The following is a 111,525-nucleotide window of genomic DNA, read 5'->3' on the forward strand; positions in this document are numbered from 1 at the left end:
CTATAGTGAGGGTTATTTATCCGCAGCCAGGCCAGAGCCCTCTCGACGACACGACGCCGTACGGACAGAAGTCTCGATAGATCGCTAGGTCCCGGTTTCTGCGCACCGTGCCACGATACGTGTATCTCGTCCATGACCTGGATGAGGGGGTGAGGAAGGACCCTAGTGACCAGCTCCTGAACATTATTAGGGAATACCGTGATGTGTCCCTTGATATGTTTTGGATACGTCACGCCCTGTCGCTGCCCATCCATGACGCTATACTTTGTGATAAATCCATAGCATGAATTCAGGCTGATGAGCTTCTCTTCAACCGGGGTGAGTCCTTTCAGTTCCTCCGGGAACATGTGCTCACATCCCAGGCCAACGTGCAGCCGGGCAGCAGCCGACAGACAATCTCTCATCAGGCAGCTCACGCATTCCGGGCAGGCCAGAATACGACCTCCGATGGGGAAGCATTTGCGGCAGGTAAGGGCTGAGCCGTCGCGCTTTCCCATAACACTAGACTCCCACTGGTCCCAGCTTACATCTTCCAGCTCGCCTTTCCCGTACTTCCGGTAGCACACCGCGCATGTCCATATGGGCAAAGTTTCGGTATCGTGGAAAGCATTGTAGAATGTCTGCACGGTCGATAGCTTCTTCTCTTGCGAGACGGGCGTGCACCATTCTTTGTTCAGGGACAGCCGCTCTTTCTCGGCGAATTCCTCATCAAGGCAGCGCAAAACGCTAGCGACATCCTCTTCCCACTCTTGCTCTGTTCTTTCCTTATGGGCGCCTAAGCGAGCCCGTTTTGCTGGCGGCCCCTCTCTGCCGGCTGTATTAGTGTTCCTCTTTCGCCGGGGCGCACTCAAGGTCGAGGATATGTCTGGTCCTAGGCCTGGCTCTGTCACTACCGGAGCCTCCTGTGTAGCCGGGATGATTTGCCTCGGTGCCTGCGGTTCTTGCGGCTCTCGAGTCCGCGCAGGCCGTCGTACGTGTTTGCCTCGTCGGGACCCGAACGGTGCCGGGGGAACATCAGTCGCTCGGCGCTGCGGATGTCCTCTTTCTAGGTTGGAGTCCTCGCGGCCAGCTCCTGAGCGAAGCGGTTGCTCCACGGACGCTTGCTCTTGCCCGCGCGTTGCCTCCTTAGGTCGTATGGCCCGCGGGGCGACGGCACCGGGGATGGCGACCTGGGTACGAGTGACTGGCCTCCCACGGCGCCGCTTCTGGTGCTTTTCCTCTTCCCTGACTTCGCGCGTCTCAGAGGAGGCTTCACTCTCCAGTCTTTGTTGGGTTGGTCGCGGGCTTGGGTAAGCTTTCTCGCCTGTCTCGGGGAGCCCTGTAAACTTCCTCGGCTGGAGCTCCCGCAGCGGAGCGCGCCCTTCGTTAGCTATAACCGCCGAACGACCTCGCCTGATCCTGGTGCGGCGGACCAGACCGGGGATTGCCGTCCGTGTGTGTCTGCGTGAAGACTCATCTTGGCCATTGATCAGTCCTGCTATTCCTCCTTCGCCGTTGCTGCCTATGCCTTGCGGCTCCCTTGGTAGGACTGGTCGATGAGGAGGAGCCTGGTAAGCCGCGGCCGGGCGAGGCCAAGGCAAGACCCCATGTGTAGGTCCCCGTCGCCTCTCATCCTTCTCAACTATATCGTTTGGTTGAAGGCGATTCTCCTGATCTACGTTGTGGGTCGAGTCGTCGACGTCGGATCCGTGGGTCCACATAGGTGAGAAGGACCTGCCTCCTGTGTCCGTGTTATGTTCCATCATCCCTTGCTCTTCTCCTCGTATTCCACTCCTTGTGGCGCGTTCGGGAAGTGTCTGATGTCTTTACGATTGCCGGGTCTCGAAAACGCCTTACTTATGTTCCAGTGTCTTACGGGAAAGCCATGTATAGTTTGCTATAAACTCCTCCGCTGGCCTTCAACTTTCGATTTCTAACCCAGGCCCCAGGACGCTGTCGCACCCCTACATGGAGACCTACGTGTTCATCCTTCGGACCCCGCTCCCTCCCTCATGCTCGTTCCTTCTCAGTCTGGAATCTTGACCCCGTACCGTTCATGCGTGAAATCCTCCCGCTATTCGCTATCGCCAAGCTTTTCTGGACAGCTCCTGAGACATTTTGTGCTGCCATCGAGCCTGCACCCTGCGTCCGAGCCGCAGTTCCATGCCAAATAGCGGCTATCCATCAGAGACAAAAGCCCACTGCCTGGCTCGTGTGAGGGAATGGTTACGTGATTTACAACGTTATGAATAGTGTCATTTTATGGGTTTTTATGGAAATAGCTTTAAGTCAGAGTTTTCCTTAGGAATCTCTTTCTCTCCTTCTAAACAATCATTTTACCCAAGTCGCACCCGACCTCGTTCGTGCTCTTGTACCGCCACAGCTCGCCTAGGTGATGTTATATCCAACAAACTAAAGGTCATACATTTGATCAAACCGGAAGGAAGGTCTTCCAGATGTTCAGACAGGCTGTTCAGACCGGCAATCCAGAAGTCCGGGCTTCCAGTCAGAGGTCGGTATCATATATGTCTCCCAAAAAGCAAGTTCTTCAACACAACGACCCTGGAGGCCCAATTCATCTTGTGTATAAGAAACTGACCATTCTTCACTCACTAGACAGAAAAATCAGGATCTTTTATCCCGATGATCCAGATCCATCAGAAATTGTAACAGGTGAGCTTTCTTTTGTCCCTCGCCGTGTAGATTCCGGTTTCCCTTTAGCTTTCCTGCTAATGAATTTCCCCCCTCATTTCCCCCTTCTCCTCGACGACTGACCGCAACTTGCCTTTGCTTCAACTCCTGCCCGCTGTGCCGACATCGTCAGTCGTCTCTGTCTTCTCTTGTCTTCTTTTCCCCTGAACTTTGACCTACACCGACTCTCTTCTCCTTACACTTGTCGACCTTCCAACCCACATCTCTCGATACCCGGCAAGGTAGACTCGTGAACAACCAACCAGTATCTACGAGAATGTCTGCGTCTATTACCTCGGCCGATGGATCGCCGCATGCTCGCAAACCGCTGGCAAGCCAGAGGAGCGCCGGCGGCGATATGTCCATCATGTTCTTCATTCAACCCGGCTGTCCTTCGAGATTTGCCTCGTCAGACCAGCATCGCGTCAGGGGCCTGAATGCAGAGACCATCGCGAGGGTCATCCTCCCGGCCCCTCCATGGCTTACGGCTCCTGATTACTCACCGTTGCGTACCGATCCTGCCGATCCGTCTCCCTCCATCTTCTTCAGCCTCAACTTGTCCATATACAATCAACAGATTGTTCCTGAAGACTGGTTCGACCAGTGGTTTTTCATGGCAGGTCGTGTCCACCCATTTGCGCTGGCCTGGGAGGTCGAGCGTCAAGATGGTCTGGAGGAGTCTGTGGATAGCGGTCTCCTTGCATACACCATCCCAGCTCTTATCGTGCGCGACCAAGGCTATCAACCGTATGTTGTATTCGTCTCGTCCGCTTTCCGTCGCTCTTCCGATCTTCTCTGACCTCTCTGCCCGTAGGATATTGCCTCGGAGTCTATCTGCGGCCGATCAGTTTCCTCTTTCATCCCCAATTGTCAGTTTCACCGGCAACGTCGTCGGTCCGGGCCATACCCTCCTCCGAAAGGAATCTATGCCCACGCTGGACGATGTCCAGCTCAAGTGTTGCGGCTTCGTTCAGCTGACCACATTCCTTGCCCCCGGTAATCCTGATAAGACCCCGTTTAGAGGCTTCCATCCCTTCCAAGTCTTTGTCATCTTCCCGATCCGCGCGAATCCGTGGGCCTCGCTTTGTAAGAAGATAGCCGAGAGGCGAGACACTCAGTTCCAGAGCAATGTTTTGCTGACCTGCACCGGCAAGGTGGCCGGCTTGCTTGGCCACCATCTCATGGTGCAGCCGCCGACCCTCGAGCAGGACTACGTCTTCATCGTCGTTCCGGACTCCTGGACCTTTCTCGACAAGGGAGTTTCCGGGCCTGGCTCACCAACGCCGCCGCCGGGTGCTGCGACATCAGCGGTCCGTTCATCATCTTCTAACCATACGCCGTTCGAGGAGATCAAGGCCAAATTCACAGCGCGCAGACCTGCTGCCCCGCTGACTCCTCTTCCCGCTTCAACGCCGACTCCAGCTTCGACCCCGGGCGAATCGATGTCATCTGTCATCTCAACACCTTCCACAGAGTACCACTACCTCTCCACCTCGCCGACGCCGAAGCGACCAGCTTCACGCGTCGATTACACACCGCCGGCAAAGAGACCGCGCCAGCCGCCGACGTCCCCGATCACTATCCCTTCCTCGGGAACACATCTTTCGGCCGGCAGCTCGAGCTCACAGGAAACTGTTGACGAGCCCGAACCAAGCTGTGCCGGGAATCAGACCCCCACTGCGTCCTTCATGAGGCCCCTGATGCCAGCAACTCATCTACCTGCACCTACACCCGTCCTTGACACGATCACGGCTGCTGTGTCGGAATCCTCCAACCGCCCGAGCCGGAACCGCCATCCTCCGAAGAACAAATATTTGGAAGAAGTATCCAAAGTTTGATAGAAAGGCTATTTGGGAAATCTATTGTCATCACAAAGAGTGCATATGAGTAGGAAATCGTCTCCCTTTTGTATATTCCACATTCAAGTCGTACAATTAAGCTCTGGTGCCTACGTCGATAATAATGCGTAGCCCAACCCACTCGCTCTTAACCTTAAATCCCCGCTTTTACCCGTCCTTGGCGACCGCACACGTCTTCTTGTGGGGGGCCAGTTATAGTGGTTAAGGCCCTATAAAAATTCTCCCTTTGAAAAAGAGTCTCCCCTTTGATCTGACTGCCCACCTGGTTTGAACCAACGGGAGCCCAGTGCACTGCCATTTTAGCCTCTCCTATGATCCTCCCCTCTCCGCTGGGGAAGGCGTCATTGCACCTTAGCGAGCGGCATTAACCAGGCAGATTCTACAACATCAAGCTTCGTTCCTCAAGGCTCCTTTGCGCAAACCGCGACCGGTTTGCCTCTCCTGTGGGAACGGGGCCCGTTCCAAGCCACGGAACCCCTGTAGAAATTCCAGTTCTATGATTGGTTCAAAATCAGGAACGGGCCCCGTTCCTGACTAGAATGCTTGAGTAGGCCCAGCGGCAAGCGGTATTGCGTAAATGCATAGAACCCGCGCACCTATTTGTATGGACGATTCTGGCAGAATCGCCTGCGAATAGTTCCTAGGCTTCGCACAATTGAAGGGATACTGTAGGGTACTCTACCGCGAAGATGGCCTGAGTGATTGGCGACTCTGTTCTCTTGGCGATAATGCTGCCTCGGTTAAGGCTAGCTGTTTTATACCCCGGATGTTTCGCAGGGTTCTTAAGGGATGGTGCGACGAGGCCTGCCCCTTTGTTACCCTTAGGAAGCCGTTAGGGCGTCTGAGCGCCATCGTCTTGGCACTTGGCTAGCTCAAGGGATATGTTCTAGAATTAATCCAGGTAGCGAGGGCTCGTGCTAGTGAAGCTAAAAGAAAAAAAAAAAAAGCTCAGGCGCTCGGACTCTCAAGGACCCGTTTGAATGAGGGGACTCATGATACATTATCTCAAACGCCGGGGGACTACGAAACAGAATGGCGTGGCGGCTGTCCCGCGCCTCGACAAAATTGGTAGCTCTTAGTATCTAATTTATGGGGCTACAGACGGTTGTAGGTATTTTTAGACATTATATTTGTTTCAAGCCTTGAAATAGCTCAAACATCACCGATAAGGCTGGGGACTCCTACTAACCACTGTGACTTAGGCTGGTTACTATTGGCCAACCGGGAATCTCGAAGGGTGTCATATCCTCAAGCCTGTTAACTTGTTTAGATGTTGTGTTGAGTATAAAAGCACGTAGTTTCTCTCGAGTTGGTACTCCAAATATCAGATCCAACTCATATCAATCAACAGTCCCAGTCTTATTACTACTACTTTAGCACATTCTTCTCCCTATGCATCCCAGTATTTTTCTCGCTGGCCTGGCTGCGGTCATCCCTGCTACCCTAGCAGAGGAGCTCCGTGCAGACGATGTACCATCGGCATGCAGGACAATCTGCCAGCCCATTGTCGATCTCACCAATACATGCGATGTCGACCCCAACGAAGCGGACAAAGATAACGATAAAAAAAGGAAATTGCGGCTACGCCAAAGCGACGAGGCTGATGAGGCTATCGAGGCGAACTGTATTTGCACGAATAAGAGCTTCGACGTTGCTGCCGTGATGGCGCTCTGCGCGAGCTGCATGGCTCAGAACAGCCAGGACACGGAAGGTATAAACTCCTAAGATGGCATGTTAGTGGATGGCTAGATGTAGATGGCTGACACTCAGAGGAATAGATGTCGATAAGATTATGTCGCAATGCTCCTTCACGTCTACTTCATACGTGCGCTCAGCTACGGCAATAATCTCAGGCATCCAGGTTCAGGCAACGAAGCCAGCTACGACTGGGACTTCTGGATCTACTTCCACCGCTGGTGTGTCGTCGTCCACCGACTCGGCTGGCAGCGGTGCCGGGAAGATGGCGGTTTCCATTATAGCTGCTGCAGGGGCCGGATTGTTGTTGCTGTTGCAATTGTAAAGAAGCACCAGCGGAGTGTTGGAAATAGTGTCTCGGCGATGAATAGAATTGAGTCTGTTAGCTAGTCAAATGTTTCCTACCCCCAGCGGTAACGGTATTATAGCAAAGGCCTTGCTGATCTCAATAACTACCCCGGCCACTGACTAGCTGAACAAATAGCGTCGTCTGTATTCGCCCCTTGGGTCTTAGATATCACACTGAATTAGTTCCTTGACCTGCATGCGAACCGAGTTGGCGACCGTAGTAACAGTTTTATTGCCGTCGTTGTGGTTATGTGCTTGGATGGCCTAACTCTAGTGCCCTTTTCTCTCGAAGCCGCATAGGCATAAATGCAATTACTAGTAAGTTTGGTCACGGTTCTTCATGAAATAGCTAGGATCCAATGATTGAGCTTTCAATGTGCGGGAACCATTCAGAGCAGGTGCATCATATGTATGCCTTTGTCAGTGTCTCAAGAGTGCAGAATAGTGAGAGGTAAGGCTTCGATCCGAACTACTCTTCATTATCCCACTAATTAATACATCGCAGTTCGTTATTGTTATTACCTCTCTTTGCGCAGGGCCGCTCCTCGTTAGCAGCAGAAAATATCAGCTTCATTCTTAGAATTTAGAGGGTCTATCTGCATTCCGTTGCATCTATCTATGTAGACATGCGGGGTAACTGTTGCTAGATAAGCGTATATGTCTGGGCTAGCTGCATTTTTGCGAGTCAGCCCTTCTTTTGCTAGTCAATCCACCCCCCTACCTCTGGTACGAAGGTCAGGAGATGGTCGATTTTGAGACCCCCAAGTAGAGCCTTTAGATTGCTGGACCATAAAAGTATTGCAGAGTTGGGAGGGATGGAAGACGGAATGGGCGTTTCAAAACCGTTTAACCAAACAATTTTGAAACCCAATACAAAAAGCTAAGGAGGTTCTAGTGTTTTTAGCGCAGGCATTAGGAGGATGGTGATGGCGAGACCGAGGGGACGCGTCTTAGGTCGCGTAGCACACGAAGCATCTCGAGACTGGGGCGGTTTATCAGACACAACCATGAAGAACGAAGTTAGATTAGATTTCCATTGGGGAGATTCAGACATGAGCGCAGCAGAGTCAGGTTAGAGCCATTTTAATTACTCAGTCCAGATGCGGGGATTGCTGAATGTCGAGCTAGAGTATGATGGGGGGACCCTTGGCGCTCTGAAACGGCATGATTGAAGGGATAAGGCATGAGATGCCGCCGAATCCTTAGTATCTAACCCGAGCCATGCTCTAACCAACGAGAGATAGGTCGGGCTACCGGACTCTAGCAAGACCTGAGGCCAGGTTCTACCCTCTCATGCCGTCTGTGCTATGAACGCTCATGAAGAATACACAGCGTATCAAGTAATCCGTAAACGGCTCAAATTTAACAGCAATCCCCGCCAAAAGACGGTACAACCCTCCGCTTTTGCACAACAGTCAGTTCCCCACCACAACACAAACTCCGCCGATCCGATTATTTTTTCCCCTTTCGACTTCCTGCGTTCTCTATTCTACCATCGCCATGGTCAACGGTAACGCCGTCGCCTACAATGTCGCCACCTTTATCAGTACTCTATTCCTGCTTGAATTTGGCGCCGATAGATTTGTCGACCACACTGCTATCGTTGCCTGCCGGACGGGAATTCCAGACACGGTAATTGCGCTGCCTACCGCCGGCGCAGAATGGGAAGAGGTAAGGCTTCAACCTAAACTGAACCCACTTCGTCCATACTCTCTTCCTTCGCTCTGTTGATTAATAGATCGCAGCTCGTCGTCGTCATTGCCTCCCTTGTCCAGGGCCGGCCCTCGTTAGCAGTAGGGAACATCATCGGGTCAGCTATCTCGAACATCCTTGGCGCCTTTTCGCTCGGGCTCTTATTCCGTCCTAGGGGCTCGCACGTCAAATTTGACAGGAGCTCTCGGATGTACTCGCTCTTCTTGCTTATTATCACCACCTTTGTCACGCCGATCACCTACTTCTCTCACAGGATTATCTGGCTGGTTTGTGGTTCTATCCTGATTGCGCTCTTTGCGATCTACCTGGTCTCCATAGGCTGGGCCATTAGCCGGGGAAGGCTCACCGCGCCGGAAGTTTCGGACGATGACAGCAGCGATGACGAAAGCGACGCGTCGTCGACAAGATCGACGAGGTCTGCCAGCAGTCGCCGGCGCGAAGCACAGGCGAGCCAAGAGGAGCCTGAGAATAATAACGAACTGGGCCAGCAAGTAAGCGGCGGTCCCGAGGTCGCCACAAATGTGTCAAACTGCCGCAGACGACGAGGCCTGGGATACCATATCGGGTTCCTGGTGCTCGGCTTCTTAGCCATCTGCCTGGCCGGCTATGTCCTCTCGCACGCCGCCATCAATATCACGGACGCCATTGGCATCTCCGACGTGCTGTTCGGTATTATTATCCTTGCCGTCGCAACCACCCTGCCTGAGAAATTTGTCGCTGTCCTGAGCGGGAACCGGGGCCACATAGGGATTCTTGTGGCTAATACCGTTGGGAGCAATGTCTTCCTCCTGTCGCTCTGCCTGGGCATTGTTATGATCGCTATCTCGGGGGACTTTAATAGGGGTAACGTCAATATCCCTGAGTTATGTATCCTCTGGGGCTCTACTCTTGCGCTCACAATAGCCGTTTGGTACGGTGAAAGGTTTGATCGTTGGATTGGAGGAACTATGTTGCTCGGTTACATTACTTTCATGGCCTTGGAGTTCACAGTCATTCACAATGTGGCCGATTCGTCATAGCCACCCATATCATTTTGGAGAGAATGCAGGGCAAAGCCGAACTATCACGGGATGAGTCAACTTGGACTTGCCGCAGTTATCCGCGTTGTCCTCCGTGAGGAGCTCTAATTGGCTGATATGGCATATTTATCTGGATAGCTACAGCAGCGATGCCTCAGGAACAAACATGGCGAAAATCCAGGTTAGTATGCTCGACATTTTCGGTGCATTAATCGACATCACATGGACTGCCCGGTTCCAAGATGGCAGTCACGACGCGTGTTGTTAAAGTCTGAGTTTGCTAGTGCATGTTTGCTCCGTCAATGGTCTGGCCCAACTGACCGCTCCCGGCTATGAAATGCCATACGTTGCGTCATCTTGACGGCATATTGGAGGTGGAGGGTGGGATCGAAATTTCATCTCCACAGCTCGAGAGAAACGAAGCGACCTAAACGGAGTATTTGCTGCCAAATGTCTGCGTGCCATCTCAACTACCTTAACGATATACCTTCGTCCACAGAGTGAACACTGAGAGCATCTTCCCCCTCTCACTCTTAATCAGTGAACAAATTGAAACATAAATTCCATATCCTGGGAATAGATTCCAAAGCTAGCGCAAGTGAAGATGAGTGACACCGCTGACGAAGCGGTTCCGCTTCTTGTCCAGGTCAGCAAACGCAGCCTCAAAGCTCTTGGATTAGGATTGACGCAGTAGAGGGTCACGACTCGGATAGACATGTCGTCAAGAGAAGCCTACTATGACGCCTTTACGTGTCTCATTTCCTTTCAACCTGGAACATGAGAAGTTACGAGTTCACAACAGTGACAGTACCGATCGTCCGACATCAAGAAACCCCAGGCCAGCGGCCGCAAAGCTGAACACGTTTGCGCCGGATCTTGCTCTTTGCCTCAGCCTATCCGAATACGCTGTTACCTACTTCTATCCGGTATGTGTCGCGATCGTGGGATCAGATGCTTAATGACTAACGACGGCGGTTCTCTCGCCAGCTTCACCTACTCGGGCGACTTAAGTGCATAAACCCCGACATTCTGGGATTCATATGCGGTCGGTTTTCGAAAACCATCCTGGTAGCGATCATTATCTCGTGCAACATCATCGAAAGGATGTGCGCGGTGGGTAACCAGTTCGTCATGGAAAGAGACTGGGTTCCTACCATTGCCTCAGAATGCTCGGAGCCGCCGCCGCACCACCTGAATGCCGTTATGAGAAGGATAGACTTGATCTCCAAGATGCTGGCTCCGATCTTCGTTTCTGGGATTGCTGCACAACAGAGTTCGGCAGTCCTTGCAGCGGTCACTGCAGGACTGAATATGATGACGGTTGGAATTGAGCTGATCTCTGCTAGAAGTGCTTGGAACCACTGTGCTGTGCTTCAACGGGAACGCGCCAGTCAGCCAGATGCTGCAGGATCTGAACAGGGGAGTGACCACGAAGGTGTGAGCGAGCCGGAAGTGCAAAAGAACAGTCTCGCACTTTACTTCACCAGTGATGTTTGCCTGGGTATGTCATCTCACTCTCAAGCTTAAAACAAGTCTATTAACAAGCTCCCGGCCTCCCTGTCAACGGCCATACAGCCCTTCTCTGTCCTATCCCTGTCTGGTTCCATGACCACGTATCTCTTGAGTCGACATTACCCCTACTCACTTATTACCTTCGCCCGCACCGTTATATCCATCATAGAGATCTCCTCGGCCATAATCTTCCCCATAGCCGCCAGCCTCCTGGCCAGATTTCCCCTCGGCCTTATCCCCGAACCCATCGCAGCACTTGGCCTTTCCGGCGTGTCCACGCAAGCCGTTTTTACGATCCCTTGCTATATCGCCATCGTACTGGTGCCTATTAACACGACAGATCCAGCATCTACCTTCCCGCTGCTGTCGGCGTTTATTTTCTTGTCCCTAGGATTCAGTGGGTTTGGCTACTGGACACACAATGTCGCCGTCCAGCAGATCGTCCAGACACGAGTGCCGGCAGCGCGCCGTGTCGGGTTTGCAGGCGTCGAGACGACCTTCGCCAGTGCCGCAGAAATCGGCCGGTGGGCTTCGACCGCAATGTAGAGTCGGCCAGAGCAGTTTGAAGGCGTCGCCGCTAGCGGACTAGCCAGTGTTGTCCTTTGTTGGGTGCTGTATGCTGTGTGGATTTTGAGGCTTAGGAGGAAGATTGTCCTAGAGATGAGCTAGGAACCTATCGTATCTTAGTCTCAGACCCATAGAAGCATCTGTCTGCACTTTTAATTTAGTTTCTGACTGCTTAAACGTGCGAACCCCGTCGTTACCGGAGTGGCAGAATGGAACGGCAAGTCGCTTCAGAAGAAAACCAAGAGTGTCATCAACGCCGCCAGCTTGCGGCCAACCTCAAACCACCCGCTAGCAGCTCTGGATGGAAAAATCGTTGACAGGGGACATGCTCTCTTCACGGGCGCTCAGGGGCTAATTCAATGTCCCCCTTCTTAGGTCTTCCTCGGCTTCGGGGATTTAATACATATATACATACGTACACACATTTGTATGGCCGATTCTGGCAGGATCTCCGGAGAATAATACCTAGGGCGCGAGAGGCGACTTGTCGTTGTTGCGCAACACTATCTATCATCGACTTGAGAGCTTGCAACTTCTGCTTCGGTTTAGTGAGGACCTCGAGGGAGCGCGGAGGCAGCTCCTCCTCCTGGTTGGGCGTGGACGTAGGCGCAGGCACAGGCGCAGACATGGCTGTTGGTACGTGGCATAGAGCTCCAAGAAGGGCGAGGATATGTCAGAAGCATGCCTGATCTGAAAGCAAGATCGCTGATCACTTGCTCGTGATGTGAAGGACACCCAATAACTGACGGAGCGCGGGACGCGAAGGATATGCTTCAGAGACAAGCTCGAGACGGGAGTCAAAAAGACAAAAGGCGCCCAGCTTCGCTAATGGAGTTAAACCAGTAACACGGCTACCGGTGCCTCTGCTGCCCGCGACCCGGCCCATGAAGCGTAATAAGGGCTCTGGAGGCGCAAACTATAGGTCTCGGTGTCCGGAAAGAGGAAAGCTCAATCAGCAACAAGCTCCGTCGCAAGATCTGCAATCATCTCGGTCATTGACTTATGGTTAAAGCCAAATAGTAAGGGGGGCACCCAGTAAATTGTCTCCTCTTACGCCAGATGGTCGTCGTAGGCTTCTGCTTGGCGAGGAGATCCACGAGTAGAGATGGATGAGAGTGATCCTGAGTGGGTCGGAAGCACGCTAATTCCGTGCCGTTTGCCGAGATCCTACAAGGTCTCTAGTGCTCCTGCAGCCAAAGGTCTTGGCATCTGGAAGCACGTGGGGGGAGCGACCCATTGATTTGTCTGGGGCCCTTCACAAGCTCGACTGTCTTGTGCTCATCGTCCTCATCCTTGGCCGAGCCTGAACCCTCTGAGGCTCCCAGCAGCTGTGTTTATCTTCGTTTCCGGCCGTCGAGAGATGAGCGGGCAAGAGCGGGTGGGCAAGAGCGTGGATGGGCAGGAGTCATCAATTCGCACGGAACTGAAGGACGCCTGGAGGCCCAGTTAGTCGTTGGAAGATGCCGTAGTAAGACCTTTTTATCTTTTGGTTATTTCATATATATATATATCAAGCTGGCCATCGTGCCCAAAAAGAAGATTCTGCTCCTTTGTCTAGACGACAGGCGCAAGGTCTCACTTGTGTCTTTATTCAAGTGCACTCAAGTACACGAATATCAAAGCTTTCATCTCTTCTTTTTCTCACTTACAACTTGTTTCTAATTATCCATTCTTGGCATACGCTATTAATTCCCCCATCCATCCAGTCCAATGGCTGACAACGAGGCGCGTGCCCCCCCGGCCGCTGTCGCCAAGACAACCGGCGGCAACAGTGCATTCCGCAACTTCCACAACGACTTTGCTCATATCGCCGACCCCAACGAGCGTCGTCGTCTTGCCCTCGCCGAGATCGACAGGGCTCCCTTTGGCTGGTATCATGTTCGAGCCTGTGTTGTCGCCGGTGTCGGCTTCTTCACTGACTCTTACGATATCTTCTGCGTCTCCATGCTAACCATCATGCTTGGCATTGTCTACTATCCCGCCACGGGCAAGCTTCCTACCAGCGCGGATAACGCCATCAAGCTCTCAACTTCGGCTGGTACTGTTATTGGTCAGCTTGGCTTCGGTATGCTTGCTGATATCTTCGGCCGAAAGCGCATGTACGGTCTGGAACTCATTGTCATCATCTTTGCTACCCTCGGTCAGGCCTTGACTGCTGGCTCTCCATCTACCTCTCTTATCGGAATTATCATCTTCTGGCGAGTCCTCATGGGCGTTGGTATTGGTGGTGACTATCCTCTTTCTTCTATTATTACTTCTGAGTAAGTCTGCAGCTATGGTGGTGGAGTATCTTCAACCCGGACCCCTGCTGACACATGCGAAAGGTTCGCGACCACCAAGTGGCGAGGAGCTATGATGGCTGCTGTATTTGCCATGCAGGGAATGGGCCAGCTCTGCGCCGCCCTGGTCATGATGTTCCTCACTCTCGGCTTCAAGTCCCAGCTTGAGGGCGCCCCCAATCAGACTAGCTGCACTGGCGGTTGCCAGGTCGCCGTCGACAAGATGTGGCGTACCCTGGTCGGCTTCGGTGCCGTTCCCGCTTGCATTGCCCTTTACTGTAAGTGTCCAAAGTCCGTCTTGGCATACTGATTTGACATGGGTTAACCTCGTGGGGAACCCAGACCGTCTCACCATCCCCGAGACCCCTCGCTACACCTTCGATGTCGCCCGCGATGTCGAGAAAGCCGACGAGGATGTCAAGGCCTACATGACTGGCAAGCGTGAGGGTGAGACTGATGAGGTCGCTCGCGCTCAGGTCCAGCAGGGTGCTCGCGAGAACCTTCAGGTGCCCAAGGCCGGCTGGGGTGACTTCTTCCGCCACTACGGCAAGCTCAAGAACTTCTTGCTTCTGCTCGGAACTGCTGGATCATGGTTCAGCCTTGATGTGGCCTTTTATGGACTCAGTTTGAACAACGGTACTATTCTCAAGGTTATTGGCTACTCGAGCAAGGATGCCCACAACGTGTACGAGTTCCTATACAACACCGCCGTCGGCAACGTCATCATTGTCCTTGCTGGCGCTGTTCCTGGCTACTGGGTTTCCGTTGCCACTATTGATACTCTTGGCCGTAAAACTATTCAGCTCGGTGGCTTCATCATTCTTACTATTCTCTTCATTGTAAGTTGCCCCCTCCAAATTATCTTGCTGATATTAACAAATATCCAGGTTATGGGTTTCGCTTACCACCATATTTCCTCCAACGGTCTGCTCGCCATCTACGTGCTTGCCCAATTCTTCTTCAACTTCGGTAAATCTTCTATCTTGTTCCTCAAGGGCGGTGGGCTAACAGATTAGGTCCCAACACTACCACCTTCGTTGTCCCCGGTGAAGTCTTCCCCACCCGCTACCGATCCACCTCTCACGGTATCTCTGCCGCCTCCGGCAAGATTGGATCCATCATCGGCCAGGGCGCCATATCCATCCTTCGTACCCGTGGTGCTACCAAGGACAATGAGGCTCCCTGGATGGACCACGTTCTTGAGATCTATGCTCTTTTCATGCTTCTCGGTTGCCTTACTACCCTCCTCATTCCCGAGACTGCTCGCAAGACTCTTGAGGAGCTCAGCGGCGAGGATGACTACGCCAGCCCTGACACTTATGCCTTGCGCCGGTGAGCCGCCGACAATTAATTTTGTATGGGAAATTTTTGGCGCTTGCAAGACCTGGGTCCGCTGGCGGTTAAAATGAGCACGAGCCGTCAATTAACAGTTTGACCACTACGATGGTTATGGTGCGTTAAACAAACTGGTGATATTATCTATCTCCTTAGTGTCCATAAGCCTCCAAGCCGTACCTCGCCCCACCTGACCCCGGTCATCACGAGGGTACAAGCGGGATACGGAAAGTTTGTTCAATGAAGCAATCACAGCCAAAACTGATGAAGCAATACTGCGGGAGTAGACGGTGTTCTTATTGTTGAAAAGGCTAAGTTACATGTGTCTGTGAGGAGCACAGCTCATTACACAGTATCCACATCTCAGACACCAGCAGATCGGACCCTCTTGGTCATACGGTCTCAACAGGTTGGGCCTGGTTTTGCTGCGGCTAACAGGACCAAATGAGATGGGCTGGCTCACAGTGATTGGCTAGGGTAATAACAACAATTGCAAGACAATTCGCTCTAACCTAGCTGACGTGAAAAGTGGTTAACTAGCTTGGTAAGACACGTGCGGTCGTATTGTCCCAGATGAAAATGTTGCTGGAATTAATTACAAAGTGCGAAATTGAATAGGCCGAGGAGATGACTGTGATCTGCAGGAAGGTTTTCGAAAAAAAAGAAATATAACTTTCCCGGAAGGCCGTAATAGCGAATAGTTTCGGGACACCTGGGGCCGGAAATGGACCCTGAGGTGATGTTTACCGGTACTCCATAACGTACTTGATAAGCGAGCGATACAGACAAGCGAGCGATACAGTTTTCCTAACCTTCAACATAAGAACTTTAATAAAAACCACAACAAAGCATTGATCAATTAAATTCAATCGCTATCCTCTTCCCCAGACGTCGCAACAACTATCGGACATGTTCTTGTGTTATGACCAATCTTGCCGCATGTTCCACAATGCCTTTCCTTCGCTCGCGCCGATTCTCCTTGACCACCACTTCTCGACAATTCGGCCGCTACCGGCGTATCACCACCCATCTGATCAATTGCTTCTCTTCCCTCACCTACAGTCATCTTCCCTCTATTCTGGAGGCGCGTTCTTTTTACTCTGCGCCGCTTGCTAAGGGCCTCATTTGACTGTCGAAGGATCTGGTTCTCAGGCCTTAATAATGCTATCTGATGCATTATTTCCTTCGTTCGCTTGGGAAATGACTCAAGTGCCTCAAGAATAGATGCCGGGGAGCTGATCTATGCCTTCTAATTCAACTTTTGAGGTATTCAGACTGAGAGCTAGCCTCAAGGACGGTCTTTGGCGTCTTTGAGACCCAAGGGTTGGGGAGGCTCGCCTCCTCCTCAACAGGTGTTGGAGTCCGCAGCTGCACATTAAGCTTTGATGACACTTTCCGGGTCTAAAGGAACAAGCTCGGCTCGTCTGAAACCTCCCTGAATATTGCTTTTTGTCATAGCGGCTTGGTGGGCAGCGTAAAAGGCCGGAAAGAGCTCGGTCTTTGAAACGTGGGTTATGGAACGTTTGATCAAATGCCCTATTTCCCAACCGTAGGCCTTTTTGAGCGGTCCAAAGCACCCGACATCACGAGGCTGAAGTAGATTAGACGAATTAGGTGGCATATAAAGTGTGATAATGTTGTTCTTCTCGCAATATGTCTCGAAGTCAGCAGAGTAGTAGCTTTCATGCCCATCGAGGATCAGTAGACGATGGCGACCATTTGATCGGGTCTTTGTGTGTTGATCGAAGTGCTTGATCCACTCGAGACCCGTCTCGTTATCGGTCCAGCCATTTTTTGTCGTGACGATAGCCCAATCGCCCGGTAGGTTGCTTTCCCGGTACCAGTTGGCGAGGTGATATTGGCCCGCAACCACGATGAACGGCTGGATCGCCTGGATGACTGTAACCCATTCCCTGTTTCCAGGCTGGACTGACTTTGGCCTTCCACGCCTTTCTGCGCCTGTGACAACCATTCCGCTTGCGATCATGCCCATCAGAAAGCCAGTCTCATCAAAGTTGTAGATATCAGCTAGGATGATGACATATTTCGCTACTGTGTTCTCCACGAGCGCAAACCATTCGCGAATAAGGGTCGGATCTTCGCATTTAGCTCTCTGATAATCGTGCTTATGATTAAAACGCGTCTTGAGCTCTTGGTGTCGCTTGACAAAGTTAGGAACCCAGTTCTTTCCGACAGGTGATGCCTATCTCGAATTTTGGCGAGGTCTATATCGGCAGGTTCCTAGTCGTACATTAGGCGCTTGCAATGGGTAGAAGCCAGCATGAGCGCCTTGTGAGCAAGACCACGGAATGTGGCCATCGGAAAATGATTCTGCCCGTCCCATGAGAGTGGCCGTCCTCACTCCAATGGAAGTGGTACACTGGCCCTTCGGATCGATGCAGGGCACGACCGTAGTCCAGCAGACTGGAGAACTCTCCCATCGGTGACATCGTCCCATCGCACATTTTATCTCGCCGAGCAGCATTCAGAACCTGTAGCTGACCATGTCGCGTCGAAACGCAATATCGACGTAAGGGTGTCTATAACGAGGCAGTATTGCCTCAATGAAGATCAACCGCGCGCAGTAGATTAATCTTGACAGAATGGGTGTGAAGCCATGGGGCCGGAGATATTCTTCTCTGTAAGGAGCAGAGGCCACGGATAGCGCTGAAATAGATGAGCATACTTGAGCTTGATTTTCCGCCCTCGAAATCCTCTGTTACCATGTAGTGCGGGATCAGCTGGGACGACATCATGACGCCTTGGGGACCGAATTGTGGACGATTCTTCGTCGGATTCATCATAACCATCTCCCCCAAACTCGTCAGTATGTCCGTTCTCGCCCTCATTGTCGCTGCCTTGGTCCTCATCTTCGTCGTCCTCCTTTTCTTCATCCTCGTCTTCGTCCATATCTCTATGTTCGTCGTACTCGGGCTCGTCGGATGGCTGATATGTATTGGTTGAGTGCGCTGGTTGCTCTGCGCGCCAAATAGGATCCTTCCAAAGTTGCTCCAACTTTTTGCCTTGAGTTTTTCCAGGACCCCGACCCATGATAGCCCTTGGCGTCTGCGGCCGCAATTGCAGTAATCGGAACCATAGACACAAGCACCCCTTCAACTCTTTTCGATGCACACGCTCGGAGCTGGATTTAGAGACAAGCTCAAAGGGTGCTTTATACGGATGGCTCGGAAACCTGCCACGGAACCTCCGCACGCACATATCGGTGCACCTTATCGTTTCACCATATCGATCGAATAGGCGGTCGACTGCTGCCACGATCAGGGTTAGCCGCTCCTCATCCGCCGCTGAGCTGAAGAGCCGGCCAGTCGGGGCAGGCAATTCCGACATCGTAATGAGAAGATCGCGGCATGTACCCCCAAGCAGATCTTGCCAGCCGGTACGGCGCATCCAGTTGGTCATCATATTGGATGTTGTAGCGCCGTGCAGCGGATCTTGCCTCCTGGTTTGGGATTCTAGTCTTTGTCGTTCTTCGGTAAAGAGCTGCTGAGCAAAACTTTTGATTAGGTTTGGCGTTTTCTGTAGCAAGAGGCCGATATTTTCCTGCCTCGCAGGTGTCTGGGCGTCATCGCTTCCAATAATCCAAGACCTATGTACTCCCTGAGCCGTCCAGTTCTGAAACATAAGTCCTCTCTGAATGTGACCTCGCAACCAACGATGGTTGGTGTCCATGGCGATAGCGTCGGACAGACTCGTAAATACGCTGCTGAGCCGTTGAGATGTTGCTGGCGATGGCATCCGGTTCGACCCATCGAACCGGTTGCGCTAGGGGCGTTATCGGTTCCGAGGATAAACCCGTCTAGATGGTTTCCATTTCGTGTAATAGCTGCCTATGGCCTCGGTTAGACTCCACCTAATCTCCCAAATACATACTGCCCTCTCTAAAATGATAAAACTGGCAAAGACGTTGAGATGATTCGGACCGGGGGGGTCCGCGACAGGTTGTCAAAGGTAACCCTCAATAAACTTATGTCTTCAAGGGCCGTTACCAATCTGACTATGAGAGTTCAGAAAGACGTCGATTCTACTGTCGCGGGAAATTGCATTGATATGCTAGCCCGCCGTCCAAAACGCAATACTTTGCTGAGAATGTCGGCCTAATGATCGGAGTAAACCCTCAGAAGGAAAGTAACGCTAGAGCGAGGTGCGTAAGTGGTGCGAGCGTATGCTGTTTGGTCTGAGTAGCCAGATAGGGCCAAGTAGGTCCAGTCTTGAAGGTTGCTAGGGACGTTGGCTGTTGTTTCCTTGGCCTTGATTGCCCTCGGGGTGATGCATGGGGATCGGCGGGACGAGAGGAATAAGAAGTTTTGGTGACGTCGGAGTCGCTCGGTTGATAACGCCAGGGATGTAGGCGATCTGGATAACATTGGAGGCTTGAGTAAGGACGGTGGGAGCGATAGAATGAACGGCATGTGTCGATGGGGGACGAGTCCCCCTCAAGGCGGCATCCTTCTCGGAGCTTTGCACAGGACCCACGTCTTCGAAATTGATAGGTGTGAGAGTCTGTGACCTCTTAGGCTTGATATAGAACCTCCAGGCTAAATATGTAGCGACGGCAATCATTATAATGCTACCGATGATACCGCCAATGATGCCGCTAATGTTTACGCCGCCGCCTTTGTCAGATTCTGCATCTTCATCCTTCATGCAGCCGGATGTAGCACATTGGGTGCAGTCGAGAGGAACGGTAAATTGGCAGCTCTCGCCACCTGAGCACTTAGGACATTGGAGCCCTATGCTATCATCACACTTGATACAGTCGCAACCTCGAGGGACGAGCTGAAGTACTATGAACCGCCATCAGCAGCTGTCGATAGGCATGAGGATAAGGGCATCATAGTCACTTACCACGTCCTAACTCATCCAGGTCTCTAGCAACGAAGTATCGAGACCCGCCCATGTTCATGTCCCCAACAGTGAGAGGCCGATAAGAAATTGAGATAATATCGGCGCACGATGTTTGTCAAGTGTCGATCATTTGGGCGGATATATTCAAGCTTACGTTGAGTGGGTCATCGGCGCAGGCTTAGCAATGGCTGGGGTTCGATAGCGAATTGCGATAGAATCTGAAAGGTGAGAATGAAAAACGCAAGATCGAACGGTTCGTCGGACAAAGACGAGGTGAGGAACATCTACAGGATAGACCTGCCTGGAGCTGGATTTTGGGTAGATTCGAAATGCCCGCTGGGAAATAAATTGGTGTGTTTTCTGGAGTTGGTTACCTTTCTCGCCTTGTAAATGAACTGCAGGCAGCCTTTCACAGGTTTCTTGGCAACTCATCTAACTAAACATTTTAAATTACCTACTGTGCTGAGTGCAACTCGCTTTTCGACAAAAATACGTCCAAACGCATCCGTGCACACGTCCGTGTCCCAAGCATCCTCCGTTTTTGGTATGCCGGAGGGACTTGCCCGTCTGTCAAAATACACGCTTTGCGCGCTTGCTGGGTTCTTCTCACACTTGGAAGGAATCGACCTCCCTTACACAGGTCGGAATTAGTCGAAGTCTCCGCAGAACAGAACGATCGGAATCCCTCCAAAAACCTTTTGGCTGCTGCAGGGTCGCTCATTCACTGCATGCAGCATCCGCACTCCACCTCGTCGGTGATAAGCAGGTACTTCTCCTGCCAGTCCATTCGAGACTGGCTGGCGTTGGAACGCTCCGCTAGATTTGACGATCTGACCCCGTCAATGCCCCTCTCCAAACCCGTGCGCCACAACTGGTCCCTCGAAAAGCCGCAGGCTGAGTGGATTGTGATGCCGTTGATCCGCGCTGCCGCAGTTCCTGACGTGGCCGTTCCCAGGAGACGATTCGAAATAAACCCCCCCCCCCTTTTTCTTCTACTTTTCCTCGGGATTCAGACCGTCTGAAAAGTGGTCTAGAACGATTACGAGCCCATTGTATGGCAGGCCGTGTCTGGATGCGGAGGTGCTGGCCTGACACGCATGCTCATTGGTCAGAATTTTCCCAGCTTTCAGTTGAGGATTACAACCTGGTCACTCGCATGGTGTTACGCCACGTGCTACCATCCGACAAATCTCGCCGCTAGATACTAGTACATCTGTTCGTAAGTAGAGGCGTGATCTAGACCGCGCTAGGACGTTCCAAACCTTCTGCTTACATCACGCTACGGAACCAGGAACCACAGCTTAGAGAGAGCTCAATTCGTCTGTTATGTAAAGAAGGCTTTGGGCTATAAAGCCCACACCCTGTCTAGGATGAGCTCATAGACATGAGAAGTTCTTAAGAGTCAGTCACTACAAAGACGATTCTCAATCTCAAAAAGAACGTTAGCGGCTAAACTTTAATTTAAACTACATACCGTTGATGTGTTAACGGTCACCCACGTCGGCGGAAACGGGTTCAAGATGAGGGGTTGATAATTGCTCTAGTCCCTTATCCGGCATAGCCCAAGCCTCACCGTTCACATGGCGCAGCGCTATTGACTAAACTATCCATCCCATCAGTGATCCGACGGCTCCAAGGAGGTCACGACAGGGGGTTGGGGCCAATTAAAATGCATCAAATGAAAGGTACTTAGCGCCGCACCTAAGTTATATGATGATAGAAGTCCCAACAATTTTGGCTATTACAAATCGTGACATTGCACAACCGGCAACCATACCAAGTCTGCTTACGCCGGTTATTGCAGCTGAGCTCCCCAAGAGGCCTTATTTTCTTGCCTTGTGACCTGATCTGCCCCTGCCGAAAGCCCTTACAAGCTAGGCAGCTTGACTTTACTTTGCGATTGATATGATTAACCTCTGGATTGATATGTTTACGCTGTAAATCAGGGCTTTGGAGGTCACGCTCGTCGTCCGCTCGGTAGTGTTGCCGTGACTGACTTTCCTGGCCATATGCGTTGAACAACTCATCATAAATGCACTCTCGCCACTCTCTCTGAGTTGTGAATCGCTTCCAGTTTGGCTGAGGACCTCGTAGCTGAATAATGTAGCTATTCACAAGTGCAACGTCAAGGAGGAAAGTCCAACAGAGAGCCTGCCAAGGGCCGCGGCGCAGGGGATGATCATAAGCATAATATGACCTCAACTGGTCGCCTCGATCAACGTGATTCATTTCATCGTTATAGCCGGCGGCAACCCCAGGGATAGAGATATCCCTGATAGCCTCATCGCCGAAGAAGCGGCGTATCTGCCGGGCTTCGGGCTTTTTGGATGTGGGCTTCTTTCTGCGCCGTTCAACGCGCTCCTGGCCGGAAAAAACGGTGGTGAAGAAGAGGACGAGGCGGCTATCCTTCCAAGCGATTTGGTTGACCTTATGAGATGGCAGAAAGACAAATTAGTAAGGGATTCACATAGAAAAGTGTCTTGGCGTGATACCTTGTTATCAGGCGTGGGGATAACCTTAATCTGGTTGAAGTCATAGCTAGTACTGAGCTGTTTATCTCCCTTGAGATCGTGAACGAGCTCCTCGTGGATGCCGCTGTTAGGTCGAGCCGTGCCTGTGGCTCCGTGGCCATGCATGCGGAGGCTGCGGAAGAGATCTGCAGACGAAAAGAGGTTATCAACGAAGACGTGATATGTCGCTTTTGGCAGTGTATTTGCTAGGGCCACGACGACGCTTTGGGTCGAATTCAACGGGATAAGCTCGTCTGTGGAGTCTCCCTTCGTGCGGCGGGTGCGGCGGCGCTTTGCAGGGGGAAGCTCAACACCAACGGCGCCGTATTGTGCGCCCGTGATGTGCCAGAACCAGTGGATAAAGAAGCCGTGTTGTGCTATAACCCAGATTTTGAAGCCTTGAGGAATAGGCTTGCCCTTGATGACTGTTGTATCATTGGACCTCCTGTATAGCGGATCATACACTCATCTACAGCGAGATGAGAGCCCGGGATGAAGATCTCCGTCGACGCAGCCTGTATATGATTAGACCACTCATCACAAGCTTGGAATACCTTCGGAAGAGGCGCGGTCTCGTCGATCTTGGCGTAGTTAAAGGGGCGAAGATGGCGGTGAAGCATCTGAAACTTCCAATAGGGCATGAACTTGATGATGGAGTGTAAAGGGCGCTGTTCCCCCGGCTTTGGAGTATCCCAGTGGCTTCTAATGGTCCTTTCCTTGTGTATACCCATATAAATTAGCACTGCAAGCCATACATATACTTCTGCAATAGAGGTCCCTTGCCAAGTCCGCAGCCTTGAGTTCTTCGTCATCGGGTGATTCCAGCTATCAACAACATTATTTTCCTTGAGCCACGAGAGCCAGCTTTGAGTGTATTGGACCCATCTCTCAATAAGGGAAATAGGAAGGAAAAGCTGGAATAGCTGCAGCGGCGTTGGCGGCGATGTGTTGATGTGAAAGTTGCGTGTTTCTACGTTGAAAGGTTCGAAGTTAGTGCCCCGGTCCTTTTCGGCCGGAAAAACAGCCACCCGGGTGGGGTCATTAGGGTGCATTTGGTGGCTATGATCTTCCTTGATAAAGCTCTTGTCATCATAGGCATTGAGGGCCTGTGCCTCTTGTGGAATTGATAGGGAATTCATCGTTGAGTTGAAAATGATTTCTATGGTGTTTTGGCTGTGATAGCTTCATTGAACTAACTTTTCGTACCCCGCTTGTACTAAGGCGATCACGTGGTCAATGTGGGGCGAGGTACGGCTTGGAGCCTTCGGATCACTGTTGGGATGATGTTACACAGGCAGCCACCTCAAGGGAAGATGTCACCCCATGATACCTTAATTGTCAGAACAGCGTTACAGATCTGTTGCAGGATCAGCAGGTCTAGTATGTTGGCCTTGCCCCCTCAGATACAAGGACAACGAGGGAGAACGAAGAACAAGGAGGACGAACACAAGGAACATCATCAATACGCTCAAGATCATCAATATCATCTTTCATCATCAGCGACCTAGTGAGGGCGCGCTGTCTAAAAGTAGCAACATTGCAGAAGTATAGGGGGGTACATTAGTCTCTGCTAGAGGCATTCTGCTAAAATATATGGGCGCCCTTAACTACCCCACTTCTAAATCCACCTAATCCACGCAGTCCACCCACGACATCGTCGAGTGGATTATTTTGCCAGTGGAGAAGACAGTGGAGTCCACGAGTGGATCCACTATGTGGATTGAGTGGAGTGGCTTTTAACCCTGCAAGCTTCACTATGACCAAAGCACCATCGAGATCATCTTTCACCGGCTCGTCGGTGCCGATAGCTGCAATGCTATGTCGAGCGTGACCGCTGCTGATTCAAGCTCGATGCATGAGTACAGGGATAACATCACTGGGATCAAGATTACAGCTGAGCTTAAGGTTAATGGGAAGACCTACCGCGATACTTTCACCGGCAAGGCTATAATTGTTGAGATCCGTTGCTTTGACGGATCAATGGCTATTCCGATCCATTGGTGGCTGGGATGTGGATGTCTTCTTGTCTATAGCTTTCGCTGGTTCGCGCTAGTCTTTCTTCTTCTTTAATCAATACAACATGCTCATCTCAACAGGTTATGAGCCCGGAAAGCCACCTTACAGCTGAGTATCCTCCTAATCATAATTTCCAATATAACTCGAGGTCTAACCGCCTCCTTCCACTGCGTTAAAGATACTCATCACACCTTACCCGAATTTTCACTGAATACTGCTAGCCGCCTTATCTAGGAATCAAGTGCTTGATTTTGCACGCCTCCCGGCCTCATCCGTCACCAGCCTCTCGACCAAAATACTTGCGCAAAATTTTTACTCGAGACTCGGCCTCATGATGGCCTCACACGACTCTAATTTGAGAGCTAGACCGCTCTAGAAACCGACATTGTTTTGTTTCCTCCACAAGCAACATTTTCCTCATCGTGTCGCTGACTTTGACAAACTTTCCGCTGTCGAATTCTGTTGATGGATTGCACAGGACCTTTGAGACCTTGCATCTTCGAGTGGTCCTCTCTCGGACTGGAGTACTTGATGCGACAAGCCGGACGTGAAACCGCATGTGAAACCGGATGAAACGGGATACACGACCTAAGGTCCGAGCCGCGTTTCGCATCGGTCGCACGAACCTGGTGGTGATATGCGATATCCTACGATCTAAGTGAGCCCTCAGTCCTTCCAATAGGTTCTAGGGCAACCCACTTGGACACCGACGACTCGCTTTCAGACGCAAGTCCAACCAGCATTTGGAGCCTTGAAGCTGCCTCGATTGCCTCATCAGAACCAGAACAAATCCACGTTACATCCAGTGGGAGTTCTGACGCACCCGTTGCCGATACCATCAACAACGATCAGAACTCCAGCTTCGCGCTCGCAAGAGACATCGCTACACCGAAAAGGGAAGATTCACCTGAGCCTACCTCACACTCTTCCTACGCCTTCTCTCGTCCAGCCATCAAGGAACCCATCCTCAAGCATGTCGGCCTCGAAGGAATCGACTGGAACACTTGGCAACCTAGCCAACATCCCGAAGCTAGAATCGACAGCCGGATGGATCAACTGGAGCCGAGAAATGAAGGACCATCTCACAATGTCGGGATACGGAGACTTGTTCAAACGAAACAAGGACAAACCCACCGGCACCAGCGCCGCGACCGTCGAAAAGATCGACAACTGGCTCTCCAAGCAGGAACGCGCGTGCGGAGCCGTCCTCAATCGACTTGGATACAACGCCAGGGAGCAGGTAAAGGACAAGGAGACCGTCACGGAGATGTTCGATGAGCTTGAGAAGCGCTTCAAACCAAAAGGAAGTGCGGTCTTCCAAGAGCTCGACCGACGATACAACTGCCTCACCCTAGACCAATGCTCGGGAGTCATGAACTTTGCAGAACGGCTGCGAGAAGCTCAATCTGAACTCTTGCAACTAGACGAGACATGCAAAATCGGCACGCCTCAATTCATCAATAAGTTCCTAACCGGACTTGGCCCCGAATACGAAATGTTCCTCACTGCCTTCTACCAAAACCACAACTTGCTACCCGAGCGAGGCTCCAACGGAGAAATAACCAAACCTGCCGTAACATTCGAAATCGCTCTTGCCGCCGCAGAGCAAGAGGAAATGAACATTCAACAACGAGAAAAGGCCAAGACGCAAACGGCTCTGCTGGCTAGAATGCGTGGCCCTGGAAAAGAACGAGTAGCTCAGACGTGCGGCCACTGCAACAAACCAGGTCATACCAAGGCCGGATGTTTTGGCCTACACCCCGACCTTCTTGAGGAGTTCAGAAGAAAACGAGCACTTCGGAGTGGACGACGAGAAGCCAAGCTTGAGAAGAGAAAGGAGAACACCTCGTCACTGGAACTCGACGAGGATCACACTGCCGCCGTCGCCTTCTTAAACGCGGCCCTTCTATCCTTTCAACCCCAGTTTGGCCTGGCTGCATCAGAGCCGTCCGGGCTGCTCGAGCGAATTCACGTATTGGACAGTGGCGCCTCCTCCCACACGTTCTGCCGTCGACAGAACTTTACATCACTCGAGAAATTCACCGGCTCTGCCATCAACGGCATAGCTGGCTCGGCCATTATGCCCGCGGGGCAAGGCACATACACCCTCAGAACCATACGGAACAATGCCAAAGGAACAACGATCTTTCATAAGGCACTTTACGTCCCAGACGCTCACTGCAACCTTGTCTCGGTCTCAGCCCTCGAGGAAGATGGAGCAACTATTTTATTTCGAAAAGGACGAGCCGTCATTACAAGCCACGGTAAAGTCATCCTCAGCGCCACTAGGAAATTTGGTCTGTACGTGATCGACGAGGACGACCAACAACTGCACACTGCCATGGCCGCATACTCTGTCAGCGACCCCAAACTGCAGATCTGGCATGACCGACTCGGCCATTTGGGAGAACAGAACGTGCATTTACTCATGAAGATGTCCACGGGCATCACTCCTCTATCTGACTCCAACGTCTGTGAAGCGTGCGTAAAAGGGCGCATGAAGGAAAGGCCTCACCGCGGATGCATTCGAAAAGGAACAAGACCACTGGAGAGCCTGCATGGCGATATCGCTGGCCCCTTCCCAGACGAAGGCATCGACGGCCATAGATACTGGGCCTGCTTCATAGACGATTTCACCAAAATGACCTGGGTCTTCCCAATCAGGCAAAAGTCCGAATTTGGCAACTGCCTTCGACAACTTCTGGAACAAGCCGAGACACCAACCCGTCGCTGCCGTTACCTTCGCCTCGATCGAGGGGGAGAAAACCAAGCTGATGCAATCACTCTCTACTGCGAAAACAAGATGATTGAGATGATCTTTTCTGCTACCGAGCAGCACGAACAAAACGGAGTGGCCGAAGTAGCAAACCGTGTCCTACTCGAGAAGCTCACAGCGACTCTCATCCATTCAGGACTGGGAAAAGAAATTCTGGCCATACGTCCTCAAAGCCATGGCATACGTACGAAACCTCTCACCAGCCTCGGGTCGTCAAATCACACCTTATGAAGCATGGCACAAGGAAGTGCCGGATCTCTCCCATCTCCGAGTTATCGGCAGCCGAGGCTTTGCAAAGATGCCTTCAGCCAAACGGAAGAAGATGGACGACAAGACAGTCCCCTGCCGACTCCTCGGCTATCAAGGGAGCACAAACTACGTCTTAGTCGACGACGATGGAAGAATATTCTTTGCGAATAACGTCGTGTTCGATGAGAAATCCCTGCTGAGAAAACGAATTGCATCCGAGCAACCAACTGACGAACCCAACGCAAAACGGATGGATCTCACACCATCTCTTCCAACTATACCCCTAACCGAAAACATCAGAACAGACGAAGAGATACAGTCAGCCCCCAGCCAATCCTATCAACTGAATCAAGACGAGCCAAGCTTCCATGTGGAACTGGGGACTCCAGAAAGAACACAAAGCCCCGACAGTGCAGTCGACGAACACCAAGTCGTTGCGGAAGCAGCCGACGGTCATCCCCAACAACGTTTTCCAGTACGGGAAACCCGAGGACAAATTCCATCAAGATACACAGTCCTAGCTCAACAAGACCCATCAGCCCAACAAAACCAGTGGCGCTTCACCATGATCGCCATTCACCTGGCTATGATCGCCAACAACCTTGAACCGACCGAACCCAAAACCTTTGCCGAAGCAATGAACTCGCCTCATAGCGAACAATGGATGCAAGCCATGATTGACGAAATCGACTCCTTGATGAGAAACGGCACCTTCATACCAGTCAGCCTGCCTCCAGGAAAACATACCCTCCAAGGCAAATGGGTGTATAAGCTCAAACGGGGAAAGGATGGCGAGATTACCAGATTCAAAGCTCGCTTCGTCGTCAGAGGCTTCGAAAACAAAAGAGGGAATCGACTACCACGAAACGTTTGCCTCCGTGGTCAAGCCGATGAGCTATAAAATGATCTTCGCCATCGCTGCGGCCCTAGACCTTGAACTGGAACAGATGGATGTCAAAACTGCCTTCCTTTATGGCGGCGTCAAAGAAGAAATCTACGTGACTCAGCCACAGGGTTTCGACGACAAGTCAGGCAGAGTCTTCCGACTGCGGAAAGCTCTCTACGGCCTCAAACAATCTCCCCGAATCTGGTACCAGACTTTATCTGATTTCCTGGAAACCCTCGGCTTCAAACCACTCAACGCCGACGTTGGCGTCTTCATCCGTGGCACAACCTACATCGCCGTCTACGTGGATGATCTCCTAATCGCTGGTCCCGATAAGGAAGAAATCCGCCAAATCAAAGCCGCCTTGAGCGAGAAATTCGAAATGACTGACCTTGGCCCGTGTCAGTACTATCTGGGAATGTCCGTCCGGAGAGACAGACGCAACAAGGCCATCTTCCTCTCCCAACGAGCATATGTCGAGAAGGTCCTACGGGAATTTGACATGTGGGAGAGCAAGCCAGTCACAACTCCCCTGAGCACGTCAAAATTCCAACCTGTCCCAGACGAATACAGAGCTCCTAAAACGACGAAACTATGGTACGCAAAAGCAATTGGGTCACTTATGTACGCCATGCTTGGCACTCGCCCAGACATCGCATTTGCCGTCTCCCTCTGCAGCCGATATCTGGGAAACCCAACCAACGAACACGTCCAAGCCGTCAAGCGCATCATGAGGTACTTGCGAGGGACGATCGACTTGGAACTCACCTTCAGCGGACCACTCAGACCGTTAGTTGGGTACAGCGACTCAGACTGGGCTGGCGATCACGACACCAGACGATCAACGGCTGGCTACGTCTTCAACGTCGGCACAGGCGCCATCAGTTGGAACTCCAAACGACAACCAACGGTCGCACTATCATCCTGCGAAGCGGAGTACATGGGACAAACACAATGCACCAAAGAGGCGATCTGGCTACGAGGGTTGCTGCGCGAACTTCTGGCCCAATACAAACATGGAGACCTTCAAACAACTATTCTCTACGGGGACAATCAAGGGGCAATTGCAATGGCCAAAAATCCACAGTTCCACGCCAGGACTAAGCACATTGATCTTCAATGGCATTACGTTCGAGAACGAGTCTCGGATGGAGACGTTGAACTCCAATATGTCCCAACCGAGCAACAAATCGCAGACGGACTTACGAAAGCTCTCCCAAAAGACCGGTTTATCGTGTTTCGCAACGCGCTGGGCCTCTCCAACCCATGATTCGCTGTTGGTCACGCAAGTATGGATCATGAGAAAAGGAGGTGGCCGGGAACACCTGGCCAACTGACACTCCGCGATCTCTCGACAACCAAGTAACCTACCAACAAACTGACTTGGGATTTGGAAGCAGCGGCGTCGAAAGTCTATTATATCAAGTTCACACGATTTCTCTTTTCTTTTATCCCTTTTCATCATGCCCCAAGTGGGAGAGAATGGGTGCCCAACAGTCTATCTCGTTCATCGAGCCTCCAAGCGACCCACAGGTCCTCAGCTCGGAATTCCTCGGCTTCTTATAACAAATTCTACAACAATTCCAGCTATAACTGAACGCTCAATACGTACATACAAGAGCCATTTCATTCAGAAACGGATCACACAGGATCCAATTGCAAAAGAATCCCATTGCAGGTGCACATGGCCGAGCTACAAAACTACAAAACTACAAAACTACAAAACTACAAAACTACAAAACTACAAAACTACAAAACTACAAAACTACAAAACTACAAAACTACAAAACTACAAAACTACAAAACTACAAAACTACAAAACTACAAAACACAAAAACACAAAAACACAAAAAACGCAGCGAACGCCGCTGGATTGGCTTCTTCAGCCTTAACAACCACAGTCCTACGAGACATACAACGGAACCTGCTCAATCGGATCCGGCCAAAGAAAGCAAGACAGTTCGACTATCGTAGTCAGCCGTCAATATCAACAAAGGATAGTATCAATGTCCTCTACATTTATTTCGGAAAATATAAACCTAGAATGGAGTGGGAGATCTGGAGTGCTAAGGCTCCAGTGATCGAAGATTCCAAGGCTTCATTCAAACATCAAACATCAAACAAACGTTAAACCTAGGATGAAGTGGGAGATCTGGGGTGTTAAGGCTCCAGTGATCGAAGATTCCAAGGCTTCATCCAAACATCAAAACCACCTGTCCGTGATGAAGTGGGAGATCTGGGGTGCTAAGGCTCCAGTGATCGAAGATTCCAAGGCTTCATCCAAACATCAAAACCACCTGTCCGTGATGAAGTGGGAGATCTGGGGTGCTAAGGCTCCAGTGATCGAAGATTCCAAGGCTTCATCCAAACATCAAACAATCTGGAGGATATGGGGTGCTAAGGCTCCAGTGACCAGAAACTCAAGGCTGTCCGCCTCACAAATATCAAATCATCAAACAATCTGGGGGATCCAGGGTGCTAAGGCCCCGGCGACCGAACAATCCAACGCAGGTGTGGTAATAGAAGCTCTTTCCTATTTTTCACCCACGAAGGTGTTTTTGAGGTTTTAATGAGGCCACACTCTGTTACGCAGAAACATCTCGCACCAATGGCTCGAGTGGGAGTGTTGAGATCCGTTGCTTTGACGGATCAATGGCTATTCCGATCCATTGGTGGCTGGGATGTGGATGTCTTCTTGTCTATAGCTTTCGCTGGTTCGCGCTAGTCTTTCTTCTTCTTTAATCAATACAACATGCTCATCTCAACAATAATCAACTGGTTAATGAACTATTCAACCATCATGGACGAGCGCGAAGCCGTTGCAGTTGCCACTCTTTTCGCGGACTACGACCTAATAGCGTGTGTTGCCGAGGACGGGGCATACACGTCCCAGAACCCCGACCCCGGGGACAATATCTTTCAGCCTAGCAAGCGTGCTATCTACCAATTAACGCAGCGAGGTAAGGACCTCATTAATGGCTCAAGATCACGAAGACGGTCTTCGGAGAGGGAGGGCAGTGCTGGTTCCCAGCGGAACGGTATCGCCAAGGATTCCAACACGCAACGGCTCGACAAGATCCTGAAAGATCCTTCCGTGCGACTTCTCTTCCGCGAGCGATCCTGAGACACACATTGCGAGGAGAACCTATCCTTCTACCAAGACGTGGATGAGTTTATACGGAATTGTAAGGTGGCCACGCGCGCTGCCCAGAAGGAGCCCAATATGACCGCGACGGACGGCATCAGCGAGAGCATAGCTCAGGCGTATAGAATCTATAATGCCTTCCTGGCTGCCGGCTCGCCTTGCGAGCTTAATATTGACCACCAGCTGCGGAACAGCCTTACCGCCCGGATGACCAAAGCTGTGAGTCAGGACGCTACCATGATCGACACTCTTCAAGAAGTGATATCTCTATTCGAAGACGCCCAAAATGCCGTGTTCAAGTTGATGGTTAGTGCAAGTCTGGTTTAATACCCGCCTCGAAAATCCCAAAATGACCGTTCTTGAGATCGCCGACCAGGCGCTAACATAAACAGGACTCGGTACCAAAATTCCTGAGCAACCCCAAGTATGAGCAGCAATTGCGAAACTATGAGTTTGACCTAGTTGGAAAGGGCCCCGAGCGTGGCTAGAGCTAGAACCCAACCAACTGCCATTGATGCGGCGATGCCAGTGTCGGACGGACGCCGACCATCACTAGCGACACAGACCACAACGGAACGCTGGAGGGCGAAGGGGTCAGCAACGCAAATCACCTCCACGCACCATATGCCTCATTATACAAATCGTTAGTATACATCGTCTCCTATACGGCGAACAGCAAAGGAGTCGGTGGGGGCCAGCACCACAGGCAACAATTGGCGCCGACGGGACGCCTTCCCTAGGAACTACGACCCAATAACTCGGTTTGCATCGCCCGATAATCATTGAGTTGCAAGTCTGCATCATGAATGCTTTCACAAAGGAGCCGAGTTCACGACACAGGAAGGAAGCTGCAAGAACTCACAGTCAGAAGCCGACGTCGAGAGCAAGCCCTTAAAACGACAGTTTATACATCTAGGAATGCCAGAAATCACATCATTACTGAACACTTGAGTCTTTTCTCTACGTCTGGGCCTTATTGGCCGTCGCAGTTCAGTTGTGGTTGCTGCAACGACCATCCCAGCGGAATATGACTGATTCCTACAACGAGAATTGAAGAAGTCTAAGCAAAGAAACGGACCCGGAAATCGAGCCTGTAACCTTCGAGCCGGCGAGGCCCTGCTGACTGAGCTCCGGTCAGGCCCGTCATAGTTCGCACTGCGCAGTCTGGATGAGTGCATAAGGAATGGATCGCATTATTGTACTGCAATAGCTGCAGGTTTCTCTAGCCCAGTAGAGCACCATCGCCTCCTGCGACCAATATCTTTCTATTTGTTCGGCACTGTTTCCTCCACCAGCTTCTTGTTGTTCGCATTCGTTGATGATTCTCTGCGCCTCCATTCAACCAAGCTCGCCTCCACAGCCTTTTGCTGATGCCTGATGGCACTGCGCAAGTCGCGGTCCATGTCGCGCAGCTCCTGAATGATAATATGGATGTCGCTCTCTGCACTATTGAATTCTTAGCTGCAAGCACTGCTGGTTCAGGCTGGCTGATACGCACAAATCTGTGGGCTTAAAAGTACGGCCCGTAACATCCATGCTACCTATCTTTGCGGGGAATGCTCTTTCCCACATCCCGCGCTAAGGGACTTATTGCTCAGAAACACCAAGATATAGAATGCATAGAATCTAGCCGGCAGAAGACTAGATTCACAAGTTGATACTTTATGAAGTTGTATTCTACCATGAAGGCAGTTTTATACTCAAAACTGGCTCGATCAATCATCGATATCGTGGAGAGGTTCTAGACCGCGGTCTATTCCCCAGAGCGCGGCGACGAATACGAGGAAGCAAGGTTCAGACGACCCCATCATGCACCCCGGAGCAAATCCCCCGACAGCGGCAGACCATGTATTGTCATCTGCCAATCAAGATGAACCATTCGTCTGACACCCAAGCCACGCAGTCCTTCCTGCATCCGGCAAAGCTTTGACCCACAAAGGGAAATCCTGACTAGACTGTTTCTGTCCTTAGGTCCAGCTTGTCAGCATCCCCTAAGCCATAAAACACCCATAACCAAAGGGAAAAAAAGTGACGGATCACAACAGTGGTTTGACAACAATAAATAGCAAAGCACGCAGCACGAAAATAGAAGCCCAGAGTCAACTAAAGTAGAAGTACCCGGGATTGAGGGCTAGAACTGGACCCCATCCAGGCGTGTCCTTTGACTGCTAGAGACAGTTCTGCACCCAAGAACAACAAAGCATGCATGTCCTTTATTCTCGGAACCTTTACTACGGATATGCATAGTACTATTGCATAAAGAAAACCGGCTCTGCAGTTCTTGGGAACAGAATCAACACTCATCCCGTAGTTGAGGGGTTGAACAATTCGTAAGATGCAGAAGGCGACTTCAACGTCCTCAGCCACAATAACCCACCAACTTCTATCCAAGTCGCATGCGATATTTCATCTCGGGACCCATACCCGCCAGCCACTTTAGACTAAGAAGGCTTAGTATCGGGTACCGGAAATGCTGTGCTTTGACAGTGAGACTGTCAGCACACAAAAAGAGAGTGAAAGGGCAAACAGCTGGAAGCCTCAACCACGGAGGGGTCGGACAGTGCTGTATTTATTCTTGGGGCGCTAATTAGTTATGCGAGCCCCCTTTTGTTATTGCCAAGGCTATGTTCAATGCGGTTAGGGCTCAGCTCTGCTGTCTCCTGCGAGCTGCTAGGATCCTGCAAACTCCCAGCGCTCGGCATTAGCGGTTTCCGTCGGTTTACTTCAATCGGAGGTCCCTGACACAGACATGCAGTGCAGCCATGCTTTTTTTTCAGGGCTTTCATCTGCCGCAAAAACTCAACTAATTCGTAATTCACTAATGCAGGGTTTACTCCGGTTTTCCGCTTTTCCCCTATTATTACCCGTCATAACATTTTGACATCTGATCGGTACTAGGTTATGAGGCATTGAAGCTGCGTTAGCTCATTACGAATTTGTTGAGTTTTTGCGGTAGTCGTGGCCCGAGGAAATGAAGACCTCCCTAAAGATATGAAGTTAGTGTCTTTAGGATTCCCCTGGATCTCAGGGCAGCATTTCCGAGGATGATGAACTATGACGTCTAGTCATAACGATTTGCTACATCTCATTCATATCCTTCATGCAGAAAAATGACTTGTCAATATGATCATCCACATGCTATAACTGTAATCTCTAAAAGGAACAACATCTGGGGTTTCTAACTCTCTTTTCAGTTCCTCTCATTAAACCGTGACATGTCAGAAAAAGCGTGTGCATGAACATCCCACATCTCACGTGGCTTATTCCCACCGCCTCGGGGTCCCCGAGGGGAGGGGGATGGTTGAATTTCGGCCAACTCTATCACAGTATGTCGGAGTTCCTTACTAATGCAACTGCAAACCTGAAAAATAGCTCGGAATAACACACTTCGTAGTTTACGGCCAGCTACGTGCCGGTACAGGATTAGTAGGAAATGGGGAGCGGGGTTGCACGCGTCCTAGAATCTGGCAGATCGTCTTGGCCTAGGTCTGCCGGCGATAGATTTAGACTAAGCCGACTAGGAACTCATTGAGGCGGCATCTCAGCGGCGTAATCAGGCTAGGCGCATAGTAAGTTGAGCTGCCAGAGTACGGGTTTAGTAAACTGATGACTGTGGCTAAGAGTAGTATATAGGATATATATTCTAGTAGTAATGCGGTATATAGAGTTAAGAATAGTACGTTCCGGAATATAACGGAGGGATGCTAAGGCAGCACCTAGCGTTTAGATATTGAGTATAACTTGTCTCTTTGCCAGGCCTTATATTAGGTAGAGAGAGTCTTTAAGGGATTATACCGTAATGGCCCGTATCGTTATGCCGTATATTAACCATATCCTTTTAATATATAACCCTAATGCTTAAGGAGATAGCATTGTTAGAGGGGAGAATTGGGTAGGCATACTCACTGGAATTTAGCTAGCATAGCGCAATAGTTGGCCGATAATAATAGGCTTGCGGCATTAGAGAGGACGGGCTACAAGGTAGTACTGGTAGGAGTCGTAGTTATTAGATAAAAAGAAGTCTTATTAGCTATAGTCGGAGGAAATTATAGTCACCAGGGAGCGGTACTCCGCGAGAGCTAGGAATAGCATCGCTACGAGTACCAAGGTTTTCATCATAGACTGTTAAAGTAAACAAGAGCTTGTTAGCATGAGAGCCGTTGTGGTTGAACTTGGTACAGAGTAAGGTGATGAAGTTATTGGCGCTCCTATATTCTCCTCGAACTCGAGAAGCTCTTCGAAGAAATTGCTAAGTTCTCATCTCTTCTCCTCTCCAACGAGATAGCATATTTCCTTTTCCGTGCTGATAACTCGGAACCCCTAAAACCGGTCAAAAGCGATCGCTTCAAAACGTAGAGCCAAACATGAGTTATATGCTGTGTCATAAAGCAAGCAAGGAAGAACCCCCCCCCCCGACGCCTTAGGAAGGGTATCAATAGCCGATCCACCACCCCGCTTAGTACCATCCCAGAAAGAACGCCCCAAATCAAACCAGGCTAGAAAGAATACCCCGTCCGGTTAAAACGATTGACTGGGGTCCTATGTATGGCCATTGCCTTGTTTTCCGTCGAAAGCCCGGCTACCATCCTTTTGTGGTCCGCTTCTCCATGACGTGCTTGCCATGGGTATTATAACTATTATATGTAGTAAAAGCGCAATAACTAAATCCTGTGAGTTGATCGATTAAATAGCTGCTATCCACGCACCTCTATCGACGTGTAGTGCGCAAGAGCCGTGTGGGGGGATATACATCCCACAACTGTAAGGTACGAGCAGAGATCTCGAATAGCATACCGTGAAAGCCAAAGACTCGTCCGGGCATGTGATTCCCGTGTCATCATCCGATTAGATCGAAAGATAGTCTTCGGAGCTTACTTCAGAACGAGTGTCGCCCCGATGAACTTTTCGGTGTCGCCGGAGATTGGAGACCACAGAGAAGTTCCGGCCACACCCCTCGACCTCACAGGCAAAAGCTGAATGTCTATATTAGCAACATCCATTGATGTGAGTCTCTGTTCAAGATGGAAATACGCACGTCTCTCGCCAGTGTGACTATACACATGGGTCTGAAGAGAGCTGGGTCGTGTAAATAGTTTATCGCAGACCTTACACTTGTGCTTCTTCTGGGGGCGAGAAGAGACTTTGGACCTGAACTGGCCCATCAGTGACTGGGGAGTTGGCGGCACTTCGGATGCCATTAAACCCTGGGGCTGGAGAAGGGCCCGTAAGTTAACCGGTTTAACGTCCGAGCTAGCAGTGGAGGGATCCGAGACTGAACCACCATAGGAGCTGAAGTTGTATGTGGAAGGGATGGAAGAGCTGGTGGAGTGGGCGGAAGGGAATCCATAACGGTCCACCGAAGACCTGTCGCTTCTGGAACCATAACCATCCCTGGGAGTTTCCTGACATATGTCTGGCATGCCTTGGCTAACATCGAGAGCATACACAAAGCTCCTCTGGACATTAGATTGAAGGCCCCTGAAACTCAAGTCACCAATGAATTCGACATATCGTGTTTTCACGAGTGCACATGTCACGGAGACTAAGCATGGGAACTAGGTAGAACTAACTGCTGAGGGAACCTCCTGGCATGGTCTGCGTCAGGGGCGAAGGTGATAGGTGATGGCCGCACGGGAGCTGGCGCGCAGGGCATTGCTTCGTAGGGAGTGATCGACGTGCGCGTAACCTGAGCGCTGACGGGGGAAGCCCACGTAGTGTTCTTCTGACCTCCGTAAGCCGCAGGCGTAGTCCGTATGCGGTTGGTGCTGAGGAGATCTAGGGAAGAAACCGAGTAAGTCCTATTTGACTAGGTGAGCTACGGAGCGAAGCTGAGGTTACCTGCAGAAGTGTTTGCGACAAGCATGGAGTTATACGATGCCGTCGACGAGGCACTAATAGTGCTGTATTGGCCACTATGGGGAGGCTTGCCGGCTATCATGCTTGGGACGAGGGCCTGGTGGTTTCTAGCCAAGTGTCCTCCACCTGCTGGGGCAGGCTGAGGCCGCGACGACGAGGACGGCCAAAGGCTTGAGAAAACAGGAGGTTGTGGGGGAGTCGAAAGGGCAAAGTGAAAGGAAGGTCCAAACCGCTTGTGTGTCGTGTCAAGAATCATGGTCATGTTGGCGTGCTAACTTGACTCTGTAAAGTTCGGGTTGATTAAACATGTGAGCAGAGGAGCGATAGACGGTTCGCATATGAAGAAAAAGGGCTTATTAAATAAGATGCCGGATCACGACCAGGAGAAAAGCCATGTCGATTCCACAAATCAGAGACAAATGATCCAGACTTGTCCGTGGTGGTTTCGAAATACGTTAGCCCGCTTCAGAGGCGGACTGTGTGGGGGGAGAGAAGTGGAGTTCCATTAACTTATCCCTCTCGGGAATTGAGGTATGACGACTCTGGTCTAAGTGATCGGCAGGCCCATGTTGTTTTTGCGCGGTGACAGGGAGAATGGAATATGACAGGGTATTACAGTAGCCAATCAGGTTCCATAAGTTGGTAGCCTCTCTGGGTCAATCTTAACTAGTCCATAGCACCCAGATAGTCCGCGGTACTTAACGGTACAGAGATCAGCGAGGTGTTGAGAGAGGCATTTCGTCATAGCATCCGAGGCAGATATGGTGAAGTTGTTCGGGATTCTGGTCTCCGTTGGTGTTTGGGGCCGATAGACTAAGCTTTAACGGATCGCGTGGAGCACTTGAGTGGTATCTGGCTTCGGAATTGAGGATCGCAGCCACTCAACGGCAGCATCGAGAGATCCGCCGCGCTTGTTTAGTGTTGGGGAATTGACAAAGGGCTTAGCTATGCGTCGTCGAGTCATGGGCCATGGAGATGACCCCTCGGTAATAAACAATGCCAGGGGGGCTTTCAAAGACACTAGGTTAAGGACGCTAAGACATCCTAGATACACCGGGAGGCGTCAAGCCCGCGGGTGCACACGCCTTTTTCCAGGCCTTATTGTTTCAAATACTTCACCATTTGCAGCTTTCCTTGTGTTTCTTGTCTTGTCTGTGTACCACAACCGTCACACATAGCTCTGTCGCTTCCGCTGCCCCCCGGGGTACCTTACGTCAGGGCTCTTGGATGGATTCACAACCTCCCACGACGGTTGCGGGGAGGTGGTTCGGACTAGCGCTAAGGACTGGGACCGTCATGAGGGCGGCAAGCATTTGGGGCAGGCCGCTGCCAGCCAGGGCACCCTCCCGAAAGGTAGAGTTGCTGGGATGCTTGGTTTTTTTGTCGATGGATGGTTGCATATGCACTGTGGGTCACATCCTGACAGCGGACCCAAGTGCGTGTGCAGCACGGATGCCCGAGCGTACGCTTTTGCTTGACTTGAGCCAGTGATCTTGTCAGATCAGGCAAGCATTAGACTGGACTGTATCGAAAGGTCTAGAAGGGATTCGGGATGTTCTTCTCGAAGTATCTTGGAGACTCGCCAGAATAAAATACCACGACTCGTGCTAGTGTTACCGTTGTCGATCTCTTTCTGCATTGTACCTATGTTGTGGCACGCTAGCGGTATTTGCCGGCAGGGGAGAGGCATCAGTGTTGAATTACGCCGAGTGGGAACACTTGTGTGATTTTGGAAATTAGTGTGGGGCAACAGACACGCATATCCACCAGGTTCAAAGTTCTCCACGGCTGATTGAATCGTACATAGCCGGCAGCCACGACAGCGATATTGACATCGACGACAAGCAGGGTCTTCATAAGGAAAACAGTCCCCACAGAATGATAGTGTGACAGTTCATCTTCTTAGCTGCGCTAGCATCTTAAGCTAAGCTGTCGTCCTCGCTCCTCGCCAGCTACATAGGCAAACTAGAATTAAATAGGCATGGTTCTAGCAAGGGCCCCCTGCTTGCTCAATTCTAGCACAAACGGGTGATGGGCATGGCGGTTTTGGTGCAGCGGAATTTAGTGCCAAGGAGCTCGATGCTAAGACGCGGCGGCAGGAAGAACCTGCAAGGCGGCCAATTCTTACCGTACCAATTACCACCCGGATCAGGTCCCGATACACGAAATCGTGGCCCGTGCACGCAACGTCCCCCTGTCACAGCAGATGAGACGGATTGATTTCAGTAATTTCCGCTTGAGGAAGAAGCAGGTGAAGGGCGAATACTCTCTCGAAATCTCATTTTTGATCATCTTTATATCTTTTGGAATACCTTGTAGCCGCTTGGCGGAGATCCACGCCTTTGGCGGATGTCTGGCGCTGCGAACCCCGCTTCAGACGTCATCATCGCCATGGGACGCGAACCGGACGCTCCGGGCGGGGGACATCATCGTCCCCTGCGTAAAAGAGCGAGAACGACGAGGGCAATGCAATCAGAGCAACAAGAATGTGATATGGAATGGCAGCAGGAGGAGAGCAGCGAGGGGGTGCCGAGCAACAATCGACCCCGGAAAAGGGCCACGCCTAAGGCGGCCGACAGTATGACCGACGCGATTCAGGGCCTGAAACAGCTCCTGGAACAAGACTTCAATAAGAAAATTGAAATCATGAAAACAGAGTTCCAGCTCGAGTTCACCAAGCTCAGCGACCGTATGACTGAGGAAGTCGCTAGGACCACGGCCCGGATGGCACAGGAATTGTCGCAGGTGCGAGAGCAGCTTACTCAGGTTTGCAGCGAGCTGGAGCGTACCCGACTGCAGCTGGATACCGTGAGCGAGGCTCATGCAGCACGATCGCCTGGTCGATCATATGCGGATGTTGCCGGGATGACGCCTATTAGTATTACCACTCAAACTCCATCCACGGTTCGATCGGCAACCCCGGAACCGGTGTTCTGCACAGTAGACACATCCCGGGTGCCCGAGGATCATATCGGAGACACTACGCCAGCAGTGCTTCGCAGAACCATTGAACAGGAAATGCGAACGTCTAGCGACCAACCTAGTTGGCGATGTGTTGCAGTGACCAGAGATGGACGAAATACCAACCGCCTGAGGGTCATCGGTAGGAATGAGGAAGAACTGAAGAAGATCAAGACCATTATTGAGGTCAAGAAGGCTCCAGGTGCGAGAGTCCTCCGAGGCCAACTGTACCCAGTCAAAGTTGACAACATCAACCGTGCGGCCGTCCTCGACCAGGAAGGCAAGGTCCTTCCAGGAGCAATGGAAGCTTTGGGCCAGGAGAATGAAGTCCAGATTGCCAAGATGGCCTGGTTGAGTCGAAAAGACCGCGTAAAGGCGTACGGATCTATGGTGGTATACCTCACCAAAAGCAGCGATGCCAGGAGACTCCTACAGGAACGCTACTTCCTTGCAGCGGGTGAATCGGCATATACCAGCGCGTTTGAGCGGAGAACCGGACCGATACAATGCTACAACTGCCAGGAGCTTGGCCACAAGGTCTTCTCGTGCAGCAAGAATCGGGTATGTGCGAGATGCGCCGTCGAAGGCCACCATCACAGTGAGTGCCAGACGCAGGTACCCAAGTGTGTACCCTGTGGTGGGCCGCACGAGTCGTTCAGCAGAAGCTGCCCGAAACTCTATCCTACCCGGCATGAGTAGGATGTTTCAGGTGATCCAATTGAATGTAAGAAAACAGGATATGGTACACGAAAGCCTAATGAACGACAAGCGACTCCAAAATTTTGCAGTTTTGGCGATCCAAGAACCACAGGCACGAAAAGTCGATAACAAACTACTTACAGTCCCTATGGGACACCCCAAATGGATCAAAATGGTCCCCACAATTTGGAGAGATGGCAGATGGGCGGTCCGGAGCATGTTGTGGGTGAACAAGAATGTGGAGGCGGAACAGATACCGATTGAGTCACCGGACATGACGGCAGCCGTCATAAGGCTCCCTGAGCAGCTGGTCCTGGTAGTATCAACTTACGTACCAGGAGGAGATGCTCAGGCTCTACGAGACACTTGCAACATCTTACGCCAGGTTATCACAGACACAAGAAGAGGGGCAGGTAGGGTTGTGGATGTGGTGGTTGCCGGAGACTTTAACCGGCACGACCAGCTCTGGGGAGGAGATGACGTTTCTTTAGTGAGACAGGGTGAAGCGGACCAGATCATTGACCTTATGCACGAACTTGGCCTCACCAGCTTGCTCCCCAGAGGAACGAAGACGTGGAGTGACGGAGTCTTTGAGACAACGGTCGACTTGGTCTTGGCCTCGGAGGAGTTGACGGCATCAACTGTCCAATGCGCGATTCACAGGACGGAACACGGCTCAGATCATCGGGCGATTAACACGGTCTTCGACATTTCGGTTCCCGGACCAAAACAACAGACTCGGCTTCTCCTGAAGAATGCGCCATGGAGAGAAATCAACACAAGAATTGCAAGCGCGCTGGAGGCATTGCCGTCGGAAGGCACCGTACAGGAGAAAACTGACAGGCTGATGTCGGTGGTTGTGGAGGCGGTTCATTCCCTGGCACCAAAAGCCAAGCCGTCGCCGTACGCCAAACGGTGGTGGACGACGGATCTCACGCAGCTTCGCCAAATATATACGAACTGGAGGAACCGCGCTCGAGCCGAGAGGCGAGCAGGGCAAACCAGGACGGAGCTGGAAGAGATGGCGAAAGGGGCTGCAAAGCAGTATCATGACGCCATCAGACAACAAAAGAAGAAGCATTGGAACGAGTTTCTGGCGGACAATGACAACATCTGGAAGGTGGCCAAGTACTTGAAGTCTGGGGATGATGCGGCATTTGGCAAAATTCCGCAGCTGGCCAGGGCGGATGGGACAGCCACGACTAACCACAGGGAACAAGCTGAAGAGCTACTATCCAAGTTCATTCCTCCCCTGCCGAACGACATCGAAGACGAAGGCCCTAGGCCTCAAAGAGCCCCTATAGCGATGCCAGATATCACAACAGAGGAGGTAGAACGATAACTGTTCGCGGCAAAATCTTGGAAGGCCCCCGGGGAAGATGGACTGCCGATGTTTGTTTGGAAGCAGGTGTGGCCAGTCGTCAAGCACTGGGTGATGGCAATATTCCGGGCTTCATTGGAAGAGGGAACGTTGCCCCATCAGTGGAGGCATGCAAAGATCATACCGCTCAAAAAGCCCGGTAAAGGAGACTACACGGTGGCAAAGGCCTGGCGACCGATTTCCCTACTGGCTATACTCGGCAAGGTATTGGAGTCGGTGGTCGCGGAAAGGATCTCACATGCTGTGGAAACGTACGGCTTGCTCCCGACGAATCATTTTGGAGCCCGCAAGCAACGATCAGCAGAACAAGCGCTTCTGCTCCTGCAGGAACAGATCTATGCCGCTTGGCGACGTGGACGGATCGTGAGCCTGGTCAGTTTCGATGTCAAGGGAGCTTACAATGGAGTGTGGAAGGAAAGGCTTCTTCAGAGAATGAAGGCACGTGGCATCCCGGAGCAGCTAGTTGGCTGGGTAGAAGCGTTTTGCTCCAATCGCACGGCATCGATCCTAATCAACGGAGAGTCATCGGAAATTCGAGACCTACCACAGGCGGGCTTACCCCAGGGCTCTCCGCTGTCTCCAATCTTGTTTCTTTTCTTCAACGCAGATTTGGTACAGCGGCGGATCGACAGCAACGGAGGAGCGATCGCGTTTGTGGACGATTTTACAGCCTGGGTCACAGGGCCAACAGCGCAGAGCAACCGTAAGGGAGTCGAAGCTGTTATCAAAGAGGCTTTGGATTGGGGGAGGAGAAGCGGCGCGGCATTTGAGGCGGACAAGACTGCTATCATACATTTCACCCGGAAGGAGTCCAAGTCCGACTCAGAGCCCTTTGTGATCAAGGGGCAGACAGTCCAACCGAAAGACCGTGTCAAGATCCTGGGAGTCATCATGGACGGCGGGCTCAAGTACAAGGAACACATCGCCAGGGCAGCATCCAAGGGGTTGAAAGCGGCAATGGAACTGAAGAGGTTAAGGGGCTTATCACCAGCGACAGCAAGACAGCTATTCACAGCTACAGTAGCCCCGGTTGTGGACTACGCCTCCAATGTGTGGATGCACAGGTGCCAGGACAGAATCATGGGACCAATTAACAGGGTTCAGAGAGCGGGAGCCCAGGCTATCGTTGGAACGTTCAGTACAGTGACGACGAGCGTAGCGGAAGCAGAAGCTCATATCGCTTCAGCACAACAGCGGTTCTGGAGGAGGGCAACCAAGATGTGGACGGATATTCACGCATTGCCCTGCACCAACCCTCTCCGCAGGATGATATCCCGCATACGAGCGTTCAGAAGGGCTCACCGGTCACCACTCTACCAGGTAGCAACGACACTCGGAGACATACCAATGGAACAGCTGGAAACCATTCAACCATTCGCACTAGCGCCATGGGAAGAAAGAGTGGAAGCCATCACCGACGAGGCAGCCCCAGGAGAGTCGGAAGCAGGCTGGGCCATACGCATCGCAGTGAGCAGCTCTGCGCGAAATGACGTAGTGGGTGTTGGTGGAGCAGTCCAGATTCCGCTTTCGGTGCGAGGCGGCCCAAAGCTCGAGACCTTCTCATTTACTCTTGGTATGAGAACAGAACAGAACCCATATAGCGGAGAGCTAGCGGCGATGGCGTATGCCCAAAGGCGAACTCCACCAAGGGTGAAATATCGCAGCTTTGCACTGCTAACGAGCAACAAGGCTGCTGCGCTTACGCTCAAGCAACCCCCGTCAGCAGTCCGGGCAAGAATACATACGCTGTATCTACGATTCGATTGAAGATCTGCGGGAAGACAGAAACGTCGTAAGGGTCCTGTGGCTACCCTCAAGCGATGAAAACGAGCTTCTGAAGCAGGCCAAGGCAGAGGCATGGAAGGCAACACAGCAAGGAGCCATTCCTCAAAAGTGGTTTCCTGGCATGAAATCGACAACGCTTAGGATCGCATGATCTAAAGTCAACGCCAATGGGTCGTTGCCAGACAAGGTTGGAAGACATTCTAAAAGAGTCGATGCGGCACTCCCGGGGAAACACACGAGACAACTCTACGCCCAGCTATCATGGAAAGAAGCTAGTGTGCTCGCCTAGCTCAGAACAGGCATAGCGAGATTGAACGCATATCTCTTCCACATCAAAGCGGTACCATCGGACCGGTGTGATTGTGGGCAAGCGAGAGAGACAGTTGAACATTTCCTCTTCCGATGCCGAAAGTGGACAGCATACCTGACAGAGATGCTTCAATGCACCGATACCCAGAGAGGCAACATCTCTTTCTATCTCGGAGGAAAGTCACCATCTGATGACCAAAAATGGACGTCAAACTTGGAAGCTGTTCGAGCGACAATCCGGTTTGCATTGGCCACGGGCCGCCTTGATGCAAGCTAACCGGGGAGAGGAACCCCTCCTGTCAGACAATTGGCTCCACAGGGATCATTGATGGCACCAGTCAATTGATGAGAATTATCTAAGGAGCAAGAACTCAATGGCAAGACGCGTTGAGTCGTGCAGCTCTTTATACACAAATGAAAGTGTTGCCTGTTTAGGCAGTAGCAGCTGCCCTGCAGGCAGCTGCACTAGTGGGGCCAGGGCTTGATATGCGACAAGATGCCATGCCGTTCTCCGAGGTGCCGTGGGACACGGTCTCCATCGGCCTTGAGGGCGAACTTGCATTGAATGCATAAGATCGCTGGCTCTGGCTGATTGAGGTAAAGTCCGAGGCGGTCGAGCTGCTCAATCATTGTTCACTTTTGGCGAAGAGGATAGCTGGTTAGGAGGAGGATTGCTAATAGATATTGGGCTGATTAGGAGGGAGGGCTCTCTTCTCTCTTTGACTTACCTCGAGTGAGAAAGGGGGAGGGCATAGGTAGGGATCCCTTGCTCCCTTACGGGGTCTACCTACTGCCGCGATGGCTCCTATACCTACTCTGGACTTGACCAGAATGATGATTGGCTGCATTAGTCTCACTAAGGAAAACGGGCCCCATTACCAAATGATCCCTAATAATTTGGGAAATGAGATGGATTTTGGGAATGGGCCCCATTCCTGAGGAGGTAGCTGACAAGGATGGTTAGGGATAGGTGATTGGCGCGGAAGCGGGAATGGGGCGCGTTCCCGACCTGAATACTTGGTAGGTCATGGCCGAGAACATCGGTAATGGTGCTGATAAGGCAACATCTGAACAGGCTGGCAACCTGGTTGGCCAGTTTCCGGTATGTATCGGTGCTCGTCTCATGCTGACCCAAAACATCTGGCAGCCAGCCGGTCTGGTTAACGGGGCACAGGGGACAGTGTATGATATGGGTTGGGCCCCCGGCGCTGATACACTTCGTGACCCGCCGTGTGTCATTATGATGGTGATGGATAAGAATACCGGGCCGCCTTATCTAACCACCGGTGACGGGCGTGAGGTAGTACCCATAACCCCCGTGAGGCGAGACTTCTTTCTTGGGACATCTGCGTGCACACGAAAACAGTTTCCGCTTATAGTATCGTATGCCATTACGATTCACAAGTCACAGAGCATCACTGTGGACAAGATGGTGGCGGATCTGTCTGAACGGGACTTTCAGACAGGGCTTAGCTATGTTGCGGTGTCAAGGGTCAAGATGCTAGAGGGGTTAATAATCGATGCCCCATTTGAACGGGCATCTCTCTGCTATGGGAAGCTACCTGATGGCAAGAATAGTTCCACGAGGCTAACACGCCTGAGGCTATATAAGTCCTAACCGATTAGTAGGTGTTTTGATGAAGGTCCGCGACCAGGACCGGCGGAGGCAACAGCGACTTGATCAGCCCCTTTTCCATCCTCTTTTTTCTTAAAATCTTAACGTACATGATAAGCGAGTGCACCGGACAAGTGAGTGCACCACTTTGAAAGTTCTTAGGATTTACACTTTAATTTGTAATCTCTTTAAAGAATTCTCTAAAATTAAAGAAAAATCTTAGAAAGCTATAATTTTAAAGTTTAATTATATAAAATGAGAAAAGTATTTATTATTTTTTATAGATTTTTTAGAAATCCTTTAGTAAGGTAGTTTAGAAAAAATCGTATTCGCACTGTATATATCGCTATTTCTTGATAAATGGATTTTTTTTAAAAATATTAAAAAATCATTTTTAGATATTATATGGAGTTATATTTATAGAAATACTCTTTTTAACTTCATAGCTATTTTATATCTACTTTTAGAGATTTAGGGTTTTGTGATTTTAGGTTATACAGTATGCTGGTGCATTCACTTGTCCGGTGCACTCGCTTATCATGTACGTTAACGATATCCAGAGTTAGCAACATTAGCGATACAGCATGAAATTTCATCCTAGGCAATCCTCCGCAACATAGAGATACATCCTTCGGACTTTATTACGCCCTCCCCGCCTCCGGTGAGGGTGTCACCATATTTTAGGCAATTATATACAAAGATAAGTACTATCGACCGTACAGGGTCAGGGAATATCCCACCATACCTAAATCCACCTAAATCCACTCCATTACATCCACTTTCAGGCCCAAATGTAGTGGATTATTACGTAACTAAGCGCCGGCAAAGTGGATTTAATAGAGATGGGCGACTTATATGTGGTCCACGTGGATATGCAGTGTAGTTGGTGATAGCGGTGGATGAGCTGAAACTTCGATAGGGGCATGAACTTGAGGATAGAGTGAAGAGCGCCTTGCTTCCCCAGCTTTGGGGTACTCCAGTGGCTTTCAAACCTTCTTACCTTGTGAATTCCTACGTAAATCAGCATGCCGAACCATATGTATACATCTGCAACAGTGATTCCTTGCCCCCAGCTCCAAATCCTTGACTTTGGCTTCAGCTCGTCATTCCAGCTGTCGGTTACGCCCTTTGCGATCAAACTAGCAACCCAGCTATTGCTGTAGTGAATCCATTTCTCAACGAGCCAAATAGGTAGGAAAAGCTGGAATAGCTGCAGCGGCGTATGGGGCAGTTGGTTGATGTGAAGGTCGCGAGCTTCTATGTGGAAAGGCTCGAAGCTGTGGCCGCGGGCCGTATCGGCCGAAAAAACCGGCGCCCGGGTGGGTTCATTGGGCCCCACTGGATAGCTGTGCTTTTCATTGATAAAGCTCTTATCATCGAAGGCATTCAGTGCCTGCGCCTCTTCAGGAATTGATTGGGAAGTCATTGTTTTCTTCAAAATGATTTGTATGGTGTTTTGCTCGCAAATGCTTCATAAGGGGAACTTTGGGTACCCCGCTTGTACTCTCGTCATCGCAGGGGTCATGTGGGGCTCGTGACTTGGTGGAGGTTATTAGCAGCCGAAGAGATAAGTTGAATAGGAAATCCCAAGCATAGTCCAGCCACGTCAGGCGACTATTGAAGCTAAAATTGCCGAGCTCACCCGACAGTCCGTGCTCTGACTCGTGTCTAGCTTAATCTGGAGAAACCCTCCTCGGTGGCTAAGATGAGCTTGGCGCCACGGCTCCTTAGTGATTAAAACGGCCAAGGCGCGGAACGCATGGACCTGGAGTCCTCCCAAGCAGCCGTTGTCTCGAAAGCGGAGCCGCCATTGTGATCCAGGCTGGCGGGGATAGCAAGGTGCCGGCGTGCCGACGTACGTCTACACCTATTTTGGTAAACATACGTGGTCGAGACTCGAGGGCTTAGCGTGGTGCGCCAACCCTAATATCGGCGTAGCGTTGCAGGCGTGTCACATTGTGCCTCGGCAACAGTACCATACATATCCCGACCCGGAAGCCGCTGCCGACGAAAGGCAAGACGGCACTGAGAGGGTGAGCACGCGTCGTTTGATGCAGGCTTGGGAACGCACCTGGGTTCCGGAAAATGGGATTCCCCTCTTCAGTCATCTTCACGACATGTTCGACACACGGCTCTTTTCGACAAGGATGCGAACCATTCAACTCAACTCAATATATTGAAATGGATTGACGTCAACCGTCAACCAACTCACTCAACGTCAGGTTTGCTGATCCAAATATATTGAATAATTTGATTAAATCTGCCGAGAAGTAGAACTAATTAGAAATTGGACCAGCAAACCTGATGTTGGTTGAGTTGGGATAACGGTTGACGTCAATCCATTTCAACATGTTGATATCCGTTGAGTGGTTCGCATCCTTGACGGGCTCGTTATCCGGATCACCCTCCTGTCCTACAGATAAGCCAACTTCAGGAATGGACAACTGGGAGGCTTCTCTCAACCTTCAATGGTCACGCAAACGAAAACGAGCACATGAGCCTTGGATCGCATCTGCGCTGGCCAGCCATGATAGTTACCTTGCACCCTGCAACAGTGAGGAGTTCTTGGCAGACGTGAATTGGGAGTTGATAAAAGTTGCAAGACGACGTTGATAGCAAACGGGGAGCACCAGAACTGGGAAGATAGTTAATAGCATGTAAACGAGCATCCATCATGAATCAGAGGAGCTTCTCAGGCTTGAGACTATCATAGAAGCATCCCTAACACTTATGCCTGGCACTTATGTCTGGCATTTATGCCTTGCGTCGGCGAGTCGCCGACAATTAATTTTGTATGGGAAATGTTTTGGCGCTTGCATGACATGGGTCAACCGACGATTAAAATGAGCACCAGCCTGGTGGCCCTGGAGGTCCCCATCACCTGCCGCTACATCCACGTGAAAACTGACTATGTCGATGCGCAAAACTTGCATTGGAAGATCAGTAACGTGAAAATAACATCTCAAGCGCAGCAATTGTCGACTGCAGTACTGTGTGGTCTTCTACGAGAGATCTGTTTCTCTCCTCGAGGAGTGCAATATACTCTCTCGCCATACATATAATAGCCACCTATATTCTAGGTAAGAATTATTACTTCACGAGTTAGTGGTGACTAACCTCATCCACCATCGTTTTAGGCGTTCCTTCTTGCGGGTCCTTCGTTGCACTCTCCTCTCCTTCCTTTTCCGTTTCAACTCTCATAGGAGGAATACTATCCCGTAATTCGGTTAATGTATCATACAACTGGGTGTCGTGGCGCTTCTCGGTGGTGCACCTGGGCGGGGCTTCCGATGGTTTGTGACGGCCCGAGTTGCGTGCCGGCGCGGGAGGACACTCGGGTTTGATCACCATGCTGGAGGTGAGGGACAATGGCGTCAGTCTATACGGCCTCTGTAGCTCAGGAGGTCCCAAGGAACGGTGGGATGCTGCGAAGAGAATTGGCATCGGGGAAAGGGACGGGAAATATATTGAGGTTGAAAGGGGTCGCCGCGGCACTTGAGTCTGTGGTAGTGTTGTAACGCCCTGAACACCTCCCTCAACTCGGGCTGCGTTGAAAATTATGGCGCCAAAAATGTTCGCACGACAATTTGCACGATGATGTATCCAAATGTCACTTTCTCAACCTGGCCCAACAAAGAGATATGACATGTCTACTACCCCAGACGAGGTGGTACAAAATGGTACCGCAGTTGCGCCACCACCCTTTGGCCATTCCACTCAAACTCAAGGGTTTCGTAGTTCTAGCCGATCATTGGATCGTGTTCTGTGCCACCTTGCAGATCAATGGGGTCCAGGCCAACCTACTGGGTCGGTTAATGCAACTATGGCCTGACGTAGCGCATCACTGCCTATTACAGACACAACACGGTCGCGGCGGCGGACGACGGCTGAACGACGGTCAGGGGTTTGGGATTGCACTGTACCGTTTGCCCTGCTACTTAAACAAGGGTGCGTGTAATATGATCAAATACAACAAATCTGGCCCGTACACGCAGTGAGGTCGTCTTAAAAATGCGTTCAATTACATATTTGGCGATCAATAGGGGGACAGGTGCCCGTCCTTCTAAAACTGGACGGGGACCGTCCTAATTACCATATCTAGTATAGCGCCTCCGCCGTCAGTCTTCCCTACGCGCTGCCTATCCCCTCAATCGTCGAAAGGCTCCCGCCAGGTCACTCCAGGGATGTCTGCCCATTTAAAATGCAAAGAATGAAAGGTACATTATTCCCTACCTAAATTAGCCCAAGGTAGATGTCCCAACAATATTTTGAGTTACAAGTCGCGACATCACACTGCTCACACCCCCAAGTTGATTGATGCCTCTTCTTTAATTGAAGCCTCTTCTTATTATTGCTGAAATCGCTTATAGGTCATAAACTTGATAATCGAGTGTTCAGGGCGCTGATCCTCCAGCTTAGGGGTTTTCCAATGGTCTTCAATCGCGATTTCTTTGTGGATTCCTATATAAATTAAGATTCCAAGCCAGATATATAATTCTGCTGCAGAGGTCGGCTTCCACTCCTGTAGTCTTGACCCCTCTCTTAATTCGTGGTTCTGGCTATCAATAATGCCCCTTTCTTGCAAAGGTGTTGACCCAGCTATTGGTATACTCGGCCCAGATGCTAACTAGGGAAAGTGGCACGAAGTGTTGGAAGAGGTATAGGGGCTCTTGGGGCAGTTGGTTGACCTTAAGATCGCGCCTTTCCACCTTGAAGGGTTGACAATTGAAGCCTCGGTCTGTGGCGGGAGGAAAGTCGGGCTGCCGCGTGCTATCCCCTTGCTCGCGGCGGCTGTCATCCTCTCTGATGAAGCTGCTATCATCATATGCATTGAGGGCCTCGCCTGGTATTGATTGAGAACTCATAGATGACTTTGCAATGATTTGTATGACGATTTTGGCGGCAATGGTTAATGATGCATCTTTAGGTTCCCCTCATGTACCTGTCATGTGACAGGGGTCATGTGGGGCAAGGTACTTTCGGGAGCCTTTCGATAATTGAGGGGATAAGCATATTCTAAAGGACGCCTCTTGCCACGCCTCTTGCTATTTAATTTAGTATTTTGGCCCGAGATTTTATAAACTAGATCATCCACCTTATCTAAATGCGACAGCAGACGAGCGGGATTCTGACTATGATAGAGGCGTCCTGTTGTGATCTGGCCCTGTGTTTATTTCTCCCGAGCCTTGATCTTATCATCCATTTTTAATCCCCCTCTCTTGTATTAAGAACGTATGTCGTCTGAGGAGCTGACTGAATGACGCACCGAGGGAAGGTGCGGGGCTAGATTACCCGGTATGTATCCGCACTTGGCGACTAGTGCGTTGTTTAGCCGCCCACTCGACGCGTTGAACATGGCGCCACAAGCGTCGGCCCATCTGCTGACCTTCAAACCTGAACTTCACTTCTGCCGATCCCGACAACACGTTCAATCAACCCCCTGACTGTCAGACAGGTGACGACTGGTTCCCGACACACGTGTGTTTAAGCAGTCTAAGGGACTCAATTCATGCCATTGCTCGTGTTCTCGCTCTAGAGATCATAGCTCAGTTAGCGTCGTGGCTGAGGTTGAGTCATTTCGTGAAGCCAAGGCCAAAATGACGACACAGGAATGCCTGCGCAAATTGAAGGGCATAACAGAGATTGTCGCACGATGCAGCCTCGAATTCGAAGTGATCAAATCACCGCATGAGATTTATGAGGAGAAAGCGGCGGCTGTGCGGGCCAGCCTTGCTCAAGTGTGGGATCGCCTTCTAGCAAACCCCCATGCACCGGAAGCGTCTGGACTTCAACGCGAGATCGAAGACCACGGTGGCCAGTTGAAAGAACTGGAAATCACATACAATGCGACCTTCAAGGAAGATGAAAAAGCTTATGATCAACAATTACATGCAGCAATGGAGAGTCTTTGCGACGATCTGATCGGAACAATAGGACGGTCCCAGGTAGAGAAATCGCTGCGAACACTTTCGAACCAGCAGCCGTCCGAAAGTGGTCATGGTGGCTCTTCTGATGGCCTGGAAACGTCTTTGACTACGCCAAGTGAAGCTACTGAACGAGAGGTCAGGACTTCACAGTTGCATGCATCTGCTCCAAGGACGGGAAGTGTCATGCGTGTCTGTCCCGTGAGCCTCTTCTGCACCGGGATGGGCAGGATCGTTAGCTGACGCATACAGGAAAAACGAAAGGAAAGTCCATCTGGCTTGTCAACAAGACAGAAACGCCACCGGGCCGATCGCACAAAGCCTCATAGAGAAGTGATGAAGACAATCCACTTTGAGGAAGTCTTTCAGAACGGGTCTGCTGCAACCAAACATGTCATCGTTAGGTTTCCAGCAGACGATGGTGCATGGTACATTCTTCGATGCGACAAGCATGGTCTCACTTTTAAAGACAAAGCGATCGAGAGCGCTACGGCCCACCTGGCTGGTGGAGAGCATGGCCGGCTGTCGAAAGAGCCCGCCGAAGTTATCGAGCAACTTGGAGTTCAGGTTCTTGATTGCAACGAGACCCTGGCTGACAAGAACAACACAGTAGCTCTGAAAGCATTGCGAAAGGAACACGAGCAGGGTGCTGCTCACAACAGGCCCCTACGGGAAAAAACCTCGCCTTCTCACAGACCCACCAGGCAGAGTCGAAGGCGACATCATGGCGATAGTAGGCGGCAACGCGATCAAGATTTCGACGGCATTATAGACCCAAGACCTGGCGACGTATATCTCGCTTTCTGGGAGAAGTCTAAGGAATGGTTGGCCGTCCTCCTCCTCCCCCTGACAGAGCTGGATAACGTTGGCGTCCGAAACAATCTTCGAGATTTAGGTCTAGCAGAGGACGTGCCAGGATGTTATGACTATGACAACCGGACCAATTGTTTTAGATGGCGGGAAGGATACAGAGATGGTGAGTCGTCTGTCAGAGAGCGTGAGTTTCCCGTCATGTACTTTGACGGGCAGGACTTCCCGGCCAGGAGTGCAGTGGGCTGGGTAGCTGCCAAAGATTTGCGCATCCTCGATGTAAATGCTGCTCAGTCGTGTCTGGTTCCGCATTTTCAATCAGTGCGGAAATTCCTGAGAGACCGTGCAGCGCCGCCGCAAGCGGAGGTCATCGTCGCGAGTTCTGGCGTGGACAGAACCGATTCATTCAACGGTATGTCGCCATAGGGACTTCCGCGTACAGTTCTGCTTACAGCTTATCACCGCATCCAGAGCAGCACACTCATCCAAGACCTTCCCCAGATTCAAATCAGGATGATCACGAAGTCGCGCATCCGGCTGAGCTGGCACCATGTACAGCGCAGTCGCGCTCCACCGCATCCGCTCCTGATGGCCGGGCTTCGTTGCCAGGTGGCTTGAGAGAGCCGGAGCAAAGTCCTGAACCGCGCCAAGAGATACCAAGAAACGACCATTCTGATACTCGATGCGAAATCAACCCGGTAAATGGAACTCAACTGGAAGAGCATCCCGGCCAGATCTTGAGTGTAACGAGGTCTCAGGCCTCAGCAAGGACGAGCCAAGCAATAGACGGGTTCGAGCATGCCACGAGCACAGCAGAACGAGACTCTCTCGCCGCAGAAGAAGGGGCCGGAGATCGTGTCGACAGCACGGCTATCATATCGCCACGAGTATCGCCTCAAGTATCCGCTCTCGCACAGGCTGCGCTCGATACCCTTCGCTCGCCGGCGCCAGTGCGAGACAGCGGGTCAACACCGCTCACATCTGACGACCATTGTGAAGCCGAACCTTCTGCACCATCCAGGTCGACTGAGTTAAGACCTTCTCAGCCAGCACATGTCGCAAAAGCCGCGTCAGAAACTCCTCGAAACCAGGGTGCCGAGCCAGTGGCATGTCGCATAATGGATGAACAATCACGGGACCAAGCTCAGCATTCTCCAACGTCAAGACTTCAACTAGTATTACAAGGTCCATCGTCCAGTTACAGCTCTACCTTGTCGGAAGGCCCAGCGTCGAATCGTGCGCCGCTTCAACCTTTTCCTGCTCTTCCACCAATTCGACCCCTAAACCGGGGTCATATCAGCATTGACTCTACAAAAGTCTTATCGACGTCACAGCCGCCACCGAATGCGTGCGCCTTACCACCGATTCTTCCTTCTAGAGGGCAAGACACGACATTCCATGCCATGTCTACCCATTGGTGGAGTAACCCAGCTACTGTATCGCAGGTGGCAAACCCCAACGCGGCAAGCAGTCCATTACTTGGCACTGTCCCATTGCCAGTTGATCAGGATTGCTTGTCGACTGGTCAAGGTCGAGCTGCTGCCCATGCAAGTGCGTCAGCACCTTCACGGTTCAACGAAGTTGGGCCAAGCAATTTAGGTCTCGAGAAAGCAACATCGTTGTGCGCACCCATGCATCCTGATCTACAAATCTTAAGCGAGTCAGAATCACTCGACTTGAACCATTGGGCTTATAAACTTCCTGGGCCGCTCGTCGATTATCTAAAGGAATATTTAAAACAGAAAAGTCTGGTTCCTGAGTTCAATGGGCTAAGGAACTCTGAAAGTTTTTATAACTGTCCTTTATGCGACGAGAGAAAGGTGAAAAACTACCAGCGCCCAGGGTCATTCACTAATCATCTGGTGAAGCACTGGCGTTCATTTCAAAACAATTTAGAAGTCCGCTTGTCGGAATGACAGTTCATAGTTTTAGAGAATTAGAGCGTATGACTGCCAATCAATCTTGGTGATCTAGTCTGTCTATCACCTGTTATCTTACAATGATGTTGTTTTGTTTACAATAATTAAACGATTTGTGGGGTTGCTAGGTCACAAATTCAGCCACGTGACCTCCTGTCACTTTCACCACGGGTCTGGTCGCCATTTTCCCGTACGTTCAAGCTAGCCCCTAAAAATCCAACTCACTAGCACGAAATCGTCTCCCATCTCCCCCAAGCAAACTACTACATTTTTGGACCTTCAACGACCTCAATTCATCGCCCACCCAACAGAAAATGGACGCTCCTGCCCCCTGCACGATTTGTGGTTCCCCCCAATGCTCGCCGCTGTGCTCGTTGCCACTCCGCTACCTACTGCTCCATTGAGTGTCAGCACACTGACTGGCGAACCCGCCGGCTTTTGTGTCGCCAGTTTGAAAAATGTGCCAGAGCCAACTTTGCCAGCCGGCCCTTGCCCAATCACCACCTCGCCATCTTCTTTCCCATGGCTGAAGAGCGGCCGGCCCTTACATGGGTGGGCTCCAAAAAGGACGACTACGAAGATAGGAACTACTTCCACCCAGTTCTTGACCACCTCTTACACATTCCCGGCGAAACCGGATACATCGGTCGCGGTTTACGCCAGGTTAGGGGCAATATCTTTCGTGGAAGGAATGACAACCAGGATACTCTGCACATATGGTTCCTAGATCTAGCCGTTGCGTTGCACATCAAACCCAATCAAGCCATCCATGGTACACCCCCAACCTTGATTGGAGATACTTGGGGCGATTTCATCTGGAAGGGTCTGCTCGTTGCAGTGATGAGGGCCGGATCCGACTTTGATCCTCGCCATCCCACTGACATTACCCTCACAGCCTACCGTGACGCCATCGACTACCTTGGCTACTACATAGACACGGTCGGGAGTATGATCGATGAACCTGGTCGGCACCACCACCTATCCAAGGTCGTCCTAGCAGACAAGGCTTCCAAGGCCATCGGCGTCCGAATCAACTGCGGCCGTGACCAGGCCATCCGCGGCGAGCCCGAAATCGTTCAGGTTGCCGTGCCCAAGATCCATCCCCTCTTTAACCTCGAAAGCGACGACCCATGCGATATCGCTTCCCTCTTTGGCCTGGAGTTGGTCGCAAAGGCATATGATGGCAATCACCGCGACCGGGACAGTCACCCGTCATTAAATGATCTGGCGAATCCTTTGGCCCAACTCCTCCTGATCAGAACCTCTACAAGAAACGGAAAGTGGGCTTATTTGCCAAGCCACTGGAGCCGTCAGCCCCTAGGGAGTATTCTTTTCTTCGATCGTTCTAGGCGAGATGTAGACATTACCGCGATCTGCAATCTGATTGAAGCGGTCGCGGTGCCTTTCATCTTCAAGGAGGAGGCGCCTGAACCCAGAGCAGAGCAGAAATTGCTGGAAAGACTCGAACAGGAGGGTTCCAAACGCGGGATTGGGCATTAAGCTTTACTGTACGATATATCGGCTGCATACAGGCAAACTATGTAGTCGCGTTTTTGCTGGCCGAGCTTGGAAGAACATATAGCTCTCTTATATTGAGACCCTTTACCTTGGGCGTTGACAATATTCCGGCAGGCCTGGTCAGTGCTAGGGCGGACTTTCCTGACCTAGGCACTCATGGTCGACGCTGCTCAATTTGAGGAAATGCATGCGCAAGCTCGTCAGACTTTGCCTCTCCCGAAGGTATACAACCGCGTGGGTATGTTGGCTTTGTTGTACAAGCAGGGGAGACACTTCCTGAGCTGGGAACCCGTCCTCTCTCCCTTGCCCCAACAGAGAACGAACGGTGCTCATTCCCACTGCCACCTAAAGGCACCATGTTCGGTAATGTATAGGTCGTACCTCTAGAGATGGGACATTGCCGGAACAAATGTCTCGTCACACCGTCGCGAGGTATGTCGACTTTAATGCCGTCCGTCTTGGGTTCAGCTCCGGAGAAGTGGTTTTTACGAGTGTATTTAAGACTCATATAGCGAGCCATGACATGGTTTGGCAAATTTGGCGACTACAGAGGTTGATATTATAAATTACCATAGTGTTCAAATAGGAATTGCTACTTGAAATGGAAGAGTTCCTGTATTGTTAAAATACGGGAGTTCTTGCAGCCAGCCTGTGTCAATAACAGTCCTCTCTTATACAACGCTTCAGTCTAAACTGAAGTTTTAGACGCCTGTGATGGGTTAAGCGTTCATTTAATTCGTGCTTCAGGCCATCAACTTTGAGTGAACAGCGTAGGAGCTTTCCAATTACTTATTTTATTCAACTTGGTCTTAGTTGTGTTTTTCAAGGCAGGCTGCGTACCCCTAAACTAGTCTGGCAAAAGACTACGTGTCGCATATCACCACTAGGTTCGTGCGACTGGATATGAAACGCGGCCCGTACTTTGGGGTTGTGTATCCGGTTTCCCATCCAACTTGTCGCATCAAGGATTCCAATCCTAACGACATGAGCTCAAATAGCTCTGCCCGAACACATGGCTGTTCAATTTCCTTTGTTCTTCAGATAATTCTCATCAATTGACTGGTGCCATCAATGATCCCTGTGGAGCCAATTGTCTGACATGCCGATATCATCTCTTCCCTTGATCGCACGCTCATTGGGGGCAGTTCTGATGTTCTAGATGATGAAAGGGAAGCCAAACGTCCTCGGATTGATGCTTTCTTTCCCTCTCGTTACTCGGATGTCTCTCTCCGCCGTATGTTCGACCGCGATCGGTATTTAGATGCAATAATCAGCCTAATCACACGCCGCCGGCTTGCCTTCTCAGCAAATACCTGGGATGAGATGCAAGAGATTATGCTAGCAGCCAATCCTGCTATAGAGGACCTTTTAGTGACCAACCGAAGTGCTCTAATGCGACTAATTGATGCCACATATGAGTTATATTCTTCTCAGCTCATGGTAACTCTTGAAGCTTCCATCTCAAAGATCCATATCCTCTCTGATCTCTGGACATCGCCCCATCGCCATGGGATACTCGCCATCTCTGCGCGATGGGTTTATCAGGATTATCAGCCACGAAGGGCACTGCTAGCGATGCTAGAATGTCGCTATAGCCATAGTGGTGAAACCCAGGCATCTCTAATTATCGATACACTGGCAAAGTACGGCATTGCTTCTAAAGTGGGCTACCATGTAGGGGATAATGCCACTTCAAATGATACCTGCTTGTCTTATCTCTCACGGCGGTTACGAGAAGACTATGGGGTACGATAGCCCTTCCCTTATCTCTGGATTAGGATTAATTGGTTGCTAGTTGACGTTTAATCCCTCGAAGCGCCGTATCCGCTGCGTCGCCCACATTATTAACCTATCCCTTCAAGCATTTCTTCTTGCGTCTTCAAAAGAGGCACTAATCGCCGCTCTTGATGCCACCGATGATACCTCAAACGATCAGTTGTTTGCACAGTTCTACGACACCTTGCACCACGCCGGACAGACAACAGGAACAGATGAGGCCCATCACAGAAGAAGAGCTTCGCGAAGAGGCAATCGTATACTTGAGAACTTCACTGGATGGCAGCATATCGCGCCCCTACGGAAAGTACACAACATCGCGGTCTGGATACGTAAATCTACGCTTCATTCGGCTATATGGGACGATGAAATAAAGCTCCGACTAGGCATAGATAATGCCACACGCTGGAATGCATGGTATCGATTGTTGGATAATTTTCTGCGGTATCAATCCCGTGTAAAACAGTTCCTAATTGACCATGATAGAGAGCTTCAAGACGATATCCTGCTAGCTTCAGAGTGGGAGTTTATTGAACGGACGCATCGTTTCCTACAACCGTTTGCCTCAGCTACGTTGTTGGCCGAAGGGGCGCGATCTACACTCTCCCAATCACTCTCGATAATGGATGTTTTATTGCGACAGTACGAGAAGTATAAGGTCGGTGGCGATGTTTTTTCTTTTATCTAATTGATCGGCTAACTAATTGTTTTATTTAGGAGCTTTATAGTTCAAAGGAAAACCATGATCCCCACATGGTACACTGCATCGATATGGGCTGGTTTGCACTTAATAAGTACTACACCATATTAGACCAGACACCTATGTATGCCGCCGCACTCCTTCTCGATCCCTCGAAACGAAGAAAATATATTGAGCGGAATTGGCAAGAATCCTGGCACGCGCCTGCTATTGCTGCTGCGCAGCAAATTTGGCTAGATGAATATAATGCCGCGCCAATCCCAGAATCCTTGCGGGTGCCTCTAGATGTGTCCTCTTCATCTGGGAGGCAGCACAACGAGCTGGATGAGTTGTTGAGAGATATTGCTGTTACTGGCCCTATCTTAGACGACGCCGGTGACTTCGAAACCTTTATTGATGCACCACCGACCCGGATAACTGGCTCTCCTCTCCAGTGGTGGCTACATCGAGATCAAAGGAAAGCATATCCGCGGTTATCCCGCATGGCAATTGATATCCTCTCAATCCCTCCTGAATCATCTGACGTTGAGTCTCACTTCTCATCGGCGCGGCGTACGCTATCATGGGATAGAGAGAGCATGACCTGCGAGAACCTGGCGAAGGTTGAGTGTGTGGGCAACTAGATGCGCGAGGGTATCATTGTACCCAAGTCTCACGGTGGCAGGGGCGTTATTTCCAGCGTTGCTGTTGAATTTAGCGTTGAAACAGAGGCAGAGGACTTTCTAGATTAGGGTACTTTCTTGTTCTTTCTTCTAGCCTACAAGAATTATATGTGGTTTATCTGGATATCAACCTTGCTAAAGTGGCTATGTAGCTGTATAGATATCTACCTGGATATATCGATATCCAGATAATTTCTCCCACTTATCTGGATATCGATATAAGGGCCAGAATTTCGGTGGATATCGATAGACACAGGTCTGTTCTTGGCTGTATTGGCGGCATTTTGGATCCGTAGATTAGCCGAGACTCGAGCTATAATGACCTCACACGTTTGAGTACTTGGATTGAACTGAAATGGCCGTTTTTTGGTGGGTTTTGAGGGTGTTTGAGTTCACGTGCGGTATTTTGAGGTGTCTGCGACTTTTGTGCCCAACTGAGGGGCGCGGAGCCTGCCCCGAAAGTTGGCTGGTGGGGCCTTCGCCAACGGGTACAGCAGGAATATAGATCTAATCATAAAAAAAAAAATATTTTCATGTTTTTTAGTGACTAAGCTTCCGGAAAGAGTTATATAAGATAAGGAACCTTGGTTGTAGTGTTGAAAACCTAAGTGCTGGTTCCCCCCTGGAGTTGCGGCAATTCCGCCAAACGCGACGGTCGCGGAGAGGAGGAAGAGGATGAAGGCGTGGAATTTCTCTGGTCGGGACACCCGCCCGTTTCCACCGTTGATGATGGCCTGACATAGGAAGTCCCCCATCGTGGTTGTGGCTGTCCAGGGGTTGCTCGAGTTCCAGAAAGCGACTAAAGCGACATAGCGTGCGCGACCGGTATCGTAGCCCCAGAGCGCTTGGCAGAGGAGAACGAGGTTGGCCAAGAACTGCCATAGGCTCGCGAAGATGATTTGGATGAGAATGGAGTAGGCGGCGATGAGGATGGGGAAGGTGGAGGATTTTATGGAGATGGCCGGGACGCCGCCGGTTTTCGTGGGGAGAGTGAAGAGGGTGCCGAGGCTGTAGGTGTTTGAGGGGGGGTTGGTGTAGACGTCCATGAGCTTGATGTTTTCTTTGAACGAGATGAAGCAACGCAGACAGCTTATCGGCGAGGAATATTTATTTGGATGATGATGGAGTAGGTGGGGATGCGGATGGAAGATTTATGGAAATGGCCGGGATGCCGCCGGTTTTGGTTCTGGTTTGGGGGGGTAGTTGTTGTAGACGCCTATGAGCTTTATCTTAATGAACCAGTGAAACAACTAATCGTCAGGGAAAGACTAATCCTAGCCTTATCCCTCAGGCCCTGCCGGCCGGAGGCTATGGCGCAGAGACCCCTTTTCAAGGCGAGAGGCCACCTCTTTTCAAGCCGTTGAAATCAATCACCAGAGCGTTTGAGGAGCCCGCCAGTCGCTGGCCAACAACTACCAAATTGCGCCTAGGGCTTGCCGTTTTGAGCTATGCACGGTGTTTTTTTGCTGGTCTGCACAGGCATTTAATCTCCACAGTTCGAAGCCTCAAAAGCCCCGTCAGCCCGTCAGAAGCCACAAAATTGAGTTGGGATAATGTACACAAACCACATGAGATATTCAGTTGGCCAGTTGCTCGGGGCTGGGGATGGAACTGGCTCGACCTGGCCAACTTAAGGGCATCTGGACGGCTACCGTTTGTGGGATATTGCACATCATGATTGTTGGGAGAAGGCTATGATGATGGGAAGTATCTACTGGATTGACTACAAACTGTGTATCTAAGGAGTGACTGATTGAAACGCCTGAGCGCTCTATCTCCATGATACAAAGTGGCTAATTCCCATAGCAGTAGCAGGCGACAGTACGGAGTAGGCAACAGTGTGATAGCAATGCATTAGTGTGTTGTCGATGTGATATTGGTATATCTGCCTCGACCCTCATGCTACGACTCATCAACCCAACTATGTCCAACATAACTGGGCCTACCATGAGATTAAGGCTGCAATTTAGCTCAACGTGAACATCAACCCCCCATACGATAATTATCCCTAAAAGGTCCGTTTTAAGGTCCCTATTCTCGTACCTAATTGTCTGGCCTGGCTTTTACGCTCTTGGGGGGCTGAGGTGGGGAGGTTAGCCTTCGGGAAGTGCCGCTGAGCTCGGACTTTGTAAGTGGCTGCCTGATATCCAAATCTAGTTAGGATTGGCCACTTAAGCTTCAAAGAGTGGTCTCGGCACGAAAGTAGCAATGGGTTAAGTCTAAGCGAACTCCGCGGAGCGGGCCGGTCTGCCTAACTACGACAATGTTGATATGGTGTGTGGAGCAAGCGTGTTTGTCTCACAGCTGACGAAAGATCCTACAGCCAATGATTGCCTATTTGGTCCCCTCCTAGCGAGTTTCTGGCCTGCATTTTGCCGGTCTGTCACCCCTGTGTAGCTTGTGCTAAAATCTGCCTTGCTTATCCATCCACAGGGCTGTTGTGGCTGCAGCCGGTCAAGCAAGCCGCTTTTAGCCTTGGACAAGGGTTTGCAAACCGAAAACGGTAATGGATAATGGCTGTTTTCTCTTTCCTCAGAGAGCTTTGGAAACTGGCCAAAAGACAAAGGGCAGGATGGGAGCGGGTGGAAGCCTGTGCCCTTCGCGTTTGTTGACCATTTCCCTGCAGAGTACGGAGTACGTAAACCAAATTCAGAAGACGGACGGGCCTTCGTTGTGCAGCAGCGTGTCAGCGATTACTATTTAAAGCCTTCTTTTACTTTTTCTAACTTTAAGATATAAACTGCTTTACTTAATTTAATAAACAGATAACTTACTTTCTAACTCTAAGATATAAACTTACTTACCTACCTACTTACTTATTAGCTCTATCATCTTTCTAACTCTGGGGTATGAAACCTACCTACTGCCCCCTAACCCTATGGCTAAGCTCTCCTCCACCACTGACTATGCCTGTGTCTTAGTGTAGCGGTTGTGCTAGACCGTTGTATCATAGGGCAAAAAGATTGGTCAATAATCGCTATTGCAGCGACTACTGGGCACACTAGCTGCTCTTTTAAGCCTATCGCTATTCCCGGTAAACCAAGCCGTAACACTTATCATCAGGTTCGATCCTTAAGCAGTGGAAAAGTACGACACGGCAAAAGGGACGGACATCAAAGTAGTTTATTATGGCATCGTCACCAATCGAACCTGAGTCTTCAGGTCCATATATTCGCGATGGCACAAGGCCATCGTTTAAAAATGGTGGTCTTATGACTCTTATCTAGATGGACGAATGAGAGAAGGAGAAAGTCTAGCACTACAAAATTCATCAGTTCAACTTCAAAGGTCCACACCATGGTAGCCTTTCAAGGTATCACAGGACAGGTAGTTGTTCTCGATGAAGGGTGTTGCGATCTGGAAGCCGAAGACGCCGGTGAAAGAGGTCTTGCAAGTGAACGGGCCTATGTTCGACTCGACTTTGGTCTTGACGGGTATGGGGGCGAAGGCACCCTGTGACAAGGGCGTGTCGAACAGGCGGATCATCTGGTCGCAGGTCTCGCCGGCGGCGAAGATGGGCTGGTTGGTGACGTTGTGGAAGAACGACAGCGGGTAGGGGACGGATTGACATGATGCCAGGCGTTGGAACTGGAGCGACATGTAGGTCTGGTCGCTGGTGGCGTTGAAGAACGTGTTGCCTCCAGGCAGGGTGGCATATGCGTCGCATTCCGGTGCAAAGGTGGAGGGGTGGACAACAGTGCCGTAAGCTTCCGAGCCATCGATGGCGCCCGTGTTGGAAGCCGTGATCATCTGTTCTGGTACCCAGCGGAAGACAGAGTAGCCGTCGCCAAGAAAATCGAGAAACGGGAACTCGAAACCGGATCTCTCGACGGAGGTCAGTATGTTTCATCACCACTTAGACACAGCATATGGAACTTACGCTGAAATCAGGAATACTTAGCTCCAAGTACCGGATGTCGTGATCATGTCCGGCCTGGAGGAGCACGGGATACATATCGGCCGGGAAGTCGGGCAGCAGTGATCGGTAGGCACTCTCGAGGATGGCATACTCTGACGGGATGATCTCTTGAGCGGTGGCCAGAGGAATGGGAATGATCGCAAGCGTCACGTTCAGCACGCCAGTGGCATTGTTCGGGTAGTCCTGAAAGAGCGTATTCGGCTGATCGTGGGTGACACACACATTCTCAGCCTGGGCGGCTGTCGGCCTCAGGTGAAGGCCAAAGAAGGCGAGCAGAGGTAGTGTGAACCAGGGAGCAGCGAAGGCTGGTGATCTTGGTGATCGCTGCGCTGGGCCGTTGGGCGGCATTACGACGAGAGGCGAGAAGGCGGGGATCTTGGCGATGATGCTGTTGCTGAACAAGGATATGCTGGACAGCAAAGAGGGGTCTGAGACACCGAAAGCAGACGAAGCGTCGAAAGATCAAGAGAGGATTCCGCCCGGGCTTCTGGAATGGAGACAGCCAGCTGAAGAGGATGAGGGTATGACTGCTATAATAGAGCGAGCATGAAATAAAACAGAAACAAACAAGCAAGCCACGTTTGGGCAAATCAGCGCGTCTTGTTTCTTCGGGTCATCTGGAACAACGGCATGGGGTTGGGCCAAGTGGACGGGACAAACGAGGTGGGATGAGGTGGCAGCAGGACAAATGAGAGCGAGGCAGACGGACGAATATGGTGGTTGGGCGCAGGTGCTGGCTTCGGATGACAGGCGTTCCGGGCTGGCGTGCCACCGCCGCCCCGGATGGGGACGAGCCGGCTTCGTTTTCCATTGCTTTTTCGTGTTCTTTCTCACAATCCCCCGCCCCATCCGCGGTCCGTGCACCTTGTTTTGCGACGGAAAACAACTTTAAGGGACCGTCCGGCCATGTTGTTGAATATGCTGGGGTGTCACGTGTGGGTCAAGGATCTTAAGATTAAAAGCAGGTCCTTCAGGGGCAGATACTTAACGGGAACACGAACACAACACGAATACACTGATTCAACCAATGGACCGAATACACGTACTGTCTGAGAAAAAGCCACTAAGAAAAATCTTATCCGCACTGTATATCTTTATATCTTATGCCTTTCGGTACGAAAGGTCTTCTTAAGCTCTGGGATTTCCCCCCCCCGCCAAATCTTCTTAAGCTCTGGGATTTCCCCCCCCGCCAAATTTGGCCCCCCTTGCAAAATTCCCGCATTAAGCGATTACCCGATTCGGAAGCGCAACCGCACCTCTTGTTCAAATCTCCCTCAAAGAAAGCTTCATAGGCGCAATAGTCATAGTCATAATCATCACAATCGTCGCAGGGAGGTCCATCCCAATAGCCCATTACTCCATCTCAGAACAAAAGGCCCGCAATCTCCGCATCTTAATTATCTTAGTCAAGTTCGAACAACCCCGCCCCTAAGAGACTCAGGGGGTCTAGTGTGACTACCGCAACATCTCTAGTCATTGCAGGGTCGCCGGTCTCCCCCTTAATATCCGTAGAATCTGATAAAAACGATAACCATGAAGAAGGTGAAGTGAAGGAAGAGGAGAACTCTCAATCACCTGACATATCTGCTACACTCCGATCCTCCGTTCGTCCTAATATGAGGTCATCAATTGCCGAACCAGGTGGCAGGAATAAGAGGCATCCGACAAAGAGACTTTAAGTAGCCTAGTATAGTGATAGTGTGTGGCATTTTTGGGCTGTTGTACCTATTGGGTTTGGAAAACTTGCAGATTGATAATTGTGGGAAATAAGGGTGCGGTTTCAATACCAGTGCGAGTGATAAAAGTCCAAAGATCTTAATACTAGGACATCTTGGCATGGCACCTTCTTGTACTCAAATTGACAATTTTCCCTCTTTGGTATTGCAACTGATTGATCTCTGCTAGTCTTAGTCCCCTGATTCCTGTCTCAGTCTCAATTATTGACCCTCACCCTATTGGCTAGGTCTCTTAGTTCCGCATTAAGCTCTTCAAATCGTGCCACTCAAAATGGTGCCTGCTCCTCGAAGCCTGCTGCATAGGTCTTATTGGCTACGCAAAACAAAGGTAACTCACACACACGCGCCCTATTGGCCAAGTCTCTTCATCCACCCACCACTTAAAACCGCGCCCTCTTTGCAAGCTTCGTACCGAAAGGCTACTCAGCGCAAGGGAGCCGCCAACTTGCCCACCTCGCCCAGCTTCCAACCTTCCCCCGGCGGACGTGCGCCTTCCCCTGTCACTTTTGTCCCGGGGGGGCATTTTAGGCGGTGAAAAATCCCAGAGCTTAAGAAGACCTTTCGTACCGAAAGGCACTGATATCCAATGCGGCCCCTCTCCGACCTCAGCAACTTGCAAGGCAACTTGTCAAAGAGGTGTTAATGGACGATACAGGACGGACAGTTTCCCACCGAATCCTTTTGAGGCAATCGCTCTACGAGGAAATCTCCCGCTACAGTAGTGAATCGCCGAAGGACAATCGGATGGCTATAGAATGTCACCGACAGAATGTCACCGACAGATAACTACCTTGCCAGAGACGTCTTTCCAATCTTGGGAAAACAAACACAGGATTGGTCAGCCGTCAATACAACCCTTTTCTCAAGACGCCTCACCACAGTTTTCAACACATACTATCAGGCAACACTTTCCTCCCTGGTCATACAAATGTTTCAATTACCAAAGCCCCCTACTCAATGACTATAATAGTCTCAGTCTCGCTAAACTCGACTCCACACGTGGAACAGCAACGACCGAACGACAGATTTATCGAGCAAACCAACAGTGGGTTTCCATTCTCTTGACGACTTCTCTCATTCTCGCAATTTTGGTACTTGCGAGAATCGTCTTGGAGTTTCTGATCCAAGGACCAGACGTTCTGGGCTTCGCATCCTCAATGACCCGCGATAACCCTTATGTGTCTGTAACGCCTGGCGGCACAGCCCTGGATAGACCCGATCGAGCAAGAGTGTTGAGGCACTTGCGGGTGCAGCTCGCAGATGTCTATCCCGGGAATGACATGGGCTACATCGCGCTGAAGAATGTTCCGCCTGTGAAGCGAGGCAGGACGAACAGGATAAGCGCGACAATGAAGTGACTTGGCGACCATTTGATGGAAGGAGGTTATAAAGTAATATTGGCGTCAGGTAAATGGAAGCAGATACCGACTAGCGTTGGGCTGAAGTGGTTACACTTGTGGACTAGATGTGCTTTTCCTCGGCATACCTGGGAGACGTCGCCCAAGAGAGCAGGACTAAGTGAAGGTGAAGGCAAGAGTGGAGGGCGCAAGAGGGGGAGGATGTTGGTTCAATGGTGGAGGCATAGGACGCTGCAAGAATAGATAAAGTGAGCGTCATTTGGAGAATAAATGGGCGTTTCGAATTTTCTGTCATCAGACTAGGCGTTACAATCTCAGGCTTAAATGGCGAAAGGGAATCCTTTATCTTATTTGAATACAGCCTCTTCCGTCAACCGAAGCGTGCAATCTAAGCCGCACTACGTTGGGTATTAAACTTGAACTCGTCAGAGATCGAACCACCCCTTTTCATGGGGCGCGTTCGAAACAGTCGTCTCAAATCCTTTATACTCCTTCGATTTGCCTAACTGAACCCAAGGTGCAAATACATTCTTACTCTTCTGCAGCGTCTCTTTTAGCTCGGGATAATGCCTAATCAGCACATCCTTCATGCCCGTATGTTGCACCCAGTGGAAACCCTCATTGGTGTAAGTCTCGGCATTCCACTGCCCGGCAATGAAACGGTCACTCTTGAGCCGCCGCGATGCCATGACAATAAAGATGCGGAATGCAGTTTCGCTGAAGCCGAAGCCCGGGATTACGGGCTCACTGTGCGAGCCAACGAGTGTGTCGATGTCCTCAATGTCTCCATTGTACACCTCGGAGAGCTCTGTGGCGAGCGCCATGTTGCCGCCGGTCAGCTCCTCAAATGTCGTCGGCACATGCATACGCAGCATACGTCGGAAGTCACAGTACCGCGGGACGCCGCGCTCGCGGTCGCGTAAGATGTCGACGGTACCCATGTCGCGGTGGAGGCCATCCGGGGAAGTCAAGTCGCGTAAGAAGTTAGGGTAGTTGTTGTTGGTAATAGCTCCAGGATAGTTGATGCCGAAGGAGTAGAACGTGTCGGCAAACGAGAGACCTTCCGCCAAAGGCCTCTGGGCATTTTGAAAGGTCATGTCTACTATAGGGATTGTGGTTTGGTGCTTCCCATCTTTCGCGTTAAAGAAAGCGATATTGTCTGAACACATTGCTTAGAACGATCCAAGGAGAAAACTCAATAGGATTCTTTACCGGGAATGAGTGGGTGCATCCTGTAAACGGATACGAATTCCTCTGAGAGACTGTAGGGGATGCCGTCATGGTCAACCCCTGAACCGGGAATGCCAGAAACGATCTCGCTCCTCTTTGATATTCTTCCAGCCAGCTTCGTAAGGGCTTCGCCAGCAAGGCCCCACCAGTTGGCGTTCATGCCAATCTGAAGAGCCGGGTGCGCGAGAATAGCAGGAGTCCATTCCACTGTATGAATCTTCGCCATCAAGGCACAGTTGACCAGCCTAGCCTTGTCAAAGATTTGGTCCCTGTAGAAAGATTTAGCTACGACTCAAGGGCACATCCACTGAGGCGGTCTTACCCGGTCCAGTTGGGATATGCCTTTCGAAACATGTCACAAAGGGAGTTATGCTCAAGAGCAAACAGGGTATGCAGTATCTCCATGCCTATCCACCAATTATTGTTAAAGCCAGTAAGGGGATTACCATCTTTATCTCGGGGCAGAAAAACTGCTATACCGCCCTCATCAAGCATCAGCTTTCCATCAGGGTTTCGGGTTCTCAGCATTGAAGTCACTGCTTCACTTGACCCATAGATCTGCGAGCCATCCCACCAGGAGGTGTTCAAGTTTCTGTATCCAGGGCATTCAAGGTCAAAAGGGTCAAGAGTGGCGTCAGGCTTCGTCCGAGGAAGCTTCATACGGCTGTCCGACCATCGGTCGCCAGCAGGCAGCGGAATATTAAAGGACTCGTCGCTCTATCGATCAAGGTCAGCTGGTAGCCCGTTTTCACGTCATACATGTGTTGGAATGCGTCAGATCTTACCAGCTCATGATTGAACCAATCGTGCGTCTGGAACTGGATCCAAGCAGCAGCAAGCAGATTGAGCGTGGTGGCTGGGATAAAGCCACCCGGTTTGCGTGCCATAAAGCGCTCGCTAACGACTCTTGGATTTGGAGTCCAGAGTTTCTCTTCAGTCGGCCTCTGGCAATACCTTCTTGGGAAGTTTCGACCAAAGCGCATGCCAGCACAGCCCATGAGGGGAAGTTCGAGCGAGTTGAATTTCCCATCTGAGTGACGCGCATTCAGATAGCGTTCGTCATCCATGCGCTCGTCGTGGGAATTTCCCTGTGCAGAAGCGGATGCGTAGCCATCATGGAGATTATAACCTCGCAGCTCAATGCGCATGATGGCAAGATTTAGCGCCCCCAAAATAGCGGGAAGCTTGAACCACGACACGAATTTGTTGATGAAGTGGAATATCGAGATCGTGGTCCGCTCAATGAATGAGGGCTGGAAGGACATCTTTTGGTCGTCCATTTCAGTTAGATAAGCCTCTAGTGAGAATTCTGGAACTCAGTCTGTTGTAAACGAGGACTTAGGCTTCGAGTTGGGCTCGGGTACGAGAAGACTGCCGGAGACGAAAGGTCTTCCGTGAGCTTTAAGCCGCTTATCGCCTAACAAATGACTTTCCCTTCAATCCCGTCACTGACTCATCATCAGTGACGCGCATCCTTGTAAAGCTGACTGCATTCTTTCCTCATGCTATCACATGCCAGGTGCATTCAACGTCTATCACTTTTATCGAACTCCGACAGATGCACGAAGGGGATGATTGTGATGCTCATTAGCGTATTTGTGGAACTTGCCGTACAGCTGACATTGGTTGTTAGGATGACCGCAGCAGCATTTGGTTGGTTGGTTGGGCTTGTTCTGGATGAGCTTGGGGTGAGACTGGAACCACCAAGCTACCTTGGTGCACCCACTCAGCAGGGGCTGGCCAAGTCAGAATAACCTGGAAGCATATAAACCACCGACAGCGAGCCTGAGCATGGTCCCACGAAGTAGACTGAATATCGAGCAGCAAACATAATGTATTTCACCTTGTTCAATGCGGTAAAAGCTCTCTTGAACTTCAAGACCAAGGAGCGAGACGAGGAAGCAAAAAGAATTCGCGCGGAAGACCATTCCTACATTAGACTCAACATTGCAGACCGAGCACCGTGCCCCGGCCTGAATGCGCTCGCGAATCAAGGGTACTTGTAAGCACAAAACGTTGAAGTCGTCGGGGAAGTGAACTCATCCATCTGACAAGTTGTAGGCCGCGAGATGGCAAGAACATCACACTGCCGCGGCTGGAGGCGGCGCTGATGACAGCGCTTCACATGAGCGACACCGTTGCGCACGCTTTGGCAAACACACTCAAGCCGGTGTTGCGCCAAGATGGAACATTCGACCTTGCCGACTCTCGGAAGCACAACGTCGTGGAGCATGACCGCTCCCTTACACGCCTCGACTTCCGACAGGGAGATAATTACAGCCTCCAGCCGCACAGTAAGTGACATTGAGGCTCGGCTCTCCTTTTCTTGGGAGGAAAAAACAGATTCTGTACAACTTTCAGGCAAGGCATATACTTACTCTTGGCTGTTACAGTGCTGCAGGCTATGATCGATGACGCTGAAGGAGGTCCTGTAACTCTGAAGACTCTTGCAAAGACGTACATTCGGCGGAAGGAAGAGCACAAGGAGACCGGCGGCCCCCCCTTAGGTCTCCGCCTGTGGTTTGTCAATTTGCTTATCACTGTGGGGTTCATCAATGCCGAGGCGAGTGGCCACCCCTCACCGCAACAACTAACCACGTTCTATACGGAGGAGAGACTTGAGGATTATATCCTAAAAAATCCGGAGCCCAGGACGCTGCACGGGCTGGTGTGGAAGGCCATGGTACTCTTGTGGCAGTAGACTGTTTCTGGCTGCAAGCTTCCTCGGCATATTATTTCGGATTGAAAGGTTAGCTTTGTTCTGAGGTTTCTGTAGCCAGGTGGTGCATAGGACTATCCTAAGCCGGTGGGAAAGGATTGTGCTCCCGTAACTTTTAATTTTCCAAAATTAAATCGTTATAGTGTGTTAGATTACCACAATGTCGACGTCGCCCTACCCTCCAGCGTAAACACCGCGCACAGTGCCGACTCTAATGCCCCCAGCTTCAAGAGTACCTGGAGGGTGGTACACAGCCCTGCATATTATCGCGAATAGAATTGACGATTCACACGATTGTAGCTGCTCCTACTCATCCTCTTCCCATTGCTCTGCAAACCTTTCTATGAGTTGGTTGCCCGAAGCCACCAGCAATCGGCGGCCCTACTAGCCTTGCCTGTCTGGAAACACCCGGCTCCGTAGCTAATCGTCTATTTTGGTCTCTTCCCAGCGTCAATCTCTTTGATACTACTACTTCAGCGGGTGCCTCTGCTCTACAAGAACATGGGATAGCGTTCTAAGCCAGGTGCAACTCAGGCTTCAAAGGCTGGTTGAGGGGGCAAAAGTAGGTGAAATGGCTAATGCAGATGAAGAAAAGGTCATAATTACATGTGTCACATACAGGCAAGGTTCAGAGGGACGTAAATATGGCGAATAAGGGGGCGCGCTTTGGCCGCCCAGCAAGTGCGCCGCCTTTGTTGCGTTCTTGTGTTCTGATATGTCTCAGCCACTTGAAACTTTACCCGCCACGGCCTGAACGTCTTCTATCGAGACACTTCATATGATCTGAAGGATCCCATAATACAACGAGTCCCATTATGTTCCCCGTAGGATCTTCCCACAAATCAGAAATTTCATACCTCAGCGATCCCCAGGCGATTAATCACAAGCTATTTGAGGTAGCAGAGTTGATTTCCCCTCTTTCCAATGATTAACTTTGACAAGCTCGTACAACCCGTTCTTGCGCGATTCATGATTACAGAATTATGTTTCTGGCTGAATTCTCCTATACGAGAAATTGCCACCATAGACTAGACAATAACAAGCCACTGACAAGGTGAGAGGGTCATCATGGCTGCCTAACGCAGCGTTCGACAGGGTCTCTCTCCCCGGTCCCTATCGAAAAGTCTGGTAGACATCACGACGCCTCTGCCGCCGTCTATAATTCCCACTGGCGGGCACGGCAAGCATGTGTCTCTCAGCTAATGCATTGTCAGATGGTGAAGACTACGGTCCAAACCGCGAGAGAAAATTTGTGGTGGTGGTGGGCCAAGATCGACGAGATCGGGCCTCTTCCGAGGGTATTCCAAGCTTGTGACGAGTGGCCTGATCACATACAGGCTGCGTCTACAGAGATCTTCTTCCCGGGCTCTCATTTGGCCGTCGATAAGTGTATGATCCGCTATACGGGCAGATCCAACGAGACAACAGTCGTCAAAGGCAAGCCCACCCCCCTAGGATTCAAGGTCTGGGTCATCGCACAACATGGCTTCTTTATCCACTGGCTGTGGCACATCAAGGGCGCTAAATACGGCGCTGTTGGTGTTGAACTTCGTGTACCGAAGTCATCCGCACAAGGCCGCCGCATGAGGGCTTCCGAGGCCGCGGGGAAGCTACCGGCATTAGAAGACAAGCCTATCGCCTTAAACCCGACCCAAAGCGTCGTTATTGCCCTAGCAAATTCACTGCCAAAAGCGACATATCACGTCTTTGTGGATAACCTCTTCTCGTCGTCAGATCTCTTCCGGAGCCTCCGTACACATGGCCACGGGGCCACAGGCACGGCTCGACCTAACTGCGGCATTCATGATGTCACATTTCACGAGGGATTTTGACTGTGCGTTGAAGCTCTTGATTTCTGACTGAATGAGTGACTGAAGTTGGTCCATTTTATCCTTCCTTAGACCGGGTCGTATTCGTCAGCTATGACGAAGTGTTCCTCACGATCTGTCTCTTCCAAGTTTTGATCCTTCTTGGTCATACAGCCCGTGTGTCAGAGCGGTCTTGGTGATACGATGTGATACACAAGGAACTCCAACGGGATAAGAAGGTCGATGGGGGGTCAAGACCAGCTATGGCTTCAACCAGGTCAAGATGATCCCGACCCCTGACAATAAGGTACTAATCTAAGACACTTTTTTATGTGAATTCCTTACTAATTTGTCTCTGTGCCGTATAATCAGGTCAATCAGATCGCTTGGAAAGACAATAGCCTTGTGTTATTCCTGACTACTGTGTTTACGGGGCGAAGAGCGTGTCGACCGGAAGAGGAAGAAGCCGTCGTCACAGAAGTCAGAGGCCAAGCCAATACGCCGTTTTTTCGGTGATGAAGCTGTTAAGGTCATCTCAATCCCGACAGTCGCCGCTGCCTACAATGACGAGATGAACCACGTTGACCGAGGTGACCAATTGAGGTCATATTACGCATACGATCATCCCCTCCGCCGGGGCCCTTGGCAGGCCCTCTGTTGGACCTTCCTTCTTGGCGTAGCCCTCATCAATAGCTATCTTATACAGCTACGTGGGCCACAGCCAAAGTGGAAGCGATTCACGACTCAGAGGGAGTGGCGAGAGTGCATTTATAACGAGCTATTAAACACCTACGGCCAGGAAAGCGAGGCAAGGCAGCGCTACAGGTCAGGGGACGAACGTGACCTCCAAAAGGCTAATTTACAGTGTGCTCACATTAATCGAGAGGTCAATCATGTCAATCGGAAGGTAAAATCAGGCTGCCTAGCTTGTAAGGGCTTTCGGCAGGGGCAGACGAGGCCAGGAGGCCAGAAAAGAGGCCCTCTTGAGAATCTCAGCGGCAATAAGAAGAGGCTTCGCAAGCAGACTTGGTACGGCTGCCGCTTGTGCAATGTCGCGATTTGTAATAACCGATAGTGCTGGGACTTCTATCACCATGCAATTTAGGGGGGTCTCATACGTTCACAGCCGGCTGTGAAAATAAGATTCGTTATGTAAGCCCAAAAAGGGGCAACATGAGCAACCTCCTCGAATTAAGCCATCAGATCACCAATCCTATACTCGGAGTTTTACCCTTTCTTTCTCATTTAAATGATATATTTTTTTATCACATTTCGTATCAACTTTGCAAATGTTAGCGGGGGGCGTTCCCACTAGGCCCCTCCCCGCTGCTGCATAACATCTCTCTCAGCAGCATCCCAGATGTGTTTCATTCCTCGCCGCTGCAAGAAAGGCTTCTCTGCCATCTCTTCTCCTACCTCCGCTTCAACCCGCTCGTTCTCTGCCTTATCCCAGTCAAGATAACTCATCTTCTCCTCCTTAGTCCACTGTCTCATACCGGATTCCCCCCTGCAATGGCTCCCCATTTGCTTATAGTCAATACACCATTCGAGCTCTGCGTTGCTATAGCGTGCCGGCAACCCCATAGCCTTCCGGTATTGTTGATTGGTCCTCAACCCTCCCCGGGGCACCGTAGCATACCAGGCCTCTCGTGCTTCTTTGTACCGTTGGTAGATAGCACGCGGGTCATCAGCTCGTAATGTAGGAGCCGCAGCTGCTGGCGTAGGTGTTGGAGGAGATACTATACGAGTTTTTGTGTGTGTTGTTATGTGCGTTGTTGTGTAGGCTATAATCTCAGATACTATAGAGGTTCCTGACAGAGATGCCGGTGATACTGAGCGGGTTTCAGAGCGAGTGGTTGTATGTGTTGTTGTGTGCGTAGTTGTAGAGGCTTCAATAGGAGTCTGTACCAGATCTGTTGTTGTAGAAGATCCTATTGGAGCCTCTACGAGATATTCGTAGCGTAAGGGGCACACCTTAGACCTTAATGTATGGCCCAGCGTGCCACATTTGGAGCACTTTGGTGGCGCCTTTGGCCGTACTGCTTCCTCAATGGCTTCAAATGCACAATGCTCACGCCGTGTGCTTGTTGGTGGAAGCATTGAACTGGCTGCTAGGCGATCAAATTGCTTGCGAGGCTCAACAATAAGCCGAGGGGTTCCTGGGCGATGGAGAAGCCAGTGTGGGTGGATCTGCTCTAGCAGAAGGGGCTCATCGAGCTGTACCAAAGGTTGAAGCGTATGAGCACAAGGCAGACCAAGGGTCCTCGTAGTGACTCCTGTACATGCAGGATACTCTCTCAATAGCCGTTGCCGTTGAGCATCAAGTTGCCGCAGTGCTTCATGTGATAGCCAACCACGGATATTACTATACAGCGGCCCAGATATATCAATTGGTGTGCTGACCTGCTGCTGAGCTTGGTTAACCTCGAGCTGGTTGAGTTGGTTCAATAGAACGAGCTTGATGATATTCCAGGCCCCAAAAAGGTCAATTTTCGAGGTCTTCATGTGAGATTTGACGAGCTGATGGATGCCTTCGGCTCGTGACGTAACGAATTGCTGGAAATGAAGGTGTTGATGAACCCAGGCCTTCACAAACCTCTCCTTGTGGAGGTCTAGCCAAGTCTCCATGATGTAGCCAACCTCGTTGAGGTGGCTAGAGCTGTAGCGTTGCTTGAACTTCTCAAGCCTCTCCTTGTAGATATCCTCGGTCGTTGAGGCCACGATCTCATGCCAAGACTTGTAGAATGTATCCCACTCTTCCTGCCCTTGAGTATCGTCTTTATCTCGAGTGAATCCGGGCTTGCAATAGCTTAAGACCGCTCTGTTGATATGCCATAGGCATAACAACAAAGGTGACTCAGGGAAGCAAGAGGGAGAAGAAAGAGCATTCATACAAGCAAGGCAGCGATCTGTGAGTATTACAGACGGAAGGGTTACCCCATAATGCTCATATATATACCGTAACCGCTCAAGAACCCAGATGAAGTCCCCTTCTTCCTCGCCACTGAGAAAGGCAAATGCAATACAGAAGGATCGTTGACAAGCATCAACACCAACTATATCGAGAAGAGGCATGCTGTACTTGTTGACCTTGTACGTACAGTCTAATATGAGCACTTCAGGGTATAACTTGAGGTATCTCAATGAGCTTGGATGTGCAAAAAACACTGATGTGACTCTGCTACTCTCGTCAAGGCGTATCTGACTCCAGAAGCCTTCGTTCTCAAGCTCATTGGCAAGGGCATGCATGCTGCTTTGACCTTTGGCAAGCTCCCGCTTCCCTTGTGCAATGCAATTGTAGATATCTTGCTGTGTAGCAAGTGTATCTGAGTTCAAGCGTAGATAGGATTGGATCTTCTTTGGCTCAATGCCGGCATCGGTGAGTCTGTGGATTGTTGATCTATCTGGGGATGATAGATGACGATGTGCTGGATGTGCTTGCTCACTGAAGCTTGGCTCGTGGTTATGTTGATGAAAGCCAGGCCCGGGGCGATGTGTGAGCTTCCAAATAGTCCCACACAGGCTTTCCTTTGCCGTAATAGAGAAGAGGCATCCTGTACGACGTGTTGTAGTCTTCCGTTTTCGTTTCTTCGTTGGCTTGGTCTTCGTTATCCCTGAGCGGTCACATCCGTAGATAACCCCGGTTCTTCCATTGGGAGTCTTCCAAGAGGTCGTAACTGAAAAGGCATAGCCTCGAGGCGCTGCCCAAGCATTGATTGCGGTGACTAGTTCCTGCCGTGAGCTGTATTGGCCTTCAGGAGGCATAGCATCATCAGGGAAGGCAGTGGGGACGCCAATTAGGTTCATGGTAGCTGAAAGAAGGTGCGGCACGTTGAATTGATGTCGCAGAAGCTGTTGATCGTTGAATTGGGGTCCTAATTTGCACTAATTTGCTGATGAGACAATATTGCAGGAGTGGAAGATGATGTGTTCTTGAAAGGTCTAAGTTGCATGTGTCTGAGAGGAGCACAGCTCCTCACTTAGTATCCACATCCCTGCCACCAGCAGATCGGACCATCTTAGTCATACAGTCTCAACATTTGCAGTATGTTGCCCCTTTTTGGGCTTACATAACGAATCTTATTTTCACAGCCGGCTGTGTGTGTAAGTCACGTGATATTAAATTCACAGCCGGCTGTGAACGTATGAGACCCCCAATTTAGGTGTGGCATTATGTAACTTCAATTTGACGCATTTTAATTGGCCCGGACCCCTCATCGTGACCTGCTTGGAGGCTTAGGATCACTCAGGAGATGGGTTACACCAGGCCAGCACAGTGTCTAGCCCCACACGTTCTGGGAAGTTCAATTTGTCCCCACCTACCTGAGAGCCTCAACCCTGTCTCAACGACATCCACTAACAAAACATCAATGCAAGGAAAAGGGATGAGCTAGGCCGTAAGATATAGGCCTTCCCGAGCATGCGAATATGAAATGTGATGCGTTCCCGATTAAGACCGATAGCAATCTATACTCTCCTATCCCCATTTAACTATCCAATGATCCTTCAATGAAATAGAGAGTTTATGACTAGTCTAACCTTTGTTGCTGATAACTGACATTCTTTTCGGACGCATGTCAGCCAATGTGAATGAGTAGTCCTGCAGAGCATATTGTTTCGTCAGGCGATACGACGGCAGCATCACGGCTGCTTATACCTTCGGCCCCCGCCATCGTACGGCGTGAGTGGAACTTCCCACTCCTAGGCCATCACATGTGAGCAACATGTGCTTGCAGTGCAGTACACCCGCCAACTGTATGGCCAGAATCTGTGGCTTGAATTATGAGCATCTGAACAACAGTGCGAGCTCGCAGTTCGAAGGCAGCCCAATGGAACCTGCCGCATCCAAGGCTATCTTTGGGTAAACCTTAAATTAATCAGAGTTCCTGTGGTTGGATAGCATACAAGTCAGAGAGAAGCTATATCAGCTCATTTTTTTGTTTAATGTGCCGCCACCAGGTGCCGATAGCCGTGTCACCGTTCAGAGTGACGCTTCGCTGAGCTGTAGCACACTTTACCATTTCTGGTCAAGATAGAACATGTGAATGCAAAGAGAAGCCTATGTACTTGAAGCCCTGCACTTTTTTGAGGCCTTCATGAATGGCGTCCCAATGGCTTTTAGCCTTAAAGCATCGTCTCTTGCTATCGATAGGCACCCCTCAGTCTTAGTCCGCTGCTGCCACGCTGCAGTAAGCACAATGTTTGACCTAATCAGGGATATAGCCCAAGGCTTCGTGACCGTTGGCGCCAAGGTAGCGTCTAACACTACCGAGACAGTTCGCAAGGTGGCAACCGACACGCGCACCGCCGTGACGAAAATTGCTGGCGACAGTGCCAGCACCGCCCGTAAGGTCGCGGGAGACATCGCCTCCACCGGGACGAAGATTGTGGGCGATTCAGTCAGTACCTTCGCCAAGGTTGGGTCCGACGTCGCGGGAACAGGAATCAAGATTGCGAAGGACGTGGGCGACACGGCCAACCAGATCCTCCTAGGCGAGAATATCACCAGCATCCTGGACAATGTGCTCTACGACGGCCTTGGAACGGGAGTCAGGATCGTGACCGATTGCGTCGGGACGTTGGCGAAGACTACGGGGGACGTGGTCGGTACCCTAGCGAAGGTGTTATCCGACTCGTACAGTACTGCCTTTAAAGTTGTAAAGGATAGTCTGTCGACTGCGGACATGATCCTTCTGGACGTACTAACTACCGTCCGCAAAGTCCGAGACGACACACTCACGACGGGGTTCCAGGCCGCCAGTTGCGCAGTAAGTAGCCCAGTTGCCGATGTTTTCCTCAAGTACGCAACGGATGTATTCACCGCTGCAGGCGACGCGGCGGTTATTGATGCGATCCTCCAAGTGATACACCACTCCCTCCAGGCCATGACGCAGAGCCTCAGCGGAGCAGTGCTTATCTGGAGAGGCATCCTCACCAATGGCGCAAACGAAGACACCCTGGGCTTTATCTTGAACGACCTTTACGATTTGCTGCGGTTCCTATACGACCTAGTCAAGCCAGAGAACGTTATCCCCGGATACCCAGCAGCCGATGGTACGATCAAGAACAGAGCAGACGAGTTCCCCGGTAGTGATAACCCATACAACGAGCTTGACCTTCGGCTGGCCCAGAATCGCCACGCCATCGTCTACCAGGTGCAGCGGGTCGCATTGACGCTCATCGCCATCCTCAAGATGGGCAGGGAACAAGTGCCGCCGAGCGGAATAGGCAACCTCCATATGGACGTCAGCCTACCCAGTGACTTCGACAAGGACGGCACCCCCCCGCCACCAACCTACCTCTCCAGGCTCGGGGGAGGCTCAGAATCTCCTCCAAACGAGAAGTGGCTATTCATCAACGGGATCGCGAACGAGTTTGTCTGGTTCCAGCGCTCGTGCGATAAGATTCGCGACACTTTCCAGAGAGAAGTCAAGGGCATCTATAACAGGAGCGACGGCATCCTCTGGGACCTGATCGAGTGTTGCGGAGAGCATAGCGCGGCCGGGTCAGAAAACGCCCTTATCGAACGCACACAGAGCAGTAAGGCCGCGCAAGAGAGCCTTGAGCGGGAGCTCAGCGACGCGCTATGGCCTATTGACCGTAGTGCCCCGGACAAGGTGGTCATGATCGCCCATTCCCAGGGATGTCTCCTCCTACGGCTAGCGCTACAAACGCTAGTAAAGGAGAACCCAAGGGGCTCCCGAAGGGGCTCCCAGCGGAGGAGGGATATGAAGGAAAGACTGAGAGTGTTCACTTTTGGGAACCCGAGCATTGATTGGCGGGTCATAGGTGGGACGGGTCAGTCCTTAAGCGAGTATACGAATGCTACCGAGCACTTTGCGCATAAAGTGGACTTTGTGGCCATGTTGGGGGTTGTGACGCATCGGGACGACCAAAACTCAGGCTATGATAAGGACTCAGTTTTCTACAGCAAGGAGGGGAGAGCACACTTATTTGGGGCGCATTATCCTCTTGGAGCGGAGTCTTATGACAACGGGGTGAAGTCGAAGTTGTTGAGGGCAGTGTATGGGAGGGAGATAGCTTGATGGGTGGCTTAGCTTGGGCAGGGATTTCCAACGTGAATTGCATTAGGTTTTAGGTTGCGATATTTCCCACTAGCAGATCACAAATATGGACGCTAAAGAGTAGCATTACAAAGCTCCGATGTGTGTTGTTCCTCTCTAATGATTTACTCGGTGGGTTAGGTAAGCGATTTACGCAGCCCCTCTCTTAGGAAGGAAGAGAGAGGTGACGAAGGCTGTAACTCCGTCACTTTTGTAACCATCTCACACACCGTAACTATCCCAATTCTCAACGAATTCAAGTCCAAATAGCTTCAAAGATGTTAGCTTTTTTCTAATTGAAACTCACTATGCCTCGATTTTCAGCCAAAGAAAGCGCCGCTGCGGCGCGTGCGGCGCATGCATATCTATCCGGTGCATCCGTGCCACCGACAACTCGGGGGAACCCCACGCCACATCAATATAGCATCGTAACAACAGCTACAATTCTCCACGCAAAGGAGGCTTTAACGAAGAAACATATATATCTACTAAAGAAGGGGAAGCCTCTTCCTTCTAGCTCACATCGAGGCACACCAGCGGCCCTGACTGGGCCAGAAGAAAGAGCTTTAGTTACCTTCCTTCGCTCCATCCCCCCAATTGTCGAAAGGCTCCCGAAAGCACCTTGCCCCACATGGCCCCTGTCACATGACAGGTACATGAGGGGAATGTCAGACAACTGGCTCCACAGGGATCATTGATGGCACCAGTCAATTGATGAGAATTATCTAAGGAGCAATCATACTATACAAAAGAGAATGACGTTGCTGTCTTATATAAGAGACGGAAATCCGTGTGGAACGGAAATTCCGAGTGGAATTCCGGAAATAATCCGGTGGGCTATGCCGTGTGTGCGACAGGCTGATATGCGACAGGGAACCTAAAGGGAGTAGTTTTATTGGGGTTGCCTCACGTGATGACCACACTCCACAATAGACTTCCCGGCTCGGAAGGTTCACTGAGGGGTTTTCTTCCCTCCTGCAACTGCCTCACGGGGAGTCAATTGCTCGCCTCGGCAGGTGTCTCGTCATCTCTCACGCAGTCGAGACTCGACTTTCCCCCCCCCACCTTCCCTCTGTATATAGCACTACTACAATATACAGACACTTGCCTCCCTACGAGGGAGCGCGAACGGGCCCTCTCTGACGCTGCGGTCTAACACGCTTACGCATAAGACCGCAGTGACAGGTGACCCGTTGCGGCCAAACTACACACACTCTGTCCCTCTTGACTGCGTGAGGTCACCAATAAAGATGCATCATTAACCATTCTCGCCAAAATCGTCATACAAATCATTTCAAAGCCATCTGTGAGTCCTCAATCAATACCGGGCGAGGCCCTCAATGCATATGATGATAGAAGCTTCATCAGAGAAGATGACAGCCGCCGCGAGCAAGAAGGGGATAGCACGCGGCAGCCCGATTTTCCTCCCGCCACAGACCGAAGCTTCAATTTTCAACCTTTCAAGGTGGAAAGGGGCGATCTGAAGGTCAACCAACTGTCCCAAGAGCCCCTATACCTCTTCCAACACTTCGTGCCACTTTACCTAGTTAGCAGCTAGGCCGAGTATACCAATAGCTGGGTCAACAGCTTGCAAGTGTTGGAATAATTGGGAGCTTCCCCCTCACTTCAGGGTCACATCCCAAAGTCCTAGATTGAAAGTTGAAAGTCCTGGATGGAATCGCATGGGATATAAACCCATAGGGAGCTCTCACCATGACAATAACAATAACAACCTTGATTTTACCGATCTACACCCAGCATCACTGCGCAATTCAACAACACCCGACCGAAGCCTCCTCGAGCTGCTTGGCCACGGTCCTTGGTTGAGACAGTCGCGAGAACGCAGAGGGAAAAAGTGGCGTGGGGCAAGGCGTCGAAATCACCGGCGAAAGGCTCGCCGGTGTAGAGGGTGGTGGCAAGTCCGACATCTTGTCGCTGGTGCCATGTCTTGTTGACAGCGAAATTGACGCGTCGCGGTATGGTGCAGAGGGAGCGCGTCATCCTGCCGAGGGTTGGTGTGCGTTAGGCCGCGATAGCAGGTACCAACGAGGCTACGGCTTCATATAGGGCTAAGAAGTATCGCCTATCTGTGGCCATCTTGTACAGGGTAGGACTGGGCGGAGGGCACGTCCAGGTTTAATCTTTTTGGGCAGTTCAGATGCAGCATGGCATATATCAACTTTATCAAATCATGTCAACTTACAAACCACTGGAATTGATTTGATTGAGGCAAGGAATTGACTAAGTTGATTGATTTGATTGGGGTGATTGATTGATTGAGTAGATTTATGATGAGCGCTGTCAGGCCGTTTGAGGATGCTGCGCCATTGCCGAGTTGCCAATTTGATTTGTCCTGGAGACCCCTTCTTCTTGATGACACCTTTGAAGCGGGGATCATTTTCAGAGAGCCCTGACATTAGCATCACAACCGGCGCGACAAAGCGAGCTTGTAGAGAGTCTGCGAGGCAAGTTTGGGTCCCTACTAGGCTCTTGAACTATCGACTAACCCAGACGGCGCGCTCTTGAGGCCGGGCTTTCCTGGCCACCCTCCGAGTCAGGGAATCCTCTCGAGTGCTGGTGGCCGAGTTTGTAGGTCTTACCTTAGAAACCCGTTGGGAGCTGCTGAGAGCCAGATCACGTCGTGATCATGCCGAGTCCATACCGGGGATCGGGTTGCCGAAGCACTCGGTCAACCTCAGCAGGGCTGAAGACTTGCTCGAAGATGTGTCGATCGGTGGGAGCGCTGCCATCGTCCTTGCTTGAACTCGATGAACTCGAGGATCCAGCCCGAGGCTTGGCTTTGGAGCCACTCCCGTTCTTGGTGATCCCATCGAGAATATAGCGCGTCGTGCTTTGAAGGGGGTTCTCGAATACGAAAACCACATAGGCAAATTGACCGCGAAGATCTGGGTCAAATAGAAAGACATCCCGCCAAAGCTCCGCCAACTCTTGAGGTGGGTTGCGATAACCGCTGCCCAAGCCAAAGTCGCCAATGACCACACGATCATATCCATTGTAGAGGCAGATACGGAGCGCGCCACGGAGCTTGTCGCGAGTCATCTCGCGCTCCTCCGCAAAGGAATACTTATGGCCGTTGTTCTTGAGTTTCGGCCACCGGGTTGGTGGAACCGACACAACAGGTAGGTCAAACCAGCTGTCCAACCTATCGTAGCGGTCATGAGGCCCGCGACAAACTACGACAACATCGGACAGGATGCCGCCCTGCGATGGGATGGGGTAGTTGTTTGGTTCCGGCGAATTGGGCCAAGGTGTGTTGAGAGTGGCTGAGAGGTTACTTCGTCGGCAAAGCTTTTCTTCATATCCGACACGACCAATCTCCCAATCTCCCCCAGGTCTTCGTTCATTGGCGGCACAGATGAAAGGAATTCGCACACGGGGGCCACCGACTGCCTCGCTCGCTTGCGTATCCATTGCAGCGTAGGCAAGGGCCTTCATGACCGGATCGCCAACCACGATTCTGAAGGAGGGCGGCCGGGTACTAGGTTTTGAACGCTGAATGGTGAGCTGTGCGATAGGTTGCCGATAAAGGTAGGAGTAAGGTGGAAAGATGTCGCCGTAGTTCTTCTTGACAAGTGGGATGAAATTCCTTTTGGTATCGGCTGCGACTTCGGAAGGCCGTACCCGGCTAGATCTGGGTGGAGCCATGGAGAGGGCAATTATCAACTAAGCTGGGATGGAAGTGACGTCGTTACGAGTAACAAAATCGTAGTTAGATGCTTCGTGGTCAATGATTAATGATGAAGTGAGGCTATATAGAGAGGTTTCAAAGAAGCTTCGCCGGCCAAGAAAGAGAAGCTGAAAGTGAGCAACAGTGATTTGAGTGAGGACGGAAGAGCGGTGCATTGATTCATGCTGAAGGGTGGCGAGGCCCTTATATGCACATTGGGCAGTGAGGCTGAAAAAGCAACACGGTGGAGGAGTCTGTCACCAGACAAATTCTATGTCTCAGTCTGGTTCACTGGCTGCTCCAGCACAAGAGAGAGGGGATGGATGGCCACGGGCTGTGTGACCTACTATGTCTAAGTTCTGAACCACTTGTTTAGGACAGACTCGGCCAGAGGCGAGCCTGCAGGCCAAAAAACGGAGAGAGGAGAAAGAAACCAGCATGGCTTTTACGGTTACGAGAAGACGTAGGTACTGAGATGGGATCCCGTCGCTTGACGACCGAGCCTAACAAAGACATACTCTGTACATACAACTCGGTACAAGCAACAAAGTGCACAACGCAAAGCCAGACATGGCAACACAAAGCAAATGCAAGGCCAGACGAATTAAGACAAGCCAAAAGCAGGGACAAGGACAGGACCAATCAGAAAGAGGGCCCAGGGACTAGGGACTATCAGTCGCCAGCCGCGGGTACCAGATCGTGACCACCGTAGACGTAGGGGCGCCGGCATCCAAGTTGACGGAACCAGGGTGGGATACACTGAGTGTCAACTGTCGGGAACCGTGGAGCAGCTGCAAGATCTCACGGGAACGCAGACGACGCCGCCATTTCAGACGGGGCGAGTAATCATGCTGGTTGGGTAGTTTGACGATCGGGGCCGTGGAGCATTGCGATATCCATCGGCGGGCGTCAGACATGGTGGCCGGGATCTTATTGCGAATCAAGATCTGTGACACCCCTTCATCTCGCCTGCTCGAAGTGTCCAAGCGGACAGTCGGGGCTGCGGAGCAGTTGTGGAAGACAAGTGTGTGGGTGGGGGGATACGTGACGAGGAGGCTCGGCGATGAGTCCGAGCACACGGAAGAGTCGAGAGACTGTGCGTTGGGAAACTGAGGGTATAGGAAGCTCGAGGTCACAGTCAGCACTACTCGATCTCCACCTCGCCTGGCGCAAGAGGCGGAAAAGGTGAGGAGTGCGCAATCGATCGGTTCACGATGTGAGACATGGAAGACCGCATCGGGCCCAGTCACGATGCTTGGTTTAAGACAGTGTCGTAGCCGGCGCTCGAAATGGTGAGGGAGATGCGATGTAGACTTTCTTTTTCCTCCCGAATGATGTCGGGGCTTGAAAACTTGGGAGGAAATCGGTGAGTTTGCGTTTTGGCTTTAGCCTAGTTGAGAGAAACACGCTTGTGTGTAGGTGGACGTCTCGCTCAGTGTCTGTGAGATGCAAAGGTCTTGGGCGTCTCAACGTCGTAATCTGCCATAAATCGTCGGGGCTTCTCGACTTGGATGTGAGATCGCGAAGAAGATGAATTGTTGTTGAGGATAAGTTGCAATAGAAAAAGAGGACCTGCATTGATAACTGTCCATGTCGTTGAATCAGCGCTCGCAGGTGCTGTAGCCCTGTGGTAAGCTTTGAGCAAGGAAGGCCCGTCCCGGTGCATTGGCTTGTGCATCTGCGCACACTAAGCCGTGATCTGTATCCGGAATCGGCCTGTTAAACCACCCACAGAAGCAACACAAAACATTTAGATGTAATTTTCGGACACTTTAATGCGAAGCTTCGGCGAGATGAAAACGAAAAAAAAAGGTCAGTTGCCCCTGAATAAGGAATCACATAAAGTCAATATCTCCAATCAAACTAGTATAGACAAACAAGAAAATTGAAAGATAGAAAAGGAAAAGAAAAGGAAGAGCCCCAAACAGTCATGAGACATGGTAAGGCTGTAACTAATGGAGCACGACAGAATGAAAGTTTTCCGTTGCCGGTGCAGGTGACAGCTGCAGATGTTGCGCGTGAGAGAAGTGAAAATTCGGTGCGAGGCCCCAACCGTGGATGGATTGATTACATAACAAGATGCCTCGTGGATTGATGTTGACGTGGGATTGAAGTCAAGAGATGGGAAAAAGACACAATGAATCAAGTAATTACCTGCCGGCGATTTCGGGGGACCTGGGTGAACCCCATGGCGCGGTGACTCCAATCACCTAGCTGGTGGGGCAGACCACTTAGTGCCACATCACTTCACAGGGGAAGGGGATGAGTCGGTCCTTGCTACAGGGACCCTGTCATGAACGTTATCTGATTGGTAGCTGGTGAGCGAGACTACCCATTGCATGACCATCTCCTTGCTTGCGCAGGGACTGCCATTGGGTATCTCGCAAGGATCTAAACCAATTGCGATTAGTCTTTGCTTTGCTTCACAAAAAAAAAAAAAAAAAATAGCATAAGACTTTAACAATATTCTGTGGAATTCGTTAGTGATTTAGATAGTGCTCTAGCAGTGGGACGAGTACCTAATGGCAGTCCCCGCGCAAGCAAGGAGATAACCCCTCTCGTTCCAGGATACACATCGTACCCACGTCCACAACAATGACATCTTGGCACTGGCCATCCGCCGACACTTCAATCCGGGCAAGACTATCTTGCACAGTCTGAACCAGGAAGCAATGACGAGGTGATCGATCAGCATCATGACACGAAGGGCATGCAGACCGCCATACGTATCAATGGTACGGTATTGCTCTCACATTCGTAGCATCGCTCGAGTGCCCTGTAGCCAGCTTCCAAAGCTCTCGGGCCTTGGCTTCGACGCGGAGCGGGAGAATCAGGGACCCTGATGGGATGATCTACGTTATCTCCTCTCCGAGGAAAGAGAAAACTGCGTCGATCTATTGCCGTTTTTGGTCTTGATGGAAACCCTTGTTGGAGACCCCATTGACGCGGATATGAGCACACGCCAGATTGGTGCCTAATTGCAGGCAACTGATCAAGTCGTGGCGGGGACACATCCCATGAGTGCCCACAAGGCTCCAAGGAGGTCACAACGGGGGGTTAGGACCAATCAGAGCTCCCAGTGGCGGCGATACATCTTCGCCCTCTATTGTCTGCTTAAGAACTAAGTATCACGATGATACGTCTTTAGCAGCTCTCTGAATAAGAAAAGCAGCTAATTATTAACGATATAACACTGGGGCAAGGTACTGCTTGGAGCCTTGTGGGCACTCATGGGATGGGTACCAGACCTTCGGTGGCACTTGATCAACAGACAAATGGAGAGGTGAGCGACCCTGAAGCCAAGAAAGCGTTGATTGAGCTTGGCCGGTCACCTTCCGTGGTGTGAGGGGGGCAAGATATAATTGTCTTGAAGGAAGGTGCACAAAGAAATCGTAGTGGGGCAGCGAGGGGAGAACCGTCGACGAAGCAACAAGTGCGACCGGATTGGGAATCATTGACATCTTGCCTCAGCTTTAAGGTGACACAGAAGGTTGCAGCAGTAAGTAGCCGAAAGTGTGTCGGTTGCTGCCACCATCAATAGTAGGGCGGACCGGTCCGCTCCGCGCAGATCGCTTATATCTGCGTTGTCTATTTGCCCTTGGAGGGAAAAGCTTGCTGCTGCGTTGCAGGTGTTGGTTATACCGAGCTTCCTGTCTTACCTCACCGGTACGAAGACCCATGAGTTGTTTGTCTACCAGCCGCAGCCAAGGCGGCAGGATGCGGTGTTTTTCTCAGCCAACGTTGCCGGAAATGTATTGACCCATGGCTGCCTGATGCTCAAACCTGCAGCAACAGCAAAACAGTCATGCACTTTGCCGTCCGAAATGCACGTTGCCTTGGTCGAGCTGAGGTGGCTTACAAGGGGGTTGCGGGGGCGCCTGATCGGCCGTGCTACGTTTGAGGGAGGCCCGAGCGGTGCTCTGTGTTGTTCAAGACATGCATCCGAGAGAGGCCGGACCGCCGAAATGGACAAGTGGGGTTAATGAAAATTTATTCCGCCCGACAGAATTAACCTCATCTCCTGAGCTGTCCGAACCCTCCAAGTGTTGCATATGCCTCTACCCAGATTGTCACACGAGTGCAACACAAGAGTCAGAGTGGTGTTACAGATCTGTTGCAGGTCCGGCAGGTCTCGTATCACAGCCTCGTCTCGTCGAATATAATGAGGACGAGGAGGGGCAAAGACGAAGGGAGGGAGCTGAATCAATCAATAATCTGTTCTTCTCCATCTTGAGATCATCATTCATCTTGACTGACCACCCCCGTATCCGACACCAAACCGGTCACGGCGGGGGGTCGAGACCAATCAGAGCACTCAGTAGCCACGACACCTTTATCATCTGCGATATTCTACCCGAGACAAAGGTAGACCTATAATAACACCTTAACAGCCACGCGCCTTATGGCCCCCTATAGCAGGTGCTAATCTGTTGACGATCTAACAATGGGGCGAGGTACGGCTTGGAGAGCTCGGACAGCTCAGGAGGTAGGGCAAGTGTGGGGTTCTGATCAAAACAGCGCATCCGCGATTAAAGGTAATCGCGATTTTATTAAAAAAAAAAATCGTAAAGTTAACAAGCTAAGCGTAAAATGGATAATTGTCAGACAGTACGTGTATTCGGTCCATTGGTTAAATCAGTGTATTCGTGTTGTGTTCGTGTTCTCGTTAAGTATCTGCCCCTGAAGGACCTGCTTTTAATCTTAAGATCCTTGACCCACACGTGACACCCCACATATTCAACAATAATGGCCCCAGCCCGCTGAGGTGAGCCGGTGTTACATCCTATCACCAATCAAGCATGATCTGGTGGTCATCATCATCTGAGGTTTGTCCTCGGGGCGGAATAAATTTCATTCATTCATACATCTGACCTTCTCACTCGTCGACCTCTCCGTCTAAGCCTGAGCCATGGGGATCCTTACTCGACTCGGCCTCCGGCGCAGCAGCATCTGGGAGCCATACACTATTCTGGACTACCTGTTATCGTCGCCGCTTGTCTATTTCAGCATAAAGTTCTACTACTTCATTCTGTTCCTTCGAGCATGCCCAGTCTATCCTCCTAAGGATAAGTCCGCTCTCTGTGTTGAGATCCGTTGTTTTGACGGATCAATGGCTATTCCGATCCATTGGTGGCTGGGATGTGGATGTCTTGTCTATAGCTTCCGCTGGTTAGAGCTAGCCTTTCTTTAACAAAAATACAACATGCTCTTTTCAACAATTCTTCCTCTCTTATAAAGCTCTCTAACAATAACCACAGTATGCTATTAAGCAGGCACTCGATGCGATGCAAACCACTTCTCAGCAAACTTGACTGCCTGCGGCAGGGAGAACAACCAACACTCTGCTCCACCAATCTTACCATTGGTGAGGCCGGTTTCAGCGACAAAATCCTTCCCTAGCTCGAGAAAATCGTCGTTACTCACAGCGACGTCCAACACCGTCATCCATGTCCGCTTTCCGTCCACCAGAGCCGCAAACGAGTTATCAGCCTTTCGTGAATTGATTCTATACTCGGCCAGATGAAAACACGTGCAAACGTCGAACCCAACTCCCAAGAGTAGAACTTTTGCATCCACGTCTTCCAATCGTGTTAGGGGACTCTCGTCACCGAGCAGGCTATCCAGTGCATGCGCCTCTGTAACAACTTTCGAATTCGCACCAATCGCACTGAACGATGTCTGAGGATGCATACTCCTCACTGCACCTGGCCAAGTTCGGACCGTTTCCGATACAACACCCATACGCTCGGTTCGACTGGTTCGCACGTCGAATACAGGCATAGTATCTCGAATAGTCTGCCACCATGATTGGGGAACAGGCGGGTTAACCCACCCTGCTGGGTCTGAGTTGCTACCGGTATGCGTGGGAACGACTAGAGTGCCTTGGGGAGCGAGGACATCGAGAAGAGAGTGGACGAGGGTTTCGGCTCCACCATTAATCCAGCCAATACGACTGAGGGAGGAATGGACGAGAACTGTGTCCCCTGGGCTGAGGCCGAGACTGCGAAGGTTGTTGGCCAGGGAGGACCTGGTGCAGAGCGGCCCTTTGGGGAGTGACGGATGCATGGCTATAACATGAGCTGGAGTTGCGTAATGAATATTTACAACCGTTATTAAACAATGTTGAATCTTCAGGCTAGATACATTTTCAGGACTGAAGCAGGAATCAACAGATAGGTAGTTGGACCAACGTCAAGAATATAAAGCTGTTAACTATTTGGGTATCTATTAAACGTAACTAATTTAGCTACCTATGTGACATAAGAAAAGTGGTCGCCGTCTGACTCATAGTAGCCACCGACCGACTCACTACCACCTGTACCCGTTGACCCTCGGGCCCCCATGAGTCAACGGGTAATAAAAAGACAAAAAAAAAAAAAAAAAAAAACATTGTATGCAGCTGATGGATGGAGCATCTTGTCGGAAAGCACGTGTGGCACCAAGGTGACTACAATTGTGTTGTTGTTCTTGTTGGGTTCAATCTGACTGGCTGAGGTCATCGCCACTTATGATATACGCAGCTCCCCTCCTTCTTGCCTAATTGGGCCAATTTCCTTCTTCGGGTTCCGCGTAAGCTTGTTGCGTACAGGGCCCAATTCAACATGAACAGAGGGATTGAGGTCGGATGATGGCAATTCGCTTTTCCTAATTGGGTAAGGTGAGCGGGGAAATTAGCGTAGTTTCACCTTGCCAAGAGTCCGAATTTCTCGAGTTTCTACGGTATTATCCTTAGTTCAGAGGCTCCAACCGCTAAAAGGCAAGTACAGTAACATGTCAAAAGTCTGTACCCACCCACCCAATTTCCCAACCACCTCATTTTCAACGCGCAACTTTACTTACATATTTCTCAGCTAAATGAAGTCCAATTATAATAATTCGTATATATAATGAAAGCCCTGCTCTTTCTCTTTAATATTTGGTATACTAACCCCGTGCCCGAATGCAGGCTCGCAGTCTTTTCTCGAGAGACTTAATATAGTTAAAAATCTGCTCTTGGGGAATTGCCCTCCACACTTCCTCCACGCAACGTTGCAATTCTGCCCTGTCCGCTTCGTTGTTTTTCAGATCCTGTAGATGAGTGTATTTCTTGCGTAATTGTCGCTTTAGAATACTCCAAATATTCTCAATGGGACTGAGATCCGGGGAGTGAGGCGGCCAATCCAAAAGCTCAATCCCGTATTCAAGCAACCAAGTCATAGTCGCCTCAGACGTATGAATCCTAGCATTATCTTGCTGAAACACACGGGTGCCGTCATAGTGAGGCAGAAGTCCCTCCCCAAGGACTTTCCTATAGCTCCAGCCCGAATAACCTTTCTTTCTAGCTATCTAATCTCGTGTCATAGACAAAATAGAGGTACAACCTATCGGCCAAATTCCTGCCCAAAATATCATAGAAATCATAGGTTTAACGTGGTCTCCCTTATTCACTAGTTCCTTATTATGCTTTTCATGAGGAAGCCGGAAGGCGTATGCGTTGGGGTTGCCGCTTTTGTTCTGGACTATAACTTCGTCTGAGTTAATTATCTCGACGGTTAGCTAGGCGACAGATACTCAATCTTTAAATAGTCATACCTCCCGCAATTCTTCGACTTCGTCGATCCAACCTTGACACCAACGTAGCCGAATAGCTGCTTTTTCTTTATCTAACTTTGGCCGGTCGAGAGCTTTCCATTTGCGCCTATAATAAAGGGAAACGACGCGTTGGATTATCCGGCGGGATATATAACCATCCAACGCGCCGATAAGCGCGTCCCATGAGATAAAGCGGTCTCGCCGAATCATACGCATAATATAACACTTCTACACTCTATTAAACTTCTACGCACGGCCGCTTCTAGGTCGATTTTTAAGCGTGGCGGAAGTATTAAATCGATTGACAATCTTAATGACGGCGCGATGGGTTGTGTAAAACTGATCGCCGACGTACCTCGCGGACTTACCTTGATGTATCAGCGCAACCATAACAGCTTTCGCTTCCGTAGAGAACTCTTCATATTTCTTGCGATTTGGACATATAATATCCCCTAAACGACGTTCCTGGGACATCGCGTTGAAAAGTTATAGGGGTATAAAGTCAGAGGGGTGGTCGAAGTCGCGTCGCGTTTTTGGCGCGGGCGCGTCGGGTGGATACAGACTTTTGTCACATAATTGTAGTAGCTAACATCATCTACGCTCTCTCCAAGCAGCATTTGGCTGCCTGATTTTGTCCTATCCGACGATGGTTTCTTCTTCGCTTTACTCTGGTCATATGGGGTTTTTAATCTCCGAGCCTTTGCCAATCGATGTTGTCCTCTCTTGTCAATGTCATCTCCGTGGTGAGCCTTGGTTCTCCTACAACTGAAGCATGAAGTTCACTCGTAAGACACGCAGCAGAAACAATGCGGCAACGGCGCCACAACCAGTGGCGCCCAGCATATTAAGCAAGGTTTAATTAGACGGACAAACTTCCCCGAACTGAGCGCCATGCTGAAGATCTGGCAGCTCCTGGATTGAAAACCCCATGACAATAACCTTTCCCGATCTACAGCCGATGACGATGGTGGATTCTAACACTGTCGAGCAGGTTGGTCGGAAAGCCACCGGCAACCAGAGCAAGTTATTTCCATGCCAGGAAATCCAGCACCCGTCTCCAGTAATACCGAAGCCAGAGCGGCAGTCGCGACTGTGGCTAGGCATAACTAACGTAGTAGATGCCACAGATGCCTCTGTGACTAGTGGCTTAGGCACGGTAATGGCGCCAAGGTTGGTAAGGAGGCGTGTATTACCTGGCTCAAACGATAGGTGAGATACAAACCCAACGTGAACTGTCTGGACGCAGTCCCCGGCGTCGGTGCGCCAGATCCGCACCGTTCGATCGTCCGAGGCCGATGACACGAGGGTCGAGTCGCGCGAAAATGCCACCAACCTGACCCAGCCTTCATGGCCCTTTAGCTCCTGGACGCAGTCACCCGTATCGGCGTGCCAGATCCGTACCGTCTTATCCCGAGAGGCAGATGCCACGAGCGCCGAGTCGTGCGAGCAGACCTGCGTATATCGATATCCACCGAAATTCTGGCCCTTATATCGATATCCAGATAAGTGGGAGAAATTATCTGGATATCGATATATCCAGGTAGATATCTATACAGCTACATAGCCACTTTAGCAAGGTTGATATCCAGATAAACCACATATAATTCTTGTAGGCTAGAAGAAAGAACAAGAAAGTACCCTAATCTAGAAAGTCCTCTGCCTCTGTTTCAACGCTAAATTCAACAGCAACGCTGGAAATAACGCCCCTGCCACCGTGAGACTTGGGTACAATGATACCCTCGCGCATCTAGTTGCCCACACACTCAACCTTCGCCAGGTTCTCGCAGGTCATGCTCTCTCTATCCCATGATAGCGTACGCCGCGCCGATGAGAAGTGAGACTCAACGTCAGATGATTCAGGAGGGATTGAGAGGATATCAATTGCCATGCGGGATAACCGCGGATATGCTTTCCTTTGATCTCGATGTAGCCACCACTGGAGAGGAGAGCCAGTTATCCGGGTCGGTGGTGCATCAATAAAGGTTTCGAAGTCACCGGCGTCGTCTAAGATAGGGCCAGTAACAGCAATATCTCTCAACAACTCATCCAGCTCGTTGTGCTGCCTCCCAGATGAAGAGGACACATCTAGAGGCACCCGCAAGGATTCTGGGATTGGCGCGGCATTATATTCATCTAGCCAAATTTGCTGCGCAGCAGCAATAGCAGGCGCGTGCCAGGATTCTTGCCAATTCCGCTCAATATATTTTCTTCGTTTCGAGGGATCGAGAAGGAGTGCGGCGGCATACATAGGTGTCTGGTCTAATATGGTGTAGTACTTATTAAGTGCAAACCAGCCCATATCGATGCAGTGTACCATGTGGGGATCATGGTTTTCCTTTGAACTATAAAGCTCCTAAATAAAACAATTAGTTAGCCGATCAATTAGATAAAAGAAAAAACATCGCCACCGACCTTATACTTCTCGTACTGTCGCAATAAAACATCCATTATCGAGAGTGATTGGGAGAGTGTAGATCGCGCCCCTTCGGCCAACAACGTAGCTGAGGCAAACGGTTGTAGGAAACGATGCGTCCGTTCAATAAACTCCCACTCTGAAGCTAGCAGGATATCGTCTTGAAGCTCTCTATCATGGTCAATTAGGAACTGTTTTACACGGGATTGATACCGCAGAAAATTATCCAACAATCGATACCATGCATTCCAGCGTGTGGCATTATCTATGCCTAGTCGGAGCTTTATTTCATCGTCCCATATAGCCGAATGAAGCGTAGATTTACGTATCCAGACCGCGATGTTGTGTACTTTCCGTAGGGGCGCGATATGCTGCCATCCAGTGAAGTTCTCAAGTATACGATTGCCTCTTCGCGAAGCTCTTCTTCTGTGATGGGCCTCATCTGTTCCTGTTGTCTGTCCGGCGTGGTGCAAGGTGTCGTAGAACTGTGCAAACAACTGATCGTTTGAGGTATCATCGGTGGCATCAAGAGCGGCGATTAGTGCCTCTTTTGAAGACGCAAGAAGAAATGCTTGAAGGGATAGGTTAATAATGTGGGCGACGCAGCGGATACGGCGCTTCGAGGGATTAAACGTCAACTAGCAACCAATTAATCCTAATCCAGAGATAAGGGAAGGGCTATCGTACCCCATAGTCTTCTCGTAACCGCCGTGAGAGATAAGACAAGCAGGTATCATTTGAAGTGGCATTATCCCCTACATGGTAGCCCACTTTAGAAGCAATGCCGTACTTTGCCAGTGTATCGATAATTAGAGATGCCTGGGTTTCACCACTATGGCTATAGCGACATTCTAGCATCGCTAGCAGTGCCCTTCGTGGCTGATAATCCTGATAAACCCATCGCGCAGAGATGGCGAGTATCCCATGGCGATGGGGCGATGTCCAGAGATCAGAGAGGATATGGATCTTTGAGATGGAAGCTTCAAGAGTTACCATGAGCTGAGAAGAATATAACTCATATGTGGCATCAATTAGTCGCATTAGAGCACTTCGGTTGGTCACTAAAAGGTCCTCTATAGCAGGATTGGCTGCTAGCATAATCTCTTGCATCTCATCCCAGGTATTTGCTGAGAAGGCAAGCCGGCGGCGTGTGATTAGGCTGATTATTGCATCTAAATACCGATCGCGGTCGAACATACGGCGGAGAGAGACATCCGAGTAACGAGAGGGAAAGAAAGCATCAATCCGAGGACGTTTGGCTTCCCTTTCATCATCTAGAACATCAGAACTGCCCCCAATGAGCGTGCGATCAAGGGAAGAGATGATATCGGCATGTCAGACAATTGGCTCCACAGGGATCATTGATGGCACCAGTCAATTGATGAGAATTATCTGAAGAACAAAGGAAATTGAACAGCCATGTGTTCGGGCAGAGCTATTTGAGCTCATGTCGTTAGGATTGGAATCCTTGATGCGACAAGTTGGATGGGAAACCGGATACACAACCCCAAAGTACGGGCCGCGTTTCATATCCAGTCGCACGAACCTAGTGGTGATATGCGACAGAAGCCTTTTCATCATCTAATCAATTGATAAGATCTTTTCAGCCAATCAGAGAGCGGTATTTAGGTGGATATCAATCTGGATATCCATTTAAGAGGCAGAGAGTTATATCGATATCGATATATCATATCCAAATACGCAGGTCTGAACCCAGCTTGGGAAGCGACTCTTGCTATAAGATCGACCCAACGAACCAGTACATCCGCATTGTTCACCGATAGATGGTCGCCTCTTCTTCCGCTTTGCGACGGTACTGAGAGAGAAAACGTTGTGCTGTGCAGAAGAACTTGTAATGCTATCGGCGAGGGAAGCACCACTGCTATCTAGGGAGGATGAGCAATGAAAAGTTTCGTGTACCGTATCACCAATCGCGTGACCTGGTTCTTGGCTTTTGGCCCGGCCACGGGTGACTAATGTAGAACCGTTGGCGTCGTAGGTAGGATCCTGCCGGATTTTGTCATATTCGTCATCCAAGCCTAATTGAGTCTGCGCAACAAGAGGTGTGTCTTGTTCAAGGCCTCCAAAATTGATGTCTTCGAGTATATGAGTCTGAAGGAACGGAGATAACTAGCTTTATGATGATGTTAGCACAAGGAGGCATGCTTTCCGGACCGAAGATCAGGTATCTGGGAGCTGGCCTGTGGAGGACTGTTGGTGGTGTAGCCGAATCTATCATTGCCCGTGGCGGGAATGGGGGGTTTGCCGATATAGTATCAATACTGTTGACCTGGGTCGTATTGCTGTTGTGCTTAGCCCTGTGAAACAGCGACTCGTAAGTTGTTGGTATAGCTACTGACACGGCTGCGAGTATGTCTACGACTTGACATAGCTCTTTCTTCCTTGTTGATGCTAGAATTGCAGGAAGAAGAAGAGTAGCCGTAGCAAGTAGGCCAGTTACAACTGAAAGCTAGACCCTGTCCTGCCCTTGTCTCGAGGATATGAAATGAGGTGAATCGCAAGTTGGAAATGCGCATTTGCGCATTTACCGCTAGAAAGAGGTGGTCATGTCGGGATGAGCATCTTGGCCAATGAAAATCCCCGTTCAGGAGTACTGCCACCGATTTGCAGCCCGAGGACCGGGCCTGAAACCTAGCCATGAGTCCCATGACTTGACTCCACGAAGAAGCGTGGGATTGATGTTTACTTAGAGAAGTTCGTAACCACCCAATTGGCCGAGTGGCTCAATAAAACTTGAGATGATCGTAGTCAATAGTTGCTTAGCTGGCATACAAGTCTGAGCCGTTTTCTTCGTTTCCATGAAGTATAGTCTACAACCCGTGGTGTGCCTTGTGTACGAAGCCGTCTGGTCGGTCGAAATTGCCCTTTTGAGTTTCGCGGTCACTTCACTAGCTCCTCTTGGCCTTACAATGAATGACAGGCCGTCCCGCTACAGCTTGATGAGATGAGCTTGGCCCTGAGTTGACCGCTAAAATCCAGTTGGCTAAAAGATTGAACGCTGGGTCCTAAATAGGCTAGCGTAGCGACCGCAAAACTCGAGAGGGTAACCGACAGATCCGATCGTTTCGTACAAGAGGCACATCGCGAAATGTAGAATTGGTGACACTCCGGCTTGATTGGTGGGTCGGATATATGGAAAATCCGGACTTGGCAATGTCACACGTGATCTTATCGATTGCCCATGGTGGGGAAGCAAGACCGCCATCCGGAGTCTCCCACCATTCATCACTATTAGTATAGGCGTATCAGAATTCATTCACCTCCAAACCCTAGGTGCTGCGAAACCATCCCATGTTGCTCCTCGATCTTCCTTCCGAGATTCTTCGACAGGTAAGAGACAAACAGAACCTCGAAGATTCATCTACTAAAACAAATCCAAGATCTTTCTACTGATGTATAACGATGGAAAACGGTCAAAGAGTGCAGACAAACGCCATTCGATGGGATCGACACCATTACAAACGTTCGGCGAGCTCCGTCTCGTCAACACAACATTTCGTGACTTCATCTCACCCATCCTCTTCCACGAGATCGATGCCACGAACGTGAAGCTCCTGCGTCTCTCTCTTATATCCGAGAGTCGATGCCGTGGTTATGTTCGTCATGTAAGCGTCGGTTTCCGCGGGTACCAAAAGAGGGGTAGTCAACAAAAGTGGGGTAGCCAACAAACGTCAGCGATTGATGATTATGTATTTCTCAGTCTTTACTTGTATCAATTACCTAACCTAAACTCCATCAACTTCTACAACGAGATGCCGGAGTCCATCGAGCGATGGAAGGAGGAGTCGCTTGCAAGAGATATGGCTTTCGCATTGCGCAATGCTCCTCTTCCTTGCCTTACAAAACTTTCCATCACGCTGTCGGTTGTCCATGACTTCAAATACTTCGTCGACGACGACTGCTACCCCGAGCTCGATCATTCCATCGAAGACCGGGTATCTCCTCTCACACACCTCGGCCTCTTCTGTACTGGAGAATGGCAGAGATATTCGAAGAAGCCACTACCTGATGCCGAAGAGGAAACTTACTCCTACGTCTGTGGCCTCACCAAAATGGCAAGCCGACTACAGTCTCTTTCCATTGATGCCTCGGAATCTGCCTTCTGCCTCGGCACTAAAGTGTTACCGGAGGCGCAGGGGCTTTTGCAACTAAAACTGAACGCTGTTCATATCTCAGGCGAGGCCGTTAACAACATGCTACGACAGTCAGAACAAAGTCTTGAGACGGTTCAATTCACGGCCTGCCAACTTATTCCCGGAGAATACGGAACCTGGAAGTTCATTTTTCAATCTCTAGTCAGATGTCCTCGTCTAGTTGATCTAATATTCGAGGAAGGTTTATACTTTGTCTTGGACGATGCGGTGTTCCCGCCAAGTGACGACGATGAATGGCGGGATTCATTGGAGTCAGACGAGCTTTCGAATAGCGACCTACACGCCCTCCTGGCTTTGACGGAATCAGTGAATGAAAGACGACGCGAGAGGGGCTTGGAAAATCTTCAAAGGAGTAGTCATCTTCAAAATTATGTAGCAGATATCAACTAGAAAGGGGATGTATTCACCAAAAACAATACCAGCTTTGGCTCCTTCGGAGAAAGAATACACATCCACAACTTGGGGAAAGAAAGCGGCTTGCTTGGCTTGCTGACTTAGAACGCCTTCTACCGTTGGAGTAAGGTCTTTTCTGTTGAAGCATGATGTCACTCCTATCACAGTTCGGAATAGGAAGCAATACTCTCCGAGATTCAACTGTATGGTTACCCAGGAACAGAACCCCGAGCACTCCCATGGCCCCAATCTTGTCAATATCAAAGACGAGCACAAAGACGACCACGACATTGCGAAGTGATAATTGCCTCCACCAAAGCTTAGATCCAACCATGGCCCCTCTTGGACGCCGTGTCGATTACGAGGTGAGCATTTTCAGTAAGTCCCTGTCCCTTTTTTCGGTTTCCTATTGCAGCGTTGACTATCGCGCACCTCTCCGACACTTTCAGTAAAAGAGAGCATGTTGGGATCGTTGGTCTTCAACTTTTCCGCCAGCTAAACATATCCATCATTTGGTTTGCTCCCATGTTGTCAGGCCTGTGGAACACTAGGCTCGGGCCAGTTCAAGCCCGGTTGCACACTTGTTAATATTATGCCAGACGAAATCAATGAAAATAGGACTGTGGACTGTCCATATATTAGGCGGAGGCCCGGGTAGCTTGATGAAGCGGGCTTCGAGGGTCAAAGAGCGTAGGACCGCCAGGACGCTTTGAAAGAAGACCCACAATGTAACGGTGCACTATAACGTTGCGCCACAGGGCAAAAGATTGGGCCATAATCGCTATTGTAGCAATTACAGAACGTGCTTCAACTGCCTATAGAGCCTATCGCTTACAGGGGGACCAAGCCTGTAACAGTGCAGCACTGCATTTTGAGGGCTTCCGACTTCATTGTCAGCCTGGCAAAGGCGATCGATCAAGGGGACATACCGAGTCTGGATATCAATAGTGAGGGGACAGTGGAGAGGTTGATAGAGGTTGGTAGAATAGTGCGAAGTCTGCCGTGAGTTTTGAGTAGTGTGTTAAGATTCTGTCAAGTCCATGGGCTCAATGCGCTCTGTTATACCTTTGTGATGTCGCGTTGCGGCCGAGCACTTAGGCAGCCATTGATAGAACCATTTTGGAGAACGAAGCTCAGCTGTTAATTTGCAAATTGTCACAGCTGCATTTTTTTTCACTTTGCACTTATTCGCGCCTGGTAACTTAGAAATTTAAAATTATAAGAAAAATATTATAAATTATTTAATTAATTAAAATTACTTATTATATTTTTCTCTAAATATCTTAATTATTACCTAATAAGTCCTTATATTATACCTAGGCTTATTATAGATACTATAATATTAAACGCCTAGTTATACTAACCTTCTTTAATTATTACTCCTTAATAATTTCGTTATTACTTAAATATCTATATCTATTTAATTAATTACTTACCTTTCTTCCTCTATTATTATAACCTCTTTTTTTTTTATAATTTAATCCTTTTTGCCTTTTAGTATTAGCTTAATATCTTATTTACCTTTTAAAGGTCTTTAATCTTAGCCCTTAATAATACTATCTTATATATATTTCCCTTTATTACCTTTATACAAGACTTTATAGCCTCTATAATTAACTCTAGGGAGCTACTTTTATGCCTTTTAATTTATCTTTTAAGGTATTTAGACTAAGATCTAGTCTTAAGTATAATCTTTAGAGTCCTTAGGACCCAAGGGGTAAAGGGTTTAGCCCCCTCTTTAATAAGTATTAAAATCTATAGCTATATATTAAGCTTTAAGATTATATTTTCTAAGTTAAGGGGAATAAAATTAATTCCTTTAAAACCCCTCATAATATTTCTTTTTATTATAATAGCCTTATATATTAAATAAAAGGCTAAAAAAAACTTAGTTTTTAAAATATAAGTTATAAAGTATTTAATTAATTACTTTATTTCTTAATTATAAGCCTTCTTTAAAAATATAAAATACCTAATATTAAGAGGCTAAAGTAAATAAAAAAATAAGGTAATATATAAAGCTAAATAATGTTATTTTTTTTATAATATCTCTTACAGTTAATAAATTAATAACTTTTATAGCTATTAAGGATTAAGAGATAATAAAAACTAAGTAATTAATTAGTTATATATTAATTAAAATACTTAACCTATTTAAGATTAGTCTTATTATTAATTTAATTATTTTAAGTTATTATAATAGCTTAATCGCCTAGGAAGTTATTTTCTTAGTACTAATTAGTAAAGTAATATTAACCTATATTAATAATAAATAGCTAGATTACCTAGCCTTTTATATTAATTACTTAAATAATTATAATTTATTCCTAGTTTTTAAGCCATATTAATTTTAGCTTTAAATATCTTTCTAAGCCTATAATAATTATTTCACTTATAATTATACTTATAAGAAAGCTAATATTATTAAAGTTATAAATATTATTTAATTAGATATTATATTTTATAATTATATTTACTATAAGCTAAAATTAATTATAGATAATAATTAGATCTTTATACTTAGCTCTCTAATAGTTATGTTTCTAAAAAAAAAAAAAATATCTTAAGCGCTAAGTATTACTTAATAAAGTTTAAAGCCTAGTATATATTAATTAATAATATATCGCAGTCAATAAGTAATTAATTAGCTATATCTTTAATACTATATAGTTAAGGGGGAAATCCTTATAAATTTAGGTTAAGAATAAAGTAAATAAGGATCTTTTCTTTTAGATTAAATAGCTCATATAATTTAGGGATTATATTAGCCTAGGCTTAGATATTATTATATTAGGCGCAGAGGGTATTTCAATTAATTATATAGATTGATATAGCGTGCTAGAGACTAAGTTTTAGGTTATTTTAATAAGCCTAAAGGGCAAGAAGGATTTTAGTCTCTCTATTAGATTATAATATATTAAGTAATTAAGAATTAATTATTCAAATAAAGAAGATATAGGTTAAGGGATTTTTATATAGTTTATTTATTTGTATAACGTATATGTATAGCGAGTGCACCGGTCAAGCGAGTGCACCAGCATACTGTATAACTAAAAATAGCTAAATCTTAAATTTCTAAAACTAGCTATTTAATTATTAAAGTTATAAAAAAAAGATTCTTAGCTATTTAACTATATATAAACCTTAAAAATAATTTTTATATAATTTTATAAAATTCCCTTTCTATAGAAATACTTAATTACACAGTGCAAATAGATTTTTTATATACTACCCTTAATAAGATTTTTTAAAAATATAAGAAAATTACTCTAGCTTTTATATTATATAATAGACCTCACCTTTTAAATCTAGCTAGTTTAAGCATAATTTGGATTTTTTAAAAATTTTTTAAAATCGTCTTTTAAGGTAAAAATTCAAGTGGTGCACTCGCTTGTCCGGTGCACTCGCTATACATGTACGTTAGCTTACTTATTAAGTATATTATATAACCCCTCTTTTTAAATTAATGGTATTTAAGGTATTATAATGCTAAGGTAATTATTAATTATATTATTATTTAATTAACTTAGTAGTTTAATAAGGAAAAAGAATAACTAAAGGGTAATTTAAAGTTAATTTACTTCTTGTAAGTATTTTAAGTCTTATATTACTTTCCCGCCGGGAGGGTAATATAAGTAATTTTATTTTACTCCTTAGTTTACTTAATTTATTATTATAAAAATAATACCTAATATTATTACCTTTAATAAGTTTAAATTATTTATTTTAATAATTAAAAAAGCCTTATATTAATCCCTTAGGTTATTTTTATAATTTTTAATAGCCTAGCTATATAATTATTAAGCTATTAATAATAAGTAATAAGAGGTACCCCTTGAGATTAGCTATTTTAATATATATAAATATACCTTTTATTAAGGATTATTAATCTAAGGGGGTAAAAGATCTTAAGGAATTAAATTATAAAAAAAAGTAAATTAATAAAAAAAAAGACTGAGTATTATATAATAATACTATTAGAGCCCTTTAAATAAGGGGCCTAATAAATAATTAGATTGTTAAGCTATTTACCTAAGGGTTATTAATAATATAATATATAATAAAAAATAAAAAGAATAAGTAAATTAGAGCTTAAAAAGGTTTATAAATTAATTTATTAAGGAAAAGAATTTTAAGTAAATAAATAAAAAATATAATATATTATAGATCTGCTAGCTAAAAACACCGTGATAACCACAAAGCTACCTTGATATTTTAACTAAATATATATATAAGGTCCTTAATCTAAGAATAATAAACTACCCATACCTAAGACACTATGCTATATAAACTAAAAGAATACTACTTCTGACTTAACAGGGCAGTAGGTCAGAAACATGCTGCGTAGCATCGGCACGGGCGTCGAGACCAGAGAGTGGGCTTAATATCATAGTAGAGGGTGTGGAGAAAGCGGGAAGAGTTAATACGGTTCTTCTTAATTAGGAGGATAGGGTAAGGGATATATCCGCTTTGTATAATATATAAATAGGCTAAATAAAGTAGCTATTAATTTAATTGATTATACTTAGAATTTAATAGACCTATAAAATAGACTTAGCTATTCTTGGCATAGTAGTCTTTATGCTTATAGATATATCTAATAAGACTTATAAATATTTACTACTAGTTATAAACTTATTATTTAGACTTATTTTTCTTACTATTTATATCTTAGTATTAATATATTATATAATATTTATTCCCTAGCATTATAATATTTATAATAATATATACTTAGGTATTATAATAATTATAATATTTCATAAGGAATAAACTAGTTATATTAGGTTTATATTAATAGAAGATTAAGTTATATACTCTAAGGCAAAAGGTATAAAGTATATCTAATAATATACTTAAGGTATTAAATATAACTAAGTTATATTAATAGCTAAGGTAGTTAATATATAAAAACGTATAATAAGTATAGTCTATATACTTTATAGTAGTATACTTAATTATTATTTTTATTATATTAATTAGGGTAATTATATAAGTAATTATAATAATTGAAGAAATAATTATTATAATTACTTTTAATATAAAAGTAATTATACGTTAGTTAGTAAGAAAGTATATAGTTTTTTCTTAATATATAATATATATTTTATGAAGTTATAATATAATATTTCCCTTTTATTAGTCTTATTTTTAAGGCCTTTAAAATTAAGTATTTTAAATTTCTTATAATATGTTAAAACCTTTATTTATAATTATTTCAAATAATATTAATAATATATTGTGAATATAATCTTAATTCATTATATATTATTATTACTTATTTAAGTTTATTAAGTAAATAAGTTTTAAAGTTATATTTTATTTTTATTATATACAAAAATACCTAAAATATAAGATAGTTAAGGATATTTTTTATTATTTTAAATATATTTACTAAGGTTATACTTGTAATGATTTAAAGGTATTAATATTTATTAATTAGTATAGTTTTTTGTATTAGGCTCTTTTTTTATTAACTTTTAGTAATATCCCACCAAATAGCTAAGAAGTATTATTTAAAGCTTAATGAAGAGAAAATAAAAACGGAATTAATTACTTTACAATAATAAATAAGTAATTATCTTATTTAATATACCTTTATTATTAAAAATAGTAAATTTATAAGTAAGATATAAAAATAATATATTAGGGTTTAAACTCTTTTAATAAATTAAAAAAGTTAAATTATTAAGAGGCTAAGGCTATTATTAATACTTAGTCTTATAAGGCTCTTAATAGTATTAATTAGTTGGCTATTCTTAACCTAGATATAAATTTTTTTTTAAAGTTATTAATAAAAATCTTATAAGAGGTATTATATATTAAGAAAATATTTTAAGAGTTCCTAGGTCTTTTCTAAGTTTAATTAATTGTTGTATTTAATAAAATATATTATTTTATGATTAATTGTATTTTTATATTAAAAATAGCCTTTGTAATATATTCTTTTAGCTTATTAACTTTTATTTCTAGTTTATTCTTAATTTAAATTTAAATTATATTTTATATTAATTTAAATAATAAGATGTAAAAAATTAAATAAAGCTTAACGTACTTGATAAGCGAGCGTCGCATCCAGGCGAGCGTTGCACCTATACTGTATACTAAAAACTAAAAACTTTAAATTTTCTAAAATAGCATATATAGCCTTAGGACTTTTAGAAAATTAATAATAAATATTTAACTAAAAAAGTCAAAAGCTAGTATTTTTTCTACATTTATAAAAAAATTTATAAGCCTTATAAAAATAAAAGTTTTAAAAAAAAACAGTGCGGATAGGAATTTTCTTAATAACTTCTTAAATAATTTTTTTAAAAGTCTAGGAAAATTAATTTATATATAAATAATGTTAATAGGTTTAATTTAAAAATATTTACTATTTTAGGCCTAGTCTTAATTTTTAAGAATTATTTTAAAATCGCGATTTAAGGTGAAAATCTTACTGCGACGCTCGCTTGGATGCGACGCTCGCTTATCAAGTACGTTAAGCTTAGGTAATAAGTCTAATTTATAGTTATATTTTAAGATTTTTTACTTAGTTTTATATAATTTAATATATATATAATTAAATGTTTTATTATGTTATTTTATTTAATATTTTTAATTATAAAGTAAATTATATCTCTCTCAAAGAAAATTAATTCCTTAATTTCTTTTTTATTCATATAATTCATTATTTTATTTTTAATAAATTTAAGTTTTAGTTATTTTTTTATATAAGTTTTTTAGCTAATTATTAATAAAAATTACTATTAGGTTAATAATAATATCTTAGGATTATTATTAAATATTTAAGGTAAATCTAAAATTAATATAAATTAATAACTTTTAATATTTAATTTATCTATTTTATTTATTTATATATCTCTTTATAATATATAATAAAGAAGTTATACTTAATTCTTAAGTATCTTATAAGACTTTATTAAAATTTTAAAATAATATTTCTTAATTTATAATAGTCTTAAGTCATATATTATATATTTTAATAATATAAAAATACAAAAAATATATAGATTCTTGAATTATTATTATTTTTCTACAAGGTATAAAATTAAATTTTTTTTAGAAATCTATTCATAGTAATAAAAATATTTTTATAAAAATTTCTAATAGCTAATTCTTTTAATAAGGGTAATTTAATAATAAAAAGTATACTAATTAATTTTTATAATTATTATATAATTAAGAGTATATTATTATTAAAATTACTATTAAAATTACCATTATGTATTTATTTATATAAGCTAAAATATATATATTATATATTTAACTAAATAGGTTTAATTAATTAAACCTATAAACTTCTATTTACTACAAAGTCTAGCGCAAGCCCTAGCGCTAAGCCCTAGCGCTAATACTTTTTAGATTTAAACTCTAACGCTAACTCTAAGAACTAATCCCTCTAAGCAAACCTATAATACTAATAACTTTTATTTCCTAATATTACAGCTATAGCTATATAGCTAGATCCTAGCTAGCTATAAGACTTTTGTAGTTTTTTTATTTAAAATTATAAAAAGTATTAATATTAATAATATAAGTTATAAGCTATGTCTTATATAGGTATTTATTATCTTTCAAGTTATTAAGGAATATCTTTTTTTATTAATATAATACTTATTTACCTGAAGCTTTTCTTTAAGAGCCTTTAATAAAAAAAACTGTATTTTAATATAATTAAACCTATTATTTATACTATAACTAAGTAAAAAGAGGCTAAGTACAAAAAGAAAAATATTATAACTAAAGATTGTATAAATTTAACTTATATTAAATAATTAAGCTTTATACTTTACATAATACTTTAAAGGGCTTTATTTAATATTATTTCATATAGCTTATTATAAGTGCTTTTAGTACTTTTATAGAGCTTATAGACCTTCTTAATAAGGTTATTTTAATTATATTAAAAGGTATATTGATAGGTATTAGCTATATTATTTGAATTATTTAATTAAAGGTTATTATAAAAAGTAATTATTATAATCTTAGTAATATATTACTAATTAGCTAGCAAGTTATAAATTAATTAATTAGTTAATTATAATTATTATTAATGTAGTTGATAAGCATGCCGATCAAACAAGTATGCCGATCACTTATACTGTACAGCTAAAAGTAGCAATATTAGAGTTTCTAAAACTATCTATATAATAAAGAAAATTTTAAAAAAAAATTAATTTTAAGCTTCTTAAAGAAAGAGTCATGAGATAATATTTTTTAAAAGTTTTTACCCAATTTATTAAGCTTATTATATTTAAAATTAAGAAAATACACAGTGCAAATAGGCTTTTTCTAAATAACTATATAAATAAAAATTAATAAAATATAGCAAAATTCTTTTATATAATATCTTATTTAATTAACCTAATCTTAGATTTTTAGCTATTTTAGGCCTAACTTCGATTTTTAATAATTTTATTAAATTCGCAATACAAAGTATAAAACTAAGTGATCAGTATGCTCGTCTGATCGGCATGCTTATCAACTACGTTAGTTATAATTAAACCTCTTCTAATAAAAATAATAAAAGTATAATTTTTTAAGATTTTAACCTCTTTAAGTAATTAAAAATTATACGAGTAATTAAAAAGTTAATATTAAGAGGGAGAGCTACTTTATAAAGGGTTTAATTTTAACCTCTGTAGCTAACTAAGTTATAAGCTATTAATTATAAATAGAGCTAGTTTTAGCGCGTTCTTAAAGCTATTAATAATTATATAAATAAACCTTATTAATTTAAGCTTATTAAGACCTTAGCCATTAGGTGTAAAGCCTTTATTACTAAAATTATTAAGATATTAAGTATAATAGTTTAATCTCTTGTTCAAGTAATATTAAATTATAAAATAATAACTAAGAGTAATTATAATTTTCTATAGGGTTTATAATATTGTACCTTGATCTTTATATAAAAATTATATTGATTATTAACAATTAAAACAATTTTTTTTATACAAAAACGTAAATATTATTTTAATTTATTTCAAGGTTGTATTAATTCCTTAATATCTATATAGCTAATAAGTTTATTACTTTGTTATTAATATCTTTATATATAATTCATAAAGTTTATAGTATATTATTTATATTTTCTAATAAATATAAGGTATTTAAGTAATAATACTATTTATATATACTTTATATTAATTTTTATTTCAACTTTCTATTAAGTATATAATATAATAATTATCTTTGAATCTTATTTTTTTTCATATATCTACATCTGATTATTAGCTAATTATATTAGCTTAATTATTTTTTATTTCTTTAATATAAATAATAATAATATTCTTAAATTCTAAGAGGTATTGAGTATATTATAATTATTATTTTATTTAATTATTTTATTTTAATAAAATAAGAATTATTTTTATAATTCATATATACCTTCATTTAATATTTATTTTTAAGAAAATAATATAAAAACTCGTTAAAGGTATTAAAAATTATAAGAAATTCTTTATTATAAATAAAGTAACTAAATTTTATTTTATATAACTTATACAGATGAAATATACTTAAATATTAAAATCTGTTACTATTTTATTATTTAATTTAAGCGCCTACAATACAATATAAAATATTTAATTCATTTTACTTAATTAAACTTAAAATAAATACTTTAGGTATTAATTTATTTAAAATAGGTTCTTTAATTTATTCAAAAGCTTATTTAACTTATATCTTTATTATAAAAAGTTTATTTTTTTTATAAGTTTTATTAATAATATGCTTATTTCCTTAAATATTTTAAGATATCTACAACAATAATGAATAAATCTAAAAAAAGCTTATATTTCTTTAATATTAATTAATCTTATTTAGTTTTTAATTACTAAGATTATTTTAAAATTTATATATACCTTAATATATAAAATAATATATTTAAGGAATTTTCTTTTTATACTATAAAATATATTTTTCGTAGCTTTTATTAATAACTTAATATCTTACACCATTTATAATATTTTATGAATATGTTTTATATATTTTTCTTTATTTTGAAAAAAAATATAAATATTATTTAAGGAATAAATAATAAATATTTTTAAATATTTTGTTAGGATATTCTTAATTATATATGAAAATATAATAAATATATTAATAAATTTAAAAAATATAATAAAATACTTAAATAATTTATACTTAATATGAAAAGTAATTTTGTATTTATATTTTTTTTTAAATTTAAATAAAATTATAAACTTTTTTAAAATTAAATATCATAAAATACTTTATTTTAAATACTTAATTTTTTAATTTATGAATAAGAAACAATAATGTATAATCTTTAATTAGAATAATCTTAAATATTTTAAAATTAATATACAATTAAATATTTTTATTTTTTTTAAACTAAATATACTAAAATATTTAATTAATAATTTATTTGTTTTAATGTATTTTTTTTTATATTATATTTTTAATATATTTTCTTTCATATTACTAATTATATTTTATTAAACATATAAAATTTATTAAAATTCAGTTATTTTTTATTAATAAACTTAATTTTAAAGTTATTATATATATATATTAATCAACTTATTTTAGGTTTTCTTATAAAAAGTTTCTTATAAATATAATATTTTATAATATATTTTTAAATTATTTTTTTTTAGGTTATTATATAATATTCTTAGTTATTTACGGTTTTTTTCAAATTTATACAATTATTATATAATTTATATAACGTACATGATAAGCAAGTGGGACAGACAAGCAAGCGTGACAGCATACTGTATTACTACAATCCCACTTACCCTAGACCTCCTAACTTTTTATATAAAATTGCTATAAACTTATAGAAAGTGTTTTTGTAAAGCTATATTTATAAATAATATAAAAATAATTTTTATATATTTTTAAGAAAGTCCCTTTATAGAGAAATAGCTAGGTATACAGTGCGAATATACTTTTTCCTATACTACCTTATTAGAAATTTACTTAGATTTTTTTAGAGATTAATATAAAATAAGATATTATATAATTAATATAGTATTAAATTTATACCTATTTTAAACTATATTTGAAATTTTAAAGGTTTTTTTAATTTCCTCTTTTACGGTAAAAATACCTCTGTCACGCTTGCTTGCCTGTCCCACTTGCTTATCAAGTACGTTAATTATTTTTTATTATTATTATTTTTATTTATTATATTATTTATATTTTATTTTTGTAACAAAAATGTATTTATATTTATTTTTACTTAATTCCTTTAACGTACATGATAAGCGAGCGTCGCATCCAAGCGAGCGTCGCAGTAAGATTTTCACCTTAAATCGCGATTTTAAAATAATTCTTAAAAATTAAGACTAGGCCTAAAATAGTAAATATTTTTAAATTAAACCTATTAACATTATTTATATATAAATTAATTTTCCTAGACTTTTAAAAAAATTATTTAAGAAGTTATTAAGAAAATTCCTATCCGCACTGTTTTTTTTTAAAACTTTTATTTTTATAACGCTTATAAATTTTTTTAAAAGTCTAGAAAAAATACTAGCTTCTAAATTCTTTAGTTAAATATTTATTATTAATTTTTTAAAAATCGTAAGGCTATATAGGCTATTTTAGAAAATCTAGAGTTTTTAGTTTTTAGTATACAGTATAGGTGCGACGCTCGCTTGGATGCGACGCTTGCTTATCATATACGTTATTTCTTTTAATACAAATTTAAGATTTTATATTGAAGTTATTTTTTAGTATAGGAAATACCGTATTATAATAATTATAAGGCTTTGTAAGAAATAAACTAATTCTATTAGGTTTATATTAATAAAGAATTAAATTATATATTGTAAGATCAAAATATCAGTTATATCTAATAATATACTTAAAGGTCTTAAATATCATTGAGTTTTCTTAATAACTAAGGTAATGAATATATAAAAAAATATAATAATTATATTTTATATATTAAATAAGTTATTAAGGCCTAAGTAAGTAAGCTAAGATTACTTATTATCTTAATGATAAGTAATATATATTAACTTATATATATAAAAGTAAGCTATTTAATATTTTTATTAATTAGCTACATACTATAAGGGTAATACTTAGTATATAATTAGAATTTAACTAGGTTATAATAAGTTATTAAGTCTAATAATTATAAAGCTAGATTTATTATATAAGAGACTTTTATACCCAAGGTATATAATAAAGGCATAGAGAAAAATGCTTAACTACTTAGTAAAGTAACTTAATTATAATAAATTATTGGCCTAGGATAAAATATTTCTCAGCTAATTATAATAAAAAGAGATATAATTATAAGAACTTTTTTATTACTTAAAGCAGGTCTAAATAGTAAGCTAATAAGTAAGAAGAATAACTTATAAGCTTTTTAATAAATAAGTTAAGAAATCGAGGTAAAATAAAGTTAAGATTTAATAAAAAGTTTGTTAATATAGTTTTAAATAAAGTTTTAAGATATAAAAATAAGAAATATAATATATAAATACAATAAGCAACTTAATTAAATTACTAGAAACTTTTAAATTTATATATATTATTTATATTAATTATCTTAAAATAATCACTTTTTGTTTAAGCTATAATATAATTTTTTTAATTAGGCCTAGTCTATTTAAATAGCTAGGGACTATCCGGCTAGCTATTTAAGGCACGTGACTACCCTTAGAGCTATTATATAAGGCCTAATCTAATAGGTATGCCTTAGAGGTTTATATACACTTAGGGGATAGGGGCTATATAGACCTAATGCGACTAGGAATCGTCCCATCAGATTAGGCCCTATATAATTGTTCTAAGGGTAATTATATATCTTTAATATGAGCTAAGTAATCTCTAGCTTATTAGGTAAACTAGGCCTAATTAGAAAATTTATATTATAGCTTCAAAAGAAAAAAAGAAATTATCTTTTTTACTTAAGACTAATATCAATAATAGCTAAAAGGGTAATAAGATTTTAGACCTCTTATTAATTAATCTCTAGATATATAACTCCTTATACACCCTTTATAAGTATTTTTTATCTAAATATAAATATTTTAAAAAGAAAATTATAAAAGTTTAAAATTAAATCTTTAAAATAATTAATAAGCCTTTTATTTATTATTATTACTTAGCTAATAATATATTTATATATTAAATCAAATCTTTATAAAAGAAATTTTTCTTAATTAGTATAAATAAAAAATAAAAAAAAACTCAAAAAATGTATAAGAGCTACTTTATAAAAGCTTATTAAAATTACTTAAGCTCTCACTCAGTTATTAATGGCTAAATTATAAGATAATATAACATAACTAATAAAATAAAAGATATAAATTTTTAAGAAGTTAAAAAAATAAATTAATAATTCTTAGACCTCCTTAAAATATTTTATTTATTGCTTTTTACGCTATACATCTTTACTTATAATATAATAAAAAGAAATAATGTAACAGAAAATAAACTTATAATAGCTTTTATAATTATAAATATAAAATAAGCCCTTAATAACCTTAGGGAATCCCTGAGAAAAAAGAAAATTATATATAATATTTTTATAATAATTAATAAAAATAACTTAAAAAAAGCTTTTGAGCTTAAATAATAAAAAGGTTATTTTAAAGGTATCTTAAAAAAATAACAAAAAGCCTAAGAGATTAAAGTTACAAATAAAAAATTAATATACTTAGTATATGATTACTTATATCTCTTAATTAATTATTATAATATATTCTGTAAAAAGAGATATAAGAGATATAAATTAAATATATTTTAAAAAAAAATAAAAAAAATATTTTAATATTAATAGCTTAGATAATTAAATATAAAAGATTAAGACAAGGAGATTAGCTTAATTATATGTTATTAACTTATATAATTAAAAGGTAGCCTTATTAATTATTAGGTATTGTTCTCTTAGGGGTAATATGTTATTTAACCCTGAGGCAATATTATATATCTTTAAAAATACCTTAAGGCTTAAAAACCCACAAGCTAGCTTAATAAGAGATTTCTTTTAATTAAAAATATATTAGATATTAATACATAATTATACAGATATTATTATTATCGTAAAAAAGGCTAATAGCTTAATAAAGAGATTAAAGTTTTAAAATATTACCTTA

General features: G+C 46.9%; 16 protein-coding genes and 2 pseudogenes across 18 annotated transcripts, besides 2 other annotated features; 11 read left to right on the plus strand and 7 right to left on the minus strand.

The window, feature by feature from the left end:
* Positions 1–2,947: 2,947 nt before the first annotated feature.
* NCS54_01481100 (Hypothetical protein) lies at positions 2,948–4,508 on the plus strand (the record flags this gene model as incomplete). The annotated part of the gene is made up of 2 exons (XM_053159939.1): positions 2,948–3,417; positions 3,485–4,508. 2 exons carry the CDS (start codon positions 2,948–2,950, stop codon positions 4,506–4,508), a joined length of 1,494 nt encoding a protein of 497 aa, XP_053015914.1.
* Positions 4,509–7,988: 3,480 nt separating this feature from the next.
* On the plus strand, positions 7,989–9,304 carry NCS54_01481200 (annotated as a pseudogene). The gene is made up of 2 exons: positions 7,989–8,243; positions 8,318–9,304.
* Positions 7,989–9,304: a sequence feature.
* A 3,786-nt stretch (positions 9,305–13,090) lies between these two features.
* On the plus strand, positions 13,091–14,998 carry NCS54_01481300 (annotated as a pseudogene). The gene is made up of 5 exons: positions 13,091–13,644; positions 13,708–13,940; positions 14,005–14,501; positions 14,550–14,631; positions 14,679–14,998.
* Positions 13,091–14,998: a sequence feature.
* A 2,484-nt stretch (positions 14,999–17,482) lies between these two features.
* Positions 17,483–18,420, minus strand: NCS54_01481400 (Hypothetical protein; the record flags this gene model as incomplete). Its single annotated transcript, XM_053159940.1, has 3 exons — positions 17,483–17,664; positions 17,721–17,943; positions 18,211–18,420. The coding sequence occupies 3 exons, from the start codon at positions 18,418–18,420 to the stop codon at positions 17,483–17,485; spliced, it is 615 nt and encodes a 204-aa protein (XP_053015915.1).
* Positions 18,421–19,236: 816 nt separating this feature from the next.
* Positions 19,237–19,915, minus strand: NCS54_01481500 (Opy2 domain-containing protein; the record flags this gene model as incomplete). Its single annotated transcript, XM_053159941.1, has 2 exons — positions 19,237–19,802; positions 19,864–19,915. The coding sequence occupies 2 exons, from the start codon at positions 19,913–19,915 to the stop codon at positions 19,237–19,239; spliced, it is 618 nt and encodes a 205-aa protein (XP_053015916.1).
* A 5,447-nt stretch (positions 19,916–25,362) lies between these two features.
* Positions 25,363–29,570, plus strand: NCS54_01481600 (Integrase catalytic domain-containing protein; the record flags this gene model as incomplete). Its single annotated transcript, XM_053159942.1, has 3 exons — positions 25,363–27,249; positions 27,302–28,177; positions 28,227–29,570. 3 exons carry the CDS (start codon positions 25,363–25,365, stop codon positions 29,568–29,570), a joined length of 4,107 nt encoding a protein of 1,368 aa, XP_053015917.1.
* A 1,530-nt stretch (positions 29,571–31,100) lies between these two features.
* NCS54_01481700 (uncharacterized protein) lies at positions 31,101–31,424 on the plus strand (the record flags this gene model as incomplete). The annotated part of the gene is made up of 1 exon (XM_053159943.1): positions 31,101–31,424. The coding sequence occupies one exon, from the start codon at positions 31,101–31,103 to the stop codon at positions 31,422–31,424; it is 324 nt and encodes a 107-aa protein (XP_053015918.1).
* Positions 31,425–31,523: 99 nt separating this feature from the next.
* On the plus strand, positions 31,524–31,933 carry NCS54_01481800 (Hypothetical protein; the record flags this gene model as incomplete). The annotated part of the gene is made up of 2 exons (XM_053159944.1): positions 31,524–31,751; positions 31,838–31,933. The coding sequence occupies 2 exons, from the start codon at positions 31,524–31,526 to the stop codon at positions 31,931–31,933; spliced, it is 324 nt and encodes a 107-aa protein (XP_053015919.1).
* Positions 31,934–36,290: 4,357 nt separating this feature from the next.
* Positions 36,291–37,563, minus strand: NCS54_01481900 (Hypothetical protein; the record flags this gene model as incomplete). Its single annotated transcript, XM_053159945.1, has 4 exons — positions 36,291–36,418; positions 36,481–36,923; positions 37,016–37,220; positions 37,284–37,563. 4 exons carry the CDS (start codon positions 37,561–37,563, stop codon positions 36,291–36,293), a joined length of 1,056 nt encoding a protein of 351 aa, XP_053015920.1.
* A 2,384-nt stretch (positions 37,564–39,947) lies between these two features.
* Positions 39,948–44,278, plus strand: NCS54_01482000 (Hypothetical protein; the record flags this gene model as incomplete). The annotated part of the gene is made up of 4 exons (XM_053159946.1): positions 39,948–40,823; positions 41,461–42,291; positions 42,370–43,964; positions 44,032–44,278. The coding sequence occupies 4 exons, from the start codon at positions 39,948–39,950 to the stop codon at positions 44,276–44,278; spliced, it is 3,549 nt and encodes a 1,182-aa protein (XP_053015921.1).
* Positions 44,279–48,991: 4,713 nt separating this feature from the next.
* On the minus strand, positions 48,992–49,495 carry NCS54_01482100 (Hypothetical protein; the record flags this gene model as incomplete). Its single annotated transcript, XM_053159947.1, has 2 exons — positions 48,992–49,120; positions 49,169–49,495. 2 exons carry the CDS (start codon positions 49,493–49,495, stop codon positions 48,992–48,994), a joined length of 456 nt encoding a protein of 151 aa, XP_053015922.1.
* A 2,153-nt stretch (positions 49,496–51,648) lies between these two features.
* Positions 51,649–54,446, plus strand: NCS54_01482200 (Hypothetical protein; the record flags this gene model as incomplete). The annotated part of the gene is made up of 4 exons (XM_053159948.1): positions 51,649–52,176; positions 52,228–53,081; positions 53,135–53,197; positions 53,257–54,446. The coding sequence occupies 4 exons, from the start codon at positions 51,649–51,651 to the stop codon at positions 53,300–53,302; spliced, it is 1,491 nt and encodes a 496-aa protein (XP_053015923.1). The 3' UTR covers positions 53,303–54,446.
* A 780-nt stretch (positions 54,447–55,226) lies between these two features.
* On the plus strand, positions 55,227–56,204 carry NCS54_01482300 (MYND-type zinc finger protein samB; the record flags this gene model as incomplete). The annotated part of the gene is made up of 1 exon (XM_053159949.1): positions 55,227–56,204. One exon carries the CDS (start codon positions 55,227–55,229, stop codon positions 56,202–56,204), a length of 978 nt encoding a protein of 325 aa, XP_053015924.1.
* Positions 56,205–66,798: 10,594 nt separating this feature from the next.
* Positions 66,799–68,883, minus strand: NCS54_01482400 (Hypothetical protein; the record flags this gene model as incomplete). Its single annotated transcript, XM_053159950.1, has 4 exons — positions 66,799–67,532; positions 67,586–67,872; positions 67,926–68,320; positions 68,389–68,883. 4 exons carry the CDS (start codon positions 68,881–68,883, stop codon positions 66,799–66,801), a joined length of 1,911 nt encoding a protein of 636 aa, XP_053015925.1.
* An 8,445-nt stretch (positions 68,884–77,328) lies between these two features.
* NCS54_01482500 (Hypothetical protein) lies at positions 77,329–79,176 on the plus strand (the record flags this gene model as incomplete). The annotated part of the gene is made up of 1 exon (XM_053159951.1): positions 77,329–79,176. One exon carries the CDS (start codon positions 77,329–77,331, stop codon positions 79,174–79,176), a length of 1,848 nt encoding a protein of 615 aa, XP_053015926.1.
* Positions 79,177–81,828: 2,652 nt separating this feature from the next.
* NCS54_01482600 (DUF2263 domain-containing protein) lies at positions 81,829–82,860 on the minus strand (the record flags this gene model as incomplete). Its single annotated transcript, XM_053159952.1, has 1 exon — positions 81,829–82,860. The coding sequence occupies one exon, from the start codon at positions 82,858–82,860 to the stop codon at positions 81,829–81,831; it is 1,032 nt and encodes a 343-aa protein (XP_053015927.1).
* A 5,287-nt stretch (positions 82,861–88,147) lies between these two features.
* On the minus strand, positions 88,148–88,948 carry NCS54_01482700 (SPBc2 prophage-derived aminoglycoside N(3')-acetyltransferase-like protein YokD; the record flags this gene model as incomplete). Its single annotated transcript, XM_053159953.1, has 1 exon — positions 88,148–88,948. One exon carries the CDS (start codon positions 88,946–88,948, stop codon positions 88,148–88,150), a length of 801 nt encoding a protein of 266 aa, XP_053015928.1.
* Positions 88,949–96,179: 7,231 nt separating this feature from the next.
* On the plus strand, positions 96,180–97,432 carry NCS54_01482800 (Hypothetical protein; the record flags this gene model as incomplete). The annotated part of the gene is made up of 2 exons (XM_053159954.1): positions 96,180–96,218; positions 96,269–97,432. The coding sequence occupies 2 exons, from the start codon at positions 96,180–96,182 to the stop codon at positions 97,430–97,432; spliced, it is 1,203 nt and encodes a 400-aa protein (XP_053015929.1).
* Positions 97,433–111,525: the final 14,093 nt, after the last annotated feature.

The sequence above is a fragment of the Fusarium falciforme genome, chromosome 13 (genome assembly GCF_026873545.1).
Source record: "Fusarium falciforme chromosome 13, complete sequence".
NCBI classification, from domain to species: domain Eukaryota; kingdom Fungi; phylum Ascomycota; class Sordariomycetes; order Hypocreales; family Nectriaceae; genus Fusarium; species Fusarium falciforme.